At 37.0% G+C, this 138,946-nt stretch overlaps 1 long non-coding RNA gene across 2 annotated transcripts; it reads left to right on the forward strand.

The window, feature by feature from the left end:
• Nucleotides 1-5,855: 5,855 nt before the first annotated feature.
• Nucleotides 5,856-113,460, forward strand: LOC107079222 (uncharacterized). Of its 2 annotated transcripts, XR_011189103.1 has the most exons (6): nt 5,856-5,923; nt 20,024-20,093; nt 26,468-26,502; nt 30,298-30,414; nt 66,747-66,874; nt 112,290-113,460. It is a non-coding gene; the product is annotated as an uncharacterized lncRNA (long non-coding RNA). The 2 variants fall into 2 exon arrangements; XR_011189104.1 differs by lacking the exons at nt 66,747-66,874; nt 112,290-113,460 and adding an exon at nt 49,847-51,514.
• The last annotated feature ends 25,486 nt before the right edge of the window (nt 113,461-138,946 follow it).

A 138,946-nucleotide genomic window follows, 5' to 3' on the forward strand; every position in this document is an offset into this window, starting at 1 on the left:
CATCCACCTCCTCCTCGACTTCCCCTCCCTGGACGCCTTTCTTTCCTGGGTCATCAAAGTGGATATCAGGGCGGAGAGCTGACAGATACCTGCCTGTCGCCTCCACCCTCCCTCCACTGCAATCCTCCCCACCGGTGACAACCCACAGAATGAAAATGGTATAATTGATATACAGTACATGCCATTGATTCCAGCATTTGTGTCACAATAGGTCAATGGACACATCACCAAAGGGTTACAGTCACCAGGAAAACATTTAATGACAAGGATTTAGAATTTCTGTCTATACTGTATGTGACTGCATACTGTAAAATGTCTTCACAATACCATCGTCTAGGAAACTGCAGGAAGCAATTAACACCAATTTTAACTGTAAGAAGATGACTAATGAAGACGGATTTCAAGGATACAAAGAATGTAAATCTTGGTTGTCTTGAGCAAAATGGTGCAGAAAGGTGATATGAGTATCATACGTGTAACATACATGATAAAACAATAGAGGTTATTTTATATATGAATGCACATTGCCACCGCTCTCGAGAGTCTGTGTTTCATTTGCATTTCTCCGTACTTTGGGGGTGTGGGTCTAGCTAATCTCAAATGTGCTTCGGAGAGACAGAAAACATGCTTTCAATTGTTTATTTTAATGCCTTTTCTCCCTTATGTCGTTGTAATTGCCGAGTTGTACTGAGAAACTAAACAGGCTGCAAGAGTCAAGACTGCAGTACTATGCAAACAGTTTCAGCTGTGTTATTTCTTATTGTTATTGCCAGTGTAGCCATAGCAATGTCCCTCGGGGTAGGGCATGGCTTGTGAATGCTTTACTTGCACTACTTAAAATTATTGATAGGTAAAGACAGTCCACATGGCCTAGAGTGATTCAAGAACTCCAGTATTCAGTGGCCTTGTACCAGTGTTTATTATTGATTTTTAGTTGTTAAATAAAAATGAGTCACCTTTCTCTTCAAAGATGTATCCCTATCCTTAGGTAATGAACCAGAATGTGCAAAGACATACAGTAAAAGGAAGGTTTTTTAACATGATTTGCATTCAGTATAGAATATATAATTCTTTTTAGTTTCTTGTGAAAAGGGCTGTTCTGTAAGGGCTGTTAACTTATTGGAAACATTACAATAGTCTGATGGGTGAAAGGACAATTAATAACGAAAGGCAAAGTATTTTTTTCTTTTCCTCATCAGGATATGAGCAACATGCAACATGATAGTGTTTGGTTCCTTTTTATTTTGGCAATGCAGTAAACATATTACCTATTAATTGTTTATAGCACACAGTACCATTTTATTATACATGGATTATACTGCAGCGGCTTTGTATTTTGTATGCGACTTGAATTAAAATTAATTAGTAATTAAATTCTGTGGGAATCTACATAGGATCCAAAAAGTTTTTCTTTTGCTCTATTCTTGTTGCCCAATTACAAGGTACTCTCACTTCTACGTGCTTTTAATTATTTTATGCCAACTCTTTAAAAATGGACATTGTTTAATTTAATCGATTTAATTTAATTTAGCTCAATTTTATTTAGAAAAGAGTTTAGATTTGCCAATTTAAATTTCTTACTCTCCATATTTTGAATCACTGGCATCTTGCATACTCAGCTTTAGCTTTACGAATCTCCCACTAATCTAAATTTCACTATTTCTCTTTGATTTGTCTCTTCCTACAGATATTCTATCCATCCAATTGTTAGTCTGCTTGTCCTGATGAGGATGGCAGACCAACAGATATTAAAAAAAAATAAATCACATTACTCTTTCTTCATAGAGAAAATGTAGTATTACAATACCCTAATTCATACAGTGTACTGTATGTTTCTAAATGGCACGAATCCACCTCTATCTGACACTGGATCTCTCCTTATTTAAACAAAGACTTTATGCTGAATGTGATCAAATAATAGTTCTGACAGAAACAGGAAAGCAAGTGTTTCAGATAATGTGCAGGAGCATACAGAAGAATGAGATGTCAAAATGTCAACTTAATCTGTAAACTGAATAAAGGAGGAATTCAGTGCTTGGGCTGCTAGAGAGTGGTGTGGAATATGAGGTCTGGAAAAAGAGTTCAGATTAAATTAAGAAAATATATCTGCAGCCCAACCATGAAGAAGGAAAGCATGGCAGTTTGCAGTTTGGGAAATATGCACTGACAGGGGGCAACTTCGAAGGACAGATGTAAAAGAAATCTGAAGACACTAAAACACCTGGCGATTTAAGTGTAAGAAATGTGTGGACCCCATACACATATATTGTACAAAAACATCTTCTGCCAACGAAATATACTGTACAGTGTGAGCATACAGTATCTTACTAAATTTATTTTTTCTTTAAAAAGAAGATAGATAAACAATCCAGACCAAAATTTGGGGCCAGAGCTTATCCTGGTTCCTGTAGCGTTAAACGGACTAGAGAGCACATGACTTACCCTCCTGTTAGGACACAGTTAGTTGCAGGTACAGTATTAACCCCAGAAAAGCTGGTTGTCACTTACACAGATGGGTGAACTAAACTTGCTTTAATATAAAACAGCAACACTTGCTGTGTGGACTTTCAACTACAATACAGCAGTTAAGAACACAAAGTCTATGCTATACTGCCCCAAACCACAAAAAAATCTTCATGAAAACTCCATCTGAACACATCATTAATGTATTAATTTCCAGTATTCACAAATCCCATCTCAGATTAAACAGCAGGAGACATGAAATATTTAGCCACTTCTAAGTAGTTTTAGATAGACACTATTGTACTTTAGGTTCAAACCTTCTCCTTCTGGACATGTTTTGTAGATTTCAACAGTTTTGGGTACTGTATTGTATAGGGATTTTAACATTACATTTTTTTTGCCTGTTCTCTATTTTTATCTTGCATTTATTTGACATACTGTACTCGTGATTGATCATTCCTGATTTTGGGCCTTTTCTATTCTTACAGTACTTAATAAAAGAAAGCTATGGTAATAACTTCATGGATACTGTCATGTGATTGCTGCAATAGATACAGTAGTAGTGATAAATCTTTCCTGAATGTACAGAGAACTTCAGAGTCTTTAAAAGCACACGTAGTGCTGAATTATAATCCAAAACCTAAGAAAAAAGTTCTGTTACTTTGGAAAAGTACCAAAATATATCTGAATGTTTCTTTCACTTCTTGATAAGCTCTCTGGAGAAATCTATTGGAAACTCGTTTAAACACACTGTTGTCTTGGATCGGGGAAGAAATTCCCCTAGAATTCCACTGTGTTTGAGAAGGCTGACACACACATCCTGAAAGACATGGTTTTTATTTTATTGATTTTAATGTCAACATGTCAGATAGATACCCGGCAGTATACTGTTGTCCTGTCCAGAGTGTATCTTGCCTTACACCAGTTGCTTGCTTGGGATAGACTCTGGCTTCCTTGCCACCCTGAATTGGAATAAGCAGTTGGATAGATGGATGGAGGACAGATGGATTATGGTCACTGGCCAAAATATTAGGAACTTCCACCATGTTATTCACCATTTAAGCATTAATTGAATTTACATGGGGATTTCTTTACATAGGATCTTTATGTGTAGGATGGCATATATCATGCACCAAAAATTCCACTACACACTTCATCAGGTAGAAAAATGAGAAATCTAAAAAGACCAGGATAACATTCCTACTATTATTCTGGTTTTATGGGAAGCGTGTTACCTATTGGTCGACGCACACCATTTACAGCAGCAGCCTGAGGTTGTTTATAAGATATGCTGTCTATACACTGAGATTATTTTCTATTACTTTGAACAAATTAATAAATAACTACAGTAGTGTCCCTGAATCTTCAATACTCAAAACCTGAAACCCCATATTTTACATAGTTTTGTATCAGAAATATTTTGCTTTAATATTAACACAATGTATTAGTCTTGCTGGGCTTTTTTACAACTCGCAATCTTTACTGTTCCTAGTTTGCTGTATATTTTTGTGTCCTCATTTCGTATCCTTTGATCACTCCTGTTTTTCTTCTTATTAGGTACAGTATCTTCAGCTCCTTAATATATAGAGGGCTGATTAAAATATTGGACTCTTGAAAGTCCATGGAATTTGGAGAGAAAGCAAAAACTAAAAAATGATCAAATCCTTTTTTTTAAGGGCATCTCATTCTTGAATTGACTCTTTTATCAGTATTTTAATGGTTTAGATAACTTATTTGCATTTTTTATTTTTGTGTCTTTGGGGTACATTACAAATACTATGTAGATAAGTCTCACCATTTAAAATGAAAGTTTATGTTTCTGCACTGCTGAAGAATATACATTACATGCCTCAGGAATTACGGTTTACTGCACACTTCTCATAAATTCAGTTGAATTCCCCCGCTAGTAAATGCTTTAACTTTCGGTAGTGGTTGTACAAAGTGCAGTACGCACAGGTTTAGCGTTTAATGAAAGAAAACAGTAATTAGAGTTTATTAAACTATGTGTGCAAAGTAGTTTCAATTACCAATCTACAATTGAGTGCATTGTCTTCCTACTGACCTTCCTGCTACAGTAATTTTCTTAATTTGGTGCAGTTGCCTGCAGCCAGAAAGTCTGTGCACACTGTAATTGAACTTATAATGACTTGTTCATCATTTCATCTCCAGTGTTAGTTTACCACGCCTCTTGGTGTGTCTTATGTATTTAAATGCACAAATTAAATGTTACCCAACACAAGTTATTTGACAGCTCAACAAAGAAACCCTAATAGCAAAACCCTGAAAATGTTTGTTTCGTTTTTTTCTAAAAAGATAATCCAAATACTGTATATTATGTCTTCGCAAAAATATCAGTTAGGTCCAAACGAAATTAAAAAGTATGTTTGGTAATGATACATTTATAAAAAAAATACCAGGGAAATAATGACTAATTCTTACTTTCAGTGAATAATTCTATTGTATTACTACATATTCTAGCATTTAACTTTGGGATGTAGAGTCTATAGAATGTGCTTATTATGTGAGGATAGTTTTGTTGTTGGTGGTTTCAGACTGCATTAATCTATTGAGATGTTGTAAGTCCAGCTGAATGTTTGAAGAAGTGTAAATTAGCTTTAATTGACTGTTCTACTGATTTTCTCAGTTGCTACACTTCAGTCCAATTGAAATGCTAAGGACAGACCTAATGGTGAAAAAAAAGTATGCAATTAAAAAGGGAGAAATCCCAGCTATGGCTGCCAAAAGATGACTTAAAATTACAACAATCAGGACTTCCAGGAAGACTGCAATGGAGTAAGAGTGAAATAAGAATCTCATGTTTCACATGCATTTCCCAGAAAGTTTAATACTGTTAGAGCTTATTTTCTGTTACTGTGTAACATTCTGTTTTTCCTGATGATGTCAAAATCTAGGAATAACTGAAAAAAAAGATTCTAATTGATGGATAAAGTGGTGCAAGTACTTTTTTTCTTCTATATATATATTGTTAACATAAAGGTTTAATTTCAAGATCCTTGTAATTTTGTTAAAAGTTATATCATTCAAAATAAACATATAAAAACATCATGTATATTCATTTACAATGTATTTTGGAGTTGCTATAGTTTGTCTATATTTATCATGAACAGATGCATGTGCACAATGTATGTGCACAAACACCAAATATATATTACCTCATGGTCTTCATTTTCATTGTAAGGAGCTTTGAACTCTTTGCTTTCTGTAACAAAAAATAATTAGAAAAGTTTGCAGTTGGAAAAAAATCACTGTATTTCAAACGCCCCTTTTCATTATTGTTGGAAGTGTTTTCATTTGTTTTGTTGGTTTCTATGGATACTTTAACCCTGAGGTTTATAAAATGACAAAATGATTATAAAGTTACATAATTTCATCTTAAAGAAGCCCAGTGTTGTGCTAACATAAAAAAAAACTGAGTTACATTCTTGGTCAGCTGTGAGATGTAAGTTCTTGATTTTCTTTGTATTTGCATCCCCCTTGCAAATATTTTAACCCCCATGTTGCACTGAGAATTTTTGTTGTTGCAAGGGCAAGTAAAAGTTTTAGTCTACTTTCTATTAATGAAAGAGATTTTGAACAACAAAATTAAAATATTGTGAAAATATATCTGTTGCGTCTTTGTAATTTTAATGGTTCCACCAAAGAGTTATGAACAAATCTCTAGTGTGGTGCAGTACAGAATTAACGGATGATTTAAGACTACCATAACATGACACAGTGGCAAATTGTGAAACCACTTTGAAGGTCTTGCCAATGTCAACATGTATCTTAGTTTTTTACATTTTAAGTGGTCTGTCTCACACTGACCTCTTCTAGAAGACTGCACAGTTCTCTTCCTTCTGCTAGTCTGCTAGTCTTCCAAAGCCTAGACTCACATACACATATCTGTCTTGCTTCACACTACCTTTCTTCCACACCATTTTCTATCATTCACTAAATCACACTCTAACTTCTACTAATTATCAGGCCCTGGAGCATTTCGTTAATCACCAGTTATTAGAGCTTGCAGATACATTCTGATTTAAATCATGGTAGTCAGCTTTCTCTTATTCTTCACTTAGTCTTGACTCTGGTTTTTGCTTCAGTCCTTTTTTAAAATACTTCTTCTCTCTCCACTGAGAATCTTCTATGTCTCCGGGAGCAGACCATTCTAGGTCTTTACTAAAACTTTCGCTCAGACTGGCCTGACTGATCCTGTTTGGCCAGGGACGCTTCCTTAGAACCAACACTTGCATCTTTTACACAGCAGCAACCAGTTTGCTGTCGTCTTTCTCACTTTTCAAAGATCATACAGTATGTATGTCTTGTGATCCAACAGCACTGGGCGTACTCAAAAACTTTGCTACCTCAACTCTCCTCTCTCACTCCAATATGAGGAGAAGATGTCAAGTGAACCCCCACTGCTCCAGTCAGTTTTGGTGCCATAAGCCAGCCTTGCTCCTGAGCAGTATCCTCATTCGGTCTGACAAAACAATAACCCTGCAACCAGCTGAACCAGAACTTGTGACACTCCTGAGGGCATCCTGACTGTACCTTCTTAAGCCTTCATGAGCCTCATTGTAAGCAGATAATTCCACAAAGAGCCTATCCTGACAGTTTTTATTTTTATAACTTACCTTTTCGAGTTGTTGTCAGCACTGACAATTATTGAACCTTTATGAACCATTAACACCCTCTCTGTATGTAATAACATTATATTTTTCATATAAATTATAGAGCATGAAATTAAAACAAATTTATATATGAATAAAAAATTAGTTAAAAATAGTTACGTTCTAATCCAATAATTACTAACTTAAAATTCCAAATTTAAAATGTATAATTAAGAACAGTATATACTTAATGCTGTAAGTAGGGCCTTTTAAATGTTTCTTAATATGTGTTCATAAGGTCTGAAGACATTTTTGCTGACTTCCGTCTTTAGTTCCGGATAATGTGTTAAAAAATTGATTTTTGAATCTACATTCCAGCACAATGTTTTCCTTAAAAGCAAACCTGGTATAATAGAAACTCTTGCTTTGAAAATATTACATTGTAATTAAACCAATCCTTACATGAGTTTCTTACATTACAGACACTATATAGAATTTCTCAACAGGCTAAACATACTGTATTTCAATAGTTGAAATATAACAAATTAGTCTTTATATGCTGTACTTTATGAACAAACATGACCTGATTAACTTTAGGTATCTCTGATTCAGTTTGAGATGAATCAGAGATACCTAAAGTTTTCACGAAGGGTTTCCCATATTATTGGACATTGTTTTGTCGAGTCTTCAAGGCAAATTGAACCAGCTGCTTACCTTTCAGCTATGACCAATAAAAATTGCAATTGCACGTCTTTCCAAAGTGTTGACAACAATCTGCTGGCTGTGTTGTTGCTCTGCTTTAAACTTCTTATTTCTAAAGTTTAAATCAGAAATTCATAATACAGGAGTATTTTAGAACTCATTACTCCTCACCATTCCCTTTGTCTTTGCCACACACCTGCTACATGAAAAGACCTGAATACCTCTAAGGGTAATTACACAAAAATCCCTAAATGCCAGAGTAGGCTTTAAAGACTTGTCATATAAAGACGAACAGCTGATAAAGAGCAACATAAAACCAGCCCCTCTGTACTCCCACTTTAACATATTATTCAGTGTGTTTTCCCAGTGACTAAACACTATCATTCAAAACTGATTGCATACCTTGATACTGTATAAAGCAGAATTTTGATTAGAGTATATTCCTGAAGAAATATTCTATTGTGGTAAAACAAAACTCTGTTAAAGTTGCAAGAAATGTTGTGGCCCTGACTTCAAGTGTAAATTTAGCCTATGGCAGAGGTGAGTGTGAGCCAGCTTCAATATTTCAAACAAAACAATTAATACTATTCGCAGTTACTTACGACATCCCATTGGTTTTCTCTTCCTGATCTACTGCTAAAATTGTCAATGGAAAACTTCAGGTACAGTAAGAACACATACAGTAGTATGGTGATTGTTTTCATTCACAGCATACAGTATGTCTGCACCAAACACTGTTTGCAGGCTATACGATATCGCCCCATCACAGTAATATATAAGATAACTGTCATCATTTACAGGTTTTCTCACAGAGCCTAAAATAATAATTACATTTTCATGATAAAAAGGGAATAAAACATTCATACATGCACAATATATGAAGTCATACAGTACATCATTATGGGAGGGAATTGGAAATATGGAAGAAAGGTGGAGATGTACATCAAAAAGAGTATTTAGGACCAGGGACTTAACCTCTATCAGGAACCGCCAGTCCTGAATCTGGAGGGTCCCATTCCAGCAGACTTTATATGTAATCTATGAAAGCATCAATTAAAAAAAAATCTAGAATAATTTAACTGTTTATCCAACATTAGGAAGCTGACCAGGAACTCATGTGTCCATGTGTTATACAAAACACAAGTAAGTAACAATAAAGTAATGAGAAAAATAGAGAGAGGAGTGAGAGTATGGAGGGCGAGTGTACTGTGATTGACTGAAACCTTGACTTAATTTATGGAAAGGAGATTTTATTTCTTATACTGGTAGAACTATTCTGTTCCCTTTTTAAATCTGCCTGGCTTTTTTTTTGTTAGTGACCAATGTTTTAGAGGATAGACTAACAGGTGAGCATTTTATTTTATGAAAGTTTTATGTCCATCATTGACACCAGTGGCTGAATATTAAAAGCAGGGACCTGGCTGAAGACTGCTTTCTTCAGTTTGTCAGAATACCTGTATTGGTCTAGTTGTTTAAAAAAATTGGAAAAATAGAGTGACATCGGCACTACCATCTCATAAGCAGATTTCATAACATCTCAGTAACTAAGTAAGGTTGGGACTGATTAATACTCGGTTGGGAAGACTCAAAGGAAAATCTGGTTGCTTATATACTGTAGTTAGAGTTTGTGTCAGACCCTCATTCGTTTCTGGGTCAGATTCTACGCTTCGACTGTTGCAGTGCATCTCAGTGGTTCTGCCTACTGATCTCAGATGGAAAACTCTACTCTCTTCAGGAAGCTTTCCCCCCACTGGGGAATATACAGTAGTGTAACGACCGCAGGGTTTGGTACAGATTTGAGCAGGCATAGGATTCAGGAAAAGGGGTTAACCAACACATTTATTGGAAAGGAACACACACAGGGACAGGGATTAGAGCGCTGCAACTACACTAACACACACACGAAGGGAAGAGGCTGTCTCCCAGCCTCCGTCCCACTATATACAGTACAGTCCCGTAGTCCCACCCCTGGGCTCTATTCTCAGCCCGCCTTGCGTGCGTATTATCATTATATTCATTATCCAGCATTGTGTCTGCCTTCCTACTCTTACATCAGACATATCCCATCCTTATCTTGGATATGGCATGTTTGTCTGCTTGTTCTTAATCCAGCTCAAGTGCCCCAGATTATACCTCTGAACACCGATACTTCTAAACCCAAAATCTGTGATTGAAACGGTCACCGTGACTGTTGGCAGAAAATTTCTAGAGACCTGGCTATAACTGGAAAGTCTACCCTTGTTGACTGATTTCTTCATCCTGTTAAGAATTAAACAAATTTGTCTTGTTTATAAACAGTGCTGCTTCACTTGACATCAATCCTGTATTGCCATGACAAAAGATCCCTCTGTCCATGTTAAGTAATCTACTGTAACTTCTTGTGTGGTGGTTACCTTAGAGGTTGGGTATTCCATACTAAAATAAGCACTACTTGCAATTTAAAGGTAGGACCTAGTAGGTATTGTGGAATTAACCTGTGACTTGTTTTTGGGAAATGTAATGGAAAAAAGAAGACGTATTGAACAGAACATACATTTCCAATTAATAAAGGGTGCATTTATTAATTAACAGACCCCTTCCACTTCCAAGACTACACCGAACACTTCGCCCTTACCACGTTTCCCCCAAGCGTGACTGAAACCCACACTTTACAAAGTGAGTCAACAGTAACAACAGTAGGCCTAAGTGTAATATTTAAAGTAGAATAGTATCAAAGATGTAAGAATGTTAAGAACAGACCAATCACAGCCTAAACTCCTATTCATGCTCGTATAGACATCAAGTACATCTGAAATCCACTATGACACCAGCTGCAGTCCCATCTCCTACCCCTTGCGGTCCATGAGTGTTAGATTATCATAACATTTTCAAAAGGGATTTTCTACTTCTTAGAACTGAGTTCAAGAAGCTATGAGTGTTATTTCTCTTGAAAAGTTCAAAGGATAGTATTCAGATGAATCTGAGAAAGATGGACAGCATGCACCATCTTTGCTGAATCTTTGGAAACCTTTCCATCTATCTATCCCTTATCTATCTCAATGAACACAATAAATATACATTCACAAGCTCACCTTTTAATTCAAAATACTTTTTTTGTGAGACATTGCTAAAGAAGCAGTCTTGTTCTCAGTAAAAAGATTTGTTACGGCTTGTGCTGTGAGTTGCTGGTGGAGGGGATGATCATTTCACACTCCAGTTTTCCATTTATTAGCATGGCCAAACTTCAGAGGGCTCTCTACCCTACTTTGATAAGGCTCTCTTTGCATAATTCCATGCTTGACACAAGGTTTCTTACAGTAAGTAGAATCTAAAGCTTTCCTGACAAGATATGTCATAAAGCTTTCATAAGCCCTTGTGATCACACAAGCTCTTGCAATGAGAATCTCCAATCCTGCTAGCTACATCATCACCAAGAACCTTTTCTCAAAGTCTTTCGAGTGTCATGAACACTCTCACTTTAAGATTAATCCACTTAGAGTACAAAAACTCCTAGCAACCCTAAGTCCCAATAAAATCTCCTACCATTATTCTATTTACCGAGTTTCAACAGGCAGAAAGCTTATCTGCAGAAGGGAGTGCTAGAAATAGGGTGGAGTATGTTATTATGATAAACCTTTGCAATCTAAGGTAATTAAAGAGACTCACAAACAATACATGAGTTGAATCACAGACTCATGTTTCAGTATTGGGCAGAAAACTGTTGAGATAGCACAAACAATGATGGCAAACATATTTCACTTTCAATCTTTCAGAAGTATTTTTTCACATGTGTCATGTATATGTGTGTCACGGGTGGGGAAAAATTAAACATATCGTCACGATCAAGAATAATTATTTTTGTGCAGTTGCATTAATTGAACTACAACTGGGGAACGTAATTTAGTCATTCCTGTTCCTGTCCTTTAAATGTTAGGTAAAGATCATACTGTATGTAAGGCATATACACCAAAACGTGTTATGTTAAGGTACAAGAAGAAATTAGTTATTTTTTGTGTTTTTGCATTTTTTAGGCCTGTTTGGGGTAAATATCCCAATAGCCCATTTGCAAATGTTAATTTAACAAACGTAAAGTAATACTTCATAAAAGGCATGGGGATATGGGTATAAGGAAAGTCTTTATTTTTTTGTGAACAAATTGGTCTTCACATAATTCCTCATTTAGGCTATTTGCATTGTTGTTGTCAATTTTGGATAGTTACAAAAATGATTTTGTTAAAAAATGCTTTTAAAACCTCTCTGGCCCTATGAAACAAATCCTTTAAGACATTGAAAAACTGTTTTAAGAGGTCTACGCATTTGGTAAATATTAAAAAATATCTATTTTGCTGAAAAGGATTCTAATTGAACAATTTTGGATGTTTGTTGCATAGCTTGCATAATGTTTAAATTAGCCATAAACAATTTAAAAAGCACTGAAGGTCAAGTGAAAAGCCCTACAGACTACTACACATTCACTTATTTACCATTTTGTAAATATGAAACAATACAGTAAATATTTTTTTCTCAAAAAGTATCCCACTTAAAATTTTTCCATGAGCAATTTATTTATGGCAGAGTTAGCATATTGTTTAAACTGGCAGTATACAGTATCATTTAAGAACAAGAAGAAGGCCAATTGAAAATCCCTGCAGGCCTACAGTCCATTCAAAAGGTCATTTGAATAATGGTTGTTATTGAAATGAAAATGTCTGCTGTGGTTTGTAGGATACAGATACAGGCATCCTGGAATGGCGTCTTTTTTCACAAATAGAAAAAGGTGCCAAGTTTAAAATCTGACCTTATTTGCCATCTGTTATCATGCTGGTTTGCAAATAGCAAAACATTCATTATCTGCTGTGTGGAATCCAAAAAAACAGTATAATTCTGGAGAATTATACACTGTATTACTTTTCATATTGAACTTTTGGAGATGCTTTATTTTAGGGGTGGAGATAAAACTTTTTTAAGTGTTATTCACAGGAATTCTCAGGAATGAACACACCATAAACAAATCACTCCTATTCCGTTAGAAGTGCAATCCTAGTGCAGGACTTGCACCTTCTGAATTCGATGGTTTTGTCTAGCATCATGAACATTACGATGAAGCATTTGAAAATGATCGGACAACTTGTGTATGTATCACCATGTAAAGGTCAGCTGTTAGAAAGCATTTGTTACTAATGCCAGTGAATATTCTTAAAAGACTTATTAACTGAAGAGGGTTATGGTGTTTGTACAGTACTGTAAGTTTATAAAAAGGAGCATAAACAGGGCAGCATGGTGGCGCAGTAGTTAACATGACTGCCTCACAATTGTGGATCTGAGGTGCTATCTGTTGTAAGTTCTCCCCATGTTTATATGGGTTTTCTTCAGGTGCTCCAATTTCCTCACGCAGTCCAAAGACATGCTGGTAGGTTAATTGGTTTCTGGGAAAATTAGCCCTCTGGTGACTGTGTGTGTGTTTGTGTCTGTGTATGTCCTGTGACGGACTAGCATCCCATCCAGGATGTATCCTGTCTTACACCAGAAGTTGCTGGGATAGACTCCAGCCACTCTGCCACCCCAAATTGGAAGAAATGGTTAGAAAATGGATGGAGTTTAATAATTATTAATTGCATTTATGTTGCGCTTTTTTGAGATACGCCAGAATCCAGGTAATTGAAATTCCCTCCACCACCATCAATGTGTAGCCCCCCCACACTACAGCTCTCAGTGGGGAGGAGAACAGAGTGATGAAGTCAGTTCATAGATGGGGATTATTAGGAGGCCATGATTGATAAAAGCCATGGGGAAATTTGGCCAGGAAAGCAGGGTTAACTCCCTTACTCTTTTTAAGAAACGCCCAGGGATTTGTAATGACCACGGACCTTGGTTTTATGTCTTATCCAGAGGACGACTCCTTTTCTTAACTATAGTTTCTCATCACTACATTACAGCCTTAGGATCCACACAGACTACAAGATAAGCAATCTCTACTGGTTCCAGGATCGGATCCACTGAGCTTCAGGGGACTGCCAGTTGTGAATTTCAGAGTGATATAGCTGCTTGCTTAAACAGTAAGATAATCCAGATGCTACAAAAAAAAATTGCCAATTGAACATGCTGATGTTTACATTCTTTTCCTTAGGCAAATGTTTTTGGATCTCATTTGCTAGAAAATGAGATTTTGTACCACATCTCTCTCATAAAGATGATCTATCTAATGGTCTCCTTTAAGTCAATATCAGGCACATTTGATTACATTTGTCTCCTAACATGAAGTTAAATTGCAGTCAGTTAGATCATCTGACCAAAAAAGAACAATTATTTTGAAATGTTGTGTCAACATTGAAAATAAGTTATATTTAATTATGCAGTATTTTTCGGCCAGATGTGAAGATGAACTGAAGGCAGTATGAGTGTGACCAACAGAACTGCAATGTCATAGGACAGTCACGTTGGAAAAGTAACAGTTCAAAATTAAATATATGATAATCTTAAGTATGAACAACATAATCTTAAGGATCTTTTTTACTGAAAATTATAAATGTTAAACTCAAATGTTAAATCTTAAAATAGAACTATAAGAACATAATACTGGGTAAGAGTTAAGAGAGTTAGATAAATTACACATTAAGGAAATTCAATTTTTTTGTCATCTTGCACAGGGTCCCCCATAGCTTATTAAGCTAAAGATCTTTTTTTAACTTACACGATTTACCTTAGATACATCAAGTACTCTAGATTTGACTTCCAGGATCAAGAAGTACCCCAACAGACAGAAAAGGGTGAAGTTTCAATTTTATTTATGTTTGTCTTGATGCTGTTTTTAATACTTGATATCTTTACCTGATCTTTCCCAAAGGCAATATATCACAGATTTTTTTACTTTAGTATCTAAGAGATCCTCTGACAGCTGTGTTATTGTAACTGCATGTGAGGGGAAAAGGGTTGATTCTGGCACTAAGGTATGGCAACATACTGTACTAACATTGTAGTAAGAACATTCAAACCCCCGGTTCCAAAACCAGCCCTTTCCAAAATCCAACAAAAACCAAGAACAGAAGAAAAGTGAAAACTAGTTGTATCTATCTATATTTGGGTTAACAGCAGGATACTTCTAGACAATGAAAGGGAAATGACTGATATACTAAATGAGTATTATACTCAGGTGTTTACCATGAACAAATCTGAAACATGCCTCTGGCTGTGGAAGGACAAAAAAACGTATTAACTTACTTCAACATAAAAGAGACAGAAGTGTTTTGGGTATTATAAATGCTTAAGATGAACAAATCTTCAGCTTGATGGCAGTCACTTGTACTCAAAGAAAAAATGAGATGTTACAGTATACAGTATACAGGTAATTGATGCAACCCTTTCAACTTTTGCTTAACAATGGGGAAGAAGTACCTGTGGACTGAAAGATTGATAATGCCCATGCAGAAAAAGGATAACAAGTCATTACAGACCAATAAGACTGATTTTTTGAAGTATTAATGCAACAATAATTAGAACTAACATAGAGGATCACTTAGGATCCTACAGGATACGACTTTAGAAAATGTATGTCTGGCTTTAACCTCTTGATTGAACAAGCATAAGCAGTAAGAACACACACAGAGCATATGGTACAGTATGTACAGTATATTGAGATTTTTGAAAGGGTGTTGATAAACTTCCATAAAATAGATTTTCCATAAAAAAATCATTTTAATGTGTGGCAAATTCAAGTACCACTGGACTGCCTCAAACTGAGGAATGCTACGAAATGCATGGCAGAAGGGTAGATTTGTTTCAACAGGAGACCTTGACAAGAAACTTTTGAGAATCTGTTCTCTTACTTAACTTCCACAATCTCATTCTTTCCATTTTTTTTTATAATCCGTTTCTTGGTTTTGATATTCCAAATATCAAAATTCCACAGGAAGGCTACAGCTCATTGTTGCAATATAAAATATCATTTGATCAAAAACTAAATTAAGTTTAGTTTAAATTAAGTTAATGAGGTATTCTTCAGAATATTATAAAAATATGCCAGACAATCTATAAATAACCATAACCCTCATCATGATAAGGGGTTTTCTGATAAAAAATGGATTGATGGACAAAAATGAATGAAAACTACAGTAGTCTTAACTTTTTCATGGTGAAATACCAGCTAAACTGTAAACATTATATATCCTTTTTAAACGTCTTGTGTACCGTCTCAATATTTTTGCAGCTTGAATCCTAAATATTTGTGTATTTAGCGACCACCGACGTTAAACCAAAGAAGTCCAATATTTTAAATGAGACTGAAGGAATGTAAGAACTTGTGAATAAAAAGATAAAATATCAGGTTTTGTTTAAGCACCATAACCAACAACACAAGAACATGAAAAAAGTTTGCCAAAGAGAGGGTGCCATTTGGCCCATCTACAATGACTTACAGTATAGGGTTTTTAGAAGGTTTTAGTAGAAAAAAAAAGTTTCAAAAGATCAGATCTGCTTGTTTCTTGAACACAGCCAGGATATCAGCTTCAACAACATGTCTTGGGAGTTTGTTCCAGACTCCCACAAATCTTTCTCATAACAGTGTGCCTCCTGTACTTAGTTTCAAATGCACTGCCCTGAAGTTTCCATGCATGTCCTCTGATCCCACTTAGTTTTGACAAGCTTGGAGTTTATACATACCTCAAAATATAAACTACAGATTATATCAACTGACAGCAAAGTTCTTTAGAAAATGCTAGTGCTATTTATAAATGCCGTGCTCCAAAATGGAAATAGTAGTTTGCATTATGGAGCAATGTGGACATACAGCAGTTCAGAACTATCATCATTTACGGTAGAAAATACCAGTGTTCTGCCATGTATCAGATCTGACGTAAGAAAGAATAACTAGCAGGAAACAAAAACTCACAAAGCCTAGACTGCCTCATCATCCTACGAGTAGTGAAGTGATAAGAATCTTGTATAGAAACTTGATGTGCCAGTCTCATTAAATTACTAGTGCCTGGGAAGTACAGTAGGTGTTAGTAGCACGAACATTACAGCTCTCTTATGAATACTGAAATGTAAGAAAACATGAGATTATTCGCATTTTAGAGATGTTTTACTGACATTATACAGGTGATAGGGCTTTGTTCCATTTTCATGACACAAGCATTTTAATACCTTCTTCTGAAAGTACACAGTTTACCACAAAACATAGCCTGCTGTCTGTTCTCCTGACTGCAATTAAGTGAAGGAAGGAAGACAAAAACCTGTGGGAGATTTTTAACCACAATGTCTAAATCTATGATTCTGAGTAAGATTGTTATCTCTTTTCCGATTAGCGCAGTTCTTGAGTAACCTCCTTTACTATAGCTTAAGCAAAAATTAGATTTACTGTTCGGGCAATGGAAGATCTATAAATTGAATTACTGTATAAGACCAAACTCTTGATGCAGGAAAAATGACCTGGCAAACATTAGTTTGATTACAATGGCTTGGAAAGAGAAGCCTGAAGGAAAAGTGTTAGAAGTATTTTGGCAAATTAATATAAAACAAAAACATTTCCTGACATACAGTATCTATACCCCACAGATTACAATGCTAGTTTGTAACCCTACACTTCAAATGGGTACTAAGTATTGTTTCCAGTCTGCTGCTCTGCAGCTTAATAATGCCAACTGTAAAAAAAAATATTTGAGTAGTGTTGGCTCATCATGAACAATGGGAGTTAAGCTTGTTTATTGAAAGTCTTAAAGCCGCAATATAAAGGATTGTATTCTCATTCAGATGCCTAGATTGCAATAGTGCATTATTTTAGTGTTCTTAATTTTTTTTATAAAGTTCCAAACATTTGAGAACAGACAATATGATTTTTTATATATTTTTCTGAATTGACCCCCCCCTCTGCCTCTGAAACACACATTGCTGCAAATTTCACACAGATTTCTTTGAATGCACAGTATACATAATACATTTTTAATAAACAGAGCTATTCTGGAATATCAGCCAAGAGGGTTGGAAATCAACAGAGCAATTCAGGGCTTCTGACAAGTACAAACAGATTCCAATCTATCGTGTCAAACTCTCACTAACAAGATTAATTGGACTGGGAATCCTTTTTCTACTAAAACAGTAATCCCCATCAGGCAATCAATGTGGTGGAAGTATAGAGCACCTGAAAATTTAATGGGTCTGACAAACCATTCTCAGCCTGCATTCCCATACCTTATTTCCATGATAAACAACTCTACAGCGCCGCTGTACAAGAAGAACTGAATGAAAGAGTGAGGATAAAGTAGTGATGTATGTCATCTGTGTTTGCCTGTGCCGAGTGTTATTCTCTATTTTTCCCATTTCTCTTTAGATAATTATTTGCCATGGTAACTAACTCATCCATTAAAATGGCTTCTGCTAAGGCTTCTTGAAGACAACAATGAGGAACTGAGTGGGTACAGGTATTAGCATTACATGGATAATTGTCTTAATTTGTATCAATTGATTTTACCTTAATGTTTCATACTAATTACTTTCCCCTGAGCCCACCATTATAATTACCACTGCCTTCGAAAGCCCTAGTTGTCATGCCATCAGAGGCCTATAAACGTACATTAACCGTTTAAGCCCCAATGTATGAGCAAACAGCAAATATCAAATGGAAGGTTATTAGCACTTCACTAAGTTAATTTAATTTATTGTTTTGTACTAAACCTATCTTAAGAATCAAATCTTTTTGATAGTTACCAACATACACAACTCTCCACCCAAGTCCAAGATGGCATACAAGTACATCTCAAGAACTTTTCAAAACACCCCCCTACCCCCAACAAATGAGTGGGATTTCCTGTAAATAATGATAAACATGAATCAAAGAAGATTTTTTTAAATAAAAGCACATGCTCAAATTTGGGCTTATAGCATATTGAACCATGCTTAACGTTTGAGAGCTGCCTTCTAAGTCTCAAGTAAGTGAAAATACAGTATACGCAGCATACAGGAAGGGAAGCAAGGTGCAGACGACTGTTTATCTTTACCAGATCAGCTTCAGAGGAGGATGTGGCAGGGGCTGGAAGTTTCCAATGAAAAGTGCTTCCCAGACAAGGCTGAGAAAAAAAAATTCCGTCTGAAGTTGTATTTTCACAAAGTATACATACATCTTAATGTCATACAGGACGTCTTGTGGTCGAAAAGGTCACGTACTGTATCAATGAACAATAAAAAGTTGAGAGAAAACAGAAAGGTCTGATTCTGAGTCACTGCTCGGCTCGAGTAATTGTACCTTACATTTTTGTGTGTGAACTCGAAGACAGATTTTCACAGGTCATCTTAACAGCTATTTGTAAACAATACTGCAAAGGGAAAAGTAATGGTGTATAGTATACGAACAAGGTTTGTGCATTAACTGATAGTAAGATTCCTTTCCCAGCAAGTTTCTCACACTCAAACTTAGCCAAAGTTAAAAGTTAGTACAGTAATTCTAGTTGTTAGACATTGCAGTTTTAATTTGGAATTTCATTTTCACAACACCCTTTCCCATTGACAATTAATCCTTTACTATGGTACAGTATGTAAACATTTAGCATAAAATACAGTATATACTGTAGAAATGCCTTTACATGTGTGTGTTGTTTGCTCTACCTTTAAGGTATAAATAAGCATGTTCGTGTGAGTTTTCTCCCACAGTCCAAAGACATACTGGTAGGTTAATTGGCTTCTGTGAAAACTGATCCTGATTTGAGTGTGAGTGTGTGCATGTCTGCTTGTGCCCAGCAATCTGGCATCCTGTCCTGGGTGTGTCTCGCCTTGCACCTGTTGCTTGCTGGGATCGGCTCCAACTCTCCCGGGACCCTGAATTGGATGAAGTGGTTAGAATATGGATGGATGGGGTTTAAACAGTAAGAAAATCCAGTTGCTACTAAAATTTTCCTACATATTAAAAGTTAGAAAATGGATGGGTGGATATGCCTTAGTACGAATGTCATCTACCTACCTATAAAACATGCACCAAAACACTGCCATGAAGTTTAGAATGAAAAAATTGGTCTTGTGCATTGCTTTTCATTTTACAGATTTTACAGTGATATGCAGATATCTTGATGCACTATTCATTTGGAGAAGGCATTCAATTAACTATTTTTTTCCAGGAATATTGTCAAACAACAATCTAAACAGGAACAATGGCAGAGCAGTGCGCAAAATACATCCTGCACTGCAGAATATATAGCAACTGAGAAGTGCAAGAGCTCACAGCACACAATAAACTCATGAAATGCCTTTTCTCCTTCTAAAATCAGACTTATGTCCTTTTCAACCAGATGAAATGAAGTGGTTGAACAGAGGTTCAGGAGGAGCTCAAACTGTGATCTTGGACTTCTGCTTTTACATGTAAATATTTCGCCGGCCGAGCAGCGTGCTGCACATGTCTTTTCTAGCACATCTTTATAGATGTGTCTCAAACTTACAATTGCCACTCTTGTGGTTCTCCCACCTCATTATAATAATAATAATAATAATAATAATAATAATAATTGCTAACACTTAGCGCTTTTCTGGACAATCCACTCAAAGCGCTTTACAGGTAATGGGGACTCCCCTCCACCACCACCAATCTGCAGCATCCACCTGGATGATGCGACAGCAGCCATAGTGCGCCAGAATGCTCACCCCACATCAGCTATCAGTGGGGAGGAGAGCAGAGTAATGAAGCCAATTCATAGATGGGGATTATTAGGAGGCCATGATTGGTAAGAGCCAATGGGAAATTTGGCCAGGACGCCAGGGTTACACCCCTACTCTTTTCGAGAAACGCCTTGGGATTTTTAATGACCACAGAGAATCAGGACCTCGGTTTTACGTCTCATCCGAAGGATGGCGCCTGTTTACAGTACAGTGTTCCCACCACTATACTGGGGCATTAGGACCCACATGGACAGCAGGGTGAGCGCCCCCTGCTGGCCCCACTAACACCTCTTCCAGCAGCAACCTTAGTTTTTCCAAGGAGGTCTCCCATCCAGGTACTGACCAGGCTCACACCTGCTTAACTTCAGTGGGGTGCCAGTTTTGAGTTGCAGGGTGATATGGTGATATGCAGGGTGATATTATCTGACCGCCATTCGTCTCCTCCAAGCCACATACTGGCCACAAGTAGCAAAGATAGTGGCACATGCATTAGACCTGTGTCTCTTTTACAACAACAAGAAATCAGGATCCCACAGCACACCCTTAATACTACACAAAGCTGCATCAACTTATTGTCCTATATCATAAAATATACTGTATATTAACAAGCCCAAGTCAGATTAAGCATGGAATCATGACAAGAAAAATTCCATTTAGTGCTGATTTAGCAGCTGTTAGAGTGTGTCTCATACTTGACATCACTAACTTAAATAATTTCCTTCGTGGGTAAGCTTCTAGAACTGTCATAGTTATAATTTTGTCTGCGGAAATACCTTACCTTTTTTCCAAAGCTTGATATTACCTGGAAGGTTCATCCATAGAAATGAATACAATAGTACTCTCTTATGGTAAAACCTTCCAGACCTGGCTAGTTTTTCAATATGACTTCATGGGTATGCTCATACTTTTAAGAGAAATAAAATAATTTTAGTCTTATTCCGAGTAGTGTTTAAAATTACTCTCATGACATTGGAATATGGAATCTTCACTTTTATTTATAGCACTTGCTTCAGAGACTGGTGTTCACCCAAGCATCACCTGGAAAGATATTATCCTGTATAACTGTCTCCAAACCTACAAGCTTTACAACTTGTTGGAGCTGCTGTAGGAGATAGCTACAGAATGCAAGATTGTAGCAGCTAAAGCTATGTTTCTCAGGGTAGATAAGGGGATAAGGCACTTAAATCAGTAAGTTTCCAGTTTCTCTAACTACTGTTTTGGAACCCAAGAACACTTGTTCTTGCTATCTGTCTATGTGCAGTACTCCTTATTTTTTCTCTCACAAGTCATTTAATTGCTTCAGTACAGTCTAACCCTCTAAATAACCATCCTCCTGCATCCTTTTACTCTTTATAAATAGAGTATATTTAAAAATGCTCATTTTAATTAAAGTCCAAAATTAAAGGTATATTCAAAGCTAAAAAAACACTCAAAATCAGTTGATCTAGATATTACATTAAAGATTTTGTGTTAACTTCAGAAGTTTCTGCAGCTTTAAGACAAATACTTACTTTGGTAATGTCTAATTTTTTTGTTGTTTTGTTGGGTGTCTAGGATCAGGGCTGGGATTGCATTACAACGTGCCCAGTGGTACCTCCCCTGTTTACACATAACTTTTAAAATTTGAAGTGTGATAGGGTACTTATGATAATAATCAGGTAATGAAATATGGAGACAGGTCTCAAAATATGTAATTAGTGAAATAATTAAAAGCAAACAAATATACTGACTTGAGTTTCAGGTGTCATGATAACACGTTAATTAAAAATAACAAAGGAAATTAAAATAATATAAGCAGAAGGACAGTATGTGTTACAGTATCTCAAATCATAATCTCTTAATATTTAGTTCATACAGTATACTGTATTTATTGCAAGGAAATTAATCAAGGTTTAGTTAAAATTTGAAAGGGAAGTAACACTAAATGAAGCTATGTTTTCACTGTTATTCTGAAGGAAAATATAGAAATGTATTGATTAATTAATGTAATAAGACAGAAATACAGACATTATACCACATCGGAATGAATGGACCTTATTTTGATTGCATGAACTGCAGTTCCTGTATGGTTTGTACAGCTGGCCTGTCTGTAGCCAAGATCTTTCATGATCCAGCTGTATTGCCAGTTTAGATTACCTGTTTAAAGGAAGCCGCCTGGAACAGGACGTTTTCATAAAATGGAAGAACAAAGGAAGAGAAGAAGCAGAATGTACAGACCATTGTTTTCACAGTATCAATTTTAATCTCTGTTTTTAGCATTTGTGAATGTCTGAGACCAGTATAACATTTCTAACAACTCATTTCGAGCAGTATTTCACAATATTTTCCACAGCTCAACCAGCCCCATCTTCTCCTTCAGATGCTTTCCCATTCATCATGCCTGTTCAGAGATCACTTCTTTAAAAACTATAGTGCTGCATTTTAATGCTGCTGATGGTGATTGCACACAGATAGTAACAGCGAGTGACATTCTTTTACAAACACACCAGAAAAAACAATCCTATCAGTTCACTGTACATACAGTATGTGGGCACCATTTTATAACAACATTTCTAGCAATATTGACCTTCACCTTCTGCAACTCCTCCCTCTTGGTTAGGAAACACTCTGAAAGGACCACAGACACATTCCTAGTGAAGTGACGGAAGTTCTTTAGCTACAGAATAAATCCAAACTTTGCTTGCTTCCTTATTTTATTTCACATGTTATAGAGTTGCATTGCCTCATGAGATAAGGTTTTCCTCGGGATTTCTTTGTTTTACAAATGTTCTGCAGAGAAATCTGCATCTGCCCCCATTTAGATATACCTCACATTTGTAAAGATTTCTCACAGTTTTCAAATTCTTTCACCACGTTTTTATAGGGTTAGTTACTTTTTGTTATATAAAAAAATCAATGTAATCTAAGTACAGTATGAGTTACTAAAAGTAAACTTTTTTTCTTAAATGCTTCTCTTTAATTTTCAAGCTTCTCAAAATACAAATGCTAATTACCAGAACTAATTACCAGAACTTTCAATTTGCTTCATTCTAAAATTAGGGTATTTAGTAAACTGGCATATTCTGTTGTGGTGTTTAAGCCCTTCAATAAATCAGCAACACTGCTTGCCAGTGTTGTGCCCACAGGAGGAGTAAACTGTAGATGATAGTGGATTTAATATTTATTTAATGATCAAAGTAATAGTATAAACAAATTACATAGTCCTGAGTTATTCATTCTGTCTGACATATAAAATGGCATGGTTTTGTGTATTGATTGGTAAAATGTAAGTCTTCTAAAAACAAGCTTTTTTGTCTTTCTGGTGCTTACAGCCAGAATCCAGGATTATATTCTTCTTGTAAAAAATTACCCTGAATTAAAAAATGATCTCTAGATAGCAAACTATGTGTAATATCACTTCATTTTAAATATACATACAGTCCTGAACAAATATGTATACAGTATATAAATAAAATCAGTTTTAAAACTGATAAGTAGTTTTAAAACTGGTCTTTTAACTTTTCTAAAAAAGGCTACAATAGTTTTATTTATTATTTGTAAGTATTTTATTTTATACAGTAGTTCAAGTAGGGAGCTGCGTCAGCATGCGTAGGCTCCATAGGAACAAGTAACGGGTTATTCCATGCTGAAGAGAGAAGAAAGGAAACACAACGTTTCACACCAGAAGAAGGCTCCACAGCCAAAACGTTGTTTCCTTTCTTCTCTTTTTAGCATGGAATAAACCTTTACTTGTTCCTTTTATTTTATACATGCACCAGCAAAAGTCACCAAACATTAAATATGATATACAGTAGATTTATTCTTCTGTTTTATAGCTCAGTAGCATTGTCATCAAATCTCAACCATATGTAAGCAATTTTATTTACATTTTATTTAGAATTAGATGTTACTCTTGTTGTTTGAGCGCCTCTTATTTAAATTAGTTCTAAAAAGGAGGTTACAGTATCAATTAAAGGTATGACCTCACCTTACAGTACAGACTTTTGTCACGTTCGTAAGCCCCTCCTCTGAAGGACGCTCCAGCCCTTCATTGTTTTATACTCATTTCCCGCACCTGCCTCCGGTTCCAGCCCCCTGTGCTATAAAAGCCAGACGTTCCCCCCAGTCTGGACTCAGATTTGGAAGATGGACGCCCAGAAGCCCGCCTATCCACAAGTCCAGGAGCGACTCGACGGCACAGGCTTCATCACGGCATCCTGACCTTCTGAGTCCGGGATTAGGGAGCATCTGGTCCTGTGACCCCCCTTTTATTCCCCCATCCCTCCGCCAGATCCCGCTCCGGCTTTTAACTTTGTTCGTCTTCATCAGGATGGATTACCTGGTCTTGGACTATTTCTACTCATGCATTTGCCTCGGACTCCCTTGGACTGTTTGCCTCGGCCACACCTCCCCCGAACACCAGCGCACCATGAACACGCCCCCTGTTTTGCTTCCAGCCCTTTCACATGCTTTTTTCCTCGTGTTTTCCTCACTCCTCCCCTGATTGTGTTGTCTGCATAGGGTCCTGAAAGAATGCTTCGTGACAACTTTATTACATTGATTCTTCATGGATCTCATTCGTGTTTGAATCTGACCTCTGGAAGTGGCCTTACTTTTCTGTTTCAAAAAATGGTTCAATGTTGTTGGTATAGCCCATAAAATATATATTTTTTTCCTTTCCCTGACATAATGATGATTGTCTGACAGTGCCCTTGGGGTGGTTCTGCACACTTTGGAAGCAATTGTGAAGGTGTACAGTTTGTGCTCTCAGTCACCAAGTGTATAGCGCAATATGTGTAAGTCCAGTTGTTTGCCAGCATGTTCACTCATAAAAAAGTTTTACAACACATGAAACTGAGGAGCCTGCTTGAAGTTTGTAATTAGTTTTGAAATTGTTCCCTCTCAGGTTTCAGTAATTGTGGCACTTCAGACAGTCTTCACACCTACATCTCTAATCAAAGGACATGCCATAGCCTCAAAACCGTATGTTATTTCATTTGACACCAGACAGAATGGAATTTCTACAAAAGGATTTTGTCTCAGTTATGTGTTTTCTTTTGTAATTGAAATTTGTATTTCAACAATGTTATGCTAAACAGTGAAACACAATGTAGTGGAAACCACATGGAAATACATTCAAAACCTAGACCAGGAAGTGATTCTCTAGCCAAAGAGTTGTTGGAGTACACTGTACAATAAGCTACAGTACCCAACCACATTGTTGAATACCCAAGCTTCTATGACTGGATGGAATCCTTGGATCAATTAACTTCTGTTTTCCTGATGGACAAGGGCAGTTTCCCATCTTTATTTTGGTTATTTTTGTAATCTTTTTATTTTATGATAACAATTGTATGTAGAATGGCGTATGCCATGGTGAGTTCAAAATCCCAGCAATACAAGTCAGTACTTCTAACAAGGAACATGTATAATATTATTTACATGAATAATGGTGAATAGAAATGTTTTTATTTTAATTATGAGTAGTAGTTCTTGGGGGTAAAAAATGCTGAGCTCAAGTCATGTGATTCAATAAAAATACCAGGTGCTGTGTGTTTGATATTTAAAGAGGTGAGAGTGGAGACACTGCATAATCAGTGAGCTGCAACAGAACAGAAGTACTTTCCTGCATGAAATTAACCTCTTCTTGTCTGTTTGGTTTCTAATATGAGTTAAACTTATAATATTCAGAATGTTTATAAATTGCATTCGGAAATACATTATTTTAACTACTTTACTACAAGAACAGCAAAACCATTCACGTATTTACTGAATATTACCTAGTTGCTACTGACATGATTGAATGCCTGAATATCTGTGCAAGTGATCTATCCGTGATGTATCAGTTTTCAGAATCCAGAGGCTACAGTACATAGAATTCCAGGGAAAAAAAAATCCAAGCATCAGCAAAATGAGTCTTACTCGCCATCTGCACGAAAATAATTTGTATGCTTAGATGCTGTTCAGGGATAACGTTGACAGCTGAGAGATGAAATCACCATCTTCTGTGGGCCAGAGAACATTGGAAGATGTCTGAAGTGGCAGTATAGACAGTAGTAAAGTGTTTTATTCACTGATGAATGCCATTTTGCCTTTGACAGGCCTGATGGAAGACAACATGTGTGGAGACTCTGTGGTGAGTACTGTGCTGACTGGTGTATTATTCAAGCCAACTGCTAGGGTGGTAAAAGCATGATGATGTGGGGAGGAATCTCCTTTAACACAAGAGCAACTCTGGTGCTAATGGAGGGCAACCTTAGTACTCAGTGATATATTCACTAAGTCACTGAGCCAACAGTTTTTCTGTGCCTGCAAGCCAGTCCAGAAATGTAGATTTTCCAGCAGGTCAGTGCAAGACCACACAGTGCTAGGTTTACAATGGCACAGCAATGACAATGACTACAATGTTCAAATCTTGCCATGGCCAGCATTTTCTCTTGCCTCCAGTTGAACATATTTGAGACTAATTCACCAATGCCACCATGATCTTCCTCAGCTGCAAGAATGGCGTACCCAAAGCAGTCTGTCCATAGGCTAATCATATCTACCGATCAGAGTTCCCAAGACTGTTTTAATTTATTTTCCACACATAATATTTTCATTTTGACAGGGAGTTTTATTTCTTGCTTAAAAACTATTAACGTCCAGTGATTATGATCTGTTTAAAATATATGATAAAATCTCTTTGATCTCAGTTTTATGTTTCTTTTGAACATCAGTATATTATTTCTTCATTTTATTGAAAAATGAACTACAAGACCTCTAATTTTTAATTCATGCCTCCAGCACATTCTATCAGTGTTTATGCCTTGAAGGTCCCAGCAGAATATCCTTACAAGAAAGTAAAATACATACAGTAAAGGTAACAGTCATTCTAAATAAAGAAACCCACCAAGTGTCACATCGAATATATATTACTATACATAGAAGAGTACAATAATCTTAGAGAGGTTTTCTTTAAGCAAATGTACTATAACCACCCCCCGCAACGAATATGGCCCTATTTGCATGTTTTCTAGCACTTGGTGTTTTGCTTTGTCACAGATGGACGTGTCTCACTCTGCATTGCTGGCACCTTACATTTATCACATTCATCTTCTATACAGTATATGTCCTATATGCAAGGACAAGAGTCACTTTCTCAGCACTTCAGCCAGAACCTTCCACTGAAAACAAATGTTTTTGCTACCACAGTGTGTCTGTATTTTTCTTTTAGCTCACTTGATATCGTCAAACCTTATTAAAACTTAAAACAACTATGACAGCTTTGTCTCCCCGTTTACCTTCCCTTCTCTCTACATAATCCCACTCGCTCTGCCCTCCTTCCTTATCCCTTTTTTCTCCCTCTTTCTGGTCCCCAGCCTATATCCATTATCTCATCTCTCCCCTCTGCCCAATCAATCTTTTAGTTGTCCCTGGAAACACAGTGTCAGACCTGGCATTCTCATTTATAACTCATGCTCTCTCTAGGGCCCATTGCCTAGGCTACTAATATGATGAGTTCAGTTGGTGTCTAACTGGATCAGTACGGGCCCTCAGCTCTTTCCCTTCCCAAAGCTTCTAGCTGCATACATAGCTCATATTTCTTCTTTAGGGTATTCCAATTGGAATATGATCTCATCCATTCTGTCTAGAAACATTCAGCAAAAGGTAGCTCTTTTCCTATTTTCCTGTCAGGTTACTCTTCTAGGTTGCTGCAGCATCTTCCGTGACCCACTACAGAGCTCCAAACCTACTGTAAGTTGGCTAGTCCCGCTACTGCTGCCAGCTGTTCACTGACTTGTGTTCTGTGACCTGCATTCCCTCAAGATCAAGTCTGTGTCACACGCGCTTCTCATTCATTCCATGCTACACACACGTTCTGCTCGGTTGCTACAAAACTGCAGCCGCACGACTTTTGGGGATTCTTTTGGGGGAATGTGACAGTACTGATCTCTGCCTGTATTTGCATCTATTCATTGTCCCCTTCATCCTGAAAAGTGCCCCAGTCCTTACCACTGAAAAGCTGAAAAATACTTTCTGAAGGCTCTGTATATGTTAGTGATATCTTTCAACCAGTTCTCTTTCCTATTGTTGCAGTGATAATAGTTCTCAAATCTTAAATTTGTAAGTTCTCCAATGGAATTTGTAAAGCAAAGTTTGGGAGGAGGTCAAGTATCTAATGTTGCCCACTTCCTCTCTCTTAAGCATACATATTTTGCCTCTTGAGCACCCTTGCATGCAACTTTTCTTGCCCTCAGCATTTTGCTCTTGATACAGACATTTTTTCCACTTAGCTATGCTGGACTTGACCTTTCATCCTCCACCATTCCCATGTATTGCCTGTGCTCCATGTTTAGTTTCTACCCCATCATCTCCAATCATAACCTACTACCTCAACTCTCAAACAAGCAACACTTCAATCTCACCCCTGTCCCATACTCTAGAACCGGAACTCCTATCTGCGGTGTTTCATCTCTCCTATTACCCCAGTCTCCTACGTCCATCGCCAGTGCTCACTCCACCTCACATGTGTGAGAGCACGGTGTCAGCCGGCAGCAGTGTCACAGCCTTCAACTCTGCCACTGCCTGTGGTCTGATCACAGTACAGGCAATGTTGGAAAATGTTCGTCTGGCCTCCAATTGAGTATGGTATCAACCCCAACTTTGTCTCTCCCCCACCTCACCCGGATTTCACGTGTGGCCCATGATGAATATACTGGACCCCTACTAGCTCCCAAGTCCATCGTTATAGCTTTTGTTTTGGGGGCTCCAAAAACATTTTTATTCATTCAGTTGTAGCAAAATGACCAGTTGGGTCAGGGCATTTACTTCTAGTACTTTGAGCTCAATTCTGCCAATTAGCCCTATGAGTCTCCTTATTCTTACTAGTCACTTAATTTTTCTCAGTCTACCATTCCATCCATTTGCTGACAAGCAACAGCTAGTGGATATCCACTACAGGGTCCCTCACAACTTCTGTACCGGGTTAAACAAAGATGGCCTCGGCACAAATCATTTTGGGTTACTTTGGGCTTGTTGCAGCATCTTCTATTACAAAATCACAGCCTCTGCCATCAACCCCAAGATCAGTGATCCTTCAGTGCATATTTTCAAACTGGCCCAATCAACCTAAAGCTTGTGAACCACAAGCTTCTTCAAGCTTAACTCTTAAACCTAAGAGTAGAAACCAGATGAGAAACAGTCTATCAGTGATTTTAAAAAATGAAAAGATATTTTATTCTGTTTATGCCCATGTTATACCAAATTTGCCTCTCGTCAAAATGAAAACATGCCAAGATGCTGATCTGCAACTATATGACCTCAGCACTTTCCTCATTGTAAACTCTGTCCTCTGGCCCTGGTTAAACCCCTTCATAATTTAGTAATGGAATCAATGATCAAAGAAACATTGTTGTACACTCCCTAAATAAGAACTGAGAACTTCCCTAAAGATTAAAGTTAAAACTTTCCCTTATTTAGCATTTGTAATGATAGAAGCCATAGTGGAAAATACCAAGATAATTAAAAGCATAGCAACAAACGTCACGTACTCCACCAGTTTAACTTTTGTGGAAAACACCAAAAATCAAGAAATATATTATTGTGTGTGTATGTAATGCACTCCAGATCCTGTTTTTAATCTTAATAGGTTTTCTTTGAAATTACTTTTTTACATTTGAGAATTTTAACATTTTATTCTTAATGTGTTATGGTGTCATGTAAATCGTCCATTTACAAGTAATCTTTGAAACATTGTCTAAGGAAAAAGACCACAAAGATCTTCCTTCAATGAAACAGGACAGGTTTATAAAGTTATTTTGTTATCGCCTAAGTTTGTGTTCTTTTCTTAAAAAAGACGTTTGAGCATTATGCACTATGAGCTGCCTATGTGAGTTTCATTTGGGCAGAAAAGAGCAACAGATCTATTTATTCCTATTATTGTTTTCAGAAATAAAGCCTTGCCAATGTCCAGACTCAAATGTGAACATACCAAGGAAACAAATTTGGAGAATTGTCAAGAATCAGTGGGGGATTTACAACGCAGGGCTGAAAGATGCCATACTTTGTAAGTAAATGCCAAACTGGCAGGATCTACAGTACTAACTCATAATGGGTAGTGGGAGGCACATAACGCTTCATTTTCAAGGGTGATTCAACAGGATTCTGATGCACTCCTGATCAGAGCAGAACACTTTTGGACTGCACCCAAGCCACAATTTAAGTATCTGTTGTAACTGTCTGTAATTAATTGATTAATACATTATTAATGATGTTATACACATTTATTGACTTGTGTTCTGTGACCTGCATCACCTGCGCTTCTCATTCATTCCATGCTACACACACATTCTACTAGGTTGCTACAAAACTGCAGTATGAAAAGTATTCCAAACCCTAAATCATATTGGGTATCTTTCAGGCTATGGTCAGAATTCAAGTTTTGCTATTAATATCCGATCAATCAACCAACAATTAATCAGAAGGTTATCATCACATTTATGTCACTCTATTAATACACCAATTTTCATTTAGAATGGCAATTTGCGTCTCCTAATCTAAAGTGTTATTGGTGCCTCTATGGGTTTTTTGTGCCTACTTGGGAATTAATGATTTTCTTTTCTTCGATGATGTCTTATGATATTATGTGATAAAGACATACAATAAAGAGTTTGATATACTTCATTGGCTTTATATGACTTATTGACTATATACAGTGCCCTTCAGATGTATTCATATTACATTGAATAGGAGGAAAAATCCTCCTGTAATATCAGATAACATAAAATATTTTTAAAAAGTTACATTTATTGCCTAAATGATTCTAAAGGGATTATACAGTATAGTTAATAGCACTGCACAGCCCAAAGTCATATTTGTTGCAAAAAGGGTCACATTTTTCATGCCCCTTGTAGTTGCTATATTAGTGAATCCTCCTCTGACAGGGACTGCACTTTCTAGATGCCTCCTTTAGAGTGCTATGAGGTTCTAACTACTGTTTGTTTTTGCTTACTTTTATTCAAATCAATACTTACAGTAGACATTTACAGTATAAATGTAAGCATCTTGAACTCTGGAATTTATTTAATTATATATTTCAAGTATGACTTTGTTCTATTCAATGATATTAAGCTTTTAATGCATAACATTTGAACTTTTTCAATCAAGACACACTATCCAGTCCGTAACTCATTCTGCTACATTACATTTTTTGTTCTTATTTCATCAATGGATAAATAAATCTGATGGTCACTATACATAGCAATTCATGCTAGAATTTGGTGCAGTACATTGCAAAAGAATCCATCCCCATCCAACAATATTCCATTTTGTTGAATTACAAATATGCACATTATTTAAAATGATTTATTCTTATTAAAACCGAGCTTATTCAAAAGTTCAAAAGTCAACACTCATATGGGCAAAAGAAGTTAAATGTCAGCAAAAGAAAGAATGCAATGGGAAATCAAAAACTAAAATGTGTTGATTGCACAAGTAAACAACCCCCTGAGTTATACCGTGTTGGATGTAGTTTTGGTGACAATTATTGTTCAAAGACTTTTTAGATAAGTCTCTAACAGCTTTGCAGACTGGGATGCTTTGTCCATTCTTCTGTGCAAACATTCTTCTTTGCAGACATGCTCAAGTTTTGTTAAATTGGTTGTGGATCACTGATGGGCAGCAGTTATTAGGTCTAGCCTGCAAAGTGGCTTACTCGAGGTCATACACTTTCCTGTTGTTAAACCATTCCAGTTTAGCTTTGGCTTTTGTGTCATTATTGTGCAAAATTCCATTTCAGTTCTAGGACTTTAACAGACTAAAGTGGGTTTCCAGATCTTGTCAATCTTTCCAGTCTGTCACAATTGTAGTCCCTCCCCCCTAAAGGGTGCTTCGGCTCTTCCTTGTTTGCCTTATTCCCTGTACGTGTTCCTTGTTCTAGCCTCCTTCCAGCTTCCCTTAATAGCCAGGCGCTGATGTTAATCCGCTGACGTTAATCTGCATCTGATTTCCATATTGTGCGGGCACGGGACCTGGTTGCACCTGGCTCCGTTATGTTTTTAAGTTTCTATGCCTGTTCCTGTTCCCCTTGCCGGTTCCAACCCGGTTCCTGATTTAAATCTTTAGTTTTGGATGGATCACCTGGCCATGGACTTCTGCTTGTGTTTTTGGAATTCGCCTATGGACTGATTACCTTTGGATTGTTTGCCTCGGCCACACCCGTGCACAGCGCACTTTGGACACGCCCCCCTGTTTTCATCCCCGTATTCCTGCATGACTTTTCCCCCATGTTTCCTCACTACTTCGGATTGTGTCTTCCGCATAGGGTCCGGAAAGAACTGTTTGTTACACAGACCCTGCTGATGAGAAACAGCCACATAACATAATGCTACAGTACCACTGCTATGCTTGACAGTAGGAATGGTGTCAACTAGGTAATGCAATGTGCTGTGTTGGGTCTGTGCAGAAGTACCGTAAGACTTTGTGTTTTTTACAAATACATTTCAATTTTGTCTTGTCTGACCACAAAACCTTTTGCCACATGTTAGCAATATCAAATGAATGCTTTTTTGCAATCTCCATGGGTAATTTAATATGCTTGTGATAAGTAATGAACTCCTTCTTGCCTCTATGCCATACAACCCAACTTTGTGAAATGACTGGATATTTTTCTCCCAGTCTCCTGGGGCTGTGAGTACTTTCTCCAGCCGATTCTCCCAACCATCTCCTGCTTATTAATGGGCACGTATTCCATAAGCGTGGGATATTTAAACCCCGATCTGCCCCGATCCTGTGCTCTGTCATAACTAGAACATATTTCAGGAGAGCACTCAGCCTGAATCCTGCCCGAGAATGTCTCCGTCTGTCTTGAATCTGTTCAGCCAAGTACTCTACCAGTGCCACTTAGATGAAACTTAGATGAGTCTGATAACCCTGCGAGACAGCGCAGTCACCCTTGCCAACATCCAACGATCAGCCCATCTGCTCTTGCCTCTCATTTCGTCAATCTCCATCAGCCGCCGCTCTCTGTCATGATCGTAAACCCCTCCTCTTAAGGACGCTCCAGCCCTTCCTTGTTTTATACTCATCTCCCGCACCTGCCTCTGGTTCCAGCCCCCCGTGCTTTATAAGCCAAACGTTGCTGTCTATCAGGGATCAGCTTTGGAAGATGGACGCCTACCCATGAGTCCGGGAGAGACTCGACGGCACAGGCTTCATCACGGCATCCTGTCCTTCTGAGTCTGGGATTAGGGAGCGTCTGGTCTCGTTACCCCCTTTTATTCCCCCGACCCTCCACCGGATCCCCCTCCAGCTTTTAACTCTGTTTGTCTGTCAGGATGGAGTACCCGGTCTTGGACATTTGCTACACTCCTGGATTTGCCTCGGACTCCCCCGGACTGTTTGCCTCGGCCACACCTCCCCCGAACACCAGCGCACCGTGGACATGCCCCCCTGTTTGCCTTCCAGCCCCTTGCATGCCTTTTTCCCTGTGTTTTCTTTACTCCCCCCGGATTGTGTTGTCTGCATAGGGTCCTGAAAGACCACTTTGTGACACTCTCCAATCTGCTTCAGCAATCGCCATCAGCTTTCGTCTTCTCTTTGAGCCTTTCACTGGGCTCAAGCTCTTGGATTATTAGCAAGACATGGCTTTAATCATCTGCTTGCCACATCATAGCACTGAGTAGTCAAATATGATCTTCAAAATAATATATATATGTAAATAAAGCTGCTGCAGTGGAAAGGATTCTTTAAAGTCTTTAAATGTGTGAAAGGTTTTATATTTGAATTGTATTTGGCTCCCAAGCACTTGTTTTCATGGCAGGCAGGTTTTGATTTGTTGTTCGTCATTAGGTTAAAGTACAACATATATCATCTGTGCCAATTCAACTGAATATTTCTCAAGCAGGAGTCAATATGAGAACACTGTTCACATTGAAAGCAACACCTCTTGTGTAAAAGACCTATACATTTCTAGGAATGTCACCTTGTAAATTGATTATTGTTGTAGGCTTTCAGACCAATAGTATTTAAATATTCATGCCTACATAGGACAAACTATTGTCTAGGGGAAGTCCCATTGCCTGTGGTCTTCAGCTTCTAGGAAAAAGGGAAAGCCACCAGTCTTCAAATATTGTCACAGATAATGCTAATGAATTTCCTTCTGCATTCTTTAGTATATATTTGCCAACTCGGCACAACAAATCTATTAGAAACAGGACGTTGTGTAGAATGACATATTTGACTCTGTTCATTCATCTTTGATGAATATGCCCCTGTTTGTGTTTTTAAGGTTTCATTTCCTCATAAAAGCTAACACAAGTGAAAATTGGTAACATAACAACAAAATAAATAACAATTATTATTGTTTGTTATTATATTATATATTGATATAACATTGTTATTATTAAGAAAGGAGAGACAAGAGGCACCAGAACTTGGTTTCTAGAAAGTGGATTTGTAGTATATCTGAACAGTAAGAAAAAGACACTGAAAGAAATGAGAGACCATTTACAACAGTATTTGCAGAGTTAAGAGCAGAGCTCACCCAATGAAAAACAGCAAATGTAAAGATCTGCGACAAATGTGAACCAGGCAATTATAAACCAGCACATCTGACCTCTATTACATATAAAGCAATAGAGATTTTTATTAAAGATAAGCAATAGGATTATCTAAATGGTAACAGCAGTCTAAGGGAGAGGCAACTGAGATTTAGAAAAGACAGATCATGTTAACATAACATGCAATATGTTAAACATATCAGTAATGGATACCAGTAGATATATTAAACAGACATTTATTTTTTATATTTTCAATAAAGTTCCATATACAATTAATTTAATTTTAATTTTAATTAATTTTTTAATTGCGCACTGTAGGTATTCTCTATACCTATATACAGTGCCTTGCGAAAGTATTCGGCCCCCTTGAACTTTTCAACCTTTTGCCACATTTCAGGCTTCAAACATAAAGATATAAATTTTTTATTTTATGTGAAGAATCACCAACAAGTGGGACACAATTGTGAAGTGGAACGAAATCTATTGGATTTTTGAAACTTTTTTAACTAATAAAAAAATGAAAAGTGGGGCGTGCAAAATTATTCGGCCCCTTTACTTTCAGTGCAGCAAACTCACTCCAGAAGTTCAGCGAGGATCTTTGAATGATCCAATGTTGTCCTAAATGACTGATGGTGATAAATAGAATCCACCTGTGTGTAATCAAGTCTCTGTATAAATGCACCTGCTCTGTGATAGTCTCAAGGTTCTGTTGAAAGCGCAGAGAGCATCATGAAGACCAAGGAACACACCAGGCAGGTCCGTAATACTGTTGTGGAGAAGTTTAAAGCCGGATTTGGATACAAAAAGATTTCCCAAGCTTCAAACATCCCAAGGAGCACTGTGCAAGCGATCATCTTGAAATGGAAGGAGTATCAGACCACTGCAAATCTACCAAGACCTGGCCGTCCCTCTAAACTTTCAGCTCAGACAAGGAGAAGACTGATCAGAGATGCAGCCAAGAGGCCCATGATCACTCTGGATGAACTGCAGAGAACTACAGCTGAGGTGGGAGAGTCTGTCCATAGGACAACAATCAGTCTTACACTGCACAAATCTGGCCTTTATGGAAGAGTGGCAAGAAGAAAGCCATTTCTCAAAGATATCCATAAAAAGTCTTGTCTAAAGTTTGCCACAAGCCACCTGGGAGACACCCCAAACATGTGGAAGAAGGTGCTCTGGTCAGATGAAACCAAAATCGAACTTTTTGGCCACAATGCAAAACGATATGTTTGGCGTAAAAGCAACACAGCTCATCACCCTCAACACACCATCCCCACTGTCAAACATGGTGGTGGCAGCATCATGATTTGGGCCTGCTTTTCTTCAGCAGGGACAGGGAAGATGGTTTAAATTGAGGGGTAGATGGATGCAGCCAAATACAGGACCATTCTGGATGAAAACCTGTTGGAGTCTGCAAAAGACCTGAAACTGGGACGGAGATTTATCTTCCAACAAGACAATGATCCCAAACATACAGCAAAATCTACAAAGGAATGGTTCACAAATAAACGTATCCAGGTGTTTGAATGGCCAAGTCAAAGTCCAGACCTGAATCCAATCGAGAATCTGTGGAAAGAGCTGAAAACTGCTGTTCACAAACGCTCTCCATCCAACCTCACTGAGCTCGAGCTGTTTTGCAAGGAAGAATGGGCAAGAATTTCAGTCTCTCGATGTGCAAAACTGATAGAGACATACCCCAAGCGACTTGCAGCTGTAATCGCAGCAAAAGGTGGCTCTACAAAGTATTAACGCAAGGGGGCCGAATAATTTTGCACGCCCCACTTTTCATTTTTTTATTAGTTAAAAAAGTTTCAAAAATCCAATAGATTTCGTTCCACTTCACAATTGTGTCCCACTTGTTGGTGATTCTTCACATAAAATAAAAAATTTATATCTTTATGTTTGAAGCCTGAAATGTGGCAAAAGGTTGAAAAGTTCAAGGGGGCCGAATACTTTCGCAAGGCACTGTACCTCTATACTGCTATATAGTCACTGTAGATAAGGTGATGTAATTGCTAACTAAATTGATAACTTATTCACAAGATTTGAAACCGGGAATGTACTGTACTGCAGCAATTCAAGAGACCTTTTCACTTTTCATTATCCAAATTTCATTATCCAAAGCTACTTAGGAGACTGTTAAACAAAGAATCACGACTATATATAATAATGACTGCTCTGCTGTAACAGTTACTGCACATAGAAAAGTACTATTTAAGCAATTGTCAACATTAACATACGTTAATGTGCCGGAAAAAAGATTTATCTCAAGCAAGTTTACAACACAAAAAGGACAGTTCACAGTGGAAGTGTTCCTGATAAAAAAGTAGAAGAAATTCTGAGAAAAACTGTGTACTGTGTGTACAGTATGTTTTGTCCATTTCCTTATTATTCTGACCATATCTGACCATAGATGTAAAACATGAATTCTAATTTAATTTCACCACATTGAACAAAAGTGAATACACAACAGTGCCATTATACATTGAATATTATGAATTATTCAGTGACGAAGCATCAAATTAAGAAAAGTGCATGCGTGTGATCCCAAACACTCTAATTCATACTGCAATCCAGGATACATAAATGTTGTTGTCTGTTGCTTTCATGTCCACCAGAAACCTAATGATTCAGTGTTAGATTTCACTGTAAACAGTGCTAAAGTATTTTTTCCACTTCCGCTTCTGAAAGACGTCAATCTGATTCTTGATATCCATCCATTTTTTTAACCGCTTATTCCAATAAGCAGGGTAACAGGGGAGTTGGAGCCTATCCCAGTTGACAATGGGTACAAGGCAGGGTACACCCTGGAAGAGATACCAATCCATCACAAGACCGACACACACAAACACAGACACGCACACAATCACACCAGGCCCTCTTTTCCCAGAAGCCAGTTAACCTACTGGTACATCTTTGGATTGTGGGAGGAAACCAGAGCACCCACCCTGGAGGTCTCATGCCAAACAAGGGGAGACTTGTTCATACAACTTAATGCAGATAGCACCCCAGGCCTGGAACTGAAGCCAGTGTCCAAGTGGTGTGAGAATGTAATGTTAACCCCTGCTCCAAGATACCACTGATTCTTGATATAACGATTTTCATTCACTTTAAAGAAAAAAATATTTCATTGGTTTGAACTGACTTGGAATTACAGTATTTCATTTTCTCTGTTGTTGTGTAAGGATCTAACATCACTCTGCCTTTTAATAACCAAATTGTTGTATATTACTGGCTGCCAGCATTTGGTCTGAATGGTTCTGAATTGCTGAGGTTTTCACCACAGACGTGGGTTTAGACTTGGAAATTAATTCATCCTGGTAGACGCAGTGTCTCAGGGTTTGCTGTAAAAAAACTGTATGCCTTTCTTGCCATTTTGGGTGTTATGTGTGTCAGATTTACGTTATTGTGTGTGTCATGGTGTCACAATGATGATTTATTTTTACTCATGCACTTTCTTGTGTGTTTCCTTTTCCTGTTGCGGATGTTGCAAAAGACAGGGATTCTGCTGTCTACTTGCAGATGTAAGTTGATTCAAACAATCTAAGCATTTTCTGAGCTTGAACCCTGATCTACAGAAACTCTTGTTTGTTGAGAGAGGTGTTTACTGAGAGTTTGGTTCACATCGCTTAAGAAAGCAAAGGAGATCAAAGCCATGTCATTTTCTATCATTATGAAATTCTCTACTCAGTTTTCTCTCATGACTCTCCACTCTTAATCATAGCAAGGCACAGCCAACCTATAACAGGCCTGTAATAATCCAGACAATGCATTTTGCCCTACTGTGCAATGTTCGCTGACAAAATAATTTGCCATAAAGGTCATACTCTTGTGTTTACCTACCTTAAGTGTAAGTGACACTTGGCAAAGATTTGAATGTTTTTCTCATTGGTAGCAGACTCTAGGTGGGAGTCATGGCAAGTTTGATTAAAATGTTAGACTGGATCCAGCTTTCAGCTCTGTGTTTGAGCTTATTCCTGAGTCTGAGGTTTAAATAAAGAGTTGAATTACACAAACCTACTTTTCCAAAAGACACATCCCTCTCATTGGCAGATGTCAGTTATTATTATTATTATTAGCAGTTCTTTGAGAACCCATCTTATGATATAGTGTTTGACCTTACAGCTAAGAAAACCTCCATAACCATATTTCTGTACTGTACTGTATGTCTCTCACACTGAACAACGGAACAGCATTCATAAAGCCTATTATACTCATTTGCTTCACTTTAATAAACAAATTCTTCAGATAGCAGGATCAGGATGGCAGCATGCTAAAATTAAAAAAATAAGTATATTATTGATTTTGTGATATTACCTATATTTAAGTACTTGCAGTTACAGAACAAGTAATAAGTTTATTCCATGGTGAAAAGAGAAGAAAAAAACACAACATTTGGGCTGTGGAGCTTTGCCGAAACGTTGCGTTTTCTTTCTTCTCTTTTCAGCATGGAACAAACCTATTACTTGTTCCTTTGCAGCCTACGCATGCTGACACAGCTACCCACCTGAACTACTTGCAGTTACTTCCATTATAAAGATGTATTATTTTTGGCAAATATAATATTACATAAAATAATACTATAATATTACATTAACAATTATTTTAAATACACCCAGCTTGATTTTCACAGATTTGATTTTGAAATCTACAGTGATTTGCAAAAAAACTAGGCAACTTTGACACAAACTGAATGACGAATATATATGTATATATTTTGTGAGGAACGCCATTTTACTCAAAGTCTTCACTAGTGTGAATATATATACAGTATATGAAGGTCTATAAAAATAAGGACCATATACATAAGATACCTAACTTATAATATGTTAATATCACACATCAGCAGGCTCAAGCAATTGATGCATTGTTATCCAGGACTTCTTATTTTTCCAATATAAAACCAAAATGTAACTAAAATATGCTAGTCTTAATAGTCTAATTAAACATTCATAAGAACAAATGTGTAATTTTCTAAATTAGGTGTTGATGGTACTGTAGAGCTATAGGTATCACTACACTTGGACAGTTTACAAGAATGACTACTGTACTTGTAAGAAAGCAAGTAAATTCATGCGTCATTCATTTGCATATATTAGATCTGTAAATAAATTCATGTAGAAACAAGTTTTTTGTCAGTATTTTTTTTGGTTCAGTAGTCTGCTGTTTTTGTGTAGTAATGTGCTGATTTAATTTTTTAAATATAGATACTTGCATAAATATCTTTCCCAAGATTAATGAATATGCCAAAAACATCTGAACAAATTACTCACGATTTGCTTTAAGGAAGACCTTAAGAATAGAACTGGATACTGTGCAACCAGCATAAGTCATAAAATAAATAAAAGGGCAGTCCCTTCTCTCAAACTAAGCTTAACACTCAATCAGGAGGTTGAGACAGTCCCATGTAGAACTAGGAGCCTCTTCTGGGCAGTATGAATTTATAAAAGGGTGGGGCCTTATTTTTACTTGTCTATCCAAATTGTCAGAGTGGAATTTTTTTAAATCACAAAATCAGTTTTACAGAAAGAAGACCTTAGGAGAAATTATGCATTTTATATCTAAAAAGGTATAAGATGAACATGTTGCAGTGATATGACACACCTACTGTAGGTGCTAAAAGGCATACTGTACAAAGTACCTGCAGCAGGATGTTGGCTTTTTGATGTTGTGGGTTTTATGTTTATCTAGGTTGTTCAGCTTAGAGTCTCAGTGAGTGTCAAATACAATCTGAACCTGGGATCTGATCACATACTGTACACTAGGGTATACAATATGAGCACGCATCTGGAAACACACATGGGGCGTATCCTCTTGCACAGCGAGTTAGAAGCTCATTTTAGCTCATATGGTCCTCTAAAGTGTGCCTGAGACACAAACAGTATTCAGCTTGGAGTATGACAGTATCTGCTAGTAATAGTTGACATGTGTGAACATCTTAACACTTGCAGAAGAGATAACATACAGTACATCAATATCATTTCAATGGTTTTAACAAAATTAATTTTGGCTTAATATCCTAAGAAAAATTTGTTGAACACCTGAATATCCCAGACGGAGACTGTTTTCTGGATCCCTTCGAATACGAACTAATTCCTAAATTTATCCAAATATGAAAATATTAAAAGGATAACAAAAAACATGAATAGGGCAAGATTCTAATCAAATTTATATGCAATAAAGTGTGTGCTGAGTGCTGTATTTGTAGTTTAGCACATTATAAACTTACTATATGCATAATTTTACTACCACCTATAAGACTTGGCTGGGCTTTCTTAAAATTCTAAAACCAGTTTATTGGTTACAAATTTAAATTCTAAACAATACTTAGACAATTATGTATGAGCCAAATCCATTTTTCCCTTTACTTAATTGCTAACAACTCTGTAATTATGCTTCACTTAACCATCTCAATCTAAGGCGAAATGGCATACTATAGGTAAAATATTTGCATGCCATTATTTTTTTGGTCCGATTGGAACTTTTACTTGGAACTCTGATTGAATAACCAAGTAAAAATGTTGTGGTTATTAACAAAAAAAAAGGAATTACAATAGTCCTTTCACTGCACAATGCAACCTGACCAGTGGGGAAGTTTTCCTTTAGAAGTACTTACAGTAAAGCATTACTTCTTTAATTAAGCAAATCATCCATCCATCAATTTTCTAACTGCTTTATCCTATCCAGAGTTGCAGGGGAAGCAACTCCCTAGACAGAATTCCAGTCCATCTCAAGGCACAAACGGATGCAAACACACACTCACTCACACCAGGGCCTGTTTCACCAGGAAAATGCAGACAATTATGTTTCTGGACTGTGGGAGGAAACACAATTGAAAACAGGGAGAACATTCAAACTTCATGCAGATAGCACCCCAGGAGCTGAACCCAAGGCCTCAATGCTGCAGGAAAGTGATGCTTACCACTGTACCACCACACTGCCTTATATACGAATCAATAATACCAGTAATGAAACAATAATGGATCCAACGGTTATATAATGACATAAAACCATAAAACTAGACATTAAAATATGAGTTTTTTTGGCATTGGTAAGAAGCTGCTTGAAAAGTAGCCATAACTAAATATTTTACCAAAGGTGGGAATCGATCTTCGATCTTGGCCTCAACAGGCAAACAGGAGACCCAGCAGCCTATATATTCAGAAGGTATTCTAAATTAAAATGATTAATTCAGAAAAATCAAAATCATGAAACCAGAATACAACTATAAAAGTGAAATAAATTATTTCAGGCACTGAAACCTAGTTAAGGGAGCTGGAATGTGGAAATACAGTATGGTGTAACATTCACCTCTTGACTGTAATTTGTATATGTAAACAATGATACTTCACTTGCTCCTCAGAGAGTGGTTTGTATTTTGCAAAATACAATCAGCCTTCTGTTTCTGTCAGAAGATGTATGTTTCCTGCTGATTAAAATGTAAACCATGCAGCTCCTATGACAAAGTACTGTATTCTGTTCCTAAATGTGGTAGTTTATTCTTTCAAGCGATCCCTGTCTCTTTGTAAAGACCATACAATGTTTAGATTTTCATTATACAGGTAAGTATGGATACCTTATGGGAATATGAATATAAACTAATTCTGACTTTTTGGTCAATTCTCAAAAGTAGAACAATCTAAACAAATTCTTAGTTCTGCTTTGCAAATAAAGTTAGTCAGTTGCTATGGACAGCTATGTTTTACTTAGAGCTCATTAATGTGACATAACTAGCTCTGATCAGTGATAAATAAATACAGTATGTACAGTACTTTATCAAGTATATATACTATATAAAGAACTGATTTTGGTGCTTTTTGAGTGCTTGTAGTCATTATGAATTATGGAACAAGAAAAGGTAAATTATACACTGAAAAATCAGAAATGGGAAACACAATGTTTTGGCTGTTGAAACGTCTTCAGGTGTGAGTTCCAAACCTACAGTACAGAATGCTCAACATATATAATGCATAACACTATGGATTATGACAATGTTCATAATAATTTGCTCTAGCTGTTTCACAACACTATGTTTACATAAACAAATTAATAAAAACAACTCCTCCTGTATCAGTGTACAATTATTGTATATTTGGGATGGACCCAACATCACAGTTTTGAAGTTTTTTGGCTCAGAACTCCACCAGATAAGCGTTTCATTATCACTGCTGGAATTACCTGAAGAGACGTCCTCATGTTCCTGCTATATCTTTGTATTCTATAAGCAATTAATTTGCCATATTATTTTTTGGGATGGAATATTTAATTTGATATACTGTATGGGTTTCAGTGTAAAAAAAACCTGAACAAGCTGCTAATTGAAAAGTGTTTGTAAGTATGTAGTTTTTCACTAAATGGATTTTGCGCATCCCTGGTCTACAGTTACCACTACAAAGGTTACTGTTATAACCTATGTATTTATTTCTATTTCCTCTGTTTATATTTTCTCATATGAAGGAATATGAATTATGGGACAGATTTACTGTGATTGAACAATTATTCAATAAAATATAAAATTGGCCTTTTTATCTGAAAATGATTATCACCAAATAACCAGGTAGAGAAATGAAAATACAATTGGTGTGTTTTCTTTTACTTGTTTTTGATATTATAGTACAACAAATATTAGCTTTAACAACCTACTGTATATTCTACAGGGGCCAGATTCCTGTTATTATTTATTTAACACTTAACTAAGAGTCCAGGGTAATGGTTATTTCAACCAACTATTTATGAGAATATAAAAATGTTTACAAATGACGCATGCCACTTGGCCTTTGGCAGTTACTAGCTAATTGGCCAGTTGGATCTAATTGGATCTTTTCCAAACTGAAAGAATCCAGGGTAATAGCTTCCACTACATGACTGAATGGCTAGCTGCATACTTCTGTAACCCATTACTTAATAAATTAATTAATAATGTGCTTGATAAACCCAATAATTTAAAATGTGGGTTCATATTACTGTAAATCCAGAAGTCCCTGTGGCTTCTGTTGAATGCCATTAAAAGGGTATCATCGGAAACAGTGCGATTTGTGATTTTTGTGGGGCATTCTTTTGTTTGTGTTTCCAATAGTGGAGTACTACAGATTTAAAAAATAAAATGAGGATTAGATCTCATGCAAGCGAGAGCTGGGAAAAGTAAAGAGGTGGAGAGGGAAAGGAGATGCTGAAAATGTCCTATTTGCATGCTGTTGTTTTTAGATAAAAAAGTTTCTCTGATTAAGAGAGAAAAATGGTATTCAAACCCAACCTCTGAATATTTATATCGTCACACCATTATGACATGAACCTTATTGAGCATGGCAGAAACATGCTAGAAATGTGATGGCCATCCACCTGATTCGACCCCAACCTCTGCAGGAGCTCTATTTAGATGGAAAAAAAGCAGGGTCCAGTCAGAAAAAAATAGATATGCATGAAGAGTGCAGTAGCTAATTTATTAAACAAAAAAGAATGTGATAAACACTCCAGTAAATCTAAACAGGGAATGCAATAAATAGCTCCAGAACCAGATGTAGAAAAATAAGTACATGTATGTCTCATAGACTTCAAATAGTGATTAACACGCCTACTGTATGTATTCTGAAAGGACAATAGAGTCCAGTCTTCCAGCCTCTCCATACACTGTCGCCTGTGCAGAGTGAAATTCATGGGGACTGCTATATTTGTGTGACTACGTTACGGGGGGGGGGGGGGGGGGATAATTCCGCTAAATGTGTTTTTTAAATTATGTTTTATTTAAACACACAGTCCTGTAGTGTTGTTGTTTTTTTAATTTGCGCTTGGCTGTAGATTTTTAAATTCTGTATTCAAAGATTCAGGTACATTATACATGTTTAGCAATTACCATTAAGTAGATTATGAGCATTACGAATGATGTGGTAGGCAGTGTGAAGTACAAGACAGTATGCATTGATTTCTTAATGAGATTATTGCAGTAGGATTTGTAATTTTACTCTAGAAGTCGATCTGGTGTAAAAAATTGTAAGAATATATTGAAAATATAAATGGTAAACAACATATTGTTTAAGATTATCGTAAGTCCAGAACTGCTGAATGCATCCTGATTATACCCATAGTGTAATTATGATTGTTTTGATGCAGTAATCCTCTTTACCTAGGGGGGTACACAGAGCAAAACTCTCCTTCAGTTTGTCATATTTCCCAGTCTCTTCCACATGCATGCACACATACTGTGCACACCACAGAGCAATGTGTATTTCGCAGGAGTCCTGTAGGTAATGGTTTTAATAAGTCGTTGGCATCAGCACATCGCAGAATAAAATCCAGTCAAATCCAATCCAATCGGAACTTGATCATACAGTAGGTTATCCATCTTTTCTCTTCTTTTGCTCCAGCAAAGCTTTATTTCTAGCTATCAGTATGGAATTTGAATAAGCCCCATTCAAATCAGAAACATGAATTTTAGATAAGCATGGGTTGGATTAAATTTAAGGAGATACAACCATAGCTAATGTGACTGACAGTGGCACAACTGAGCCGCGTCTAAAAATGCAAGCATTATTAACCCAGTATGCTCACAAAGCATGAAAATCTTGAGGGTTTTAGGCATGATTGCTTAAAACGTTTGCATATTTTGAAGATTTCAATGCGCTCACCTGAATATAATAAAAGACGAAGAATGGATATTTATTTCCATAAATAAAAGGCATACCCTTGTGTTTTCTGTTGTATGTTAAAATGGAGAGCCCATTGCAGCAATAGACATCATACAGTACATTTTTTCCCTGTTTGTTTAAAGCAAACCATATTACTTATGTTAATTATTAAAACCATATTTTGTCAATTTGAGGTGTTACTGATTTAGCTTTCAGATTGAGACAAGATGTTCTTTAGTAGCAGGCCAACAAAGGCATTTAATTTGTAAACTGAATATCTCATTTCTGTGCTCCCTATGCTTCTATATGTTGAGAACTTTGATATTTGAAGGACCTGACCCTTTTCAGTAGATCAAATGTTAATTTCTTGCTTAGAAACCTAGTGTTTTCATTTAGCTAGTTGTGAGTTTCAGGGAAAGCTGGTTTTCAGGCAGTGAGAAGATACCAGAATAAAAGTCAGTGGTTTACCTAAGGAGTGATGCAGTCCCAGTGGTGATGAACTAATCTAAAAACATTAAAGAGTGAAGATTATCTTTTGTTTAGCTCTTTTTTCATTTCTTCATTTTGTTCATCTCTTAAAATGATTCACATTATGTTACATCAATTATTTATTCAGCACACATGTACTGTACAGTATGGTGTTTTTTCATTACATTAAAATGCTGAAAACAATAAAACGATGTACAATTCAGCATATCCAGGGAATCACGGGGTTAATAAATTTTCTGCAGTCCTCGTTGCACTTAGCGACTAATAGGCACTATTATTAAAGAATATAAAGAACCTGAAAGAAAGCATGTCAAGTTGTCAGTTCCATTAGACCATTTTTAAGTGCAGAATGTTTTTTCAGTGTTTCTCCTTTATTGCTGCAGCAACTACAGCAAAAAAAAAGAACAACAGGGAAAGAGGGGGAATACTGATGACTGTCCAGTAGCTTCAGAATGTGATATTTTGTTGTGAGGCATTTTTCCTCCATAAGCTGAAGTCAAGCTGGAAGAATCTCAGAGCAACAAAACCAAAGCTTGTGTGCCCTTCACATTTCTATTGCAAAAGGAGAAAAATGGCACACAGTAAAGCTAAAATATTATATGACACGTCTAATGTAATATGTACCATGTTCTTGAATGTAATAATGTTTCCTATATTTTAAGTGTATTCCTTCACACACAAAGTACTTATTTTTTCTTAATTTTTTTCAATATTACAAGGCAGTCACAGTAAATACATGATTTTTTTATACTTTCTAAGAGAATAACAATGAAATGAAGGGAAAGAAATGAAAAAAAAAGGATAGAGAGTGAAAGAAAAAAACAAATAAAGTCAGCTATATCAGAGTTTGCCATAAAAAGGTATAAATATCATAGTATAATTTTATATATTGGCTTAAGAGTATACAGTATATTGAACTCTTCTTTTAACTAATGATTTCAAAGGCTTTTCCCTGCAATTCTTTTAAACATTCTAGTTAAACTTTTAGGATGAATCTTAAAGTTTCTTATGAGATCAAGACACTATGGACAATGGAGCTGTGTTTCAACCTGGTTTTTACACTTAGGGCAGTTAGGTGATGTGTCTGTTCTGAATTTGCTGTAGATCTGTGGAGACACATATGCTCTACACTATGTAGCAAATTTCACTGCAGTTCTTTATACCAGTTACAGATGGAGATTATTGAAGGCTATAGAAGAATAGTTTTCCAAATATCACCATCTATATAATACCTCAGTTCTCAGCTCCAATTTGTCTGGAAAGACTTTAGGGAGTCTGCCTCATGCCTAGAAAAGAAGGTGTAAAACTTGGATGGAAATTTCTTTGCGTTCTTACTCTTCACCAATTTTTTCCAAATGTGTGCGAGTTGCTGAAAAAATCAAGACCACCATTGTTAGTACCTACAGTACATAATGACTGACCTGGAGATATTTGAAGAAGTCTCTAGTTGGTATATTATATTGTGCTCCGAGATGCTAAAATAATTTTAAATACCCCTCCTTCAAATAGGTCAGAAATTCTATGTATACTGTACGTGCTGTTTGCCAGTTAGGGGGTTTGCCAGTTAATGGGAGCCTGTCTTTCCAGGGGGTAGGTTAGGGTCACCCACCTGTGAAGACGGCATACTGTATAAAGAGAGGGATAATAACTTAAGAATTTAGTTATCTTGATCCATGTTTCCATGTTTAATATCAATGGGTTCTTTTTAGCAAGCGGGGGTAAATTTGTCATCTTCCTGCCTAAGAGGTTTACAATAGAAGCTGGTTTACTGAGTTCAGCCTCCATCTCTACCCAGGTGGAGTCTGGTGGTGCGTGAATCCACTGCTGGTGGATTCTTGGTTGTATTGCCCAGATATAGTATTTCAGATTCAACAGGGCACATCCAGCTTAATCCCTGGGTAGCTACACAGTCTGTGGCCCATTATCTCATTATCAGGTCTAACCTAAATGGTTGTGAAAAACGTTCACCCCCCACCCCAGCAAGGGAGAAACTGTTGTGAGGTGGAGCGGATTGGCGAAAATTACAATCTTATCAAATAAATCCACTTTCATGTTTATGTTGTCAATTAGCCAACAATATTAATGATTAACACCTAGAATAACAAGACCTCAATAGGTCCCTTATATTTTAATAATATAAGTCATTGGTCTTTCAACAATGTACTGGGCCTTTAGGCATTGGAGCTTTCAAGGATCCCATGAATATCCCCTACATGTTTTAAACCTCATTCTGAAGATCTATTTTCCATGCACACATGAGCTCAAGCAGTTGGAGCTCTCCAGGCTCAAGGTATCTGTGCAAAAAGCATTAATTTAAGATGTATGAGATTTCTAAGCTCTTTTGGTCTCACATGCAAAAACATTTCATGCAAAAGAGTAAGTAAAATTAATGTTTTAATTAAAACTGTGAGAGTTTCTTTCACATTTTTATTTCTATACTTTTTCTTGGTACTGGCATTAGGTATTAGTCTATGGACTGCGACTCAAAACATTCTAATTCTAATTGTATCAGTAAAAACTGGGAAACTTGCTTAATTTTGCTCATTTAAAGAAATTGACAAGCTTCTTTTAATTTTGAACTTTCATATACATTTTAACCCTACCCCTAAGTAAAGTAGACCCTATTACTTCAATCACTCTTAATTATAGCATTGGTAATAATTTGTATGTCCATACGTTTAGAATGTGAAATCATGAAAAAGCTTTTATTCAGTGATTCCAAAATTATAAAATACAATCAATCTTCTAATAGTTCTTTTCTGCACTGGTTTGTTGCTCTCAAACACATTCATTGCATTAATTTATAATTGAAGTACTAGCCATTTTCAGCACTACGTAGAGGTATTAGAGAATAACTGAAACCAGATGTTTGAGTTTCTTTTACATTGGCATTTTTGTCAATTTCTGGGTTGTGACATTAGGTATCAGACTATGCACTTCTACATAAAATACTATCAACATTTTCAAATTGTGTCCATAAAGAAATTGAAACTTGCATAATTTGGCTTAGTTAAAGAAAATGACAAAATTATATTCATTTAAACATTGATAGAAATTTTAACCCAAACTACGCTCAATTACAGCATTGATCATAATTTGTACTTTGTAATTCGTTATAAGAACGAAATTTTGCTAACCCAAAATTTGAAGTTCGAAAGTGTCTGATTTTGGCTGAGAACCTTCTGTGAACAGCTGTTTGTTTCTGCGCATGCGCACAGCATTGTGGTTAAGGACGCCGCGAGGCAGCAGTGCTTTGTTTTCAATCACAGCAAAAGCTTTGTGTTTGTTTTGTAGTTGCTGTTCATTATGGGATCTTAACGAAGAGAAAAAGATTCTTTAGCATAATAGTCGAGAACAATGTGCACATCATTCTAGACGATTATTTGTTTGAGTAGAATTATGCTGTTCACTAAGCTTGCTATAACTGTCTGTATGTTTAGAGTGGAATTTTCCCCATAAGATATAATCAAATTTTCATTAGATCTCCCGCCTTCTGAACAGATTTTCAAGAATGAATTAGATTCAGATACTGGGGTATGAGCATATCATGAATGTGTTTTTACTTGAAGTAGAATTATTTTTGAATGGAAACAATATATATTCTGTGGTTATTTATTAGGAAAGTCTATAAATGTTTTGATATTTTTAAAAAATGCTTCAGAACACATTTGTTTTCAAATGGAGGTAATTGCTCAACTCTCCATAGAGTGTAATGAGATCTGCGTGCTCTCCTTGCGTAGTTATTGACATCGAAATATCTCTGGAATAAAGTGTGTTAATGAAAACTTTAAAAAGTCTTTTCATGTTTATTTAATTTTTCTTCTTTCAGTTGGATTGCATGATTGGCATGAAACAACCTGGGGTCATTGTTACGCCCCGGCAGGAAGCAGTTAGCATCCAGATGTTGCCCCAGGCACCCAGCACGTTTCAGCTGCTCAAGAATAGTTTGAATGTAGGACTCTGTGACTGGGGTACGCTTTGTTACAGTACAAATAAATATGTTTCACACTGACGGTCTGTAGTAGCTTTAAAACTACAGAACGTGCACTAAGGAAAAATAAGTGTTGCCTTATGATAATGTGCAAAAAGAAGCGCAGAAGAAGAGGGCAGAAGACTGAAATTTCAGTCCCATCCCCCAAGCAAAACTGCCCATTTCAAATAACAAACACAGTGGGACATTAAACCCCTACCCTTTGTAACAGACATAATGTAAGTTAAAGAAGTTTGAATAGGGAGCTGCGTTGCATGTGTTGGCTGCAATGGAACACATGAAAGTTAAATTCATGCTGAAAGGAACAGAATGGGGACACAACGTTTCTCCTCTATAACTCGTCAGCATACAGAAAAATTCCCCCAGTGCCACAATGTTCTCTATGCCCTTCTAGTGTCTACTTTCTATGGAGTAATCATGTAACATAAGGGAACAGCGCACATACAGTAATTACATTAACTACCAGGAAGAAAAAGGGCAGCAAAAAATGTGTACAAATAAAAAAATTGATTTTAAATTTTATCAGTTAAAAATATACATAGTGGCATTAAAATTTGTGTTCAAAACTAAGTGCTGTATACATGTAACAACTCAATTGCGGCATCTTTAAATTTTCTTGCTATTTCCGAAGAACCTCAAGATTGTTGGCCTGGGGGTTCATGAATGTTATTACTTAATATTTGGAAATGTGAATATAATTTACAAATTAATTTTATCATTAAATTATTTATTTCATTTAATAGAGAATTGATAGTGAATTTTTTCGTAACCGTAATTGTTCATGAATTTTTCCTCACAGACCATCCACAGATATGCCAAAACAATAGCATACACATCAATGATCTGTATACTCTATAAGTATATTGTATATACAGAAAGTACAGTATGATGCCATATTGTTTTAAATCCACTTAAGAAAAGTATGTGTGAAATATATTTCCATAATCAATAGTTAAATTGTTTCCTGATTACTTGTTGTTGAAATAAACTATACGTTTACAGCAAGCTATAAAAATAAACTATTATATTATAAAATAAAACATTTCTGTCCAGGAATCAAATCCTTCACTTTTTGAGTAGCAGGCGAGAGTCTAACTGCCATACTAAACTGCCGCTTGAATGCAATGAACTCCATTTCAGTGTACAGTATGAGCGTTTTGTTGTCCATTACAACTATAAGGACAGTAAAATGTACATACGTAAAATGAACATATCAAAATGTTTCTGAAAAGTGATACTTTTAGCTGCCAGAATTTCTTTAGTTACAAAATTGTGTGTTAATATTCCCTGTCATGTGGGATTAAGGTAGTACTACATTTTTTTCTACAACAATAACAACAGCAAGTACCGTGTTCTTATTACATATTCTTAGAAAAGGTTAAAACATTATACTGTAGCTTAATATGAACTATATAAACTTAATATAGTTTAAACAAGCATGTCAAAACTTTTCCAAAATAACCACTGTAAGTTACCGAGTTAAAGACTTCGATGCATAAAATGTTTATGAAGGTGGAATACTGTTCTGTGTGTTTTTGTATTTAGCTACCACTACCATTTACTGTATGTACAAGCTTCTTCATAATAATATTATTATTATAATAAACTACTTTATATATCCAACTGAATAATTTTGTTTTTTGTAAAATAGCCCTACTTTCTTTTTTTTATTTAATATTTAACATACTGTAATACACAATTTAACATTATAAAGTCTAAATACTATACATTTTAAATTATGTAATCAGAAAAAGATTGTCTCAAGCCCAAATACTTCCACACGCCATGTTAAACATTCACTGCGCCACCTGGCAGTTTTACAAAATACTGCAGTCTGACAACAGAATGTTTAAAAAAGTGCGGTGCAGTACAGTATGTTGTGTTGAGGCATTTGCACTGTGAATTGCTGTGTTATCTGGCACGCATTCTGAATGGCTGGATCTGTAAGTAAATAAACCCTGCAGATCATGGAAAACATGCAAGCTATGTGGAAAACAGTTAAGAATGAATAGTTCTTGCATTTACTGCATTTAAAAAATATTAATAAAAAGACTGGTGCTTAAGTCATATTACAAATAACATTTAGCTTTCTGAGTTAAATTGATTTTTTTCCACAAAGTTCATAGGTGGAACAATGGGACTTAATTATTTTACTAATTGAGGAGTTGTGAGGATATCAAATTATGTTTTTTCTTTTAATCTGTTCTTATAAAGGATAAATTACATGGTTTAGTTGTAGAATGAGGTCAGTTAACACATGTTCTCTTTCCCTATTGCTTTTATTCTTTTGAGCAGTACAGGAGATAATCTTACCACATAAATGAGCTTTCTTTGCCTTCCATATGGAGATAATTGGGACCACTGTAGAAAAAAAATCTTGTCAGACAGAAAATTCACAAATTCTTCATACTATCATAAGGAGACTAAATTGCCAAGGTGCTCTGGGCACAGCCTCTTTGGTTAAAAAATCTCCAGAATTAAAGTATTATAGTCTAAAATAACTGTGCTATGGTAAATGCAAAAGTTTGCAGTTCATATTAAGTTATTGTCTATAAAATGGAATGTTTCGTGTGAGTATATATAGTATATATAGTGACCAGAGGAACAAATAAAATACTCCATACCCATAGAGTACGAAAAACATCAAGGTTCAGAAATTGCCTGAGAGAAATAATTGTATTACTGACGCAGACTTTGAATGTCATGCGGGGTTTTAAAGATAAGTGATCTAAAACTGGATTTATACAGCACTTAGTCTCCCACTAAGTGGTGGGTGTTCAAATCAGGATGAATGGGAGTAAGGTTATTAGTAAAATGAGTGTCACCCCAATGTGTGGCATAAAGATTAACTAAAATCATAAGAGTGTTAAAGGATTTTCCTCCAACAATATACAGTAACAACTATTCTTATCCAATATATTCAGATGCAACACATGGTAAGTTTCCATGATCAAATCACAACCCACCCCTGGCCTTGGCAAGAAGTATCTCAGGGTGCTCTGGTTTCCTCCCACAGTTCAAAACATACAGTACTACTAGGTTAATTGGCTTCTAGGTAAAAACGTCCCTAGTGTGAGTGTGTGATTGTCTGTGTTTGTGTGTGTCTGCCCTGTGATGGACTAGTGTCCCATCCAGGGTGAACCCTGCCTTGTGTCCATTGCTTGACAGAATAGACTCTCGTTTCCCCTGTGACTCTGAATTAGAAAAGAGCAAGTAGAAAATGGATTGAGGGATTGATGTCAAAAGCCTTAACATCAACAAGTTCCAAAAATAAATAAAACATAAAAACACCAGACCATTGTATATTACTTCAGGCACAAAAATTCCACATAATGTGTCTCCCATTCCTGGATGCTAACTCCCACATTAGGGCTTGCACTGTTTTTTCTTATGTTACACTTTATAATTTTGCTATCTGAATTGCTTGAGATCAGCGTGAATTCAAAATGAGACAAAAGGAAGTTCTTAACTAATTTCATCCAGACATTCTAAATCATAACCTTTCCAATGTATCTCACACATACCTCTTTTTTTTAGTTTGACTAATACAAAATTAAATGCCACGACCATGCTTCTTATGATCAAATAATATAACCAAAAAAGACAGGAGATAACAAAATATTCACCACTGTGTTTTTTTTTTCAAAACAAACAACAAAACAACCCCACAAAGGAAAGAAAAAACTTTTATAGTCAGCAGGTGTTCTATCATTGACATTTCCTTGATATTTCAACATCCAACACGATTCGCTAATGTTTATATTCTATTGTTTTGAATATTCTATTGTATATACTATAACTATGTATACTGTATGTCTGCAGCAAACTGGCCTTCTGAATTTTCTTCAAGATCGCATGCTGAAAATGCTTCCAACTTTTTAAATTTTACTCCATCAACATCACTACCTTTTTTCAGGGTCAAAATGGGAAACACACGTCTGTCCTCATTCATTCTGATAATCTTCCTTAATTACTGTGGTTCACATCCCATTTAATAATATTGCTGATGTACTTCCTCGTTTTTAGTTTCAGAAATTTAAGACTTTAGCTCCAAATGCCACTTTGGATCCTTGCCCAGTTCTGCCATATTCCTAGCTACTTTTCCTTTGAACTAACTCCATTCAATCAGGAATGTTGATCATTTCATCACGCTATTTCCATCTTTAGTTAACTTCCCATCTTCTGAAATTTTAAGCATTTCCTTCTTCATATGTTACTGCGCAAAAACTCACATGATCTGGTTCTCTGCAATGACGGTTCACCTGAGAAGAATTCAATTTTCTTATAAGTTTATGTATGGAACTGTTTATGTGTTCACATCCCATCCACAAATTATCTTGCTTATCAAAAGTCTTCAATGTCCTGAGTAGTCTATCCAAAACAGCAGATGCCAGTTACAAGAGATATTTTATCTGTTTGCACATACGCAATTATATTGGACTACCATTCATCATTTGTTGATAAAATGTAAGAAATTTCTCTTTATTAGCTTCCTTGGTTTTCCAAAGTGCTCTGAATTTATAGCCTCTTCAATGTTTTCCAATTCCTCTGTTTGTCGCTGCTTACCTGATATCAATGTTTTATCTTTAGATACCCTAACATTTTGTCTAAAAAAACATAAAACAATACAGTTTAATTTGAGCACCTACTGTATATTTGCTATTACATATGATTACAATTGTACCTTAGTCCTTATGAACTTCTTCTCAATCATAATCATCTCCAACTATGCAATTTTTTTAAGGTACCTTCTCACCTGATCCCCTCAACATTAATGAGAAAGGCCACATTGTGTCTCGTACCTCGTACTCTTTTCACCTTCAGGATATTTTGCTTCTTTTTGATTCAGCCCACACAGTGACCTCCCCAGCTCTCGTTTCTCCTTGTTCTTTCACTGGGATCAAGCACTTGGATTCCTTAGCCTGTCCAGCAGAAACTGCTTTTTCCATCTTATCACGGCATTATAACAGAATTGGTATGGCCTCCTCAGCAGCTTGTCAAGGTAATTCCCAGCCATTTAATAAATAAACTTGGTCGCTGGTCATCAAAAGCATAACTTGCAGTTCATCCGAATCAGCTCCACACAGCTTCTCATTATAATGGCTTGTATCACTGCATTCTCCCCATGTCTTGCACCTTACTGGTCTTTATGTTTCTGCATGTGTGGTTTTGAGGTCCACTTGTTTACTTTTAGGGGTCTGAACCTCCTTGTTCTATAGTCAGGGGACTGTCCCTTAACCAAGTGGGTTAAACCAAAATCATTTCACTTGAAATGCTCAATACACATTCATAAAGCATCTGATTCTTCTGATGTTGTTATTCCTGGTGAAGTAATAGTAAACAAATAGGAAAATGCTGGATTTTTATTTTGTTTCTAGGTGAGATGTTTTCTATCCTTTACAATATCATCACAGAAATGCCCCTAAAAGCTACACTAAAAACATCAAGAAAATCATTAAAGAGAAATATATATATGAAAATATGCAAATATTTGAATTTAAAAACAAAACAATTTTTTGAACACTTTTGAGTTAGATTTTTGGTCATTGAAGTTAACCATATAAACAACACTAACATTTAAACAGCTGGAGATGACTGTACTACCTTGCTGTTGCTAAGGAACATTGTAGTTGCTTAGAGACTTATGCACCTTCCCAAATCTCCTTACCTATTTTAGAGTCAGAAACTCAAACTAGGTAAGTCAGCATTTTACTCAGTATCTGTTCTAATTCCACTGTGGTCACATAACTCCATCAACGGTGAAACAAAGGAGCAGTAAACATCTATAAGAAAAACTCTTTTACATGAATAACTTATTTAATTAAATGATCAACAATTTGAACTGAATCTGTATGTTCTTACTGGGAATTATAATAATAATAAGTATCCTTCAGATATCATATCTGATCTGGTGTAATACAGTATATGCCACAATTGTTGAATCACATTTATTTCCTCTAGGTCTGACAAAGTAATGTTCATTTCTCAAAGAAACATTCCATGACATTGTCTTCTATCAGCTCAGAGATTGTCTGGTCCTAAGAATATGATTCCAACATGATACTGAAAGAGAAATTCACCACAAACAATCAACAAACTCTTTAAACTACAAGTAACATTATATGTATTACATATAACCAACTGATCTGCCACCATAATCTTCCATTTTTAGTGTGCATGAATATCTTAGTTTAAAATAAATGTGTGACCTTTTAACAGCTTCAGAGCTTCAGATACAAGCTTGTCATGAAGTAGTTTTAAAAACTTTTATTTACAAGTACATCATTCAAAGCTGAGTACCAGAATGTGAAAATCTACACAAGCAACATAGGATAGGAAAATCTAGGTAATAATGAGGAAAATAGGTAATAATGCTATTTTTAATCTTTATTGTTTTGCGTAAGAGAGAGTAAGAGCTAACAGGCACTTTTTGGTTGCTACAAAACAACAAGGAAATGAGCTGTAAAATGCAATTTATGGTAAGCCAGTGTAAACCAGGTTATATAAAAGGTGTTCTAAATCCATTATGATTGCTGCATTGTACTGTACTTCTTACTTGACAAAGCTAATTGGAAGATAATTGTCTTTGAGCACTAGTATCATACTACAATCCCATTAGCTTTTTTCTCAAAAGAACATTCACCAAATAACTGTAGATTTTTTCTAATTAATGCTCAACTGATTTACAAGGACATATAAATCTTAGTTGAGTGGCTTCAGGACCTTTTTTGTATTTAATCACAATTTCTGTTGTGACATGTTGTCATGGCAGTCCCACAAACAATATGACATCTGCTAACCAGCAACCATACAGAGGGTGAGTATTGAATATACCAGAGCTTGCGCAGCTTTTTAAGATGGACATCTGCAGTCAAATATTTACTGAGGATTTTGGCTTCAAGCCTCCAAACCAAACAAAAATTCATTCAATCCTTCAAAAAAAAGTAGCTTTGCTGTAACAATTCACATTGTTACAGCATTTTTAGAATAATATTATCGAAATAATTATTCTAGCAAAGATTAGTAAAGATTGCTTTATTAGGTCCCATAAGCTTATTAACCCTGACCAAACAGATTTCAGTCATTTCATGAGTGACATTAGAAAAGGAATCTACTGTATATGCAGAATATGTAGTTAATTATGAATTGGCTCTATGAATTGGCTACATCACTCTGCTCTCCTCCCCACTGATAGCTGATGTGTGGTGAGCGTTCTGGCGCACTATGGCTGCCGTCGCATCATCCAGGTGGATGCTACACACTGGTGGTGGTGGAGGGGAGTCCCCATTACCTGTAAAGCGCTTTGAGTGGAGTGTCCAGAAAAGCGCTATATAAGTGTAAGCAATTATTATTATTATTATTAAGGGCAGAGCAGATACATTTGGAAAGAAGTGTACAGTACATATTACTCTGGCAGATATTTATGAATTTTACAGTACTCTTACTTACTGTCATTAATTCATTAAACCATTGAAGCTTTCCTGGAAAATCCCTGGTCTGGCCAACATCTGGAGAAGACTACAGAAATGTACCAGAGGAATGTGAAATGAGGGTCTGTAATGAAGGGCAAATTATACAGTATTCTATGCACTCCATACTTCATGCACTTTTTTACATATCCCAGCATTTTCACACTGTTAATGCTGATAGAGAATGAGTAAGGTAAAAAAAAATAGTTTTCTGCACTGATTTAAAATTCTAAAGCCACCTTTAAGCATATCTGTTTCTCAAATCACATTCATAGAAGTTTGTTATGTTTATAAGGCAACGGAAAACCCAATAATGAATGTCCCTCACAGCTGTAAAAAAGGGAGTTGTTGTAATGGATACTCGTTATTATAGTTTGACTATGAAATTGACCCCTTCCGGACCAATTATCAAACCACATGATCTGAAGATTAGGTATTCAAATTCTGTAGACTTGCCTAATGTTGAAATCATTTACTTTCTATCCATAAATTCAAAGGTGGAATGCTGAGGGAGAGTCCACATTTGCCTTGAAAGTTTAAGATCCCTGCTTGACTTTATCAAATATTTACAAATGTTCTGTTGCTGCCCTGCTGCTTACAGCCATGCTGTAACCTCAGATATCCCTCTTGACAGGGTTTGAGCCAAAACGAATTCCTTTAAAAATATAGGAATTTTATTAATTACATGAAAAACATGCTTCCCTTTTCTTTATCTTTATCTGGTATCATTAATAATTGATGTCTGTGAAAACTATACTTGGTGATCTGGATTGAAGAATAATGAATATTCTGAATATACTGTACATGTATGTATTTATTGAACGCAAAGAACCTGATTGTCGCGAGAGCTGGTTCTGTCTCCCGTGAAGTGTGTTGTTAAAGACCTTATGTGGGACGGTATAATGCAGAAGAGTCTGGAGAAGGACATCAGGGGAAGATACAGCAGGGTCCGGACGGGTTGACACACAGGGGGCGCTGACTGTAGTGGTCTAGTGCATGGGGGGAAAGCAGAAGCAACCAAGTTCAGGGAGGTCCAACAGGTTTGTCAGGGCATAGTCCATATTCCATGAACCGGGAAGACAGTTAAAATCCCCGGGAAGGGGAACCAAGACCAGGAACACAGAGAAATAAAACCTTAACAGGACCAGGTGCTCCGAGCCCCGGACTCAGTAGGTCAGGACGCCGGGGTGAAGGCCTATTCCCTCAGACTAGTCCAAGTCTGGTGATAGGCGGGTCTTCAGACGTCTGTCTTCCAGTGCTGAGCTGGAACAGCGGAGGCGCTAGGCTTATAAAGCCAAAACACTAACAAGACACAACAGGAAATTATGGAGCTGAATCAATAACAGAAACGGGTAGGAGCACCCTCTAGAGGAGGAATATGGAACGTAACACTGATAAATACTCAGTTCAGCATACTGTACAAGTACAAGTACAGTACAGTAGGCCAAACTGTATACTTATAATAGTGATCTGTTTCTTACCAAATTAACAGAAATACCATATATTTAGCCATTGAAGGATTAAAGGTTAATGAAAGCAGTCGATCATATATATCTAACAGATATGGCCAGCAGCCATATAACCCTGCAACTCACAACTGGCAACCCACTGAAGCTAAGCAGGTGTGAGCCTGGTCAGTACCTGGATGAGAGACCTCCTGGGAAAAACTAAGGTTGCTGCTGGAAGAGGTGTTAGTGGGGCCAGCAGGGGGCGCTCACCCTGCTGTCCATGTGGGTCTTAATGCCCCAGTATGGTGATGGGGACACTGTACTGTAAACAGGCGCCGTCCTTCGGATGAGACGTAAAACCGAAGTCCTGACTCTCTGTGGTCATTAAAAATCCCAGGGTGTTTCTTGAAAAGAGTAGGGGTGTAACCCCGGCATCCTGGCCAAATTTCCCATTGGCCCTTACCAATCATGGCCTCCTAATAATCCCCATCTATGAATTGGCTTCATTACTCTGCTGTCCTCCCCACTGATAGCTGATGAGGTGGATGCTGCACATTAATGGTGGTGGAGGGGAGTCCCCATTACCTGTAAAGCGCTTTGAGTGGAGTGTCCAGAAAGTAAGTGTAAGAAATTATTATTATTATTATTATTATTGTCTTTACACTAAATGCCATCTTGTCTCGTCTCTTGTCTCAACTAAACACCTCATAGAGATTAAAAGCAACACAATTAAGAAAATTAAGTACAAAGGTACCATTCAGAGAAAAGATTTAAACCAGTGATGCACAACTCCTGTCTTGGAAGTAATCTTGGAAGTAATCACAGGGTCTTCAGGTTTAATGACCTAATTGAGCTAATTATTACTGTAAATGCACAAATTGTAAGGTTTTCAGTGGTTGATGTTTTAAAAAATCCCTTGATAATCTTCTTAGCTTCTACCCATAAGGACTGAATGTGTGCACCTTTTATTTAAGTTAACCTTTACTTTAGCATTTTGTATATACTCTAATAGCCTTTAATTATAATAATAGCTACCTTTACTTTTTAGAAGCACAGAACGTACACAGTGCATATAAATAATTATATATAATCAGTGTATAGCAAATATTATTGTGAATGTTGTGTAATCACACAGGATGAATACAAAATGCATTATCAGCCATTTGAAGGTTAGCAACTACTAGCCTTTGTGACAGTGTCCTCATTACAAAACGATTACTTTAGCTATAGCAGAAATTATCCCCCATTTCAAAGGCACAGAAGAACATCAAAGATAAAGGACAACTTTTATATGACTGAATGTAGACAAAGCTTAAACCACATGTTGTTTACATTTTTTATAATTATCCTATTAAATGAAAATTGAAGAGAAAGTAAAGCAAGGTTGGCTCTTTAATAGTCTTAACTGAACAATAAGTTTTTTTTTATCTTTTTGTCCAGAGCCACTCCTCCCTTGGATATAATTTATTCCATCAGGAGCTAAAGCGCAATAGACATGTGCATTTTTGTATGCCACATGATGTCAAACACTATTTAGAAATCCAGGTGTGACTGTTGCCAGCATCTTAAACTCTGTCACTCAATGTCATATAAATAGAGGCAATCACCTTGTGACACAAAGGTTGATTTAAAAGGAAATGCAGCGTGGCTTCAGGCCTTCACCAGGATGCTGTGGGGATGAAACAGTTGTCTGCTTCTGTTCCAGAGCACTGCAGAGAAGCAAAGATCTATGAACAAACATCTATCCCTTAACCATTAATGGCACAGTTTCACAATGTGAGAGAAACATAAACGAAGCAAAAGTTGGTCTGCAGCAGAATGGCGCACATTGCTGACTTTGTAATAGGTCTTTAAATTAATAATACTTTGTTTAACATTTTTTTTTTTAGCAGCCACCAGCTATGAGTGCACTAAATCACTCACCCGTAAGCATTCTGGTGACAGTCTGTTCAAATTCCCTTTTAAAAGTGGCCTTGTCATCCATAGCACTTATCAGACTATAAGAATTGAGAGATTGTTCGAAGACATTTTAGAGTAATTTTCAGCTGTTATTCTTTTGCTAATATTTGTAATGCATGTTCAGAAATGAAATAATTTTACCACACACACAAATCAGCAATCTATACAAATTTTATTTCTTGACACAGACTAAACAATTTTACACAGAACATGTAACCAATGCGGTTAGCATATGCTTGCCCACAGAATGGATGTTAGTCCAGTTTATTCAGGGTACAGTAGGAAGGGTTGATTTTCTCAACAGAGAATTTCACCACAGAATCTCCTGTTCTCCCAGACATTGGTCTTCTGTTTGTTTGCCTACACTTTGGGTGCAATTAAGGTCTTATATTTTTGACCAAAAATTGGAGTTTTCAGACTGAGCAATCAAATGGGTGACCATTCATTTACTGTATAAATAAACCAGCTAAAAATGTGTGTCAGGTCAATATGTCATCCAGGATTAACAGACAGCTGTTACAAGAAATGACTTGTACTCTTAGGTTTGTCAGACCATGATCCCTAGACACCTGTTCGACTGATTTCAGAGCAGAACTTTCCTTTTTTTGCGATTTAAAGACCCTGCACTACTGTATAAAAAGTTAGAGACACACAAGACATTTTCTTAAAGTAAAAGATAGAATAGAAAAGAATTGTCTCATAGTTCTTGCAAAGCTGTAGGTCAATAGTTGTGATTGTCAAAGATAAAGAATGTGTAGAGTGAAAAAAACAGATAAATTAACAGCCTGTCTTGAACACTGATGAAAAAAAACAAGCTGCAATAAACAAAAATGGTATTTCAAAACGGATTCAAATGAAGAAAGGAAAACAGATGTCAATAAAATATTTTAAGATAAAAAAACAGAACCAAACCTTTCACTGCACAAATTGTATTTTTACTGTATTTACAATATCCCTTGTTTCATTTCTGTAGTACAGTATGTGAAGTCCTTAACAGCATTATATAAAACTCTTGAACTTTGTTACTAAGCCTTGTAGAATTTCAAGTTGTATATTCAAAGCATTGCTTTTCCTGTTGAAAAAATCCTGTTATCTTCAGTAAATATTTTAGCCAAATATAAAGACTTAATCCTAAAACATTCTCAATTATTGTATTAGAACAATGAAGCTCCAGAAGATTTATCAAATAATGTTAAAAAAACATAAAATAAATCTTTGGTTAAAACTAAATGTCAATTACAGTATACTACAAAAACAAACAGGCAGAAGAAATATTGTGGGAATACCTTCTGTAGTTTTTTTATAGCTATGTTCATTTTAATGTATGATTTATCATGTGAGTTAATTTAGTAAACTGATTAACCCTGAGAGACCTCTTTGAACCAGTTGATATAGAAAATCTATACTTCAATGTGAGTTAAAGCTGTTGACTTTTCATCCAAATGTGAAAAGAAATCTATGATTGGATCTCGCAGGGTTAAAGCTGTTCATAAATGAAGCTTGCATGATCAATCTTGTTTGATTTCATTAAAATTAAAATGAATTTATAAAAAAGTGAAGTGAAAAGGCACATAAAGATCATAAAACATTTTATTTTGAAAGATGATAGCGAGTCATATCTATGTAAAAAAATCAAAATTCTATATTTATTTTTTATTGCTTTGTTGTACTAAATATTTCACTTCACCTGAATTATATTAGTTCTGTGATAACCTTGTAAAAGAAAATTGTGAATACTTTGCAAATTCTACACACAATTTAAACAAATGACAAAAAGTTCTGGAGGAAACACTGTATACACATTGTATTTTCACGATTTGTCTAAGGTAAATTTTAACATAATTTCCAATATAACTTGTCTGTGTTTTAAATAAATTAAGGATGACGTATGGATGACAAATGACATGGTGACTTTCCATTTCTGACAAATTTGTGAATATATTCAAATGTGCACAGATGTATAGTTTCAGAATGATTTGTTTTCTTTTTTGTTGACCTCTGTAGAACAAAGAATGTATTCACCCTGAAATTAAGAGGAAAAGGTCAAGAAATTCAACAGCAAACTTTTCAAAAGACGAAAACCATTTTTAAGAAACCAAGCGAAAAAATTACAGCACAAACAAAAGCAATTGAAGTTTTTCACTGAACTGAAGAAACCCTACAAATCTTCCCCATATAAAGTTTGATTAGCTGGTTAGCTGATCCAAAACAGAACTTTTTTAACCATGAAAGTTGCAATATGTTTGTAGGAAGAGAGAATAAAGAAACACTGTATTGCCCAGTGTTAAACACAGAGACTGTCTGATAGTATGGTCTGTTTTAACTGCTCAGGTGCTATGACCTTTGTTCCATAAGAAGACTAATATAATCTAGTTTTCGAATGATACCACACTCTAGATAACATACAGTACATGCTGTAATTTCAGAAAGGCAGTGATCCTAATGAAGTAGAACTGATGTTCTACAAATAATATATCCTCAATTTGAACTTTCATGCTTTCTATTTGCTATCATTATCAGTCCTTAATTCTCTTACAGTACATGCATTACCTTGGATGCCTGTGGTTATGGTATAATTTAGTTTTTATATGTGGAACTTCCCTGCTCAAAGTACTTTAAAGGTCAGTTTAGAAGATCTGCATTTTCAAAATTCATATTGATTATCCCTGAGACTTCTGTTACCATCAGGTCCTGAGAGCAGGATTAAAAGTTCAAAACAACTTAATTATATTATTAACTAAATGATAATTGTATTTTCTTATTCAATTGTAATAATTATTGTTATTCAATAATAAGACAAAAATAATATATTGCATAAATGACCATCTTATTTTAAGTTGGTTGTTACTCAATGCTATATTTATAATGCAAATATAGTGGTGCAAAAAGGTTCAGTCTGTAAAGTCTATGAAGCCACTTATTCTTGTCAGGTAATGTATGCCTAAAACAAATCTGCCCTCTGCTTCAAAAAATAGAATGCTCTTTCTTCTGTATTGTCTGGCTTTCTGTGCTGCTATTTTATTTGGGAGTCACACCGACTTTCATATAACTCCCCTCTGACAGATTCCCCTAGGCTGGAGCGTTAGCACTGTGGCTAAGGATTTGTGCCTGTGGCTGGAAGGTTGCTGGTTCATATCCTGCGACTGGCAGAGGAATCCTACTCCGTTGGGCCCCTGAGCAAGGCCCTTCATGTCAACTGCTCCAGGGGCGCCGTAGAAATGGCTGACCCTGCACTCTGACCTCAAGCTTCTCTCCCTGTCTGTGTGTCTCATAGAGAGCAAGCTGGGGTATGCAAAAAGACAAATTCATAATACAACAAATTGTATATAGTCAATAAAGTGATCTTAAAAAAATCTTTATATGGCAGTTGAGAGTAGGGAATCTGCACACAATACTCCCTGGGTACTGTATAATCTAAATGACACACACTAACGTTTCTTTAAAATGAAATCTGTAATGAAAGTCCAGGAGACATGACAACAACCAAATTCAATGAGACTTTGTGGTCAGTAATTCACAATCACTCCTGGCGTCATTACCTCACCTGAAACACTATCCATTCTGCACATGATTGCCTTCTCTCCCTCGTGTCTTTTGCATCCCAACTCCACCTCATCTCCCCCTCTGCAGCTGTCCCTTGGTCACACCTCACTCTGCATGGAGGCCCTAGCTTCTTCGTCCTATGGTCAGGAGGTTAGTCCTCAGCGAAGAGGGTTAAGCCATATTATTGTAACCTAAAACACCCAATTAACCTATTAATACACTGTTTTCTTGGTTGTTGTTATTCATAACAAACACTAGGTCGTGTAACTGGTAATAGCAAACATGCATGCATCTTTAAGTGTTTTTCATAATACACATACCAAATTTTCAGTAAACACTCCATAATCCTTTCAGTACACTTAATTCTTGTTTGTTGTTATTCCTAGCTAACCTTTTTTTTTAACCTGAAACTGGTACGTCACTTGTATGCCTATAACCTTTCCAGCCCTTATGAGCAGGGCCGGATTTTGGTGTTCATACCCCCAAGGCACTTTCACTCTGAAATGTGCAAAAAAAGGGGTAAACACCAATTGAATTACAGTACGTTGATTGCCATGATGCACTTTCAACTATTCTAATGCTTAACCACTGTACTGTTTGTGATTGATGGAGTGAGTTGAGCGACCATCACATTGATACTTCTAGTTTCTAGACTAGCCGCTAGATAGCGCATGATTATTGATTTGGAGCACCTAGAATCAATCGCAAGCATATTGTTGCAGCTCATTTTTATGTTAGTCACTAGTGTTTCCCTCCTTCGTAGGCCCTAATAATTTTGTAGGCCATAGGCACTGCGCCTACAGTGCCTAATGGGAAATTGTTTATGAGTAGTATCAGTGGAAACTTGGCTCATCTTAGTGGATTCAATTTGGCCGCCAAATTTGGTCTATTATCTTCATTACTGTACAGTGGGCTGAAATGACAACAACTTAGGTAACTTTTTGAGGACCTTTCCTTCCTCTCAATGGACTCATTGACTTAACCTGAAGTCCCACTATGGCTAATAACCAGTAATCTCTCCTTGAGACTGTACTAATCTGAAATCTTGCCAACGAGACATAAGCTGGAGTCTCACCATGAGACTCAGTTTGCAACCCAACGCCCAGTCCCCCCACGGATTGCTGCTTTAACCAGTCCCCTTCCAGAGTTGATTTTTTTTTTGCGCTCTCAGAAGTCTCACCATGAGACCACACATGACACCAGCGTTTCTAGATTTCTATTTCAACCACTCCACCACCGCCACCACAAATGTTAATAAACGAAAGATTAGCTACACAGTTTGAACACAAGAAGTTTGAATGTGCCACAATTATCAAAATTTGTTCAAATCCCAACATCAACAGCACTAAAAAATTAATTTGTCATTTGTTTGGTCCAACAAAGGAAGATCTCTAAGGTCAGGGTTCCTGTAAAGGAATAGAACTCCAAGTAATAGTGCAGGAATGGCTCAGAAAGAAAATGACATCATTTTATAAAATTATAACAATTTTATCACTAATCTAGTGAAGCAGAGCAGCTGTACAGGAGACTACACTATGTCTTTCCCACTGGTGAGGCATATTTAATAGATTCCACGCATATACATTTTATTTTGAAGTTGCATTGGTTAATTAGACAAATACGTGTAGGGGTTCGAAGTGTGAACAGATGTTTTCTCCAACCATCTGGAGAAATTTGAATGAAATATCAGATTGAGAGAGATCACTAATTGAAATACATACTGTCGCTACTAGTGTAAGGAATACCAGTAGAAGTCTATTCAACTGCAACTAAATGTGTTGTTTATTTTCTCATCTGTCACCTCCCATTGTACTTTTAATCGGAATAACTGTCATTATTGAAGAGTTATTGATCCCTGAGGGGTATTTCAGCTCTTAAAAGGCTTTGTTATGATTATTGTATTTATATTTGCCAAGCACTTTACTTTCAATGGGTAACACAATTATATGGTTTTCTAATGAAAAACTATTAATAGATTACTATCATCCTTAACAAGAATTCAGTTTAATTAAAATTGAATTTGTTTACAATGAAAAATGGCACCTCCCTTTGGTGAATTTTGATACTTTAATCAGCCATTTTCTGTGTGAAGTTATTTTTTTCATGAAATGGTGCATAAGGTCTGAGAGAATGTTGTTGATGATTCCACTTGAGAATGTAATGTCATAAGTGAGTATTTTCAGACATTACTATTTATGACTATTTATGAAAACAGAACGTTTCAGGGCCTACTCACACATGAATTAGGCTCCACGGCCTAAATGTTGTGTTTTCTTCTCTTTTCATCATGGAATAAACCCATTACTTGTTCCTTTGCAGCCTACGCATGGTGACGGAGCTACCCACCTGATATTCTTAAAATATTCGGAATGGACCTAAGCAAGATGGCTGCGGGGAGGAGGCAGCTGACTCAGCACGCGGAAGCAAGAAGAAGGAGGCGTTGGGTGGTTAGTAAATTTTACTTGAAGTTAAGGAATAACGGACTGGTACGAAACAGACAACGTAAATCGATTTACAGATTGTGATTCAGGATTGGTGTGGTAACTTCCTTAAACGGTGACAGAAAAAGAACGAGAACAGACAATGATTTATGGATTGTGATCCGAGTCAAGTGCAGGATTTTTTGATAAATAGCGGAAGACGTTGTTTACCTATGGAGAGGAGAGTGGAGTCGGAGGTGAAAACGGAGAGTATTGAAAGGAAGCGCTGCTGTGTAAGTAATTCTGACTTTTTGTCTTGATTCAAAGTGTTCAGTCCCCCTTTGACATTACAACAGTAAGAAATCTTTTAAGATTTGTAAACTGATTGTATTACCAAAATGCTTAGGGGAGCTTTCAGCTCCATTTACTGGTAACTTTTAACAGAGTGGCTTCAAGCAGCGGGAATCAGGAATTGTATAGCAATTACTTTGACAACATCAAATGGATATCATCCTATGAATGACCCCTGTAAATGGCAATTGAAAAATGTATATTTTCTTTCTTTTTTGCTATTTGTAGTTGTACATTTCCTAGGCTGGTACAGAGAATGTTTATGAAAAATATGAAAAGAAAACAGGATAAAACATTCTTCCATACATTATTAGTATGCATAATATCACAATTGTGGTTATAAGCACTGTATTAAAAATGCATGCAAACACATACTGTAGCAGAAGTAAAAAGCATGAGATAAAGGCATTGAAAATGAACCCAAAGAACCAAGTGTAAAACTAAATTATACACTAAAACCTAAAGAAAGTGAAATGTCAGATTCGCTCAAGTGGGTTTTAGAAATGTCAATTGTTTTAAGGTTTGTGTAATGAGTATGGACATGGTGCTGTACAAGACAAGGCTGTGTCACCCACTTAATGGAACAGAGTGAAAAGGCCTGAATCAGCAGATCTCACATTAAGAGCTGGATTATACAGTGTGTCATTAAGATAACCTAGAGCTAGACTATTCAGCGCCTTATACACAAGCAGGGGAACTTTAGAGTCCAGAGCATCTACATAGAATGCGGTTTATTTCTGATGGAAAATTGTTGTAGTTCGCACACAAGCTGCAGAATTCTAGACAAACTGAAGCCTATGTAGTCCCTTAATACTGTAGATACTCCAGTAAGCCAGTTAGGGAAGTCTACTGTCAATGAAATAAAGACATGTATCAGTACTCCAGCATTCAGATAGAGCAAAGGCCTTAACGGAACAATGTTACGCAGGTAGAGAAAATATATTCTGGTGTGATTCTTTATAAGCTTCAAATGGCAAGCCTAAGTTTTTTGGGTTTGATTTCAGCACCATCAATAAAAATGCTGAAGTCATCAACTATGTGAACTTGATGTAAGGATCCTATGAGAATAACTTTAGTCTGGTCACAATTTAGGTCAAGATAGTTCTGTTGTACCCATATCATATAAGCAGAAAGGCACTTATACTGTAAATGCAAAAATTGGTCTGTGAGTATCCCCAGCATAAAAGTGAAACCTACTGTAAGTATGTGATTGCAAATAGACCAAGAAGTAACATGAAAGTACTAAGCAATAAAGTTTCCATCACTGACCCCTGTGGAACCCCCTAATTAAATAGGTTGATATCACCTTTAAAACAGTCAAAAACTGCACTTAAATCTGAAAAGAGGAAAAACATTAAGTTTACAAGTCTGAGCTTAACAAGTGCTGTTTCAGTGCTGTGTCTTTATTAAAAAAACTGATGACATGACCCAAAGAACTCATTAGATGTAATTGTCACACCCTCTGCAGCCAGAGGGCGCTCCTACTCTGTCCTGTCCCTTGTTTCCTGTGCTTTGCTCTCCTTCCGGTGTCTCTCTCTCTCTGGGGCTATATATTTCTATATATAGAAATATTCTATATATAGTCACTTATTCTCCTGCGCTCAGCATTGACATTCGGATGTCCTGAGACCCGCCTAACATCCAGTTCACCCCACGTCCTCTGCCTGAGGGCATTGCTTTCTATACGACTCCTGAACTGCTGAGCCCGGGCTAACGCCCCGTTCCACGCTACGCATATGGGTCTTTTTCTGCTCTCCTGCCTCTCCACGGTTTGTCCCTTCCGACATCCGTGACGGTAATATGAGATGGCAACTGAGTATTAGTAACAGTGCCTTGGTCACTGGTCTTAAACTTTAAATTAAGGCTCAAGACATATTTCTTTATTTTCTTTATCTTGTAATAATCTAATAATTAGAGGGCTATTTATTATAAAATAGTGCTAACCTTGTTCAGAGGGTGTTATACAGTATAATAGTCATCTTAAACCACGGTCTTCCATTCAGTTTCTGTAACACACTGTCTAAAATTTTATTTTCCCACTGCCTGGATCCCAGTGCAGGAAACCTACACTGAACAGTCATTACTTGACAGTCAGTGTAGACAGATATACTGTCTACAAATGGAAAATAAACAAGAATTTAGGGATTCTACTTGGGACCAGTCATCCTGCTAAGATCTCCCTAAGAGCAACCTGGAACAAAGTCACAAAGCAGCCCAGAAAAACAAGCATTTGCAAGTCTCTTTTGCAACAGCTAATGTCAGTGTTCATGCGACCACTATCAAGAAAAAACTAAATGGAAGTGGTTTTAATGGGAGGATAGTCGGGAAGAAACCATTGCAAAGCAGTGAACTCTGCACATAAAACCATCCCTTATTAAAGAAATAAAAAGAAATGTAGATGGCAAATGGACAACTGTGATGTAACAGCGCCTTCCCGGTCCTATAATAGTCCAAATAAAGGCATACCCGATCCCATCTTTAAACCAGTAGTGACAGTGGAAATTCCCTCACTTTCAGATCATAATTAAGGATCACCCACTCACAAGAAGAGGTCTACTGTCTGTGATGGGCTCAACCAATGATCCTTTGGGAATCCTTGCACCTGTATTCCTATCTGTGAAGAGGATTTTGCGAGACTTAAGCAGAATGAAGCTCAGTTGAGTAAGTTATCTTGTGTTGCAGAACCAGGAAGGAAAAATACATTGTGCCTTTATGATTGGAAAGGCCAGGGTTGCCCCCTTAAAGCAACCAACTATTCCACACCTGGAGCTGACTGCATCAGTGGTTGCTGCTCAGATAGACAGACCGTTAAGGAAAGAACTTCATCTAGAACTGACAGATTCTATCTTCTGGACAGACAATACGGCTGTACTGAAATACCTCAGGAATGAACATGCCAGATTCTGTACCTTTGTGGCAAATAGAGTCTTAGCCATTCTGGAGTTGTCTAAGGTGGCACAGTGGCGATATGTCAGTACCTCCCAAAATCTGTCAGATTATGCATCCAGGGGCTAGAAGGTTGATAAGTTTTTGCAGAACGAGGTCTGGATCTCAGGACCAAGCTTTCTCAGAAGTTAAGAGCAGAACTGGCCTGAAATCCCGGATAATGCTTGAAGGATGGACCCAGAGGTCAAAGGGTCTGTAATGGCAAACACTGTGACCATTAAGAATAACAATACAGTCAAGAGTTTGGTTCATCATTATTCATGTTGGACAAAGTTGAAACGTGTGGTAGTCTGGATTCTAAGATTAAGGGACATGCTCCTTAGTTTTAGTAGGGCAAGTAGGATTTTGGTAGCCATCCCTCATCAGTTGAATAGAGAAAACCTACAGAGACAGGTGGAACTGGAGAGGGCAAAGGCCAAACATAGTCGCCTTTCTGTGGAAGACCCGACAAGGGCAGAGCTGGAAATCATGTGCCACGTTCCCTGAGGAAATCCCCACTCTGCTTAAGAGAAAGTGCGTGAAGAGGACTAGTACCATTTACAAGCTCAATCCCTTCCTTCAGGATGGAGCTCTAAGAGTTGGTTGTAGACTCGGTAGAGCTTCTATGCCAGAACAATCCAAGAAACCCATCATCTTGTCGAAGGAGCTTCACATTACTGCTTTGATCCTCTGACACATTCATGTAAAGGTTGGGCAAAAGAATTGCTACAAAGAAACCATTGTTAAGAGTGCAGAATAAGAGGAAGAGACTTGCCTGGGCCAAAAAACACAGTAACTGGACCTTTGAGAAAAGCTTCAGTCAACCTCCTCTGAACAGTTGATATTAAAACATCTGTTCTTCTAGTTGCATTGAGCTCAGCTTGTATTTCAGGGGCAGTTAGTCACCGGTTTTGCAGACTTGTGACTCTAATGAACGTATTCTCTGATTCTGAGATCACCTTTGGCCTGCCTGACCTTTTTAGGTCCTCATGAGTGTCAGTTTCTTCATATAATTTGATAGTCTTGGCCACAGCAGTTACTGACACATGCAAAGTTCTTGTAATTTGTCTTAAAGGTTGACCTTCATTTCTTAAAGTCATTATAGTCTTTTTTACTTGTTTGCCGAGCAAATTTGCCATCTTCATTCAGGAAATACAAACTTTTGCCCATGCTCCCTATATTTGTAGCAATCGTGGACCCTCACTTGTTTATCAATAATTGATGACGAAAGGTAAATGAGATAACATGCTAGTTAACTGTGAGAACATCTAACAAAGACTATTGAAAATGTCTTTTAGTGTTCTAACACCATGTGATACACATTTCTGACTTTTAACTAACCTGGGCTTCGGACAGAAATCTACTTGCTTTGGGTGTTCATTGCTTTGGGTGTTCAAAAATGAACATTTTCAATGTTCACTTTAGATTCTAAGTACACATATCATCTAATTAAATATTAAGTGTTTACAGATGAGTTTATATAGTTTAAAGCACAGATAATCATGACAAACGTGGTTTCAAGGAGGTGTACTCAAACTTTTGACTGGTACTGTACATTCGTTTTTTGAAACCTGGAGAAGTTTGTTGTGGAGTCTGCATGAGCACAGTCAGCCATAAGCCTTTCTTACAGTGGAATGTGGAAGCTATAATATGACTCCCCCCCCCCATGGTAGAGCTGCTCAAGGCCCTTAAGCAATGTTTCAGTCTGCCTGTGTCTTCAGTCATAGTTGTTTAAGTACGCCAGCCATTTTTACAACTTTACTGTAGAGAGGATCATGTAAACTACAGCTGATTTGATATCATTCAATGTTTTTTGTTAATTGCCATTTTGTCCCTTCTGATACATTTTAATCTCTTTTATCTGGGTATTCCAGCATTGGTATTTTTTTGTAAATGGGAAATGTCCTCATCCAATAATTTTTATTTCTGAACAAAACAGAATATTTTTTTTATTATAATTGTAATTTAATCATGTAAGTGTAATAGGTTGAGACAATTACAGCAGACATTATGGATTGTGCATAACACCATAGGATATTTTAACACATAAATGTTATGTTTAACTCATTAGTATTCTTTGGTGAAGAGAATAGTGTTATTAATGGGTAAATTATGAGTTCAGTACCACTGTTGTCATGATGAGAAAGTATTAAAAATATCTGGACAAAGTCTTTGTTCCATATTAGTCACTACTACTGTATTAGTGTGATACTTCAGCCTTTATTTTACTACATCTGGAATCACTGTCACTCCTGGAATGTGTGATTTTCTATGCTTTTTGCAGTGTTACAGCACTTTCTCTATATACTATATTTGAAACCATAGGCAAAGTTACATTGCTCTCTGAAATATGCAAATGTATGTACATTATTGACATATTACTCAGAATTTACTTCATTGAGATACAAATCGGTTACATTAAAATATTTCGTTGAGAAATAAGAACCATTTATGACAGATATGTATTGTTTTTAACATTTTAAAGAGAAAAAGAGAGATACCCAAAATGCTTTATATAATTTTATCGTCAGTGAGAGTTTAATTTGGGTGTGCAGTCCTGAAGCTCCTTTCAAGAGAAAAAAAAATACCTCTATTTATAATGAGCATTCTCCTACCCATCGCAAAGACAAAGTATGTCTGTTTTACACTTTAAAGGTTATATAATGTCTTTGCAGTCATTTAGAATTATGCTTCAATTTATATCTGTAGGCTTTTGCATCTGAGTTCTGACAGATGCAGGCAGATGATGTCAGGAGCAATTTATGTTTGCCACGCTGACTCGTGTACCTCTAGAGAGGCACACAGGTTTCTGCTACAGTACTGATCCTGTCCAATGTATTGGAGGTCCTCCACCAAGTTTTCTGTGTCCCTTCACTCATCAAGCAGGTTTACTTCAGGGTACTTGTGCCATGGGTCTCCACTGGTTCATGGGTGTTTGTCTCGTCTTGCCCTTTGTTTTGATAAGTATATGATTCCTTGCTGTCTGAATCGGAAGCTCTCCAAGCGTTATCGAGGACTTTGGGGTGCTGGTTGTAGCCCAGTAAGTAAGGGCACTTAGCTCCACGTAAATGTAGACGTCTGGGAGTCCACAGAGAAACTACCTCTGTACTAATGAGGGGGAAAAGCTGTATTCCACCTAAAAGAACTACAGCAAATGTTAAGCTGACGTTTGGTAACTGTCTTATTAAATTGGATTCTCAGATTGATAAGATAATGGATTCCAAATTTCGGGCACCTGAGACACAAGATTCAGACAACAGCCCAAAATCAGCTGTGGAAGGAAGAGAAAAAACCCTGCTTGAATGAAACATCTAGATACTGTACATCTCCCACTCCCACAATCATTATTTTAGCATCTAATTTCAAATTAGAAAAAAAAAAACAGAAAATTCAGCATTTGTCTGATCAGGATGGTCTTCCATGGTTTAGAGAGCTCTAAATAGTTTTATTGAATCATAATAAAGAAACTATAGAAATTGTCTATAGGATGTACTGTAGGTGTGCTTAAAAAAAAGATCTACAAACCTTGGAGACTGTGATCTGTGAGGTGAGGAGAGGAGAGGAGACGAGTTGTAAATCACACTTCCAGACTATGATGATGTAAACAGAACAGAGTTAGATTAATTTAGTGTGTCTTACTGATCCTGCCATTTTATTCTTGCTTATTTATTATACAGGGGACTATGAGGAAAAGCTTAATCTGTTCACTTTCTATTTTATTTAGATCAATTAGGCTTAGAGCAAGAAAAGATCAAAATCTGCAAACTGTGAAAGACAATCTGTAATAACATTGTGTTTTTGAAAAATATGTACAATCTCATAACTTACTAAAGTTGAAAACTGAACTGTTTAAACAAAATGACAATGCATAGGAAACAACTGTTTATACAGTATGCAAAGAAAGGGGGAAAAATGCATAACAGACACAAATGCAAGCCACACATACTGTATGGTATTATCAAATTAAACACTTTATTACATGTGTTGATGTACAGTATTTCCTGAATCTAAATTACTTTTCTGTGTCATTGAAGTGTTTTGAAGACAAATGCAGAAAATATCTGTTTTTCTCCTGATGTTATGTTAATATTAAAGGGAAGAAGAGCAATGAGGGGGAAGAAAATGTGTTACTAATTAAAAGATTCTATTCTTGCACAAAGCTTTGAATAAGTATTTCAGACTCAAGGAAGCAATGTTTAGTACTAGTCACAGTACATTGTATTGTTCCTAATCTAATTAAGTCTTTTCAGCTGCGAGCAGTGCATCGGGTGGCAGGATGTAATGAATGTGCTGCTTTATCATGTTGAATGTTGGTATAGATTCTAATGGCTCTGGGTGCATACTGTATGTGAAGAGTTTCAGTTTAATTGTTACTTGTTTGCTTCCACGATAACAGGAATGACTGAGTGTTTGATCAATTAAAATGATGAAAAGGTATATTAATTTAAAAAAGGAAAATGCTCCCTTTCTTTATTATTTCAATAATGCATATAGCATGGTAGGCCTTAAATTTTCTTTTTTACCCAAAAATAAACACCTCAGATGGGCAGCTGAAATCTTCATTTCTTTATGTAGCCCAATGAGTATGGTGTTATACGATTCCATTTTTCTTCTGAATACAACATTTGTTGTAGTGATTCTGTTTTGTGAGCATGTACATCGGAAAGTTGGAGTATAGATTTAGATAACAGTCAGCCTGATAGATTGCATTTATTATCCACAAGCACTGGTGGGTGAAACTCAGCTCTGAATACAAGGTGTGAGCAGGAATGAATTAGTCACTCTCTCAGTGTGGGTGACAAGGAGCTGGGCTTAAAGCCACCTACATGAAGCAGGAGCTTTTGTGATGCATAAAGGGGTAAAAACTGAACAATCCCACAAAAACACTTCAGTTGTGTTGGACCCATATGAGATGGACATTGAATTCTAATGAGGCATTTACTGTGCTTATTAAGCAATATGTTTTGCGATACTTCAAACACATATTGAGTGTTATTTTTAAATGAGCCTGCTCTTCTAACCCACATATGTGAGCACATATGGACATGTCTTAACACATATGAAAACATGCATCTTTTTAAAGTGATTTAGAATGCTGTTCATGATTTTACAGAAATCGAATTTCTTCTTATCACAAATTTTCTAAATGTCTAACTTTGTGATTTTAGTTAGATATTTCAGTTTGCATTGAGGTAATAGTTGACTAATGTCTATGTTAGAAATGGGATGTTTAGTTATAAATTACAGTTTAGGGTCTAAGAATTTTTTCTTTGATATGCAATAGTGGTACAAATTGGCCCATTGCACTCATTAATATAAGCAAATAAATTGCTAAAATTAATTAACTAAAATTCGTTAATTAGTTAACTGATAAAAAGTCGACAGCTTTTCTTACTGGACAATAGACACATAATTAAATATGACTTAATTTTTCATACAGAGGACATTTGGATATTAGCACCTACAGTACCTCCCATTGCCCAAAACCAGTCTGGAAGAAGGAAACTGATTAAGCTTCAGTAAAACATACAGGTACAGTATGTAACTGCAAAGTGTTCATGTTGTTGTATTTGGACACTGTTTTTTTCATATCTTTTTTTATTTTTTATTGTGCATATTTGCACGTGTGCACATGAACTTGTTTTTCAATTCTGCAAAACATGTCCTGAAATGAAGTCAGCAGTATACTGGGAATGAGAGCACTTTGACTCAATGTATGGCCTCATTCTGGAAGTGTCTGTGAGCACGTTATGTCTTGCACATCAACTTTTCAGCATCATTTTCTGTTTTTCTTCCACAGTAAACTGCAAATTCAGAACCTTCTTTGTTGTCCATGCGGTCATCCTGAGGGTTGACTGCTTTAAACAAACGCACCACAAAAAGCTTCAGTGAAGAAACATTTTGCTAGACCAGGAAAGGGTTCACATGATCAGACATACATTTACTGTATAGTGAGGTACAATATGTACATACAGCATACAGTTCCTGATACAAATTCAAGGCAAGCTAGTATTCTTCACAAGTATCTCAAAATGTAATTCTGTGTTGTCTTTTTTTACAAAATATCAATTTTATTAGTAATAGAGCCTGTTAATTTTAAAGAGAATTAACATTCCAAAGTTTGTCTCTTGGCATGGTTTCTCTGCCTAAGATGTGCACCTCTACATTAAATGTGAATGTATTGTAAATGCAATCAAGCACATGATTGAAAACATGTATTATTTATTTTTTTTAAAAAGTTGCAGATATGAAAATGAAACTTCAGTGTGCATAAAATATCCTGTGTTCCTCTGGAACTGTGGATAGTTTCATTTTCTGTGTACCTTTTATGGCACGTATTCTGCTGCTTCTTCCTTGTAAAATAAGGGACTGTCACAGGCTGTGGCGTGCTTAGCAGGACAAACTAATTTCCTGCGTCTTGGAGAAGCTGACCGGCAACTTTCGCTTTTCTTGGAGTAGTGAAATCTACACAGGAAGCAGTATGGAGAAATTGTGGTTTTCTGCAAAGTTTCGAAAAAGAACAAGACAAGATCTAAAGTTACTATCAGTGCTCCCTCCAGCGGAGCATTGACACCATTTGTTAATGGTGGGACTGTTTCACATATCAATATATTTTATTTAAAAGCAGTTCTGTAAGGAGGAATGGGCCAAAATTCCTCCAAGCTGATGTGCAGGACTGATCAACAGTTACCGTAAACGTTTGGTTGAAGTCATTGCTGCTCAAGGGGGTCGCACTAGTTACTGAAAGCACAGGTTCACGTACTTTTTCCGACAAAGACATTTAATGTTGGATCATTTTGATCAATAAATGAATGAAAAAGTATATCCTTTTGTATGTTATTTGTTTTATTGGGTTGTCTTTATCTATTTTTATGACTTAGACGAAGATCTGATCACATTTTAGCTAAAATTTATGCAGACATTCAGAAAATTCTAAAGGGGTCACAAATGTTCTAGCACCACTGTATACTCCTTTCTCTGTAAGGTAATCAGGTAGTGAATGTTAAGCAAATATTCCATTTAGAAGACCTTGAGGCTTTCACACCAACTTAGGGACTTAACTATATAAAGGCATATTGTAAGAAGGGTATAAAACAGTTCAAAGACCATTAATATCCCTTTGAACTTTTTGAAGTTTATTATTAAGAAGTAGAAGACACCTTGATCAGGCTGTCCCTCCAAACTGAGCAGCCAGACAAGGCAAAAACTTCTTTGGGATAGCAAAACAAGACCAACGGCGATTCTGAATGAGTTACAAAGTTCAGTGGCTGATGTGAGAAGATGTAAATGGGTCAGTCCTCACAGGGGGCTTTATAGAACTGAACAAAACTCAACTTGGTCACTAAGGGTGTGTTCAGGTGTGTGAGATTTGCAACAAAATGACGATGATCTAAATAACTGCAAATGTGGCAAATGATTTTGTGGCCAACACCAAACATAATTTGAACTTGTTTATCTTAATACAAAGCATTACATCTGATGCAAACAACATAATGCAATATCCAGTCAACACCATCCCCACTGTCAAGCATGGAAGCAGTATTATGTTATGTTACTGTTTCTTATCAGCAAGGACTTGTCAAGCCTAAACCTAAAACTGCCATAAAGTTAAAATTTCAGCAAAAAAATGATCCGAGGCACAACGTTACAGCTACAGCTACTGCAGTGGCTTCAGAATGCAAAAAAAAATGATTGTCCTTGAGTCCAGTCCTTGAATCCTGTTAACAAAACAGCTGCACTGTATATAAGTGATCCCCAAACAATCAGAGTGAACTTGTCCACATTTATCAAAGAAGAATGGGCGAATATAACACCAGTCTGATGTGGACAATTTGTAGAGAGACCTGAAATTGCTGCTAAAGCAAAAATGTGTGGGTCTGAATACATACTGTATGCAAACTACATGTTTCATTATTTCTCTTTGGTTATTGACAATTACTATAACTCATCTGATCCTTAGAAGGTTGACCACTGAGGTTTTCAATAACATATTTTTTAAGATGTGCCTGTATAAATTTGTAATTTCACAAAATGGGCCATCATAGGTAATGTCTGAATATTTTTGTAAGGCAAAGTACATGTGCCAACCTACTGCCTTTTACATTAGTAGGACTAATAGAAGAAGTAAAACTACTATTTATTTTTAATAAAAATTACTATTTACTTTAGTAGTAACTAATATTACAGTAGTAGTTTTACATTGATCTGCTTAAATCAAGTCAGCTAAGAGAAATATGTATTTTCGTAAAATTATTTGCTTTTCAATTGGCCTTCATATTTTAATATTAGGCATTCTATACAGTACATAAATCATTAATGTATGTTATATCCTTCTGAAAAGCATCTTATTAGTAGTCCGAGTATATGGATTGCCTTTGTACTCCCTGATTGTTAGTGTGGCTAATAGTAGAATAACTTGACTTCAGGTTCATCATCTCTTTCCTCCTTCCAAAATATAACTGGCAGAATCTGCTTCTAGCAATATACGACCCAAGTAACCATGACCTAGACCCTAACATGCGCCTAATAACTGTCTATTTGAATTCCATTGCTAAACAAGCATGCTCATGTTAGCTGAGGACGCCTCTTAAGGCTGAAAATCTCCCGCTCCCTTGTACTGTATTAAAAAGGGGTTTTGCAAAGTTTCAAGAAATACCCTTTGTATTGTATGTTATTATTCTGTTCTTCAGTCCTTCTTTTTTCTTTTTCTACAGTATTTAGTGGATAAAGATGGTGAATAGTGAGTTTACATGTGTGGAAAAAAGTAGATGCTAGACATGTACTGTAACTTCAAATAAGTTCTGATTGCAGTAATCAGGATTGATTGAGAGTCCCAGAAATGTGAGCTGACAGCAAGGCCTATTTTGCTTATATCAGCACCTTACAGAAGAATAAAATACATAATGGTGCACATCATGTTTTCCAGGGTGTGTGATCTTCCTTAATTGGTGATCATATTTTACTTTGTGTTGTAGTTTTTTTTAATACAACTTTTACCCGAAAGTAGAATTTAATAATATATTAACACAAGTTAAAGTCATTGGAGACATCTTACTTCTCCTGTTTTGCAATCCCAAAATCTGTGTTATGTTAATTTGGACTTGTTTTTAAAATTCCATCACTATTTTTCAAAATACATGTATGAGAATTGACAATTGCACCCAGGCTGTTGTCAGACTGTCTCTCTCTTAATATATCTGCTCAATATAAAGAATGGTAAATACTGCCCGATGTAAAACAAATATTATGAAGAGGCTGCAATATAGCCAGACTTTTGTTTAGCTTTTGCTTGGCTTGTGAAACTTGAAAGAAGTATTAAGTTGTATACAAAAATGTAAAAGAAAATTGATCTCGCTGCTTTCTCCAGGTGGTGAGGCTTAGGTCTCCCAGGAGGTAAAGTAAAGTACATTTCCATTAAGCAAGCATAATCACAGTACAGGTGCTCTATCCAGCTACAGTACCAATCATGTTGGTCTATACGAAAAAAGGAGGTGTCAGAATGAGCCTGGATGGACTTGACATTTATGACTCAGATGTAGATGAAAGCTAAAACACAGCCCCACTCCAGTGTTAATCTGAATAATTAGGGAACAGACAGGTGAACGGAGAGGATGGGAACTGACATTTCACCAACTGAGACTGAATCATAAGTGGCAGTGCAAATCCATTCATGTCTCCCACTTGAAAAAGTGGTCTTCCATTTTTTAGAAACTGCATGAAAGGGCATCACATCTATGGCCATGAAACAGTCACTTTGTTTACTGCTTGGCGCTGGCTTTGCAGAATGAGAACCAATAAGCCAGACTGCTTTCCAATTACCAAACTAACTTTGAATGAAGAAAGCACCATTATGTGTATGCTGTGAACTACTGCTTTGGATCAAAGTTAATCATTTAAAAGAGAAGAATATAGAGACATCGCTTGGAGTGTTCCGTTGTTTTGTTTTTCACAGTTTCTAACTGTCATACTAATTCACCACTTATGAGGCAGAAACCAATGGTCCACAAAGAGCATTTTGTGCAGATTTGTAAGTACAGTCTCCTATGATCTAATGGTTGCTGATTATCTTGATTTTGATACTGTGTCAGTGCAAGCAAGTTATACTTTCTACTTCTGTTTTTTCTACATTTATATGAATTTATATTTATATACTGCATGTTCAATGGCATTACCTTGATTCATTTCAACTGTTTATGTTCATTCTTCTATTTTCTAACCACTTTATCCAATACTGTACATGGTTGCAGAGGATCTGGAGCCCAGGAAGCAAAGGGTACAGGGCATGATACACCCTGGACGGAAGGCCAGTCCATCACAGGGCACATAAAGACACAAACACATCAGGGCCAATTTTCCCAGAAGCCAATTTTCCTACCAGTATGTCTTTTTACATGAGAAACTGGAACGCCTGGAGTAAATGACATGAGGAAAACAAACAGTTTCCTCAGATAGCTCCCAAGTGATTGAACCCAGGGCTCTAGCACTGTGAAACAGCAACGCTAACCACTGTGCCACCATACTGTGCACCTGTTTACATGAAAACTGAAAATGTGAATTAGGAGGATATTCATTATGGAATTTATTTTGTAGCGGCACTCTGTATTTATGATAAAAAATCTGAATTCAGAATTGATACATGAATAAAAAGAACTGTGGCTCTTTTTTACTGTGCTGGGAGATACATATTGTAACATTCAAATTCACCATTACACTTTTTCACTACAACATACATATGAATGAAAGAGAATGATAGAAGAATGTGCTCCTGTGTCTAAACCAATACGTTTTTTGTCAGATGAACCGAAACAACACAAGTTGTAAGAAGAGCTCAGTGCATCTAAGCCTCATATCACTGGATAACAGTTCTGGAATAGCTGACATGGAAAGGTGAGACACTGTTAGGACACTTCATAGTTTACTAATGCTAAAACCACTGAGAAAGCTTACAGTTCAAACTTCAAGCTTTTTTTACTATGCTTTTAAAAAATGGTTAGGTTAAGTTTTGGAAGCACAGCTTTATAATAAAATACATTGATATTGTATATGTTAAGGGGTTAATAAATCTCTCCTATTTGTAATTTAAAACTGCAAGGTCACCTTATCTGGACATGTTAGTATGAGAACAGCAGTTCTCAAAGCAATAACCATATGGTTTCATGTAGAGTTCTCATAATGCAATTGGCCTCCAGCCATGCAGGTATTTGAAGGCTTGAGAATGTCAGCAGCAAATTAATAATCTGTCAGGATTAAATATGCTCTGACACATGTAGGTGAATACTTCTTCTTACCTGCCATTTGCTTTGATGTTGCTGAATTAAAATAAGAGTACATTTTTAAATGAGGGTTTCAAATATATTAAGATTAAACACAGGAATAATACTTTATCTTTGACTTAATAAGAGGAACATTGTTAAAGGGGAACTGCAGTTCCAGTTTCTCAGACCGGTTATTACATCTTGGTAACAAAATAAATTAATTGACATTATAGAAAAAATTAACAAATTTCAAATTAGGCACAAAATCATGAACTTTGTGAAAGCACTGTGAGTTGCCATGTTGTCTCAAATTGCAACGTGATGTGGCCCTTCCTGCTCACTAGTCTCCGTAATGTCTAATGTAATGTGATGTACAAGCAAATAAATACAGGTTCTGCACCAGACATTTCACCGCCCAACGTGATCTACATGTAAAGTTAACAAGTAGTATTTGTCAGCAAAACCTTCTATATTGGTTTAAAAGAGATATATTCACAAACCTGCTTATTTACAATATCATAGGGTCGCACATGCCAACAAATGTTTTGCTGCCTCACTTGGAATCACAGAACATGGCGCTGCACATACCTGGAAATTTGTCAATTTTGTGATGTAAATTGGAGGTTTTACAAGTTACTGTGTACATTTTACTCATTGCATATTGGAATGCACAAATCAGTGCTGATTCTTTCTTTTCCAGAAACATAAAAAGTGTTGCAGTTCCCTTTTACTTGAATTGTTTATGTACTGTAGCAACATTCCTGCAGTAGAACATCCAACTGTTGCTTCACTGGCACGAACCTAGAAAGAAACTAGCTCAAATCTATTATCCAGGGCATAGAGATACTGAATATTTATGCATATACTCAAACATATTTGTACAGTACATTGCAGATTTAATTTACATGTCTTTTTCCTTTTGGAATTCTGTATGTCTGCAGAGTCTCACTAATTGGGAAAGTATGATGGTTTGTGTGATTGTATGTCAAAAATATCATCTATAGGGAAATATACTGTATAAGTGTTTGAGATCAATATAACTTTATAAATTTACCTTTAAATATTCTTACAGTAATATATTCTTTGTGTTTCCTTGTGCACAGTACTATACTCTTGAATAGTACTGTGTGGCTTGAAACTAACATAATGCTTTCTGCACCTGCTGTTAAATATCTTTCATCAATGTTTAAGGAAAACATTCTAAATGACAACATTAAACTCAGTTGGATTTACTATCCACATGAAAAATGAGACTCTTGCTCTTTGTTTGTTTTCAGTAATCACAGAAGATACAAACACAGTCTATTTTGTTCTACAGTTTTTCAAGAAAATCTGGCCCAGAGATCATATTCTCTTCTGTTTAGGTTATGATTTAGAAGGGATAGGGGTGACAGTTCTTTTAAAAATAATTTTTTGCCTTAGGTATCACTTACAATGCTCATTTCCAGATACTGACAGAGAAAACACAGGGTCACATTATGCAATGATATAGGCAGAAAAATGTTATCAATGCCACCTAGACAGTGCTTAAACTCTAGCTGTATTAACTAGACTTGGGTGACAAAGTTGTTGAATCAATACATAAAACCAATTACATCCCAGATAAAGCTGAAGAATAGATTTTAGTGATTTTGCAGTTTTGTAAATGGTTCAATAGCTTGATAAAACACTTGCAAAGCTGGACGGTTGCAGAAAGATGAGACTGAAAAGCTATACTAATGTCTGAAAAGCTAAATATGGAAGAAAACTAATTATAGTGATTAGAGAGTTACAAACGAGACGTCGCCATGTCATGGCGCCATCTTGAAAAAGAAATGAAGGGGGGAATAAACAATCTGAAATGCTGCTATCCATTCAGTGATCAAGAGATTCTCATATTTAAGGGCAGCTTGCAGCTGGAGGTGCGTCATATTAGAAGCTCCAGAGCTTCATATCAGAGCTAGAGAGCATTAATCTATTCTTATACCCCAGAATGTTATATTCTTATCACATCCTACAGCATTGATATGAGGCATTTCTTCACCTTCTGTCTATGAACTATTTTTTTAACCAAAGTATTCTCCAACCTAACTGTGTATGGTATTGATTTATATGCATACAGTATTTGTATGCCTTACCAAATGTAATTTACAATTAGGTATGCATGGGTAAACTTTATGTAGCCATCACAATAGCAACTACCGTATATCTCATGCCAAAAAGAGAAGAAAGAAATGCAATGTTTCGGCTGTGGAGATGGCTCTACAGCCAAAATGTTGTGTTTTCTTTTTTCTCTTTTCGGCATGGAATAAACCTATTACCTGAACTAACAAGTAAACTTGTCATAGGCAGGCTACAACTATCCTGCTTGGCTTTCTTTTTAAAGTTGACAAGATCTAATGCCAGCCCAGTGAAATCAAACAGTTTCATAACCCTTCAGTATTTTCAGCAGGAAAGTTCAGGACCACTACGTTTGAAAAGTCTTTCAGAATCTTCTTTTCCATTTTTGTGTCTAAAACCCACAGTCTCTTTTTTTGCTGTTTGAAAAAAGAAAAATCTATTTAGAAGCTTTATTATTTTTAATAGTATTTCTTCTAAATGTTCATTTGGAGAGAACCGCACACAATAATTAGTTTAAAATAAAGGCTTGTATTTTTGTTGATTTAAGAGATGCCTAGTTTTGAGCCTTGCGGAAGTTTAGTTCAAGGTAGAAGGCAACCTTATTCATGTTAGGAAACTTAAAACAACTAGTTCAAGTTCAACGTATTATTCCCAGTACAGGTTGAACAAAAACCAGCATGACCAGGATTGAGAGCTCCTGGCACGTATGACCAGATTGGTACTATCAGACAAGTTTTGGTAAAAGATAGCTCTTTTAACTCTAATAATGCTGATCGCCTGCAGCACATTATACGTTCCACTACATACAGTACACTCTTCCCATTTTGCTTTCTCAACAGTCACTCCACATGTTTGCTCTTAGATCTGTCCTATTACCCCCAGAACGATTAACCCCTGGAACTCATTTGGAAAGCAGTCTGAGTGGACCTGTGAGCCATGAAAGGCTTTTATAGATTTCTAGAAGACTGGAATAAAATGATTAATAATCAACTAAACGCAACAATCTATTCTTGAACTGCTCAATACCAAAATGTTATACAGTGAAAGTGATGCATTTTTTCAAAAGCACAATTTAATTTCTAGAAAGGGATAAAAGATGCGTGATATAAATTTATATTTATTTATATTTAAAAAAAACATGTTTGTTAAAAAGTTATATTTTGGAATATATATTCATTTAAACCCTTTAAATCAAACGATTTAGTGTAGGGAGTGCAGGAAGGATGAAGAGCATAGCTCAGTTTAGCGTAGGAAGATGTGCATATGCATTCTTTATTTTGTCCAGAATGTGTGTAAGACAAGTAGTCGGCAGTAGTTGTCTATCCTAAATCTCAATAATTTGACTTCTTTGGCATTTAGCTTTTGTTAAAGTTAACTGAAGGCATTGCACAGACAAAGAAAAACAATCAGGATGACGCTACTAGGTTATTTCAATGGTTGTTTTGATGTTTTCAAGCTCACGCATCAATTTCTTTTTCTTCTTAAGAACTTGATCTCCACTTTGTGCTCTGAAGCAAGGAAAATCAGTGACAGAAGCTGCCTTCACCATTTACGTCGGTTCATTTTAGCAGATGTCACTGTTGCCCAGGAGACCAGTGTCACTTCGGAACTAGTTGCATCAGCAATACATATTGCTCACCATTTCACCTCCCTTGGGGGATGTGTGTTACTATAATTATATCCCTGAACTTTTTAACTGATCAAGTTTGGGGTCGTGGCATTTTCCATTCAATATTACACTTTATTGGTTTAATACACAGGACAATGAATCTTCAGCAGGGGGTATTTTGTTTGCCGAAACCTTTTAAGCCGTCCTCTTATGTTCTTTGAAGAGTTTTTTTTAATAAGAAAAGATATTCTTTGCGAGGGAGCCATCCTGTATTTGGTGGCGTATAAACCAAAAGAAAACCACCACTATGTCTGACTTTCCATTTCTTTAAATATATCATGTTCAGAATCTCTTCATTTAATCGAGTTATTAAGGAAACAGTCACTGATCTTTAAACTTCCCCAATCATTTAATAATACAAGTACCTAGGGCATGTTGTGCACTACTTAGGTATAACAATAGACATAATACGTAGGTACTTTTGTCTCCTCAATTTCTATTCTTGCTCAGTTACACCTCATCACAGGGTTATGCACCTGTTTCAGCTAATTGCAATGATCCATGTAGTAGCTTGTGCACTGAACTAAACGTTGCTCATATCTTCTCCATTGTGTTTACCAAAAACAAGATAGTGAGACAATAATGTGGTTAAATAATCAAAATCACTGACAACATCATATGCCACAAGCACTGGCAGTAAAATGCAGAAATGTGAGAGCTGGAGATAGGGAATCAATCACTAAAGCTTATCGATAACAGTGTAATTTAGAATAGATCTCAATTCATTTTCTTTTGTATGTTTGCAGACAGACATACAGTAGATAGATGAAAGGATGGCTGAATGATCCAGTTGGCATTGCCTGATGGGATGGGCATTCTGTACCTTATGGGAATACATCATAAATGTTCAATACCCCACTGTTTCCAAACACCTCCCATATGTTTGGAAATATACTCATTAGTGTGCTGCACAAAAATACATAGTTTCTTAATTGCAGTTCTAAAACACTTAATAAAATATACATGGTACTTTAAAAAATGTTACAGTCTATGGTATGATTTGAAAAGAAAAATCTACATTTTCACATTACTGTTAAAAACAGGAAATAGTAGTTTATTTGAAATCTAATTATGAGATTTTTTCACCTTGCTGGTGCCAAATTATAATGTTGATCACTAGACAAGTTCTCAGTTCGTCATCCTAGTTTCACATTCGTGAATGTGAACAACATGTGTGACCAGTACCTTTAAAATCCATAAAAAAGGTCAGAGTCAACACTTTCATAACTTCAAAAAATTAAACTGCATAATTGCATGCCATCACCTTCTCATACAACAGTCCGATCTGATTTATAGTAATTACCTGTCTCTGCTTCAATTTGTAGATCACCGTGCTGTGAAATGAGGGGAAGGAAAGATCAGAAAATGATAAAATGTGAAAGAGACATAAATACTGTCATTTTTCCATAGAATTGTATTTTCTTTTTATGGTTAACTTATCATTTTAACTAGGCACAAAAAATAGGAAGTCAATTTTAGATCCAAAATTAAGATTGTCTAAGATGATGTTCCTATACTAACCCGTGTTCCCGAGTTAATGATGATCAAATACTAGTTTGCATTCAACAAGTTACCAGAAGGTATCATAAGCACAGTTGGCTACTCATTAATCCATTCAGAAATATCTCATTTCCACCAGAGCACAGGGAAATAAATGACCATTGTTATAACCAGGGGGTGTTAAAATTTCAAAACATAAGGATGTTATTAAATCAAATATGAAGATCAAATACGAATCAGGTACTGATACCAGCTTGCTATGTAAGCAAATTATGATGGTTAATGATTCCTCCCCCGACAATCAGGGATTACCAAGTGATATATGGCATTTGTTTTCTTTTATTCTCCAGCCCATCTTGATAATGGAGTAAAAGTCAGCCCCAAACATAGATAACGCTAACAAATATTTATGAACATTAAAAAATATAACTATACAATTCACAAAATGTCACTCAACACACACTACTACTATTTCACTATGAGCTATGATATTTGAAATATGAACGCATATTTACGGTTCTGTGAGAGCCGTTTTTTGACAAAGAAAATCCTAGAATCCTATACCTACTGCGTAATCTAAATTCCACAAACATCTAAATAGGCCAAAGAGAGAGAACGTGCATTTCAGTAAACAAAATAGGTCCTGAAAAGGACCAAATCTCCCTCTTCAAATGAGTACTCAAAAATGAATGGGAGCCAAATTCCCTACTCTAACAATACATCACTAAAAATAGGACAGTGTGTTTAGCCTGAAGACTCCACAATAAAATAAATCAGATTTCCAAATAAATAAGCCAGCAAGCTCTCTTATATAATAAGGCTCAGAGTCTGGTAGTCTTTGAGCACTCAAATTAACTGGACAGAATTTGTTTTTAAGTCCAATTGGAAAAAGGTACTGTACCCTCTCACAACGCAAGTGTCTGATGAAGATGAAGATGATAAATGATGTTTCCTTGTTTCCTCCTATTCTAGCTTGTCTTTCTGCATGTCTGTTCATGGGTTATCTGCAGGTCTGTTCCGGTATTCATGCTATGGTTCTTTAATATGGAGAGAGGCTTAATGACCTCACTAAGAATGTTGCAGTCACCTTGAATATTTCTGGTTTAATATGACTGTTTTAATGATCTACTTATGAGTAAAAAGATATTCAAAAATGTTCAATAGCTTTGAAGAACAGGTAGGTCACAATATGCAGTTTTATGACTATACAACAGGACATTTTTACTTTTCAGAACATGCATCACTATACAGAGTTCCAGAGAATTTTGATGCAGCCTGTTAGTCTCATAATTCCCGTTGGCTGTCTATAACAGAAGGTAAGAGCAGAATGAATACTGAAGCAAACCAATATACTGTACAAAACAGTAGGATATATTTAAGCACTCTCCCAGAAGAATAGGCAGCACATATGCCACTTGGCCATTCTGTACTTTCAAACTGTATTTTCTTTTCTCAGGGAATGGTTACATAAAATGCCTTATAAACTAAAGGTACTGACCTTTTCCCTTAGATCCTTATCCCTAAATTATTAACATCAATATATTGAACTTTTACAGCTAGAGTGTAATCCATGTTTTTAAAAGTGATGCTGTTATAAACTGGTCTGTACACACTTTTAAAGTTCTGCCTAGAATGTACTGGTCACCAGTAGATAGCAGTTGAACCTTTTCTTCTGAACCATTTCGTAGTTCATCTTATAAACCATACCTCTCACTGATATTTAGTCATTTAGTGACTATTCTTGACCTGGTAATTTTCTGGGGTCACGTTAATACCGCAAGGGCAATCTTTCTGGTATTGATGCACATCGATACTGCAGGGGCACCAAAACCCCCCACCACCAAGCCCAAAAAACAGCACAGTTGTTGGAAAATGGAGCAGACACAGACAATAACTGAAAACAAGCCTTTTCTGAACAGAAAGGTTTTGTGTCTAAACTTAAATGCACTAAGTGTAGGTGCTGAGCTTTGGTGTGCAGCAAGAGAAAGACATGTAACTCATAGAATGCAAACATGTCTGGGGGGACATGTAAAAGTCAGATAGAAGAGTCAGATGAAAGAAAGGTGGCAAGGTGGGGAATAAACAGATACTGAGCCTTATTCTGTAGGTGAGCATGAGGATTTTGAAGTCAACTCGAAAACCGTCGAGGATGGTAGGGCAGAGGGCTGGAGAACAGGACATATAAAAAACAGAAGGAATGAGGTCTAGTAGACAGGTGATGGATCTCATACTCAATACTTAAGCATGCAGTGTCAGGTGAGAGAAACAGGACGAAGAAGCGGCAAAAAAAAGCCTGCAGTGAGGAGGTGTGCAAGTGGTGAAGTGAATGTGATGCCGGTTATTGTCTACCTAGGTTGTAAAAAAATCCAGAAAAGTGTTGAAAAGTTGAGATAAGACAGATAATTGGAGAATAATGGAGAATAGGTATCTAGGATTGTTTTGGTCATTCTCAATGATATGCGAGAAGCGGGTCCCATATCTGGTATGCAGTGGAGTTTGTATCTAGTATTCAGTTACTGTAAGTACTGCTTTCAAGACTGAAGATGTACACAGTCAGGAAGCCACCACTTACATTCTAGTTTGTGTGAGACTGCCTTCATTTAACACAACAGGTCAGTATAACACGTGGCACAGCTAGTATAGGAGTATATGCGATGTTTTTTGAAAAGTACAGTAGCTAAGGTGTCAAGAGTAGTTAAAAGTGAGCTATTAAAGGTTTGTCATCCAGAGTATCAGAGATAGGAAAGCAAGACAATGAAGAGAGAATATATTCAGCAAACTTATTCTGGTCAACTGTTTGCTGTAAAGTTGAAGAGTGTGAGACAGGGAATTTTAGATCAAAGAGAGCAAACGATCAGAAAGAACAAGTGATCAGAAAGACCTAGTTCAAGATAAGATAAGTGAGAAGAAAAAGAGTCATTTATAATGCCTGAATGCAAATGTGTGACCTTTTTTTGTGGGTTGGATTGAGAACAAGCTGTGACAAACCAAAGCATTCAAACAGAGCTCAAAAATCCTTAGCTATATTGAAATGCTATCAATGTGGATATTAGAATCACCCAGTATAAGCATCTTATTAAATCTGCAACATAGTATAGTGAAAAACCAGACTCACTTAAAAAAGTATCATTATACCTGGGGATCTATGAGGTGTATCAATTATTGCATACTGGAGAACACAGACAATTAAATTAAGATACTTAAAAGGAGAATGCAGAGATACAGTAGATGAATGCACACAGAAAAGTAAATTAAAAATAACAATCAGGCTCCCATCACAGCCAGAGTTGTGAGATTGCTCAAAGAAACCATACCCTGGAGGAGTACTCTGGTAAAGCTAGAGACCACCATGTTGTCTATGCCAGGTCTCAGTCAAGCACAGATAGTTGAGTTTGTTTTGTCAATGATGAAGTTATTTAGAAAGACTGCTTTGTTGTTTGCAGAATGGGTGTTGAATGAGGCTGATTTGGCCGGTCTCAGTGAAACAGGGTATTTGGTGAGAAGCGAAATGTGTTCCAGACAAGGGAGGCAGCTGTTAAGTAAATTGTTAAGGTCAGCGCCAGAGCAGGACAATTTAGGGGCCTGGTGCCAAAATAACAGGAATTTTAACACAGCTCAAAGAGGTTGGCTTAAAACAGCATCCAGAGCTGAGACGGATGTATCTCATACAGTAGGTCACAAAATCCCGATCTCAAGACAAGACTGGAAGATGGGTTTTTTGAGGAAATAATTCCATTTAAGTTGCAGTAATTGTGATGAGGTTTACACAGCAGGGAAAGGGGTGAAAGTTTCTTTTTTTTTTGCAGAGAATGAGCAAAATATTAATAGAGCTAAAACTGGAAATGAATTTAAATATAAAGATTTAGTGAGTGCAAAGGAAAAACGTACAAGTATTAAAATATAAAACAAAGAAATTAAAGTACACCAGTAAGAAGAGCTGCAGCCAAATTCGCTGGTGCTCCTCCCGGACAGGAAGACAAAAGTCATATAGTACAGTACGTACATTCTGTCTGAAAGGGTTTAATGGCAACATAGGGAACACTAATTCCTGAATATGCTCAAAATGCAATACAGAAAATTGATTCCCTTATATATAACATTTTAAAACAAAATCTGACATCCAATCAGAACAATTAGACAAATAAAAAGAGAACGCAATTTCCTTTTAAAAAGTGAGTATTCATAGAAAATATCCGTGTTTTTCTATGTAGGAAGAGCTCCCTGAAACAGTACACTGTATATCACCTGGGTGATCTCTCGGGCTGTGTGTCTAAGACATGGTAAGAAGTTAAAAAAAGAAACTTCATAGAAATTCACAAGCTTCACCACATTTATGTCATCTTCGTATTATTTCATCATGAAAAATTGTTCATTTATTTATTCTTAGTAACATATGTTGTTGCTGTTTTTATTTGTGTTTTTTTTTGGCCTTTTTGATTCCATCAAATTGCATTTTTGTGAAAGGCCTTGAAGCAGATTTCCTACATATTGGATGTTGACTTAGTCCCTCCATCCGAAGATCTGTTCATCAGAAGAAAGGCCACAGGCCCTGAAGGGCTGAGCTGATTATCTCAGAAAACCCTGCCTGTCTCTGCCTGTGAAGAAACAGAAGAATGATTTATGCAAAATCTCTCTGACCTTTCCTTTCACAAATTGGTTTACAGGAAACAAAAGGTGCAAATAAACTATTCTATTTATAGAAAGTGAAAAATAGATCTTTAAATACTTAAGATTTTTTATCTATATTGATCCAAGCTGTGAAATGGTTGTGCAGATATACGGTACTACGCAATATGTGAGTAAATCGTGCACAGTTTACATTGGAGCATGTAGAAAATGTAATAATAATAATCAACTTTATTTTCTATAGCGCCTTTAAAGGTGGCTTCCCAAAGCGCTTAATTTAAGAGGAGTCTTGCATTGTGGGCCTTAGGAATTATATTTAAGTGAATGCAGACGTATACAGATTGCATCAGTATAGAGGTACTAGACTAATATTTAGTCAACAGTTGATGTGCTGAATCTTTCAATATCTTCTAGAGCAGTGTCTTGGATGACTGAGACAGTAGTACAATCCAGCAACTTCATTCAAATTTGAGCAAATTCTTCTGGAATCTATTTTAATATGGCTTAACCCTCCTAAGAAAGAGGATACATCTTGGTTATATGCACATCTGGTATATTTTAAGCTCTGAAAAACTACATTTGCTAAAAGAGTGTGTTTTAGGAGCAGACAAAAAGCAAACAAAAAAGTCAGAATGTAAAGAAATGTACATTTGCATGAAAAATACATTACCTGATACAGAAGTGCTTGAAAGTTGCAATGCCATTTGTTGTCAGACAACAAAACAGATGGTGCCCCACTTACCTTAAGGCATATGTACAGTAAGAGCCATATGCAGTTATACCATTGATGGTAAACACTATGACTCTTCGGAAGGAAATATTAAATGACAAAAGCATAAAATTCTCCATCCATGTTTCCTCTTCTCTACAAATATTTCCAACCGACTATATGACAAAGAACATTTTCAACAGAACATTGTGCTGCAATTGAGAGTTTCAGTTTGGTTAGATTCAAATGACAAAACGAGCCGATAAACGTAAAGGGATATTGTACTTAATGCTTTGGCTTCAGTTCGCCTGGCTGAGAAAGTGGCAATGCTAGTCAAAGATCAGCGCTGTCACATCCTGCCTTTTACTTATGAGCAATATGAGCCAGGAAGAAAATGCTGCAATAGGGAAATTTGGGGTAGGGGTGCTAGCAAAGATGCTTACTGTGCTATTCTCAGCCTGGATGCTTCTACAGTATGTGTAGGGAAGCATTTCTATTCAAATATTTCGGTAATTCGGTAATGACGAAAATGAACCAACGTATATGAAGTGATTGAATACTCAATATGTTGACTTTAGATCACCTGGCTGAGGAAATGACAGTGCTGGTTGGAGATGAGTGGTGTCTCATCCCAGCAATAGGATCCCCCAAAACAATGAGCCACTAGTGAATCAGTTCAGCTGACGTTTCGGCAGAACCAAGCAAACGTGTGTGTAGCAGGGTATCAATGAGAAGTGCCTAGGCCGCAGGCTTGAGCTTGTTTGATTGAGTAGAGTCTGATATGCAGTAAATGTGTAGCGTGGATGGTACAGGATTGAGCCTATTTGAATGAGTACATTCAGAATGAGTACTTGTGTGATGCAGGTGACAGAATTGGAGTGAAGGGGTAGCAGCACTAGCAGTTAACCACCTAGGCTGCATTTCTGTCCAGATCCCACCTACCTCTGCATTACATTTAATCACCACAGTGGCCTTAGCCACAGAAATGGACATAGTCCCACCAGGGGCTTCTGCCACTGCCTCCTGAACATAGGGCATGTCCACTGGATTCAGAGTTCCTTATAGCGCTCCTTCTCAATGATATCCCCAGTTGAGGTCAATGTTTCCCAGCCCTTAGTGAGAACAGCCAGGGTGCCGTTCCAACTTCTGAGTTGTCACATGGCTTGTTAGAACATTTGTAAGGCTGTCCAACAGTCATTCAGCCCTCTTCCAAGGTGTTCTCTTCAGCAAATGCCACAGAAAGACTCTCTTGGACTGTCAGTACCTCTCAGCCACATCCAGAGACCAACCCCTGCAAGCAAGATGAGGAATGCCTTCTTCCATGGAGCAGAAAACATATTGTATGATGACTGCAATTGGCTTGTAAAAAACAAAACAATAACATCAGAGGAAATCATGTTCTAAACTAGACCACATCAGACCATTTAGTAATAGAACGTACATTATTTAACAAGCAATGACTTTAACAGCTTTGAAATGTCTACCAGCCTGAAGGATAACATGTTCTTGAAATGTAAATGTAACATCCTGTTGTTGAAATAAAACTCACAGATCACCTGGAATAAAAATCAGAAAGAGAAGTATTTAATTGAAATTAAAATACAAAGAATATTTATCTCGAATGGTGAGGCAGACTGGGGAGTTAGTGTGTTTGCACCTGCAGGCTGCACTACTGTTGTTTGTTTAAAATGAAGCTCTTTCTGGTCATTAAGTTCAATTTCCATGCGAATGGATAATTTCATCAACGTCCTATCGCTGAATTTCTTCAAGGAACTGACCTCGTTTTTAAACATTTTCATGAACCCCGATAAAAAGTTAGCTTTTTTTTTTGTTTGAAACTGAACTTCTTTAAAAAATGTTCTTGCAAAAGTAGATAAAAGGCTGCAATACTCTATGTGACAAATGTCATGAATCCACTAAATTGTATAAATATAAAAACATTTCAGCTTTTGAGCCTTCTTCTGGTGTGTAGGGGGATGGGGGAAAGAGGAATAGTATCAAGGTTTCTAGAACCATCCATTACTGCATATTGCAATGTTATTATATGAGCATAAGGCAAAAAAAGAAAGAATATCAAGTGGGTAGCTGCGTCAGCATGCGTAGTCTGCAAAGGAACAAGTAAAGGTTTATTCCATGCTGAAAAGAGAAGAAAAGAAACACAACGTTTCAGCTGTGGAGCCTTTTTTCAGGTGTCACACCTGAAGAAGGATCCACTGCTGAAACATTGTGTTATTTTCTTCTATTGAATATGAATATTCTTGAATATGAACATGAATATAAGTAGAGAATATAACTGGAAGGATATAAGAATATAACTATACCTATGAAGAATCTGACCTAATGACAACGTCATAAGAATATCACAGCAATTCCGTGACTAGTTTGGTATGGAATTGCATACTAACCACAGGCTCATCCCCAGTCACTATGCTGCTTTCATCCATCCATTTTGTAATCCAGTTCAGGGTCACAGTGGCTTTTAGCGCAAGGCAGAATACATACAGACACAAACACACACATGGTCACATCAGGGCCAATATTGCACAATCAGATGATTTAAAACCGTACAGGTATTGGCCCATGCTTTTTATACAGGCCCTTTACACCCTTCATAGAGTTTCTCGAAGCAAAGATACCCAGGAGGAAGAATGCAGTATAGCAAGAAGCAGGAAGTTGATTTTGCTGATGCCAGTTTCAGTTAAAAAGTCTAGACCTTTCTCAGTAATAAACCTGGTCCATAATAATACCTTGTTAGTAAGGAAGTGTGTATTAATTGATGTCAATTTAATAGCATTTCTAGAACCACCCAATACTGCATAATGCAGTATTAGGAAGACTAAGATCAGGAAGATGTTATTAAACGTAAGATGTTATTATTTGAACACCTACTGCAATTGTCAAGAAGGAACTAATGTTACCATTTAACTGTATTGAACATAAGAAAGATTACAGACAAGCAGCCCATCTCCTTTACTTAACTGTTATCTTTAAATGATGATCCTGTATGGCAGGCAACCACCATTTTGTATTGAATCTCTACCTTCACCTGTCCAGATACCACTTTTCAAGAAATCGCTGCAGCAGGTTGCGAACAAGCCTGAATATACTGTAACGCTTACGGCCGACAAGCACTGTGTGTAAGAGCCGGCGTACCAGAGCGGGTGACGTCACCGCCCTTCCCTGTGATAGCAGGACCACAGCTACTGGGCTGTGGAGAGATCTCTCTTTAGCTCACGGGGCTGGGTCACTGCAGAGAGACGCAGAAGTCCAGGGTTCGAGCCACCAGTCAGGATGGGGCCGACCAGATGCGGCAAGGGCGCCCGCCTGAGCCTCCGTTGCGTTACATTGGTGTCAGAGCGGGGCGGGATAGCCCTTTGCCGGGGACGGCGATTTAAGCGGGGGAGAGTGTAACGCTTACGGCCGACAAGCAGTGTGTGTAAGAGCCGGCGTACCAGAGCGGGTGACATCACCGCCCTTCCCTGTGATAGCAGGACCACAGCTACTGGGCTGTGGAGAGATCTCTCTTTAGCTCACGGGGCTAGGTCGCTGCAGAGAGACGCAGAAGTCCCGGGTTCGAGCCACCTTTAATTTGGGCCGACCAGATGCGGCAAGGGCGCCCGCCTGAGCCCCCGTTGCGTTACATTGGTGTCAGAAGCGGGGCGGGATAGCCCTTCGCCGGGGACGGCGATTTAAGCGGGGGAGAGTGTAACGCTTACGGCCGACAAGCACTGTGTGTAAGAGCCGGCGTACCAGAGCGGGTGACGTCACCGCCCTTCCCTGTGATAGCAGGACCACAGCTACTGGGCTGTGGAGAGATCTCTCTTTAGCTCACGGGGCTGGGTCGCTGCAAAGAGACGCAGAAGTCCCGGGTTCGAGCCTCCAGTCAGGATGGGGCCGACCAGATGCGGCAAGGGCGCCCGCCTGAGCCCCCGTTGCGTTACAATACATTTGGTATGCCAAACATACCGATCCAATATACAGTATACCGATGTTATTGTTGTTATTATAATTATGTTTTCATAGAAAGAGAAAATGCATGCATGTGGTGTTTGTGTTGTTCATGTATGCCTGTACTGTATATATGCTTTTGCATGGAGGAAAATTCTTCACAGACTTGTAATATTTTTCTGAGCCTTGAGCTTTAATTACCAGGTTAAAGAGAATTTAAAGCTGTGTTCAAATGGGATTTAGTGACCCTAATAGAGTAATGACCCATGCTCTATTTCCACAATACAACTAATGTTTGAGACCTTTAAATGATCTCATTATAGACTTACAGTTGCCTGCAGTGACGCAAACCATGCATGCCTGATCCCTATTATCATTATAAAGAGATGATGACTGCCTTAGAGGACAGTGTCCAAAATATAAATGGCATCTTTATTTTAACATTCTCTTAACAGTACCACACCATCGCATCTATCTCATCCGGTGGTATACAAGTTAGATAGACTTATTTTCTTTTGCCAAAGAAATGAAAAACTAGCTTAGATTTATACAGCTGCAGACAAATCTAAAGAAAGAAAGTTTTAAAAATCTGTCAATTTTAATTGTGTTATTGAACAATACAAAACGAGATCTGGCTATGTAATAAAAGAAAAAATAGTGTATGATATGGATGAAGGGGAAATGGCATAACTGCATTTTCATACTTAACCAAAAATATTTGAACATCCTTTCTTTTCATGTGCCTTCTGTTTGCTTCATTTACAGATAGCCGTCATTCAGTGTACTTAGAAACCAGTTCTTGGCAACTTTCAAGTACAAGTTCAAGTTTATTGTCATTGTACTCATATACAGGTATATGGTATAACGAAATGCTATTTAGCTAGCTCTCAGATGATAAGTACTACAAAAAACAACAATACAATTGTATAAGAAAAGAAAGACAGAGACAACAGGCAGTGTGCAAAACAACAACAGGTAACAGGTAATGTGCAAAACAACATCAGATGTGCAAAATCATACAGTACATCAACAGAATGAAATAAAGGATAGAAAATTATGGGAAGTGAGCTTCTTGACATGTGAGGTAGAGGTAGATTTCAAGGTGTGTTTGAGTTTTGGAAAGAGAGAAGGCACTTTGAGGTTCAGATCGTAGGTGAGAGAGGCTGGGAGTTTAATAGTTTGATAGTGCAGGGATAAAAACTGTCTCTGAGTCTGGTAGTCAGGGCCCGAATGCTCCGGTACTGTTTTCCAGATGGTAGAGGGTCATACAGTCTGTAGCTGGGGTGTGTGGGGTCTTTGATGATGCTTAGAGCTTTCCTCAAGCACCATCTGTCATAAATGTCCTGTATGGATGGGAGGGCAACCCCAGTGATAGACTGGGCAGTTTTCACAACCCGCTGTAGGGCTTTGCAGTCAGCAATACTGCAATTGCCATTCCACACTGTGATGCAACCTGTCAGTGTGCTTTCTGTAGTGCATCTGCAAAAGTTAGTGAGGACCTCTGGACATATCTAAGTCTTCTTCAATGTCTTAGGAAGTACAAGCACTATTGCGCTTTCTTGATCAGACAGGTGGCGTTGAGAGACCATGTGAGGTCCTCAGTGATATGGACGCCAAGGAATTTGAAATTACTGACCCATTCTACTTCAGTCCCGTTGATGTGGATAGGGGGATGTCCGTTTTGCAGTTTTCTGAAATCAACGATCAGCTCCTTGGTTTTGCTGACGTTGAGGTTAAGGTTGTTGTCTTCACACCACAATGTAAGGGGATTGACCTCCTCCCTGTAGGCCCTCTCATCGTTGTCTGTGATCAGACCTACAACTGTGGGGTCATCGGCAAAGTTGGTGTAATGTTTAGCCTTACAGTCATGGGTGTAGAAGAGCAGAGCAATGGACTAAGCACACACCCCTTGGGGACACCAGTGTTCAGTTAGTGTGTCGGAGGTGTGATTTCCAAGCCTGACAGACAAGGTCTGCCTGACAGAAAGTCCTGAATCCAGTTGCAGACGGTGATGTCGATACCCAGTGCACTGAGTTTCTGGACTAGTATCTCTGGAAATATTTTGGTAATGCTTCATCAAAGGTATTTTTTTTAAACTGATCCATAACATGTTGATAGAATTCAGATGGCCAGTCCATTACTGTTATCCTCTTTATTTACAGGCTTTGCTTAATGCTTAGGATTATTAACCTGTGTGTATTGTATATTGCACCATTCTTTTTATATAGTACTGTATATACTTGAGGAGAAAAAATAAGGCCATAGTATGCATGTACTCCACCATATTTAAACCTGGACATGGGCAACAATTCTCATTTTCTCTTCTTTATTGATGCTTTTTCAGCAAAAGCCCTTTAATGGATTTTTCTCCCTATAAAAATAATCAAGTGACTTCAAATATTTAAGGAAAATCTCCAATCACTTGTGTTGTTTTTAACAAAGCTTTGTTACAATTATAGATTCTCTAATTGCGGATATAATCTCCACAGCGTCGTTTATACCCAGTGGGTGAATGAGCACTGTACACGGAAGCACTGTGCCATTTAAAAATGATTATCAATGACTGGAGGAACAATAATCACTCATTAGGACAGAAGTCCACAGGTACTAAGCAAGTATTCGGGTAGCTCAAGTAGGTACAGTAGCTGCGTCAGCATGTGTAGGCTGCAAAGGAACAGGTAACGGGTTTATTCCATGCTGAAAAGAAAAGAAAGGAAACACAACGTTTGGGCTGTGGAGTCTTCTTCAGGTGTGACATGGCCTACTGTTACAGGGCAAGGATACACTGACCAACACAAGCTCACACAAACCCCAGACGTTTTTGGTTTCTTAGAGAATCTTGGTCACACATGCTGTAGCTAATGACAGCTTGTGTACAAACCAGACTGTTGGGTGCAATCTTACCTCCAGGCAAAAGACTTCCCTGGAGGAGCCAATAGAAGGAGCCAGGAGAGTCCTGCTTTCAGTTTCTTTTTGAAATGGCAGTGTGAAAGAGCAGTGTTGAAGTATGGTGCTATTGTAAGTTACCATGGCTGTTAAAAGGCAGATCAGTTTACATCACCATAAGCATGAGTTATGAATATCAATATTAATAATTGTATGTTACATGGATAGCCTTGTCCAAAATCCTGAAAAATATTTGCATAGTGAATTTAATAAGATGTGCCTTATGACTGTGTTCCACATTATTTTCTTGCAATTTCAACAGTGATTGCAGTTGTGTGATTGATTTAGTTCTAAATAGGATGATTGATTTTCTTCTGGGGAACAGAGTTGTAATTATTACCCACCACAAACTCTTCATTGAGATTGATTTCCCAAGAATTGTTCTGTACTATTGGCTGGCCTTAGAGCTTTACTGAGCTAAAGCAAGTGATCAGCATGTAACAGAATCACTTAAGAAGTGTTCAGCTTTGTCCAGAATGTCCAAAAATATAAAACCTCAATATCTGCTTGTGGTGAAGAATGGAAATCCAGTGGTTTCATGATGATGGATTTATCATAGCTGACAAGAATAGCTTGTTCTCTCCCTTGTAACATGCTTGTAGGATACAGGGTAAAATACAGTATCTGTAGTAAATACACATGGGGAAATACTCAAAATACAGCATGGGCTGAATATTATGAAGCATCACGACTTTGCAGCCTGAGTTAATTAGATCTGTACCTGCACTGTACTGTATCTAAAAGGATGACTACGTTTTTCTATAAGTATTGCTGATGAATGTTGTTGGAATAGGAGGAGCTCATGGCAATGAATGTGAATGTCATCTCCGTCTCTAATTGTGTCAAGATATTCTGAATTTTCTTTACTACTAAGTCTACAGTCATTTGCTAAACCTACCTGTTTTGGTAGTATTTTCCAACAGTATCTAATTTATTTAAAGTGAGACCAGGTATAGGCTCACTATACTGTACCTGAACCCAGATTATCTATATAAATTAGGAGCACAATGGTCATTATACACATCCTTGTCATTCTCCACTAATAGCATCACATCAATTAGAGCATCCGCTGCTTATGTGTACTCCATGTTTTCTTTTCAAAATGTGTTCTCGAAAACCTACCACCTGAAGTCTGAGAATCAATTATTTAGGAAGTTTTGTGAGTGACTTATGAATAACATAAATTAAATTTATCTTAGTTACTTGTAGTACCTACTGTACAGCATTTATTCCTCTCTCGTGAGATTATTTAATCGTGTTGTCAGTTTTTTAATTGGTAAACAGTTTTCAGTAAATGTGAAATGTTAATTTAATACATTAGTTATTTTCCTTTCATGATCAAAATGTTTCCCATTACTCCATTCATTGCTGTTCTTTTGCTGATTTAATACATAAATGAAATTTTATTTTTACAATAGATTATATTACCAGCAGCCGTATCACCCTACAACTCACTGTCCTTCGGATGAGATGTACAACCAAGGTCCTGACTCTCTCTCGTCATGAAATATCCCAGGGTATTTCTCGAAAAGAATTGGCCCTTACCAATCATGGCCTCCTAATTATCCCAACCAATGATTTGGCTTCATTACTCCGTTCTCCTCCCCACTAATAGCTGCTGTGTGGTGTGAGTACTGGCGCACTATGGCTGCCGTCACATCATCCAGGTGGGGCTGTACATCGGTGGTACTGTTGTAGGGGGGTGTCCCCATTACTATAAAGTGCTATGAGTGGAGTGTCCAGAAAAGCGCTATATAATTGAAACCAATTATTATTACAGACTACTACGGTAAAGTATGATCACAATTGTTCACTTACCTTTGTGCTTTATTGTGTGAAATGACTATAGCAATGCAGGAATTCAACCACCAGTAGTAGTTGTTCTGAAGTGATAATATATAGCACAAAGAAGTGGTTGATACTCACGTCTACCTTCAGTTTCAGATGCGTGTGTACCTGATGTTTTCTCCCAGTCTATGTGTGAAATAAAAAGTTATTCCACAATAACGACTTCAGTGGGGCACTGGCAACCAAGGCAAAATAGGTGGCAGAACATGTATATGTATATTGTAATACCTTGCTTAATGTTCCAACAGATTAAAGCTGCAGGACAATGAGATCAACTGTCTTGGTTTTCATACCATTGAATCAAGACTACCATCTGTGAAGATATCAGTGATTTGTCACGTTAATGTGCATTAATTCTGTAATGACAGGAAAAAAGATAAGGGTGTGTCATCTTCACAGTTATCCTTACAATATTTCTGAGTACCACACTGCGTTAGTCTATTGACGGGCTCTTTGTGGAGCGCAGCTGATTTATAGAATGGGCAGCAATTTATTTAATCTTAAATGACTCCAACATAGAACTAATGATCTACAAATAAACATGCCCCCAAGGTCATATATTGAGTTCCATGATGAGCTCTTCCCATATCTTGGGAGTTGCCTCTATAGAAAGCTAATATTGATGAAGAAATTCAGCAATGGTTGGAATCTACAAATCCAGCCTTTGGCAAGCTGAGGCCAGCTGTGTTTTTCTTCAAGGTCTTTGAAAACTGTTCATGGTGAAAGAGTGCTGTTTATCCCAATGTTGTTTGTTCCAAAAAGAAAAATGACAACTAGGCCTTGTTTTCTTTAGAAGAATTTAATCGCCTCAACTCAAGTGGGACATCATACTGTTTTTGACCTTTTAGTGCATATTTCACTTGTGGTGAGACTGAGGACACTGTCCCCAGCAACCACTACTGCTTATGAACTTGTGTTTTTGGTAGCACTGGTACTGACTGAAGTTGCTGTGATTGGTGTATGAACATCACTGTCTATAATGGTGATATCCTGGGAAAAGTCATCTTGGGCTTCCAAGGATTGAGTGTCTGTGTTCAACTCCTGTAGTAGAGCAAACTTGTTTGGATTAGCGATGTAAATTGGGTTTGTCAGGATAAACAACTGTACTTGTATTCCTTTAACAAGCTGGAACCATCTACTGTCTCTCTTCTTCTGTGTTTTGCTATGATGATAATGGGGTGTAAACTTCAATTAATGTGGGATGAAATTTTATGTAAATCGGTCTACAGCACATTCACTTTTCCAGATTTTGTGGCTGTTTTCACAGATGTTGTTTTGATGTTCATATTCTTCCTGGATAGTTCATTCAGTATGTGGTGCAAGCTGCAAATAAACTTAAGAACCATTTTAATTGGATATTGGACCGATCCACAATATACTGGACAGATCCACAATATACTGTACTGTAACACCAAACAGTGCAAATCTTTCTCTACATATGATTAAAGAACTGTCACACCTCACATTCAAAATAATACTAATTATACCAGTAAAATTAATACATAAAAAATACATGCTAAGAAAAATGTTTTTTTTGGTGTAAGTACTAACACTTCATCTGAGATCAAAGAAAATGTAATATTTCTGGCTAACAACTGAATTTGATGTCCTTTAGGCTACAGCTACACTCTGTTAGCCTGTGTCAAAATAGGCAAGAGTAGAGAACAGTTAAATGAGACACGCTGGCGGCTATACTGTACATGTTTTCAGAGATTCAGAGATTTGCTTTAAGTGAGATACAAGAGGCTTCAGGACATGCCTGAAATGACATCAAGTTCACATTTTGGAGCCTCTGGCTGTCCTCCTGCACCCATTAAAAAGATGAAGATATGCTGTAAGATTGAACTAGGGGCCAGCCATGATAATAGGACTTCACTTGGGTTCAAAATAGGAGCTTTACTGACATTTTTAGTGAATTGCTTTACTGTACATCATTTGCCAGCAGATGAAAGCGGGTAATATTTTTCAATAAAAATCTAAATTAATGCATTTACATTTATAGATATCTATCCTTAAAATCACATTTTTGTTAATAAATGATGAAGGTGGCTGTGTTCTTTTGATTCTAAAAAGAGAATGGTAGTAAAATATGCAAAAGGACGAAAGACAAAGTAGGCCAATGTAGATGGTTAGCTAAATAAAACTGACAGGTAGGGGTTATGTTTGTTTCTGTTGGTTAATTGGGTATTGATTTTGAGTGAAACTTCAAGATTGCTTCAGGTTTTATGTGAAAGTGAAGGTGAAGGAAGTATTTTTATGATAATTATAACACTTTAAAGGACTAGGCTACACATGTGTTGGCTTTGATCACAGGTGCTGAATAAAATCAATCACTTGAAACTTTCAATTACACTGCACTCTACTTTCATAAATATGGTTAAATGACAGCTTACAATACAAATTAAAATGATTAAAATAATTAGGAAATTATAATACAGTAAAAGGTTGGTGAAATATTCATGTTTTGTAATGCAGAGTAAGGTTTAAATACAAATATTATTTCATAATTTGCCATTGACTAAGATAGCACTAACCTGTCATGATAACTTTTGCCCACATATAATCTCTATTACTTGAAAGCTGGTGAAATTGCAATTCTTAATATTTATACTCAAGAGACAAAACCACATGTCATTTGTTATATGTATACATTTTGAGACACATAGGTAATTGTATCTGCAAAACGGTTCATGTTTTATTTTCCTTAAAATAAATAACAGCAAATCATTGATTATCCAATATCCTAGGGGAGAAGGGATCACCACATTTTTCAAAATCCTGGATAATCTCATCAAAGCTTTTTTAGTAGCTTTTGTCTTTTATAAGAATGATTGTTTGTGTGTTGCGTATACAGTATGTGTTCAGTGGGCTGATTTTTTTTACTGTATAACACTGTTATAAATAAAGCATGAATTACTCAAAAACACACACATAGACTACAGTAAAGAACAGTCTTACAGAAACATGGTGCTGTACACATTACATTATATATTAATGTAATGTAATTATAATATTTAATGGAAAGCATAATGCAATACATTTAATATTGCACCTGGTTAATGAGAAAGAAGACATTGTAAGTAATGTATGATATACTTCTGACAGATTGGCCTGTGACTGCTGGAAAGTGTTAGACACTTTTAAGCAATTTAAATGAATTATTATACATTTAGTCCCAGTGTTATTATTAATAAAATACCAAGAGTTATTAAAAATCATTTCTCTTTAGGTTTTATAATGATTAAACCTGCGGTCTATGTGGATCCTAATGCCCCAGTATAGTGACTGGGACACTATACTGTAAAAAGGCGCCGTCCTTCAGATAAGGCGTTAAACCAGGGTCCTGACTCTCTGTGGTCATTAAAAATCCCAGAGTATTTCTCGAAAAGGGTAGGGGTGTAATCCCGGCATCCTGGCCAAATTTCCCAATGGCCCTTACCGATCATGGCCTCCTAATAATCCCCACCTATGAATTGGCTTCATTACTCTGTTCTCCTGAAGTACAACCAAGTGCTTTCAGGCCTGATGCAACTGCTGTGTTATCAAAAGTATGTTGTGTGCAATAAAGTATGGGTAAATAATGCTGTATGTATGTAAAAGTAAAATATAAAAACATGTATCTATATTATTTATTAATAGTTATAATAGAGATATGGAGAAACTACATTTATTTATTGTATTTTTTGTATTATTTTTTCTATAAAAAGCCTGTGACTTTTTTTGTGAAGACCATAAACCTCAAAATAATAAGCAGCGTCAGACTGTAGAGACAATAGCATTGTTGGTATGTCTAGAAAAGTGACTGGACACAATTCCCCTGTGTTTGCATTAGTTAAAATAATGAAAATGTGGATATTTTAGTATGACAGTATGTCAGATTGCCATCCATTATAGAGAGGAGAGCTAAGACAGCAATATGTACACTGGACTTTGTATAATGTCTTCAAGATTGAGACTTAAAAGGAGTGGAGACTACAGTTAATTTAAATGAGAAATGGGAAAGTGCCCGTATATCAAAACTATTAGAGCTAAACTCTTTAATATCATTTAATATCAGAAAATACAGTATATACTTTTGCAGTTTAGTTTTGCTTCGTTATTAATTGCTTTTAGAAGAACCTGAGCAGCCTCTCTAAAGCCTATTAATTCTGTGAGTTCTTGTGGCAATGAGTGAAGAAAAAAAGAAAGAAATTGTTATTTTTAACTACTGACTGCCACCATTGTGGCCATATACAGTAATAGTGAAGTGATTTTATTACCTGTTTTGAAGCCCCTAAACATATAGCAAAGCATTGTACCAAGCCTGGAGTACCAAATGATTTTCGAGGCATTGAAGAATTGGAAAAGTGTCATCTGGATGAAGAAAGGCCTTATTTCGTGACTTAATAATCATCATTTTTGTTAGCAATAATAAAATCAGTTATTCAAGAATCTCTTAAAACCAATATATCCATCCATTCATTTTCTAACTGTTCTATCCAATACACAGAGTCATGGGGGTTCTGGAGCCCTTCCTGACAACCAACAGTCACAAGGCAGGACACACCATGGACGACACGACAGTCCATTTCAGGACAAACATCATACACTCACACCAGGACCAATTCTTCTCAGCAGCAAATTAGCCTATTTGTATGTCGTAGGACTGTGGGAGGAAAGTGGAGCACCATGAGGATACCCATGCGAGTACAGGGGGAACATGCAAGCCACACAGACAGCACCCCAAGAACAGAACCCAGGGCCCCAGCACTGCAAGGCAGCAATGCCAACTGCTAACCACTGTGCCAACTAAAAAAAAATGACATTTTTCATTTCCATTTTTGCTTAGATCACTTCCAGCATGTCTAGTTTTGGTTGGTGCCAGTATTAAAGTTAGGATCAGGCTTAAATTTAGGGCCAAGGCTAAGTTCATGGTTCAATTAGAGTTTAGACAAGTAAGCTTATAAAGTTTGTTTGAGGTATGGAATAATTTTGTAATATTGCTTGGTTTAATCTTGGGTACATTTAGTTTTTACAGCACAGAGTGGTAGATTGGAATATCTTAGGTAAAGGATAGAGATAGGTCTCAACTTTGGATAATGTTAAGGAGAGTGTTAGGCTGGGTTAAAGTGCAGTATTCTGCTTGGTTACAGTTATGGTTAGGTATAGTGTTACTCTTAGTCTGTGTTTTGCCAGGGGAAGTGACTATGCTGGGTTAAAGTAATGAGCAGACTGTTACATCTGTTCCTGAAACCTTGCTGTCACATAAAATAATAGTTCTATATGACGGTCAGAATTCAGAAAAAAATAATCTGTGCATTTTGAATTGTGTGAAGGTCTCTGAATTTTTTTAACCAAGTTTTTATTTAGTTTCCTGATCACAATAAACGTAATATTGGCATTTTATTATAGGGAGCAGATATCAGAAAATCCAGCATTGGGATATCCAAAGCCTATTTAAATTCACCTGCCCTGTATCTCTTGTTGTCTAATTATTTCCCTGTCTATCTCCCTTGTCACAATCTCATGGCTGTTGTCTCCCTGGAGTTGCATGATAAGCTTGACGCCTGAGTATTCTTTCCAAAAGATAAGAACATTAGGTCAAATTGAATTTCATCTCACTTTAATTTTCATTCGTTAGCTAATGCTGGTGAACAGTCTTATCATAACATGTCTTGAACAGCCTCTATAGAGCAATATTTATTGCATGCTATAATAACAATAATTGGCACCTACTATGATCTACACCAAGTTATTATGTGGCAAATCTTTTTGCAAAATATAACAAATGTTTTGACTATACAAACATACAGTACATAATACATATCTAAATTTTTACAATTCCAAAATATGCTATGTTTTGCAGTTTGGAACACTATATATAAGTTCACTAGGAATGACAATGCCAAGATTGAAGCGTAATGAACTATTATGGAGCTGATATTTGGCTTAACCTGCTTGGCTGAGGGCTGGCCTCCTGGCCATAGGACAAGGAGGCCAGAACCCCCAAAAAGAATAAGCCACCAATGCAGAATGGTCTGTGGTCTGTGACGCATGGATTGTTGCGGCAGTAGGGAGGTCGGAGTCCCTGTCTGCGTTCTGTATAGGTTTACTGAAGGGAAGTTGGCTTCTGTTGGCGTACTCTAGGCGAGTTGCTTATAATAGGTATGCGTTGAGGTGTTGACGGAAGGGAATTCAAACGAACATGAGGTCTAAACGATGAGAAACCACACAAGCTCTTTGGAGATGGGAAAGGAAATCGCTGCTATTATTGGATTGGGTTAGTGGTGCCGGTGTTATCCGGATGGATACGGGCCCATGTTTGCGATTGTGTCCCTCAAAAGCAGCAATGGAAATTGGAGACTTCTGCACTTGATTCGCATGGTGATCAGGAGGAGAGATGGAGGTAGACAGTAGTGACTCGGTCTTTTATAGCCGTTATAAGTTTGATGAGGGTTTCCTAGATGGATGGAGTGGCCAGCTCGAAGGAAATGCGGAGCCTGTAGACCTTATGGCAAGTAACACCTTTGCTAATTGACGATAAATTTAGTGTCAAGGAATTAACTGGTGGGACTCTTATGGACTCTGGAACTGGATAGCAAGCATTGATGGCCTATCATAGGCCTATCAAGTTCTATCATAGGCTGGGGAACGGCTGCGCGGGTGACCTCAGCAGAGGGCGCCGGAAAATTTGGAAGCGTTTCTTTAAACTGGTCTGTCGCAAGCCTTCAGATGACGGCGTCAGGTCTGTAATCGTGGGAGACGATCCAGGGAAAGGAGGAGCGGATATGCACGACTGCGGTGGGAAGGTTTACGTTTACGTATGAGGCGGGGGCTGCTTGGAGAATTCGATAATTGCAACATGTGAACTTCAGCAAGGAGTTGAATCTTGAGAGAGCTGGCCGGAGATGAGTGCTGCTGGTAGGAAGGCAGGGGATGGAGGCGACAGGACGCTGGAATGAAAGGCAGGAGGAACGGGCTGGTCGAGGAGTGTAGGGGAATCTCTGTGCTGACAAAGGTTCTTCGTCAGAGCAGAAAATGTACAGGTCTGAAGGCGATTGAAATGCAAGAGAAATTAGCACGGGCTTGTGCAAAGTGAAAGACGCACCCGAACATGCAAAAGTCGCACGCAAGGGAGAGGGATATCGCGTTGGTATTTATAGCGTTGAGGAAGGACGAAGGGAGTGATTGCTGATTACTGACGGCTGGGAACGATTGAGCGTGGTTGTTGTCATCCCTCCCAAACTTTCGTTATATAAACTACATATCACATTTTCTATTAGAAAATCATGTACAGTACAAGATCAAAAATAAGCTAAACTTATCTTAATCCATCCTTTCTTTTTCCCTACTTACTTACAGTAGCTCTTTCCTTCATATTCCTGCTCTCTCCCATTCTTCTTCATACCTGAAATATGCTCCAAAGCTGAAATATTGTGTTTTCTTTTTCTTCCTGTTGAGCATAGAATTAACCTCTGCTTGCTCCTAATGAATTATATTGCTTAACTGCAAGCCCATTTACTGTAAAATGAGTTACTTTTTTATATTGAAAATTGGTACAGTACATCCTTGGATGTACAATACCATGTAATGTATATAGCTTTTAGAAAAGAAGATGGTAGATCTAATGGATTTGAAATCAGTTTTTGCATGTTGCATTTCTTGGCGAATCCTATTTAATTCATCCTAAACAAGGCATTCTAGGCATTCATGTTAAGGTTATAACGTAATGTTACTAATTTACTAATTGAGTAAAAATGCTTCTGGTGCCATTTTATTTAATTAACATTTTGTGATAATACTGCCTTTAGCGATGTATAAAATAGTACTGTGTTTCAACTTTGAAGTAAAAGGTTAATTCAAATAATTAACCCCTCAGGGCTAATAAAGCAATGTTTCATGTTTCAACAAAGGAGAAGGCCTCATTAGCATGCTCTTCAGTCTGATTCTAATTCCGAGGTACAAAGGTACAACTGGGGTGAGTGAGCTTTGCTGGAAATGGGCATTCATATGTAACAACCAGCATGTTCCCTTCAGTCTGTGGAAAAGAAAGCTTTTCTCTACGAAAACACTTTTTCCATATTAACCTGCAATAGCTAGAGAGACTGTTATTCAGAAATGTCAAGTTAAACCCCAATTCACAACTGCAATAACACTGTAAGGAAGTAACTTTTTCTATTATTCTAACATTTATATACTGTACATTTGACTGGTGTCTGAGAAAATATTCATATTATCATTGTGGATCTGACACGTCTGCTCTCTTCTCTTTGGACTGGATATGTACATATATTTAAGAAAGTAACACAATTCACACATTCTCATATTCTCATATTCAGTGTCTTAAGACTATTTAAATATTTGAAACACATATAAGGTAGTATTGTCACAGCAAATGCTAAAATTTATCACTTCAACAAAGAAAGAAAATAAAGACTTGCTCTTCTAAAACCCAGGATCTTCAAAATTAAGACTGGAGATTGTGCATTGTTATGCTGTTTTTGCTTTTTCCAATATTTTGACTTTGTAGTATTGATATTATAATGTTTATTATATATATTTACTAATATATCAATTATTGCATATTTGATGAAGGAGTTCAGGAAGGTAGAACAGTCAGACAGTTATATTGAACTCTCTCTTTCCTAGCCGTAATCCCGCATCAGCAGGGTCCGCTTGCCGGCACACCAGTCTCCATTTGGTGGTTTGAACCAAATCTTTGAGCTGATGTTGCCATTAACTGCGTCCGAGAAATACTCAAACTAGCGCGTCGCTCCGCCTGCCGTCGGAGTGGGGGGAGGAGAACAAAGTAATGTAGCCAATTCATAGAAGGAGATTAATAGAAGGCATGGGAAATTTGGCCAGGACGCCGGGGTTACACCCCTACTCTTTTCGAGAAACACCCTGGGATTTTTAATGACCACAGAGAGTCAGGACCTCGGTTTTACGTCCCATCCGAAGGACGGCACTTATTTACAGTATAGTGTCCCTGTCACTATACTGGGGCATTAGGACCCACCTGGACCGCAGGGTGAGCGCCCCCTGCTGGCCCCACTAACACCTCTTCCAGCAGCAACCTTAGTTTTTCTCAGGAGGTCTCCCATCCACACCTGCTCAGCTATAGTGGGTTGCCAGTTGTGAGTTGCAGGGTGATATGGCTGCTGGCCAGTAGACAGTTATATTGAACTATGAGGTACAAATTAATAATGTGTGTGGGAAATAATAAAGGAGTACTCTGGAGTACTCTGAGGAGCCAATTTGCAATTTTTTAAGACAATTCTTTTTGAATGGATGGTAGTAATCTCTAACTGAAACCTTGTGGGTGAGTCTCTGAAAAAGCTACAATTAACTGAACATTTTCAGTATCCTCGTTGTCCAGAGAGTTATTTTTACCACTTTATTGGGGTATTCCAATGTTGAAATCTCTCATCAAAAGTAGAGTTGGGGCAGTCACAAAAAATCAATATCCTGATTATCAGCGAGGTCATTAAGCCAGTGTGAAAATCGGGGTGTGGCATTAACAGCCTCATCCCTGCCATAGAGTATCCCTGCCAAAGAGTTACAGTAAGTGTCATTTCATTGTCATTTCACGTTTTTGAGGTATAAAAAACATATAAGTGTTAACTCCCACTGCATTTTTAAAAATAATGTTGTTTTTCCAAAGCAGAACAGAACTATGACAGAAAAGGCAAATATTTAGGGATCCCTCTGTCACTTCCATCATTTGTCAACCAAATATCTGTCATTTTTAAGGATATCTGTCAGCATTGGATATTCATAATTTATAAGCACTTTGCATGCTTTCTGCTTTTGTTTTTGTCTTGTGTCTTGGTGTTGTATTTATTACACTTCTGGTACAGTCATCAATCAATTGCTACTGTAGTTCTTTTCAGCTACACATTTTTGATGACCTTTTATTCTTTGCAGAAGATGGCTATTTGCAGCAGCTGGTAATAAAATAGAAAAATGTATCTATCGCTCCTGTTGGATCAAACAGTGAGCCAAATACTACTTATATTCTGAAACTGGAATTGATTGTAGCTTTGTTTCCACACATCTCACAAAGTCGGTCAGTCCACAAGCAAAGGTATGGTCATCCTAAGATAGATTCATTGAACTGCTAAAAACAAGATGGCATTATATTTTTTATTTATGGTGTTTGGCATTACCAAATCACTAACCAAAGTTCAAGCTTGTATCACAAACAACTTTGTGGAGTATTTTACAAAAGGAGAATTTAACTCCAAATAACACTAGAGAATTATGAAAGGTTTTCAGCATTTGCCATCAAAGTTATTATTCTTTTCTATTATTTGGTGAAATAATTCAAATTTACTGAAAGTACTATACTATGATATTATTCAAAGACTTTTTGGGCTTGTTTTTTCAGGCCAACTTGACTCCAACTCCAAAACCATCTTTTAATCTTCACTCCAGATTTCACCTTGCCAAAGAAATATGTGTAGGAGGAAATAATGATTGCTTTTGTCTTTTCTTTAGATAGTTTGCCTCTTGTTAATCAATTACAAATATGTCAAATTCAAAGTCGGAATGGTTCAGCGGGCTTGCCATAGTAATTGTCTGGGCACAGATGCTAAAAGAATTTCTTAGCTAAGAGAAATTTCCCCTGAAGTGAACGTTGTGCTGATTAAATGGCATCGTCATTTTCCTTTAGAAGTAGTTTCCTTTCGGAAACTTTTTTACACAAGCCACATTCACATTGGTGGAGTCAGGCAAGTACTGTAAATTTCATACATTTTCCATTCGTGACGTTTGGAGAGTGGATTAGTTCAGGCTTTCTAAACGTTTTTCATCTGATTTTATTTTAAAGATGAAAGAGTAAAATCAAAGTATAAAGTATGGAAAATGAACTTTCTGTAAGTTCTCTGAAATTTCAAACAGCTCGGCATAAATTTAAATGACCTAGAACCACTTTGTAGGTCATTGAATTGCTAAATTGTCACCCTTGGTTAAGCTCACTTGTTCCTCTTCCTCCTCCTATTAAACAGAAGGGAAGACACAACTCTTTTTTCTTTGTCCTCGTGTCTATCCAGTGGAAGCTCTACAAATGTTTCTCTCACTCCTTTCTGCATTTTCCCTCTCCTTGACTAGCATGGCCCTCTGTCAGCAACAGGGCGATAAACCTGCCTGAGTCGGATTCGCCCTACATGGACACTTGGGAACACTGGAGCTTGTCATAACATGAAGATCATATAAGTGTTTGTTATGCTAAAGTATAGGCTATTAATAACAGCTATCCTATATGGATGCCTATAGGGTAGTATATAATACAATATTAATTGATCGTAAGGCCTGGGCTGGGGTCAGCTCACTGCCCGCGGTTGCCACGGGCAACAGCAGCATTCCCCCGAGTGCTTGCATTGCAACCCAGCCTGTGAGGACCGGGTCAGGCTGTCTGTATATCTGACCCTCTCCTTTTCAATCAGGGACCCAGTCATCCGATCATCCGTCTAATTAATCGCCACCTCTAAGCCCTGGAAATCCCGCTAATTCCTTGAACTGCCCGGCTTCGGGAACCTGTCGTTGTGAGATCCTGAGTCTCCAATACCATCGCTTTCCTTTCAGCATCCAGGTACTGTACTCCTCGCTAGCAGCACTGAAGTTAGCGGCGCTCCTTTCCTGTCAGCTGCACCACAGTGGGCTTCCTTGTTCTCCCTTCATCCCCAGGCGTCCAGTCAGGGTCACTGCGCTGGGCTTTCCGGTCGGACCATCTGCACCGATCCAAGACCTGCCAGTGAACCTTCACCGGTCGGTCAGACCACAGCAGTGTACTCCAGCCAGCCGACCCGTATCAGGGGTGTTTTAAAAACAGTTTTGTGTGTATTTGTATGTTAATTGTTTCTCTAGTGGAGTTCTACTTTAACCAGAATGTAACACTTAGAAGGCACTCAAGTAAGCGAGATGAGAAACTTGATGTAAAGTTAATACCTTTGAACATGAATGCCACTTGAATGCATTTAAATGGAAGGTGTTAAAAACTTTTCACATTTTTATCTTAACTCAAATGGAAAGTTGATGTTCTTAACGTCAAGATTAGAGCTGAAGACAAACTGTTGAGTTCCTTTTAGGATTCCATTATTAGTGATCTGAGAAAGGTGGCCCAAATGAAATGGTTTATAAACCACATATACAATTGGAAAACTGTCATTTAGATTTCTGCACATTGACAAAACTTAAATCTTAAACTGTCAGTCACGGTATACAGTATATAAGAAACTCAAACAGATGAAGCTTAACACTGCATTTGGTAAAGGTTCACTGAAAAACGTCATACAGTAGATTCCATTCCATATAGTAGCACAGTACAGCAAAAAAGTCTCAACCCTGCTGAGCTGAGAGACAAAGGGTTAATATCTAGCTTAGCAAAAGGAAAAAAGGCCACTTGAGGATTTGTGATCAATATGTGAGTCAGAGGTCCAATAACTTGCTCCTTGCAATAACATGTATATCAATAACTTATCTTGTAGCCTTGGTAACACACATCAATCAGTAATGGATCATTGAACCTGATTCTTTTTATTTGTGGTTTAATTAATTTAACTTTTTCCTCCAATGATTTTTGTTAACAGCTGGGAAAAGAACAGGATATGTTTAAAGGGGATTATAGAGCTGTGCTCAAAACATTACTTATTAAAAATGCATATGTACACTGAAAATACAACCCCTGTATGGCATGTATGAATGATTTGTATTCTGATTTTAAAATATGAAAAACAAATATTTATCAATTCCTAATAAATTTCATAGACCCCAAGATTGTGCCTGTGGTATCTGTAAATCAGTCAATTAGAATGTTTTGAAGGAAGCCTAGATACAAATGACCAACGTTTTTCTAAAAAAACACTCCTTTGACTGTCTCTGAAATGACTGCCACTGTACGTTAGCTCCAGATGCAGAGATCATCCTTCCTGGAGCTGGAATATAAGATAATACTTTATTAATCCCGTAGGGAAATTGATGAACATATTTCATACTGCTGATGGCCTTACGTGAATATCTACTGCAGGGATGTACTGTACCTTAAGATAACTACTTGTTTCATGGATTAGTTCAAAAATAATTTTTCAAATTCTAACAAAAACCTCTTTCACAGTGGTTTTTGGCATTGGTGTACACAGTGATTTCAGGAAAATTGACATTAGTCAGCCTTTAATTATTCTCAATATTTAACGAGTCTGTGAAGTCCAGTGCTCCTCCCCATTTCTTTGGAAATTATTAACCACATTATTAATCACAAATAAAAGCAGGCCTTTGACGCACTGCATCGATCAAATTATTCTGCGTGATGAGTGATGTGTCTACGACAAATTTTAAATGTATCCTACATTCTGTCACTGTTCAAATGAGATGTTTTCAAAGGAAATAATATAGCTAAAGGTGGGAATCATAACATAATCATGTTTTTTCCATGAAATTACATGCAACTTGCATTTCTACTGTTAATAAACTCTGAACGGGTGCGAACATTGTAGTGTAACTAACACTTTATGTATTTTTGTTGTAAAATTTTAATTAAAATTAAAATGGGAAAACATTTTCAGGGATAAGTACATACTGTATCAGCTATGAAAATACAATAAAACATAAAAATATATAATAAGGCATTTTACACATCGGAATTATTTTAGGTATATTAACTAATTTTCTAAACATATGTAGAGAAAAGATTTACGTAATAAAGAACCTTTTTAGCTTGTTAACCTTGACTTGCAACAGCCAATTTTCACTCTCCTGAATCTGAATGTGATACTATTTTGCCACCCAAGGCAATTTAGAAGTTTGCTTGACAACAGGCTAATGTGCTCTTTTGAAGATTAGCTATGCTATTATGTGTTTATAGCATGACAGTAAACCACAGGGATTTAATTACTCAAGGGAGACAAACATACCTTGAGAAGTGCACGAATTCTCTCTGACATTACACTGTACATAGCCTATAGCCTCCAGATTACCTGTTATGAATTATTTGCAATGGTAAAGTGTGTAGAGATTTTTCTTGCTTGTTTCAAAAGGACCAATAAAGTCCATGTCAATAAAAATATATTAATCCATGTCTCAATGACTTTGGACATAGAGGACACAAAAGGAAATTAAATGAAAGTGCATTTAAAACTGAGAACAGGAGGTAGTTCTTTGTTCAAAGGGTTGTGTGAATATGGAACAAGCTACATAGCTTTATGGTTGAAGCAGATACCCTGGCTTCCTTCAGCAAGCTGCTGGATTAGATCATTGAATCAAAAGTTTCTGTCTGCTATTCAGGCTAGATAAGCCAAATGTGTCCGACAAATGTGTGATTTGTCATCTCGTGTTCAATATTGAGGTATTTATTGGCATGTTAATTCCATACCAGGTCCTGCAGACATTTCCACCAAAATAACAATTTTATTACACTGGTCTAATATCATTAATGCACAAGGAAACCTGTACAGAACACATTTTAAATTCAAATTGCTATATTTTTTCTAACAAATAAGGTAGTTTCATAGCAGTAAGTTCAAATAAGTTCTCTCTGCCTTTGATCTATGCTGTTGACTCAATGTTTTGTCAACATTCAGATGACATACTCTCAAGAATGTGTACCTTTTTCTTTAAAGCATACATTATACTTCCAGTTATAGTGCAGGTTTCCTAATTCTCAGGTCTGTCAAGATTAATGACAGGGGATGACTACTATAAACTAGAATTATTCAACATTATTGGGCACCAACATGTCTGTACACATCAGAAAGCACCGCACTTATTTAGAAAGAGCAAAATATCATCTCTAAAGACAGCATAGTTTAGCTTAAATCTTGTCTTCTCTGACAGGGCTAGGGAGAGAAACAAGAATGTAAGGTCTGAGAACTGATGTAGAAAAAGTAGGAGCCCAGAACAAAGGGGTAAAGAACCTGTTCCCTGAAGTATGTTGGGTTAAGGGACCAGAAAGTCAGGATTTATAGCTAAATTAATATAGGAGATTTTTTTCCCCCTAAGAACAATTTAAACATGGAGGAGAGATAAGATAAAATAAGATTAGAAAAGGATAAACTGTGCCCATACAACATAAAGTAGGAGGCTATTCCCATAAAAATGAAGGGAATAGGATCAATTCAGGGAACGTTAGTTAGATTGAGTGTTTTCACTTGTAGCTCACCAAATACAGTACAGAGGGCCCATTGTAATGTATGTCTGTTACATTTTAAAATAATGCAGCTTATAACAAATTACATAGAAAGATGAATCAATATCTATAAGGAATCATGTAATTAACTTGAGATACGTTTTCAGCTAAATACATTAATTACCCAATGCAGACACTGTATGTACTGTATGTGCATGTGATGTACCTGTAACCCATAAAAACAATAAATAAAAACATAGTTATTCAACTATTTTCCAAGATCTTGGCAAAACCAAATACGTCATTCACTGCTACAGGATAGTTTTATTTTTCAACATACTGTTCCTGATTTTAAAATTAACGTTTACACCTTGATACTGTACATTGGTTGGATCAGCAACATATTGGAGGAGGTAAGAATTTAAGCTCAACGCTGGGGCATAACGACTCATCATTTAAGTCACATGCAACAGCATTGAAGAATTTGGACTATTAAATTTTGATTTTTCACTATATTGTTTAAGTTCTGGAACAAAATAATCCTCTAAACCACCTATGTTTCTGGCTCCTTATGCCTTGAAAAACTTCTGCTGAGTTCCTCAATTTATCAATGACATAAGTGAGAAACGACGTACAGTATGTATTAAGGGGTGACTTATACCAAGGACCGTCTGTGTATCAAAATGGATTGATCAGGTAGCGAAGCAAATGCCACTGTTGTCCTGTGTTTGCCATGATATCAGTCTTCTCTGGTATCCATCCAATTTTCAGCTCTACAAAATAAGCATCTCTTTTTTTAATAATCGAGGAAGAGGAAGATAAACGTTACCGCGTCTTAATGAAATTCCAGTAGCGAGTACAAAATGAATGAAATGACAGAGCTCTGTGTTTAGTGCAAAAGCTAATTTTAAGCATGCTTTAGTGGAGTGGTGTTACTAACAGGGATTTATTAGGATGTGATCAAAATAATGTTATTGTATTTTTGTTCATTTTATCGTCAGATTCTTCTTCTAACAAATGATGCTGTTTAACAAGTTTGCAGATTGGTCAAATTCTTCTGCTCCCCTATGTATACTGTAAATGCTCCATGTCTGCATTTTGTACACATCTTTAATAGTTCCCCTCCCTTCACCCTAACTGCCCAGGGGAGGTGTTAATCTTCAGACAGTGCTTTTTTATTTCCTCAGCCAGGTGATGTAACGCCAACGAATGAGTACAGAACAGTATGCCATCTCTTCTGTAGCAGTGGGGGAGTGGGCGGAGCCACGGCGAAGTCAGCGCCGCTAAGGGACGGAAGCAGCAGCGTGAGGTTAGCGGGGACCAAAAATAACACAAAAAGGCAAAAAGAAAGGTTAACCGCTGTGCGTCAATGCCAGGCTGGGCTTACCCTATTTAGCGGGGTCCAGTTTGGTAGATAAGGGTAGACAAGGCCAAAACAAAACAAAAACTTAGTGTGTGGAAAAAGTGCGCCTGCCCCGGTGGAAATACGTGACGTGACGGGACAGGCAAAAAGAAGAGTACAATTCCCTCCGTGACTGCAGGTGAAAAGTTACTCTCCTTTCGGGGGTCCCTGTTCGTCCCTTTGGGGGATGACCAGTGTGCCTTTATACTAGACCTACACAGCTGTGGCTCATCCTCTAGTAGCCAAAACAGCCGGGACTACATAGACGAGGCACCGCCCATCCTCTAGGTCTCCGCCTCCTCACTGGGCACGCCCCCCGCGTCATGCCACACTTCATATTCATCTGCTTGTTCGGCATCATGAGAATTTGATCAAACTACTGAAATAATAGTTCAGACAAAGGATGCATACAGCATGCACAGTAGAGCGATTTCTAGAACCTGTGGCAAAAAATGACACGACTTTGTTCTGCTTCTCTTGGATATCGTCTAATTATGTTATCCAGCTCTGGTTTTACATTACACTATTGTAGCAAACATCATATATTGAAGATTGCATGTACAGTAATTATTATATCCTGTAATCTCTTATATATGAATAGTGAGCTGTGCCATCTCAAAAGACACCCTTCTGTTTAAAAACAATAGACATGTTCCTTTCTTAAATAGAAGCTCAAATCTACAAACTAGTCTACAAAATTGTACTTTCCCTCTGTGTGTTACATACGTGCCAGAAATACAGTAATATTATTTGAAATCCTTGGTTTGATTGCATGTAAAATAAGAAACTAACATAATTTTGTATTATTTTTAATCTGGTTGGCTGGTATTTTATCTGAGTATTTAGTCATTTGACCTCCAACTGCTTACAACTGTATACCTTTAACTTGTGTGACTCTAGGTAGACTTGAACAATAAATGATTTTCATTCTTGCGTGCCTTCTGCTCAAGCAACTGCATTGTTTCAGTCTGTAGGTTTTGTATGGCATGTTATTCAGGCTACTTGATTCAAAGCCAAAAGTCGGTCATTCAACACTCTGCACAGATTGATTCTTGGATAGTTTCTGAAGTCTATTCATCTTGAATTAATTACAATTCTGTGTTTTTTTCATTTGTTTGAAGTCAAATTAAAGCTTTTGCAAGTACTCTTCCTGAACAGATGACAGCAGACTTCAGAAATAAAATACCGGTCATGACGTCACTCTCCTGTCTGTTGAAAATGGAGCAATTTGTCTGCATCATCTGTTGGAAATATTAATAGAAACTGGGCAGCTGGTACTACCTCATAGGTTTATTAAAAGGCGTTTTTATAGTGAAAGCAATGCTAAACAAAATGAAATTGAATTTATAAAAATGTATGCAGCTGCAGAAAAATCAAAAGTAAATATAGCATTCATATTCCTGATACCAACTTCAGTAGTGAGCAGGGTGCTTGGCATTATTTTTGTGCCATTTAAGCTGATGAGTAGATTTTATTACGTCACATGCTGATAGTCAGGTTCTGTCCAGGAAAATCATACATAAATTACTTTGTTTTCCAGTTTAACACTGCAGATTGCTATTTCACACACTTTGAGAAACACAAAACATTTCTGGCTATTTATGGCCATAACTACATAATTATGTGGTTGCTTTATTATAGGTTTTCTCCAACAACTTTCTTTAAGTACGTAAGACATGAGCTTGAAAACAGTGCAGTAAGAAGAAAACAATTTGAGCAAGAGGGTGTACTAGAGGTTGATAACTCTGGAACATCTTACCGGTTGTAAATATTTACATGTACTTTCAGAGGCTTGACAATAATAGGATACGTATGGTGAAAATATCTCCAATGCCATATTTATACACAATCTATAATTTCACCTCTTTATCAGCTGCATTCTATGTTATTTGAGCTATGTGATGAATTTTGAATTTTAACTTCTTAAAAACTTTTTCAAATGTACAGTATGGCAGCTCTTGGGTCTGGAGTTGATTCTAGTTTGGAGAGCCTGTCTGTGTAGTGTTGGCATGGGTAGATTTGAAGATCAGTTATTGGAAAAAAATACTGTCACAATGCTGCATACCTTCGTGGTCCAACGTTTTATCAAATCAATCTCAGGCAGTGGCCGCACTGGAACAATTAATGAGAAGAAAAAAATTCTGCACCAGTGATCCCCACTGCTGGTCTTAGAGAACCACTTGTGGTCTTCTGGTTTTCATTGTGGTGGAGTTCCAGTGGTACTGTATAACTGGTGATTGAGTTGGTTGTACAATGGAATTATTCTTAAAGGCAATTACAACTATTTATCAGGTCTATAAGTAACAGGGTTACAGAAAGTGACATCACCCTCTTGGAACCTAGATAGATTTAATACTCCACCACCAGGAGACCTGGCCTTTTGGCGTAGAGGAATTCTCCCAATGCCTGGGGAGTGGCACTGTGCGGCTCAGAAAATGGAATTGCCCTGAACAGCCAAGACCGAAATCCTGGCTGGAGCAGAGCTAGACTTGTCACATTGTTGCCATCCCCTGAATGACTGAAACCGATGCCTGTAATCAGTCATGGAGGCTGCTGCGGAGGAAAAGGAGGAGAATGAAAAAGAGAACAGTTGGCACTGGGCTTGTTACAGAAGGTGACGTCAGCCCTTTGGAACCCAGTTAGCACTCCTGCTGCGGGACACCTGGCCTCAGGAATTCTCTTCTTTATGGGTAGTGGTGCTGTGTGGCTCTGAAACCCGAGCTGCCCATGAGCAGCAGTTCAATTCCCAGTGAAAGCAGAGCTGTTTGTCATGTTAAGGGCTTTGAATTCCTTATATATCCTGAAGGGTTATGGTTCATGGGTGCTGATCAATCATGTGTAGCAATAACAACAATAGTTATCCTTTATTCAAGCAGATACGTCAGTCGAAAACAGACTATACAAATTTATTTATAGTAGCAAACATTCTAGTGCAGCAATATGAATGAAGGGCCTGGCTCTAAGGTACAACAGAAGCAACCTGCTTAGGAATTAAAATCACACCCTTCCACTTACAAGTCCAGATCCCTAAGCACTACTTGACTCTTCTGTAGCACATGAATAAATTACAGCCAGAAGAAAATATTACAGTGAAAGTTTCTAAAGAAATCTTTTGCTGACAAAAGACTGCATAATCATGCTTCTAACAGCAAAAACATTTTTTTTACCTCTTCTTGTCAGTGGTTACAGTATAAGGTTCCATAGTACATAGAATTTGGCCATTAGATTGTAGTCTTTGCCCCCCTCAAAGTCCTGTTTTCTAATTTCTTCTTAGATTACAGGCTTTCTGATAAGAAACCTTGTTTAAGATCTGAAAAAAAGTGTTCTGAAATAATCCATATAATTGTTTACTGAAGCATACCACAGAAAAAGGAGAAGTATATAGTGAATTTAAGTAAAAGCACTGAGATATTTTGAAAAAACATAGTAGAACAAATGTGATGTATATGAGTGGTAAGAAAGTACATTTACTGTAGTAGAATAAGGAAATATTGAAAGACAATACATTCTGTACACAAGTATCGTTGGGGAAATTACCAAATTAAATTGGTGTTGATTGAAACTGATGTACTGTAATATGCTATGCTTCATTACAAGAAAAGGGGAGATGTTTATCAGCAGTGAAAAGTTCAATATCTGCATAGGTATCAAGTGGTGTTGAAATTTGATTATTATCACAACAGATCTAAAAGATTTAGGATTCTATCAAATATATCAGTTGGTGGGGGCTCCTGACTGGCTCATTCTATAAGGTTTGCTATAGTAGGAGTGCAGAAAAGATTGTGTGGGTTATGTAGTTGTCCTGTAAAGAACTGTGGGGCACATAGTACAGTATGTCACCAGGTATGACAATGGATGTGTGGGAGGAGAGTATGCTTAGTCCTCTGTTCCCCTGCAGTGGTGAATTTGGAGATTATCTTTCCATCCATTTTCTATCTACTGTACTTTAACCAACAAAGTGTTGTGGAGACGCCCAAACCAGTCCTGGAAAACAATGATCGCAAGTCAGGATACACCCTGGACAGGATGCCAGACCATCACAGGGCAGACACAGGCACAGGCACGCACACACTCACAACAGGGCTAATAACCTAACCGTTTGTCTTTGGACTGTGGGAGGAAACTGGAGCACCTGGAGGAAACCAACACAAACACAGGGAGAATGTACAAAAGTCCATGCAGATAGCCCCACAGGAACTCAACCCAGGGCCTTAGTGCTGCAAGGCAACAAAGCTAAACACTGTTTTACCATGCTGCCCAATGTGGTGGTTAGACAAATGAAAAATAATTCAGATGATCTAAGATTTGTACATGTCCAGTGGCTGAAGCAATACATTGAATATGTATATGTCAATACATCTGAATAACTTGATCAATTGTAATTCCCTTTTATTAGTACAATAAGAAAAGGAAAATAAAGAAAAATGACTGGAATGTGACATAAATTCTGCTTTGCTAAAAACTGAAGATAATTTCTCTTAGAACAAAGTTTTTCTGACTCTTAAAATCACAAAAATGCCAGCCTGAAAGTGAGGCAAATAAGTAGAGTGCCTCATACAGCACACGCTAAGTGAGAAAAGTAGATTAACGCAGATGTCCTTTACACATCCTGATCTAATCTCTCACAGATTTTACACACTGTTCAAATGGAAGTCTGGCTGTGGGATTCTGGCTGTGAGTCATGCTTCTCCAGCCCACCTGAAATGACTCAGTATCCCACTCATGAAGGAGGCTTACCCTATCAAAGGAAATGCTGCTCCCAGTGCTGGTCAGCTCCTGCGTCAGCAGAGCTGTGATTTAATGGATCGGCATGAGCAGTACGACATCTCAGCCTCTTCACTGACACACTTCCTGAGAGGAGGAGGAGCGTGTGTTTTTTTTTTAAAAAAGAGACAGCATGCTTCAGCATAGATCCTCAGTTAAATGCTAAAGGTTGTGTGAGAGCTGGAGCACACACAAACACAGATACTTTGTGCACATTCTGAACTGTCACAGCCTCAGAGGCTGAGGTTAATGTCAGAACTTCAGTTGCTAGAAATGTTGGTGATTTAAAACATTTAATCAATTCATAATCGTTAGCTACGCTAAAGTGAAAGCCAAGTGATCTTGGAGGTCTCTTGGAGTTCAGGTAAACAGTATCACTGCTGTAACCAGTATTTTCAACTGAAGGTATTTCTTCAACCCTTAAAACAGTGTAAAAACAAAATGCATTTTAAGCATCTGACTCATTTCTTGTGAAATCTGATTGAGGCAGTCTTTTTACGGGTTTTCAACCAGAAAAACAGTATAGTTTTGTAGCGCTTTCAGGTTCACATGGGTATGCTCCCTCGCCGCTGCTGCCTCAGGTCAGCTCACCACCGCTGGGGGTTTGAACCTGGTCCTCTGACATAACTCAAAAGGGAACCAGCCAGCTGAGCTAAAGGGAGATCTCCCCTCAGCGCGGCGACTGAGGTCCCTGCTATTCACAGGGAAGGGCAGACATCAGACGTCACTGCACTGGCAAGTCGGCTCACACAACCTGTAATGTCGGCCGTATGCGTTACAGTATATACTATAGTATTAGAGTAGATACATGTATAGTATTTTTAGAACACGTACAGTATAATTTAAACGCACTATAACAGAATGTCTTAATGGGACAAGAAGTAAAAAATTTCATTTAGTTAACCAAACAAAAAACAATAACAGTTAATGATTATCCCCTTCAATATCAGAAATTTTGTAAAATGGAAATTTATTTTGTCAAAAGTATATATTTGGTGAAGCACTACTTTCTGCACCAGAGGATGTATTAATATATCATATATAACTTTTTTTTTTACTGGTGTTTATATTCAAAGTTTGAAAATAATCAGGAAAGAGAAGATTACTCTTAAGATTACCAAAGAACAAAAAACACTTTTTTTCTATTTTTACAGCTTGTTCTCCCTTCATTCTTTCACGACTTTTAAATTGTTAACTCCCTTTACTCTTTCACCTCTTTCAAAGTGTCAGCTCAGCCATCACTCTTTCACCACTTTCAAAGTGGTAATTTCCCCCAAACTAATTAGAATTTCCATAAAAATACTATGACTGTTTATGAACTGTGGTATTACTCCCATGAATTTAAATTTTAGATGAATGAGGATTTATGTGGTACAAGAGAAATATAGAACTCATAAATGTAATGTGATTCAATCACAAATACTGTATGTCATCACACAATCTTGTGCACAGTGCTTCTCTTAGACACGCAGTACATAGAAATGTTTTCTTGAGCAAAATACCTTCCGGCTTTCAGGTTAACAATTTAAGCATGATATTATTCAATTTTTGATATTATTCAAAGCAGAAAAAAAAAGTGTCATCTTATTTTATGAAAATTATAAATCACACAACCATAAATGTTAATCAGAAAAAATATTATTAGCAGCTGCAGAGTGTAATTGTAAAACTGAATATGAAAGTTTTCTGTATCGTCACCTGAGCTATGTATACGGTATCTTGAGATGATGTTTCAGAATTTGATGGTATTGCATGTTTTTTTCAGTAAATGTTTTGAACTATTATTTTTTAACATTGAAAGTAACAAACTTCATAAAAGGTCAGATCAGAGTCAAAACCACCCTTTGTGTGATAACAAAACAAAGCACTTAAAGTATTTGCTACCCTTAGTGTAAACACTGAACAATAATCATACCTTCGCCTATTCATTCATGTGGGCTATATTTCCAGTCAAGAAGCAATTGACCTCCATCCTTTGCTAATAAACCTAATCTAGATAAAAGCTTTGATCTGAATAATTACTGAGCTTTGAAAAATGGTGTGAAAAGGGTAAAGCAAAGCACCAAGCAGTGTGAAAGGTTGTGAAATTGGTCATTGCAGATTCTGTAGTTGTGGAAGAAGACTGACTCAGAGCTTTGATGCATGAGTGTTAAGAATGAAATATGAAACGTTTAAGAAATAAAGCTTCTTTAAGGTTTCAATTGCATTTGAAACATTCCTGTGGTAAAACAAGTTATAAGTGCAAGGGTATCTAATGAGGCCAAAGAAGGGATCCAGACCAAGCTGGCATGGTTTTACCTTAGTGGAGGATAACAGTGCAGCTTCACAATTCCTGGTTAGTGCGTTCTGTTCTTCAATTCTAGCTTCGGATAATAATAATAATAGCTTATACTTATATAGCATTTTTCTGGACATTTAATGGGGACTCCCCTCCACTACCACCAATGTGCAGCATCCACCTGGATGATGCGACGGCAACTGTAGTGTTCCAGAACGCTCACCACACATCAGCTATTAGTGGGGAGGAGAGCAGAGTAATGAAGCCAGTTCATAGATGGGGATTATTAGGAGCCCGTGATTGGTAAGGGCCAATGGGAAATTTGGCCAGGACGCCGGGGTTACACCCTTACTCTTTTTGAGAAACACCCTGGGATTTTTAAGGACCACAGAGAGTCAGGACTTCGATTTTACGTCTCATCCAAAGGACAGCGCCTGTTTACAGTATAGTGTCCCCGTCACTATACTGGGGCATTACAACCCTCATGGACCGCAGGGTGAGCGCCCCCTGCTGGCCCCACTAACACTTCTTCAGGATGCAGGCTGTTAGGAGTTGTTAGTGTAGTGTTATGAACGTCACCTTTCTAATTTGTGTTTTTGTTTTCTCCGACATCTGAAAAACACACGGGTTAGATTTGAGGCACAATTCTAAAATGGCCTTTCTGGTGGTAGAGGTTTCATAGAGATTGTATGTTTGTTCCTAGTACACCACATTAATGGCTTTAGCACTATTAAAAAAAGTAGAGCAAAATGAGAATGATGAGCCAAATGGCCAGCTGTTATTTGTGGCCTTTTTGAAGATCTGATACCTCTGGCATGCTACCAAGTGTGAAATCAACACAGGGTAGATAGCACTGAACCTAAAAGGGCAGTAAGGTGATTCAGGAAATTGTTATTACAATTCCTGACAACCTGAAGTGACAACACTATGCCAGCATTATTGGGCAGAATGACCCTTTGACTTGGTGAAATGAAACACTAGGTAGGACATGGGAAACGGACAGTCAAAATACAACATGGACATTTAAGGCCTTATACGGTATTCCCAAAATTCTTGTAAAGAGGGGGATATTCTTCAAACCGTATATGCCTCTAGGGTTTAATTAATTGAAAAAGACTTGCAAGAGTGGAAAGAAGAAAAAAGCTGATTTCTTGGCTTCTTCCAACAAACGGCTCAATGAGATCCTTGAATATGCAGTATTAGTTATTAACTACCAGACTGGATAGGAAGACTGAAAATACTGCCTTGCATAGGTTTTCAGACCATTCCTACAGTCTTCCGTGCTGTGAAATTAAAAATGATAAATACACATTTTTTTTATTATACTATTTTATTCAAAACCTGAATGCTCAATATGAAGACTTCTAAAGGCAAGATAAGCTACAGTAAATGTCAACAGAGACTAAAACATGTTTATTTTGTAAGTATTCAAACTCATTAAGCTGCTTGGTAGAAGCAACTTTGGCAGCAATTACAGGACAGCTGTAGGTCTTCTTGGGGAAGTCTGCACTAACCTTGCACACTGATTTGTCCACTTTTTGCTCACTCTTCTTGACAGATTTGCTTTGCTCTCTCACATTGTTTGGGGATCACTTACTGTATGGACAGCAGTTTTCATGTCTTTCCACAGTTTCTGAATAGAATTCAAGTCAAGACTGACTGGGCCACTCAAAGATATTCAATTTCTTATTCTTAACCCACTCCAGTGTAGCTTTGACTTTGTTCTTTGGATTATTGTGCCTTTTAACCGTGAATTGTGGGCCCATCTCTCGGTCTGAAAACTTTCCGTTACGATTTGCCAGTACTTAGCTCTATCTATGTATATAACACATATGAACTGCTACATCAAAGAGTCGTGGCTGCAGGGTTTAAAGTAACAAAATGTGAAACTGTGCAGAAGTCTGAATACATTTGCAAGGCATTGTGTATGGAATGTTTATACAATATAATAGATGTTTGATTTACTTTATATCTACTTAAAGTAAATGTGTCCCAAATAGTCTAAAGTATTTATGTTCTAATATGATCAAATATATACATGAAATTATATAAAATGTCATTACAATAAATAATTAAATATAATTACAGTATATATTAATTATACTAGTATATGCTGTTGTTTTTTCCATTTATTACTTATACATATTAATCTTGGATTTGTCCAACATATGATTTAATTTATATTTATTATTCCCAATAGTCTCATGATCACAAATACAAACATCATGACCGTAAAGAAAAACAACAGTTTTGATTTTGCTGCTCCAATAACTGTGAAGGGCATTGTAGTTCTTTTAAAGTTCTTTCTTGCACTGTAGGATTAATACATTTATCTGAGGCTTTAAGAAAATTAAAAAAGAGAAGGTACTTTTTCATGCTACAATATGTATATTCCTAGACCCCACACACCTCAAAAACTTACTGATTTACTTTCTGGAAACCAAAACCATCATTAATATGATCCCATATTCTGAACATAATCTGAAATGCATTTTAATGTGTCACTGCATTAATCATAAAGATATGGGGGCTGTCCAGTGCTGTGTGTTAAGTAACTAAAGCTTTTCCAAAAGCAGGAGGAATGTGCCATTTGATTGCAGTTTGTGTGAATGGGTGTACAAAAGTTTAAACAAATACTGCAGAAACCAAAAATCTCTTGAGATGCACTGTTTTGGCAGATCAAGCCCACGACTATGACTAAGAAAAAGACAGTCAGATGTGAGGGTTACTCACTGTGTTTTAACGGGGTGAAGCAAAATCCAAAGTCTGCTACACATGTCATTTGAGCGAAACAACCTCTATTGACACAGATCCTTCAGCAGCTTGGGCGCCAGAAGGGAGAAGGCTGCAGGGATGGATGGATCAAAAACACTGTTTTAAATAATGGAGGACGTGCAATCAAAAGAAGAGGAGAGTGTGAATTTGTTAATGGGTTGACATCTTGTCAAATCAAGGAACTGGACAAGGCCAGCAGTACTTTCTTAAAGGAGATCATTAGTATCCTTGTGGGTAGACCATGCACCCCTCCTGAGTACTGGTAGAGTACTGCAACTGCTAGAGCTGGCTGTGCTTTAATTTGTTTTCATTGAATTACATCCATTTAATGTGGTAATTGACTTTGAATGTCCTTAGACCCTTTTTCACCTTTGTAAAACATCAAAAGTGCTTTGACGTGAAGTGTTCTTTTCCTTGGTGTTAGCACGTAATGTTACCACCAGCAGGTATTCATTGTCCATTTCACTTTTGTATTGTTTTGAATATATTTTATATATATTTTTATATATATCTTTATAAATACAATGCAAGTTCTGTTGTTAGTGTTGCGCTATTCTTGGTTGCCAACTGGAAATGTCTCAGTCCTAAGAAAGTACAGATTTCTTCAGAAAACCACTTACATGCTCTTAACTATTACCTACCCTGAATAGTATTTTCACAATTTAGAATCCAACAGCATGTTTGGGGTTTCAGACTATAAGTCTGTAAATGATCAAGAATGTGAGCATGCAAGTGTATCTCAGAACCAGCAGAATTTAAGATGCTGGTTCTGTAGTCTGCAGGTGAGAGAACAAAGTGTACAGTTCTAGAAAACTAGGGTAGATCAATGGCCTTTGTTAGGAGGCTTAAATATGAAAACAGGTTTTAAATCCTTAAACCTTAATGAAAGTAACAGAATAATGCCAAACAAGCAAAATACAACACTTTAGTATGTGTTTATATAAAAATTAGCAAAGTTTACATGCACGAGCATCTGAATATGAAATATTCATTATAGGGAGTACTGTATATCACATGCAGACTACAGCACCAGGCTCTTAAATTCTGCTGGTTCTGAGACGCACTTGCATGCTCACATTCTTGATCATTTACAGACTTATAGCCTAGTTACAGTTTCATAGTCTGAAACCCCAAACATGCTGTTGGATTCTAAATTGTGAAAATACTATTCAGGGTAGGTAATAGTTGAGAGCATATCAGTGTTTTACTCCCCTATAATATATTGGTTTAGAAGTATGGAATGTGCTGTTAGTGATCAGTGATCTTTTAACCACTGATATTGATTAAAAGCTTACAAGCTTGGTTTCTGCACAAACTATAAATCCCTGTAATGTATTCCATATTACTTGCATCTGTAGCTGACTATGTGAATGCATTGTGCATTAAAAACAACCTGTTACAGGTAGGGTAAGAATACTTTGTGCAGACAAGTAGCAGTTATTAATTAATATTCCTTAACATCACGATTTATTGCTGTTCACATTTCTTCATGGTGAATCCTCCGACAAAAGCCACTGACTGCAAGGCATGTTCGATTGCCTTGTGGAAAAACTAGAGGCACAACGCCAAACAGAAATGGGGTAAAAAGACTCGTTCAGATTGAAAGCAAAGGGCCTCCAGTGCTTGGAACCTGAAATGAGCCATGCATACAGACATTTCTTCAGGAGATTTCCCTTGTGTCTCGACATTTCCTTCTGCTGAACAGAATGAAGAAATATGCTGTATCAATTGTTAGGGCATTCCAGTTTAAACCAAATGAAAAGGCATCACCAAAGCAAACATCTTTTTTCTAAAGCCTGATTTGTTTTTATTACTCCTATGAAAAGTCTTGAAAATATAAGTCAATAATGAATATCCACAGAGCAAGTTCAGTACAATTCAAAGCTTTCTTAGCAGTACAGAAGGTAGTTAACCCCAGATATTTATCATTTGTAGATGTTTTCATCACTGAATTGTCCATTCTTTGCAGTTGATATTTTATTTGTAAAAGAGATCACTGATAAGATAATAAGTTTAGATTGCAGCTTTGGATAAGATTACAAGTGTAGATTGCAGCTTTGGATAAGATGATAACTGTAGATTGCAGCTTTTTCTGCTATGAAGGCATAAGAGGAGTACAGATGGACACTAGACATGCGTAAAAAACATTAAAAAGGTTTAACTTCTTAAAAGCTTATTTTGTGGATCAACCATTTTGAATGGAAGTTCAGGAGGGATAACAACAAATAAGCAAAACTCACCTAGCTGTTTTAAATCACTTTTTTAAAGTCGATAATTATTTATATATAACTCTTACACCTCTTCTCAGATTTTTACAATCATTCTGTATGTTGAAAGCTTCAGGCAACTGGCAGGAAATAGAAAACAAGGCAGAATGAAAGTGAAAAACATACTACTTGTTTCACATTCGTCTCCTGCTTTATTTGTCTGTATAGTATGTGAACCGTGCTCTTCAGAATTTCAAGTCACACACCTTCTTCCTTCTTTCATGTTCTTTAATCTTAATTTGTTCTTCTGCTTCTGTTCACCGGTGTCCAACTCAGCCCAAGCAGGAAGCAGGAGGAGCTGAGGTTCTTCTGTCTCAGTTCCTCCTGCTTCTGATACCACCTCCACAGTCCTGGGTCTGTCTGGCATCCTACCTGCAGGTTAGTCAGCAGGTGTCCTACAGTTTGTGCTATATCCAGCACCCAATAATGCCCCAAATTTCCCCCATTTTGCCCCTTGTGCTCCTGATGCTAGGTCTTCAGCTCTAGGCATGTCTGGTGTCCTACCCTGGCAGTCAGCAGGCACCCCACAGCTTTTCATGGCCACCTTCTCCTTTAACATCACACCCATCATATCCATGTTCCTTTTGTCTGTTTGACTACAAGACACTTTGCCTGTTTTCTAGGATCTTATTTCAATCCAGCTGATCCTTTACTTTTGTTCTATTTATCATTTCCATAATCACTCATATAGATGTAACTCTATGATTATGTGCTTCAGTTTTGTCACTCTTTTCTTCGATGGGCTGTACGTTAGCAATTCTCCAGTCCATAGGTACTACTGTTGAGCGACTGTGGAAGGGTTTTATTTTTGTGCTTTGAATAGAATTTTTTATTTATGTACATTTTGGAAAATCATCAGAAAGTTGAAGAGGTTTTATGTACTTCTAGCATCATAAGATTTCTGCTTCTTCAGTGCTAATACTAGAAATATTGTAAATTAGCTTTTCCTTAGCCTGAGGAGAAGCTGAGGAAAATATTGATGAGTTTTTCTTTGGTGAACACTTGATCAAAATGTTTATTTAATGTTATACAATTAACTTTCCATTTTTATCTGTAAAACATTCATCTTTATAAAAACTTTTACTGTTCTTTTGCTGTTATAATACTGAAATACATTTTTAGATATCTGGTTTGCTCACTCTAATAATTGAGTTGAGTTGAATACATTTAAACTGTTTCCGTTCATACTCATCAGATTCCACATGTATTCTAGGACATTTTACTTTTCTTAGGATGTGTCTATTTTATGCATGGTCTGCTCTCTTGAAATACTCGCAGACCTGGTGGTCTTGGTGATCAGGGTGGAGCGGTTCTTCTCTTGTGCACCAGCTTTCTGCATTGCTCAGATGCTGGGCTCCAGCTACGCACGCCAGACCTTGGGTCACTGCCTGTCTACAGCAATGTATCTTTCATGCACCTCTATACCCCAACGTTCAGTTGAGCAGCTGCCTGTCCACATCAGTGGAGTTGTCACACACCTCTTGGCTCCAGCTCTGCCCCTTACCTTCAGCTCAGGCTGTTGTCTACCTGCATCAGTTAAATCATCATGTATCTCTTCCTCTGTTCCACAGGATTCAACCCGGCCATAGATCCTCTCCCACCTCTTTTTTTATTCCCCCTTTTCTCATTCAATCATTCAGGATTATCCCTTTAATTAAATCCATATTTACATTAAACAGCCTCCTCATTGATGTCTCTGCCTCATAGCTTCCCTGCCCCCAACATCAATGTGTCTGTTACCATCAATGGTTTTCTGTGTTATGATCAAAACAGAGCAGGACAAAACACTTTGCTCACAACAACTGTCATCAAATTTGTGCCGATAACTTCAGGACGTCAGAAGGGTACGAAGACACAGGAGCACTCTTACGTACAGGCCTTATAACAGTATAACAGAACCCAGAGATGACAAAGCGTAAGTTCATTGCTTACTGAAGCTGTGCAACCATACAAACTACTTCTGACTTTATTTGGTGAGTACACAATTTTCCATTTGGAAAAAGATATAACAAGAATGAGCTGGAAGGAAAAATTAAGACTTTTTTTAAACAAACCATAGTGAAACATGAGAAGCAGAAGGGTAGTAAAGAAATAAGCAAGGGACCCACAGATAGCACTAATTAAAAGAGACTGAAAGAGGAGGAGAAAAAGGGAAAGAAAAATGGGACTAGCAAGCACACAACTAGTTTCTTTTTGAATTCAAGGAAGAAGACCTAACAATTACTAAGAAGAGGAATGAAAGGAAGACATGATGCTGAGGTAGTCTATTTCTGTTAAGATAGCAAGATGGGATCTGTTTTTTTGAGGGAGAAAAAATCCCTATACGTCTACTGTATATGTATTTTTATTAAAAAATCTATACGTCTGTTTGGGATACAAGAAAATTATTTGTTTTCCACTGCGTTGGTGACTGGCCTTTTTTTTGTTTGTGTTTTTATTTTATCGAGGCAAACCAGCCAACCTGATATTAAAGTTATTTTTGAAGAATATACAGCCAGAAGGAAGTGAACAGTTGTTTTGTTTTTTTAATTACTTCTCTCTATAAAATACAGACTTATTCTCTGTAACATTACTCTTGCCTAGGTTGTGTTCATGTCTTGAGCCCCAGGGTACACTTCGGAAGAGATACCAGTCCATCGCAGGACAGAAGGATTTAATCACAAAAATCAATTCTAAATGTTAATAATTTTTAATACTGCTGCATTACGGCAATCCAATTTCACTTCAGTGATTAAAGGCCTTCTCCCTTAAAGTTATGGCAACTGAGCACTAGCATAAAAAATTATAATGATAGCTATAATTTTATTAAATTTAGAATGACCTTATTTTATTACATACCCACCCAGTATGGAATTTACAATTACGTCTTTGCTTTTCAGTTCACAGCCGTGACCCCTGCACTCACACACAGAGAATGGCTGATATCTTTCATTTGATCAGAAAGACACCGGCCACAAGCTTCAGATTCTGATTAATTTAGTAAAATAACATATCTGGGGGAAAAAAAAAACATTGTGTAAAACTTGGCATCCCTAAAAAAGTACGGTACATGATTAAGGAAGGACACAAAATCTTTTTGGTGTTGATCATTTGTTTCCTCAGGAGGAAAATGACATCACCAAAGTGTAATTCAATTTAGAAATGGTAAATTTAGAACACTTGTTATAGCTCTCAGTATAATATATGAAAAAAAGCACTGGAATGATTCAGACACAGGAAAAAAAAGTGTGGTGTAGCCAGACAAGCACAGAAAGACAAACAAAAGTTGAATTAGGAAGAAATGTTTATGAAAATTAAGTGGAGTGTTTTATTTTATTTTCAGTATTTTTCCATGCATCACAACAATGCTTAAAATTCTACAAATTAAAACAAAGTTTTTGAAAACCTAAAATGTGTGTGTTTAGGGGGAGGTGAAATAAAACACCCAAACCATCTGTGTAATATAAAAACATAAACTGGAACAGATGTGTTTTTCCAAAAATTAAGGGGATATTATATGACAGATAATCAGAGAATGCAGAGGCTAACACTATGGTTAGTCCTAATTTATTGCAACAACCATTTCAATCTAAAGAAAATGATCTTGAGATTGGGTTGCTTTAAAACCAATACGCCATGAAACATGAGAAGACCTAAAACTTATATTGATGTTGCACTAAAAAAGAAGTTTAAAAAAAAAGTTACAGAGGTGTGTAATAAGAACATTAAACAATGCACTATCAGGGGATCTTTCTTATAGTTTGCCAAACCGCAAACGTACTGTATAGGATCATTTAAATAAAATGAAGGAGTGGTAGGTACTAGTGTAACATTTAGTGCTGTTGTTTCACAGCTCTTGATTTATGTATTTTACTTCAGACTGGGATGCAATCCACATGGAGTTTCAACCACATGTTTTATTATGGTCTGGGTGTTGTCAAGGGTTGAGAATACCTTAAGTACTGTTAAGAGTACCTGGTTGGACCCTATGCGGCACTGAGACTGTAGGCAGCTAGAGTTTGGTGTTCAAATCCCAAGGGCAAAAGGCAAAAGTCGTAGTCGAGGTAGAAAAGATAGGTCGGGTATCGGAAGAGTCAGGTCGAGAGTATCCAAATCCCAAACGCCAGACGAGACAAAGTCAAAGCAGGAGAAAAAACAAGGTTGGGTAGCCAGAAATCAGGTCGAGAGTAGTAAACGCGCACAAGACAAAGCCAAGGGTTATTCTCAATAGTGAGCGGAGACTTAGCGGAGTGAGAGGTTATAAACAGGGAAGAGCGTGAGGAATTACAATTGATGAATTTGTGCGCTGATGTTGGTGGCAAGAGGTGCACGTACTGTAGGAATGCGGTTTGTGACAGCTGTTCTGGATTGCACCTCCACTGTAAAGATGTGCTGCCTAGGTACTGTACAGTACATTGCTGTCTCTGTGTGTGTCCTGTGATGGAGTGACATGCTATCCAGCTCACTCTATGCCCTGTGCTGCCCTATATTGCCATGATCCTTACCAGGATTAAGAAGATTTCTGATAATGGACGGATCAAGGAATCAAAGGTTAATTCCATTATCATAATGTACTGTATTTACCTGCATTATTTTCAAAACAACAAGCCTTAAATATATTTTTTTTTGTTGTCTGCTGTTCTATAGAAAAAGAAATGGTCTTGATTACAAGGCACGGCCCCACAATGTGTCATTAGAACATTTTGCTGTGCACACGTACCAGCACAACTCAATTACAATTTCCATGCAAGTGGAAGTAATTAAGTTTTCCAAGAAGGGTTGCTTTGACATATCATGTTTTTTTTTTCCAATTTAGAAAGAGTTCTAATCTCCAGAATTAACACCTGAGTAAGAAGTAAGTCCTAGAGGAAAGCTGCGTGTCAGACTATTAGCATGTGTACTGAAAAGAAGGACAGCAAAAGAAAGTGAATACTGTAGTGTATGTGGTATGATGGTACTGTAGATGCCGGTGATTGTTAACTTCTCTATCCTTCTTTCACTGGCTTCCCTCACAATTTTAATGATTCAAACTGGTTTATGAACTTGTGCCAGTGAGTACATTACTTTATTGTATTTCACTATTACCTGCTGCGTCACGCAAACTGACAAGGTATTTCTCTTTTGAGCCAGCAGGTTATAACAGTAATCTGATTTGCATTAGCTCAATAGTTCTTATTTAAATATTACTGTGAAATGAAAGAAAATGCTTTCCTTATCATTCATACTTTTAGAAACAGGTCTGGGCACATGTCCTTTGCTGGTGTTCAAAGAGAAACAATAATTTTTCTAACATTATTTATGATTTACCACTCCTTACGAATTTCCTGTATTCTGAGTTGGACATCTGTCATAGAACAGAGCAGTGCAGTACTTTGATCTATGCTGATAATTACATACCTTGGAAACTGGATGTTCTGTGTCAATCTCCAGTTATTGGTGGCCCCTTTTAATACACATGGTAATGCAGTGGTTTGAGGGTTGGAGCTGTAGCCTGTAGGGATTAGTACTAGCGCCAATGAACTAGTAACCTTCTGTATCTAAGGGAAGTGCAGTAGTGCACTCTCAGTCCCATTTTAAACCCTGTGCTTCCCGGATAGGCTAACTCCAAGCCCTCATTAGAACAGGTGGCTCTGTGATAAAGGATAAAAGGCAAAACTTATAGCTTTCAAAAACACAAGTAAAAATAAACAGTGTGATAAGGTATATTGACTTTATTGGTAGGGTCGGATCAATTTGATCATAGCACCAACTAATCAATAATTCCCCACGGCAAAATTAAATCTAATCTTAGCTGCACACGCTGATTGCCAAAGGCCAAGCCATTTTCACTATGATGAATTAGGTAATGCGATTCTACCAAAGACAAACGTCTGCCAAACAGTATATGTAATTTATATGTAATTCTTGTGATAAACATAACGATGCTTTAAGCCAGGGGTTGTCGACCTTTAAGAAGGGGTGTGTGGTGAGTTAGTTCTTGCACTTGGTTTTGGAGACTTGTATGTCATTGACACTATTTTAATGTCAATAATAGTCTGACATATTTTTTGATTAATGAAACACTTAACATTAAAATATAAGGATATCTAAAATTATAGTGTGATCCTTGCATTTGCTTTCCCTTGCTGAGTTCTTCAATCTCAGGCTCATAGCTTGACACTTTAAGCAGCACCCAAGCCTCTGAGTGTTCAGTTAACTTGCTACAGGAGGGGCAGAGAACTGACTCTATGAGTGAAAATACCTGTTCACACAAAGGTATAGTTCACAGATTCCAAAACTTCCATAAGTCTGAGCACTATAATTAATAGTAAAATAATAAAATCCTCTACACACCAATCTGTTGAAACACTTCAAAATTCATGTTGCTGGTATCAAAGCTGTTCGGTTTAATCAGAAACGAAGATTGGGCCGAAACATTGGAAATTCTTAAATTTGACAACTAATTCTTCACATTTAATCCAGTCCAAAACAGCAAAAAACAAGACAAAAAAAACATTTTGTCTATTCATATAACAATAGCACTGTCCTCAATTTTGGAAAACAGTGCCACTCTTTTAGAGAGGTACAAGGTTCACGTGAGCATCTAAGACTTGGACTGCAAATCCTTCTTTTTCCAAAACATTTGCCAATGTGTACTAATTTGGCTTAGGGAATTTGAAAGGAGGGAAGGAAGGATGCACACTGACAGATGGAAGAGGGAGAAGAGTGGGATTTGACTTACAAGATGTTTCTAAGCACGAACTGTCTGACTCTTTATCTTATTTTTTGTGAGCAACATGCAGAGTATGCATTTTGGAAATGGCAGAGAACAGTGATTTATTTTGATTTATTTGCATCTTACTAATCAGTTCTGTTTCCTTTTCTTATCTCTTAAGTTCACTTTGAAGAAGAAGAGGGATAGATTGAATGGAAATGACTTATTTTTTTATTTTATTTTGCTTGAAATGGGGTCGGGGATGTACAAAGCTTAAAAAGACACAGGCAGAATAAGAACGACTGTAATTGGTAGGGATTTGTTGATGAGGTTGTAGGTTTCAATCAGCTTATGCGTAAACTAAGCTATGCAATGAATGAGTATTGCCATTTTTTTCATTTTTCAGTTTTAGTAACTATTTCATATTTTGTGGAATATTTATGCATTCAGTCTACATGTGAAGCATGTGCAAATCTCAAATCACTCATTGCTCTCTGACTGCCAGCCACCCGTTCTGACAACTACACTGAACCGGGCTGTTGTTGAGTCAATTAAAAACTATGTCAGGTATGAAGAAAAAAATGTCCAATCAAATGAATCAGGGGCACTTTTTGCAATCTCCACTAAGTTTCATGCAAAATGGGGCAATAATATCTTAATGTTTCCTTTGTGGTGAAATATGTTGCAATTTCCTCTTTAAAACGTGTAGCAATTCAGCCTAAGACTGTCAGTGTTCAACTTGGACTAAAGCATAACCTATTATTATTATTTATTTTCTACTTGGGTATAAGATGAAGGAATTTCCTTTTTTTAGAGTGTACAAGAGCAAAAAAACCCTCTGTGATTAAAATGACTTCTTTGTATAAACTTCACTATGTAATATTTTTTGTTGTAACCTGACACGATCTTAAATTACATACAGTATGGTGCTGCTTTTATTTAGATAACCAACTTGAAGGAGATGACTTAGGTTAAGTCTAGTCATAAATCGAGTAAAAGAAAAACATTCCAACGAAGCAGTCTCTTCCATGCATTTACTGAGGATATAAATAACATGCTGAGGGAGGCAGTACCAAGACAAAAACTAGGTCAGTATTAAGTTAAGAATGTATGGTAAATGTACAGTATCAGTATTTTTTTCTTTCCAGCTACAATATTGGTAACTTACTATGTACCTACAGGATAGTAACCACTAACCAAAAAATGCCACTGGAAACTATAGACCCATGCTTGAGTCCAAAGCTTATTTTAAACAATGGAAATTCTTGTCAGAGGAAATCTGTATAAGGGTATACATTTAACTTAGAAGATAAAAATGTACTAGCAAACTTGCTGTGTTTCTTTACCTCTAACAAGTGGCTAGTGGGTTGTAGAAGACAGTTTTCCAGTATAAAGATGTAATTTAAGAGTAATATGAACTGTTAAAAAGCACTAATATAGTATTAACACAATTTTTTTTTATGCTGAAGCAGGCTTAAAAATGTTTATCTGATAATAATCCTAACTTTATTAGATGAGTCCATGCTTTTTAGGACAACATAGGCATAAAATCGGAATTGAAAAGCAGCATCCAATATTTGCCTAATTGAGCTGTTGTCCTCTTCTTGTTAGAATAGTTATTAAATAACTAAAAAATCAATCGTCTTGTTCCATAAAGTACCAATAACCTTATTCTCACATATTTAATGATTTATACCAGCAATCCGAACCAATGTTTAGTTAATAATGAAACTTTGCCATCAGATGTCACATTACTAATGTAGTATGCTGTGGTTATGCAAAATAAATAGAAATCAAGATATTTCTCTCTTTACTGGCGTATGCTTATTTTCACCTTTGGAAAGTACACTACTGCCACCTGGTGGTAAAAAACAATCAAACGACCTTGAGAAATGCCGTTTTAAAGAAGAGAGTTCTGATTTTTAAAATTACTAGACTTGTAATATTGTAATTTTTCAACAGTTTAGTTCATAATGTTTCATGCTTTTGCATTGTCAACAAATTCAAATTTCTTCTTGTTAGCTTATTGCATCTGTGGAAGTCTATACAATTTTTCAGAGATAGCACATGAACTTAACATCAGTTTCATTCTTCTATTTTCGAGTCCATTATCCAATTCAGGTTCACGAGCAATCTCTGCAAGCAATGGGTGTGGGGCGATATACATCTTGGATGGTTAGCCAATCAATTTCAGGGCACACACAGACACATGTACAGTACATACTCTCACATTTCCAAAAGCAAATTAAACTACTGTACCAGTACTTTATGTCTCTGGATTGTAGGAGGATCCTGGAGCACCCAGCAGAAACTCATGCAAGAATAGGGAGAACATACAAACTCCACACAGATAGCACCCCAGGAATTGAACCCAGGGCCCCAGCATTGCAAGGTAGCGCTAACCAGCACCACTGTGCCACCCATGAAGGATAGTATCCTTAGATCAATTACTTACTAAAAGCCAAACAAGCTAGACGGGCCTTAATTGCTTATTTTCTTATGTAAAACGTCAATCAGGTCTGTGTAAGGAAAAGATCATCCATGTTAAACAGAATTAAACAAATGAAATAAAAACATCGAACAACGCAGACATTACACAAGGAAGAGTCTACATATAGATAAATCTTCAGCCTTTATCAATGCATTTCAGCTGAAGGTCTCCCAGACGTCTTCCACATATTGCCGTCTCTGGATGTTCTGACACAATTTACTCTTGAAAATCTTCTAACAAGCCTGAGACTGAAGAGCTCAGCAAGGGAAAGCAAGGGCATATGAATTGATTCATTTTATATTTGATTATAGTTTATTAATCAAAGTATAACTAGGGCTATTATTGACATTAAATGAAGCAAATTCGTAAAAACAAGTGCATGAGCTTACTCTTGACATGCTCCTTCTGGAAGGTTGCTGACCCCTGGTCTAGTCCATTGTCATTGTAATGTACCGTATATATACAATTACTG

Source organism: Lepisosteus oculatus, chromosome 3 (genome assembly GCF_040954835.1).
Source record: "Lepisosteus oculatus isolate fLepOcu1 chromosome 3, fLepOcu1.hap2, whole genome shotgun sequence".
Taxonomy (NCBI): Eukaryota; Metazoa; Chordata; class Actinopteri; order Semionotiformes; family Lepisosteidae; genus Lepisosteus; species Lepisosteus oculatus.